Source organism: Bos indicus, chromosome 22 (genome assembly GCF_029378745.1).
Source record: "Bos indicus isolate NIAB-ARS_2022 breed Sahiwal x Tharparkar chromosome 22, NIAB-ARS_B.indTharparkar_mat_pri_1.0, whole genome shotgun sequence".
NCBI classification, from domain to species: domain Eukaryota; kingdom Metazoa; phylum Chordata; class Mammalia; order Artiodactyla; family Bovidae; genus Bos; species Bos indicus.
In genome coordinates this window covers 58,253,005-58,368,454 of record NC_091781.1, presented here as the reverse complement: position 1 = coordinate 58,368,454, position 115,450 = coordinate 58,253,005, and the positions used below count along the sequence as shown (strand labels likewise).

The following is a 115,450-nucleotide window of genomic DNA, read 5'->3' as shown; positions in this document are numbered from 1 at the left end:
TATCACAGAACGTGGGCTTCGGTGGGCTTCTTTGTCCTTTGCTCTGGGTCCTGGTTACTAGTTTTTGCAAAAGCAAAAGCCGCCGTCAAGATGCTGAGCGGCTCAGATAAGTCGGTGACTCAGCGCCGGGCACCCGCAGTCTCCTGATTAGATCTGAGGCGGCCGCCTGCCTCCAGATTCCCAGATAGGGGTAATCCCTCCGGCTGCCCTTTTGTTCCACATCTAAGGACACAAAAGGTGACTTGGAGCAAGGATTCAGGCACAAGGGGTAACCCAGAAAGCTCAGTGAGGGAGGGAGGGAGGCGAGGGGGAAAGTCACCAGCAGGGGTTGCGTCAGCCCTGGGGTAACTGGGGCGCAGCCAGCCAGGGTCCCCTCAGGGACTGCGCAGGGCGCGCTTGAGAACTGCTCCCATGGGGGCCGAGGAAGCTGGGTGTTTGCCCAGCAACCCTGCCCCTTGCTGGCTGAGGTTAACTCCACAGCACTGGGGTGGCTCTGCACACACACACGGGCCAGCTGTGCCCCTGAAGCCAGAAGCCACACGTGTGTGCAAGGCTGACCACGGGGGCTGCAGTGACCTCCTGCATGGGCTGAGGGCAGCAGGCAGGGTGTTGCCTGCCTTTGGGCCACTCTGCTACCCTCCTGAGACCTCATCAAAACTCACATAAACAGAGCTGGGGGGATATCCCAGTTCCCACGTGATCCTGTCTTGGGGTAACTTCTCACGCCCCCAGCATCAGGTGTGCATACTGGATCTTCATGAATCACACAGACTCATGAAACTGGCCCCCAGGTTAAGATTCAGAACCCAGGGACTTCACTGGCGGTCCAGGGGCTGTGACTCTGCACCTCCAACAGGGACACGGGTTCGATTCCTGGTCGGGGAACTAAGATCCCACATGCCATGCACGTGACCAAAAAAAAAATAACCGCAACCCAAGAACCCTTCAAAAGTCCCCTCCGTGCCACCTCCCAGTTCTAACTACCCTGAGGGTCCCTGCTCCCAACTTCTGGCCGCACAGATCAGTTTTGTGTGTTCCCGAACTTCCTCTGCTTGCTGTTTGCGCCTGACTTCTTGGGCTGCGCTGCTGAGCGATGTGCAGGTTGTCCCATGTGGCTGGGAACCGTTTGTTTTCACCGTGATGCCAGCTGCAGCTGTGTGGACGCACCCTGACCCCCGTATCCATCCCTCTGCGTTGGGCATGCGAGTGACTTCCAGTTTGGGGGACTAAGGGCAGAGCTGGTGAGGACCGACTTGCCCGGCCGCTGGCGGACACACGCTCGCCTCCTCTGCAGGGGAGTTTCGGGTCATCCAAGTTCAAGTGCTCAGCTGTAGCCAATTCTACCAAATGGTTTCTGAGATGAGCGTAAGGCGTGAAGCTCCCACCCGCGGCGGACAGGGATTCCAGCTGCGGCTCCTCCCGCCCACACTGCAGACTTGCGTCCTCTTCCTTCTACAAACCTAGCGGCCATGGGGCTTGTCCACAGGCACCACGCCCTTCTGACCCCTGCCGGCCTCCTCCACGCTTCAGAGACGAGACAGAACAGAGGCCCAGAGAGGGAGTCCCTGGCCCCACGTCACACAGCGTGCGGGCGGCTGGCCGGGGCTTGAGCCAGGCTCTCTGTGGGAGGCCTTCTGCCAGCTGGCAGGAGGCAAGTGGAGGGGACGTGGGTGGAGGGGACGTGGGTGGATACTCGGCAGATTTCCGGATGCGAGGTGGTGATCGGGACTGAGGCCCGCTCCTCCCCTGGAAGCCATGCAGCTGGCCGGGTGATGACAGCTGCCCCTGCCCGTCCTCTGATCAGCCAACAGGAGGGTACCATGCCCCATCTTCCCAGGGCAGGACCAGGGGAGGTTGAGTGGACAACTCGCCCGCCCTGGCTGCTGAGACCCCAGCAAGGAGCCTCCGGGCAGTGCAGCGGAGTGCAGTCCAGTCTCTGCCCCTCCTAGCAGCGTCCCAGGACCTCTGACCACGACCTCCAAGCCTCTCTAGTTCCCCATCTGCTCAACAGGCCATGGGCATGAGCCCTGCAAGAGCCAGGGTGGCGAGCACGCTTCCTCCAGCGCCCTTGGGTCCACGGGAGACTCAGCAGCGGGGCCTGGAGGCCGAGACGGGGCTGGGGTGCTGCCCGCCCCCAGCCCCTCCCGCCACGTGTTGGCACGTGGCTTTGTTCAGCTGCAGCCAAGCTGCTGAAAGAGCCCAGAACACGGCCTCTTTGTTTGATCCCAGGTCTGTCTGCTCCCCGAGACTGAAGTTGTGGGCCCGACCTCGGGCTGGCCACCCACAGCATGACCTGTGATGAGAGGAGAGCCAGGATACCCCTCTGCGAGACGGGGAGACTCAGAAGACACGAGAGGTGCCTGAGAACTCAGTCTGGCAGGACTGGAACCCGCCTCCAGGGCTCCCAGTCCAGTGCCTGCCCCTCCTCCACCCTGTGGCCCCTGGGGCTCTCCCAGGGTCTCCATCAGTGCAGCCGCTTTTCTCAAACATCCCCTAGCTGCCTCTGTCCATCTGTGTCTTCCACGGAGTTTTGCTGATCTGCTTCTGTGCAGCTATGTTCCCACTTACGAGGCATATACTTGGGAGCAAAACAGTCATGCTCTTGACCCTCAGGGAGTCTGCTGTTTAGTGGCAAAGGCTCATGAGCCGGTTGACAGTTATGGCACACAGAACAGAGCCTGGAGACAGGCCCTGTGGCCCCACAGTCTGGATAGGGGTGGACAGAAGCCAGGAGGGCTCCCTGGAGGAAGTGATGTTTCAGCTGAGACGCAAAGGCTGAGAACGGAGCGAGCAGGCAAGGACGTGGGGCTGGTGGGGAGAGGGAGGCTGTTTCTGGCAGGTGTCACAGCACAAGCAGGAGCTGGGAGGTTGCAGCGAGCAGGGTGTGGACAAGTAAGTGGATACAGCCCCACAGGCGCAGAGAGGAGGGGAGACTGTGAGAGGAGAGAGAGAAACGCTCGGCTCCTACTGAGGGTAGATGCCGATCAGAGCCCAACCACTCGAGGGCCTTGCCGGCCTGGCCTCAGGCGTGGGCTTTGCTCCAGGGCCCCCAGGGAGCCATGGAAGGGCTTAAAGGCAGGGAGTCACATGGGCAGACTGTGCTTTACAAATCAGTGATTGCCGAGAAGAAAACAATATTTTCAGGCGCGAAAGGCCTGAGCGGAAACTTCACTGAAGAGCAGCTGCAGACCCCTGGCAAACATGTCAGAATCCTCATCCCCATTAGTGACCAGGGACATGTAAATTAGAACCACGCCGAGACACCATTTCACACCTACTGCACAGGCCAACGTTAACAAGGGTTGGCGAGGAGGCGCGGCCCCCCGCCGCCAGCAGCAGTTGGCGGGAGCCCGTGTGGGTGCAAACACTTGGAAAGAGCAGTTTGGCTTGAGCCGGTGGACTTGAAAACGTGCACAGCCGTGACCCGGCCGGACGCTGGCCCTGGAGGACTAGAACCCATGTCACTGGAGCAGCCAGAGCGGTGTCACGCGTAACAGGGGAACCAGACCACAGCCTGGAACATCCAGACAGCAGATTCACCCGCTGTGCTCACCACGGTGGAATATTACGCAGCACTGAAAGGAAACCCAGACCGACGTGCGCGTGCTCACTGATGCAAAGAGGAACGTTTACAGGGGGTCTGCTAAGGTCCACTTCAAAACCAACCCAAACAACATAACGATTTACGGATGTACCCAGAGCTGGCCACTGCTTTTAAGGGGAGATGCTGCAACCGGGGAGGGGCCTAGGAGAGGCTTTCTGGATCTGGTAGACCCCGTCGTCCACAATCCCCCGCTTCTGATATTTTCACAAAGTGGGAATCAGCCACTGGGCTCGTGTCACATTCCCTCCTGCTGGCTTCACATTTTTGCAATGGGTGTAGCCTGCTTGTTTTGTTATTAGTCACCAGCCGCAGGCGACGGCATTCCTATCAGGCCCACGTTGCTTCCCCGGTGCTGCCGGGGTTCCTGGTACCCAGTCCAGCCGCAGTCAGCGACCATGTGAGATGCAGGAATCTCTGGGCTCTCATTGGCTGGTGGCTCAGGGCTTCGTTGGCTGACAGCCAATCACTGATGAGCTCGATGAAGTCCCCAAAGTGTCTGTTGGGGATTTTACAGAGAACACACTTCAGAAATGTGTGTTTTGGGGGATTTTACAGAGAACATGCTTCAGAAATGTTTGCTATTATCTGACAGCATCTGAATCGAATGCAGAAGAAATCAAGTTCAAACCGAAGAACGCAAATGCAGTCACCCTGTGAGGGTCATTCACGGATTCCTCTCCAGGATCTGGCAACGGCCCCCAGTTTCCATTGAGAGGCTCACTCCCACACCCAGGCTTTTGGGAGAGCGTACGATCGGGGCTAAGCCAATCAGCACAGCCTGTTCCTCTGGCTGCAGTGATTGGTCCAGGGCTGAGCATCTGACTTAAGCCCCTCCATCAGGAGAGAACCTTAAGGCCAGTGGAGTATTGCTTCATTTCGTCTAGACATGAAGGGTTGTGGGCTGGAACTTCTGGGAATTTTGGTCACCAGGAGAGATGCTATGGGTGGAAAGTGGAGAGAGGAGAGAAGAGCTGAAAGCCGAGGGGGAGAAACTTGTTCCTGGAGACATTTGGGCACCTGGATCCAGCTATGCCTGAAGTCCTCCTCTCTATATTGTTCCATTATGGAATTAACTACCTCCCCCACCCCTCTTTTTTTTTGGCTCTAGGCCTCTGTGAGTCAAGTGTTCTGTGACTTGCAGCAGAAAGTGCACTCCAGCACCCCTCCCAGCTCATCAGTGACACCTCTGGAGCCAGAAGCCTGGGAGTCGCCCCACCCCTCCCTCTCCCCAGCTCCCAGTGTCACACTAGCCCGGGTGGTCTTGCTCCTCAGTGTCTCTCCAGTCCTGCCACATCCTCACGCCACGACCCTCATCTGAACTGTGTCATCTCTCACCTGAACTCTAGCACCCAGCTTCTCAGTGTGTGCGTGCCGCTCAGTCGCTCAGTCATGTCTGACTCTGCGGACCCCATGGACTGCAGCCTCCCAGACTCCTCTGTCCATGGGATTCTCCAGGCAAGAATACTGGAGTGGGCTGCCATGCCCTCCTCCAGGGGATCTTCCCGACCCAGGGATCAAGCCCACGCCTCCTGCATCCCCTGAATTGCAAGAGGATTCTTGTAACTGCTGAGCCACCAGGGAAGCCCCAGCCTTCTCAGTCTCTCTCTTTAAAATCCTCTAGCAGTTCCTCATAGCTCTCCGAATAAACACCAAACTCTTCTGACAGCCCACCGGGCCTGGCCAAGTCCTCTCCTCACCACCGTCCCTTCGAAGGACTCCTCAGCTTCGTGTGGGCAGCCGGGCAGCTAAGGGCACTGCGGTCAGTGTGCAGGTGCTTCAATATGGCCACCCTAAATAACCACCTCCAGCATGGGTCACATCACATGAGGTCTAAAGGTTGGAATGTGGAAGGTGAAAATTCTCTTTGGACGGTGTAGACAGCCTCGGGCCCAGCCCTGGGAGAGGGATGGGCTTAGTTCATCATAGGGTACTGGAGGAGTTGGGGGTCTGTCAGCTTGGAAAACCGGCACCCTGGAGCTCTGACTGAGGAGTAGCAGAGAGGTCTGCAGGTACCAGAGGGCAGGGCCAGAGCCCAAAAAGGAGTCGCCTTCCTGTGTGAGGAAGACTTTTCTCTTCACACCTAACAGCCCAGTTTCTGGCTCCTTCTTTCGGATTCAGCTGGGACAGGAGGATCTGGGCTCCTCTACTCAGGGAAGGGCATTCTGGGCCCTTTCCCCCGGCATCACTATAACCAGCTGGGGTCCAGGGGTCTCAGAGCTGGAAGAGGAAACCTGGAGCCTGGTGGGTGTGTCTCTGGACTGGGACACCTGGACGTAAGGACGTGGGACTCCGGGGTGTGGGTAGGGTGGGCACAGGGCTCACGTGAGCTTCCTGGTGGGAAGGAGACAGGCTGGGTTTGCATCCAAGCTCAGGTCTGAGTCTCAGCTGTGTGGTGGAGAAGGACACGAGAGAGGTGGTTGTATCAGAGGTTCATAAGCTAAATGAAGCTGTGGATTATGTGTTTTGTTGTTTACTCACTAAACAAAGAGTCAAACAACATGTTTGACTCTTTGCAACCCTGTAGACTGTAGCCCACCAGGCTCCTCTGTCTGTGAAATTTCCCAGGCAGGAATACTGGCGTGGGTTGCCATTTCCTTCTCCAGGGAATCGTCCTGACCCAGGGATCGAATCCACGTCTCCTGCTTTGTAGGTGGATTCTTTATTGCTGAGCCACCAGGGAAGCCCGTGACTATCTTAATTACTATCTTTACCATTATTCCCGAAAGCTTCAGCCAGGACGAGGGAGCCCTCAGCCACTTTCTTCTGGGGGAACCCTGGGTCCTGCTGGAGTGATCCTGCATCAGCAGCCACTGCACTCAGTTGCTGGCTGGGGGGCAGCTCACACGGTGGGAGTGGGGGTCGACCAGGCTCCTTGGAGCGGGAGGTCTGAGTGAGGCATTCCCAGGGCCACTGAGAGCATCAGCACCCGAAACTCCTCGGTACCCGCGGACTGGTTGGGTGGAGCCCTGTCGGGTACCTGGAGGTTATTTGGAGCCTCAGAGGCCAAACTTCATGATTTAAATAGAGATGTGTTTTCCGTCCCACGTTCCCAGAAGGGGAAGCTTCAAGGAATTACTGGAAATTCCTGTCCCTCAACAAGTCATGGTGCTGAGGGCCCAGCCACCGGGGTGTGGGCTAGGGTGGCCAGAGACCTAGGGCTTAAATATGAGAGTAACAGTGGATGAAGGCTGGATGAATGAAAAAGAGCTGGAAGAAAACACAGGTCGCTTACTAGTCCGTCTTAGAATGGAGAAATCCTACGCACAGAGGAAACTGCTAGACAGTTTTTCTACATCAAACTTTACAAGTTAAAAAAAAAAAAACTTTACAAGCTCTACATGTTAAAAAAAAAAAAAGAAACAAACAAATAATCTTAAAACAAAGGTGTCTGCAGCAGGTACTTGGCAGACAAAGAAAGGGTCGGCGCTCCCACTATACAAAGAACTCTCAAAAATTTTTCAGATGAACTCCTCAATGGTGACAGCAAATGAAGAACAGGTGCATGGAGTTCTCAGAAGACACATAATCATTTACAAAGGCAATCAACTTCAGGCGGTGGGAGAACGCCTTCGCCTGGCAGATGGACTAAGACCTCAGAAGACGGGTAGTCCCCAGACATGGTGACTGGGTGAGGAGCAAGCGCCCTCACACGGCTGTGGGGAGGAAATCTGTGTGACTTTCCGGGGTCCTTTGGCAGGATATGTCGCAAGCATTTACACACCTGCACACCCTTGCAACTTCTGGATGGTGGACAAGTGCCCAAAAATATAGGTTGGAGGTTAGTCTTCAAATTATTTTTCATGATAAAAACATTGGAAATGATGAAAGGAGGATCAGATCAAGCGCGGTTACAGCAGACAGTGGAACACGGGACAGCTCTCGACTGTAGTTATGTAGACACGCGTGTTGATGTAGGAAATGGCCACAGTGTATCACATAAAAATGGAGCAGAAAGTGTGTTAGAATTTGATTGTGAGCATGCACACGGACGGGCTTCCCAGGGCGCTAGTGGTAAAGAACCTGCCTGCCAATGCAGGAGACACAGGAAACTTGAGTTCGATCCCTGGGTAGGGAAGATCCCCTGGAGGAGGAAATGGCACCCCACTCCGGTATTCTTGCCTGGAGAATCCCCGGGACAGAGGAGCCTGGGGGGCTACAGTCCACAGGGTCACAGAGTCAGACACGACTGAAGCGACTTAGCAGGCACGTATGTGTACGCACATACATTCATTCATGCAACTACTCGTTTTTATAAAACAAAAGGGGCTGGGAGAGTTTCTCTTGTGAAGGTAGATTTGCTAGTGTTGAGTGTTTTATTATGCATTTCCTAACTTATTTAGTAAAATCAGAACCAGCCTCTCCCGTTTCACAGATGGGAAAACTGAGGCTCAGAGCAGACAAGAGACTTGCTGGGATCAGGCCTCCTGTCTCTGGGCTGCCCCAGTAGGGAAGGGGCGCTGAGACCTAGTTTTCCAGCCCTCCAGGGAGGTCCTGGCCCCCTGAGCAGAGTGCCCCTAGCCCCCTCCCCACCTTTCCCCCTCCCAGGAAAGCTGGCCTGGTGGTGAGACTGGGCCAAGTCTTGTCTAGGGTGACCAGAACTTTTCAGAAGTGCCAGAAATTTCATCACACCAGGCAGAGGGATGGGCGGTGGTGAGTCACGAATGAGCTAGGCCACAGGAGGTAGGGTCTGGCCATTCCCAGCTGGGAGGCGTCAGGCTTTCCTGGAATCAGCAGATGGCTTGGGAAAGTGGAGAGAAATCCTAGAGTGAGAGACTGTGAAGGCTTCCTCCAGCTCCTCCAGCTCCTCTCTCCACACAGCCTGCTCCAACCACTCTGCCAAGGGGTCCCCCGCCCCTGCTCACGCCCCGTGGATGGGGAACCTCCTGCCTGGCTGCAGGGTGCTCCTCTCCTGCCTCTGGGAGGGCAGGGAGAGTGAGCGGACTCTGCGCTCAGACTGCTGTGGGCTGGGGCCTTAGCTTTGCCAACAAGCTGTGGTTTCTTTGTCTGTGAGATGGGGGTGATAATACCTAGTTTCTCAAAGACTACTTTTAAGATCAAATGAATTAATCAGTGTAGGGTTCCCATTAAAGTACTGTCATTGTTGTTCAGTCACTAACTTGCGTCCGGCTCGTTGTGACCCCATGGACTGGAGCACACCAGGCTTCCCTGTCCTTCCCTGTCTCCCAGAGTTTGCTCAGACTCATGTCCATTGAGTCAGTGATGCCATCCAACCATCGCATCCTCTGCCGTCCCCTTCTCCTCCCGCCTTCAGTCTTTTCCAGCATCAGGGTCTTTTCCAATGAGTCAGCTCTTCACATCAGGTGGCCAAAGTATTGGAACTTCAGCATCAGTCCTTCCAGTGAATATTCAGGATTGATTTCCTTTAGGATGGACTGGTTGGATCTCCTTGCAGTCCAAGAGACTCTCAAGAGTCTTCGCCAGCACCACAGTTTGAACTATTAAAGTATATGATTAACAGATATGAGTTTATTTTTCATTCTAATCAGTGTCACCTTTATTTAAGGCAGAGCATCCTTGGAGATCATGAAAAACAGATTCCTGATGGCTAACTAACCTGGTGTCCTAAGTGGGCCTGGGAACTGCCAGGAGGTAACGTCGCCACAGTGAAACTCAGGCTATCAGCTGAAGCTCTTGGGTGCAAGTGATAAAACCCCAGTTCAGATTGGCTGAAGCCCCAAAGGGAATTTAGTACGCCCTGGAACAGGGGGGTGGGCTGGCTTCAGGCCTACAGACCCAGGGCTCAGCACACCTGAGGGCTCATTTCTCTTGCAGGTGAATGGCCAGGCCAGGTTCAGTGACTCCACGAGCCTCAGGGATGGTTCCACCCCAGCCTGACTTCCCCCTGGTAGACAGGGGGCTGCTCCAGCTCCGTGCCCACCCCAGGCCCTCACTTTAGCCAGCAGGAAGGGGAAAGGGTTCTTGACCTCCTGCAGCCAGAGAGTGGGGCCACGCAGAGACTGGGTACAATCAGCTTTCATCAGGTTGACAAGTAGGATGCTGGGGATCAGAAAGGAGTGCAGACGGGCAAAGGGGCTGCAGGGACGGGTGGAGTCCAGAGCAGAGGGGCTTGCGCGGGGCTCCAGGCCTGACTCTGTGCCCGGATCTGAGCTCCCTCCATGCTACCTGCCAGCAGCTGCCCTCGGCCACCCCTTGGGACTGGCGTGTGTCCACTGCGGCCACTCCTAGGGGCAGATCGTGGGACTCGGGGGCCGTTTGAGCAGGGGATTCCAGGGCCTGGCGTGAGGCATGGTGGGCTCCAGGCAGCAGGGACACAGCTCTGCCAGAAGGCTACAGGGAGCCTGAGTTTTCCCCACTTGGCAGCACCTCCAGGCAACTGGGACTTAAAAAAAAAAAAATTCCAACACCTGGCTGCACCCTCCAGAGACTCAGATTTAATCGTTCTGGAGTAGGGTGATTCTAGACAGCAGCTTTGTCCTAGAGCTGAGTTCCCAGGGGCGGGGCAACCCCGGGTCTGTCGGACAGAAGCCTGGCAGGCAGCGCTGCTCTGGGGAGGAGGGCCTGTCTGAAAGTCACTGTCCATCCTCTCTGAATGTCTTTCCCGTATGTGGGAGACATTCTGGCTGGGCCCGGACGCTTCACTTTCTGTGCCCCCCAGTTTCTGTGAATGTGAGGTCAGAGCGATGGGAAAGCTGGCCCAGCGCAGAGCTCAGTCTTGGGAAAAGGAGGGGGTTCCCCGTGACCCCCAGAGGCAGCAGCAGGCGGATCCTGGGGGAGTGAGCAGCCCCCACACTGCCGGCACACAGGGCTGCAGGGAGAAGGCGGCCGGCTCAAGCTGGTGCCGGCTGCGTGGAGCTAGCGACAGCGGACATTTAATTGAAGGCTCATCACGTGCCAGACTCGCCGTAAGCATCTTCAAAACAATCCCACGGGGCAGGAACTATTTTCCAGACAAGTCCACTGAGGGCAGAGGGCTAAAGCCCCCCACGAACGTCACGCAGGCAGATGTGGCTTTAAACCAACCCTTTGGCTGCAGAGCCCGTGCGTCCAAACCTACATGATTGTTGTCTGGGGTTATCACTGTCTGGGGTCACTCTCGTCTCTCACGCACCAGGAGAGGCACGGGACCTCCTCCTGCCTACGCAGCAAGGATATAGTCCCAGCCAGCTCAGTAGGCCTTCTCTGCCCCACCGGTGCTGGCAGAGGGATTCAGGTGAGCCCCCACACCCGCCAGCCCCGGCGCCTCGATGCCTGGGAGATCGTCACCGATGTAACCCCTCTGCCCACTCTGAGCGTTCTGTCTCAGCCTTATCGGCCCGGAACTTCCTCCAATCGTGTCTTGGCTGGGCCCCGGGCCCCAAATTCCTGGTGGGTGATGTGCACGCTGCTTGCGATAACGGCCCTGGCAGGACTCTGAGGGGCCGGCTGCCTTGGCTCATCTCCAGCTCAGATAACAGGGAGGTATCTCCGCTTTATCTTCTGGAAAGCTGGCCAGGCCTTGGGGGCGGGTTGGAAGGTGAGGCCCAACCTCACTGCCGCCCCTCCCGGCCTGGACACCTGGGGCGGAAAGGGAGTGCATCTGAGAGCGGAGGGCTGCCCAGAGCCTTCCACAGCTGCCCACAGCATCACCAGATATTTACTGAGCTCGCTCCCGGGGCCAAGCCCTGTTCAAAGTGCTCTGGGACTTCAACTCATTTAATCCTCCCCACAAATCCCACGGGATTGGCCCTGATGTTATTCGGCTCATTTGACAGTTGAGACAATCAAGGCCCAGGGAGGTCAAGCAACTCGCCCAAGGTCACACAGCTGGTGGGTGGTGGAGTCCTTACCAGGTTAGCTTACTTCAGTTCAGTTCAGTCGCTCAGTCGTGTCCGGCTCTTTGTGACCCCATGAATTGCAGCACGCCAGGCCTCTCTGTCCATCACCAACTCCCGGAGTTCACTCAGACTCACATCCATCGAGTCAGTGATGCCATCCAGCCATCTCACCCTCTGTCGTCCCCTTCTCCTCCTGCCCCCAATCCCTCCCAGCATCAGAGTCTTTTCCAATGAGTCAACTCTTTGCATGAGGTGGCCAAAGTACTGGAGTTTCAGCTTTAGCATCATTCCTTCCAAAGAAATCCCAGGACTGATCTCCTTCAGAATGGACTGGTTGGATCTCCTTGCAGTCCAAGGCACTCTCAAGAGTCTTCTCTAACACCACAGTTCAAAAGCATCAATTCTTCGGCGCTCAGCTTTCTTCACAGTCCAACTCTCACATCCATACATGACCACTGGAAAAACCATAGCCTTGACTAGACGGACCTTTGTTGACAAAGTAATGTCTCTGCTTTTGAATATGCTGTCTAGGTTGGTCATAACTTTCCTTCCAAGGAGTAAGCGTCTTTTAATTTTATGGCTGCAGTCACCATCTGCAGTGATTTTGGAGCTCAAAAAAATAAAGTCTGACACTGTTTCCACTGTTTCCCCATCTATTTCCCATGAAGTGATGGGACCGGATGCCATGATCTTCGTTTTCTGAATGTTGAGCTTTAAGCCAACTTTTTCACTCTCCACTTTCACTTTCATCAAGAGGCTTTTTAGTTCCTCTTCACTTTCTGCCATAAGGGTGGTGTCATCTGCATATCTGATAAACTCTGCATATCTGATAAACATAGCTGTCATCATAGCTTACTTAGAGTTACTTATAAATGGACTTTAAAAAGGCATCTAGGGACAAGAACTCTCAGGAACAAAGCGGGTAGAGAGGGATGGAGGGAGGGGCAGTTGCTATCTCTGCTGGGGTCTCAGGGAGGGCTCCCTGGGGGTGGGGTGGGGAATGACATCCCACTGTATGGGGATCTGGGGGAAGGGCATTCCAGGCGGAGGGAACGGCTAGTGCAGAGGCCCCAGGCAAGAACAAGCTCCAGGGGAAAAGGGCCCGCAGAGAAAGGGCCTGGCGGGGTTATGGGGAAGCCGCTGGCCTGGCCCCAGGCTTTCAGTACAGAGCTGGCCCCTCCATCCGGTTCTGGCTCGTCTGCAGCCAGTCTGAGCCCCTCGGCACTCTCTGGCTTCACCTCCTCCCAGATGGGTGACCCTGGGCAGGCGGCTTCCCTTCTCTCTGCCTTTGCCCTTGGCTGCCTCATCCCAGTCTGGGCTCTGGAGGCCCCTAGGGTGGGGGCAGGGCCCATGGCTGCTGCTCAGATGTGAGGCAGCGACTGCTACCACATGTCTCCTGGCAGGGATGGAAGGTGCTCCCAGAGGTCGCTGGGCTGAGACACACACAGAGACGGAGGACAGAGTCAGAGGGAGATGCGGGGACCGAGAAGAATAGAGGAAGAGAGAGAGACACAGGCGGAGACGCAGAGACGGAGAGACAGGGTCGGTGGGGAGGGGGAGACGCCCCCAGAGAGCCTGGGAGACACGGGCCATCTGAAGGAGACACCCAGAGACACAGGGAGACGTTGACCCGCAGCAGCAGAGAGATGGGGACGGAGACGCTAGCAGAGAAAGCTGACTGTCCGGACGCCACTGAATGGTACTTGCCGTGATGAATTTCACGCTGTGTAAATTTTACAGCAAAAAGAGAGACAGCGATGGAAGGACAGACTTCTGGGATCCTGACTCTCTGGGGCCCTAAGCGGTGGTGGGGAAGGGACCGGGGCTGGGTCCCTGTGCAGAGTCCAGGCCTCCAGGGCCCAGGGGTCTGGGGGCCAGTCCCCCTTTCACCGGGCTGCCCCGGTCTGGCAGTGGCCGGTTTTGCTTATGTGGGCTTTGGGACGGGTTCTGAGCCCTTGGCCAGGAGACAGGGCCTGGGAGGTCTGGGGAAGGCAGCCTGTCCCTGTAGGTCCTGTCGCCAGCTCCAAGGCTGCCAAACCCAGTGAGTGGGGGCCGGACGAGGCCCCCCGCCCCGGCTGTGGGGGTCGGCGTCAGGGCACTCAACCTTCTGAGCTGACAGCTTGGGGTGTTCACTGCCTGTCGCACCTAGCCAGGAGGGCATAATACGGGGTTCTCCATGGCTCCCCACCAACAGCCCAGGATATGGCTGCTCAAGAGATGAGGAGCCTGGGCTCAGAGAGGTCAAGGGCCTTGGCTGAGGTCACACAGTGGCCACAGGCAGCTGTGTGGGCTGGGGAAAAGGACAAGCCGAGGCTGGGGGCTGGGACCTGGTGCCAGCAGGCCGGGGTGGTGTGGGAGACCCCCAGACGGGGAGCGAGCGGGTGAGAGGCGGCCAGGCCCCTCGGGCCCTCTCAACATGCTCGGGGAGGCCCGCCCATCTTCCCGGCGGGGACACTGAGGCCCAGCTGGCCGAGGCGGCCGGGCCAAAGCCCCTGTGGGCGGCAGGGCCAGGGCGAGGACTCTGCGCCAAAACGGGTCGGCGAAGGGGCGCGCCCAGGGCGCTCGGGGCTCGAGGCGCACGCGCGGCGCGGCCACGTCCGGCCCCGGGGGCGCGGCGGGGCGGGGAGCGGCGGCGCGCGCTCGGCCCCCTCCCCGGCCGCGGCCGAGACCCCGCCCCGGAGGCGGAGGGGGCAGGGCGGCCCGGGGGCCCGGCGCCCGCTCGGCCCGCCCCCGGCCCGCCCCCCGGCCCGCCCCGCGCCGCCGCCGGGCTCCCCGAGCTCTCGACGCGCCGACGGCTGGACGGACGGACGGGTGGACGCGCCGGCGGCCGGGCGAACGGAGCGCAGCGCGGTGAGTGCACGCGGACCCCGGCCCGCGCCCCCGGGCCCCCCGGCTCCCCCTCTGCGGCGCTCCCCCGCCTAGTCCGGCCCCCGGCCCCCGGCCCCGGAGGGAACCGGGCCCTGGTCGGTTGGTACCGCTCTCCTCCCCCGCGCGTCCCCCTACCGCGGGCGGCCCAAGTTCTCCTGCTCCCGCGCACGCCCACCCCGGACCCCCTGCGCACGCCCGGCCCCTCACACTCCGCTCTCTCACGTCTCTTGTGCGCGCACAGGTTTCACCCACACGTGCCTTGCACACGGGCGGCCCCAGACACGCACGCCAGCCTCCACCCCGCTGCCTGTGAAGCGCGTGTGCCTCGCCGCCGTGCACGCGGGTGTGCCACACACGTGTCTGTCCCACACGCCTCTCCCGTGTGTCACACGCATACCTGCGGTGGTGAGCAGACCCCCCTCCCACACACACACCATGAATGCCTGCAGAGGCCAATAGCTTCCTCTTTGGGGGACCCCGGCCCCCCCACCCCAGTGGGCACCCCGCTTCATGCCCTCCTGACCCCGGTGGGGGCCCAGGCAAGCCCCCAGAGGCTTTGTCCCTTGTTGGGGAGCCTGGGTGGCTCCTGGGAGCACAGGCCGGGGTGACTGGCCCTGCCAACCCCCCCCCTTCACTCCCACCCCCACACACCCCCTCCCTGTATCCTCTCCTGCCCACTCTCCAGGCAGGGGTGCCCTCTTGCCCTTTGCGGTCACAGGGTCTCATTCCCACCTCAGTGTGTGCCCACCACTTGGGCTGGTCCAAAGCTGGCCTGAGCCAGCAGGTGTCACCGTGACCGGCCAGAAATGGAAAAATGGAAAGAACGTTTGGGTGCTGGCCATCACCCCGAGCCCCTCGGATCACGGTGCGGCTGCAGGGCCCTTCTGGGGTCACCTGGTGCCTGGGCCTGGCCTGAGTCTGTGGCTGAGTGGTTGGGACTCTGAGTGTCCCCATCCCCACGTGCAAACAGGGCTGAAGATCCCCCTCCCCGCCGCCCCCCCCAGGAGGAAGGGAGGACCTGGGAACTACTGCTGGATCGACTGCCCACCGCCCCGACCCCCGACCAGATCCAGAGCCTTGGGAAGGGCAGTGGGCAGGGCGTGGATGGAGTCAGAGGCTCTTACTTGGGAGGCGCGGACTTGCCAGCCCCCACCGAGCCTGGCCCTGCCTGTTTGGTTTGGCTCTCAGCAAGTTAGTATTCTTTTTAAAAATTTAATTAGCTGTCAGCATTTACAGATCGGTGAGCTTCACAGAAAAGTCCGGATTTCTGTCTTGTGAGAAATCGCAGGGTTCTGGCGGCTTGGGACCCATGTCGCCGGGGGTTGGTGCCCTTGAGTAGTTTGGCTTGCCTGCCGCCCCTGGGGTCGGGGCCGGGGCCCACTTGGCTGTAGTCCCCAGCTGGCCGCTTTCACATTTGCGGCTCCCTCCAGACCTGCTGTATAAACTGGGATGTTCTTGCAGCAGCAGCGGCCACCCCAAGTGGGCCTGGGCTGGTGGACACTCTTCCTGCCATGGCCTTGCAGTCACTCTGACTCCAGGACCACCAGGCTGCAGACTCCGAGTTCCCCAAGGCTGCAGGGCCTCCGGAGGACCTTGGTTGTCCTGTTGGGCATCAGAATTCTGTGTCTGCCGTGGGGGGGAGCAGGGAGCACTTCCCTTCCCCACCCCTGGCCGGCCTTGGAGGAGGAGGTGCTCTCTGCAGGGCGGGGCTCAGGCCGGGGGACAGGCTCCCAGCTCCCACTTCTTGGCGGCCTCTCGCTGGGTGGCGTGGGGCGGGGCGGTGGCTGCCTTAAGGCCTGGTTGCTGTGACTCTCTGCTCTCTTTCTGCCGCATGGATGTGGCCGAACTCATGCCAGCTGACTGTGCCTGTGGTGGGTGGCTCCCTGGAAGTTTGCTGACTGACTGACTGAGGACTGGCCCTGTGGGCGGCACGCGGGACTTGGGGGGTGGACTCAGCCCCTGGCCTCGTCCCTGTACCTCCTGAGGCTTTCGTTCCTGCTATGGAAGAGGGTGCCAAGGGCCTGTTCCGCCCTTCCGTGACCCTGTGTCTTCTCTTCTGTAAAGTGGGTTCTGTCTGATGGCTTTCCAGGGCTCACGGTCCTGAAATGGGGTGTTGAGGAGGGGAGCCTGGGGCCCGCTGCCCAGGAAGTGTCTGGCTATCTCTCCCCTCTGGCTTCTTGAACCCTGATGTCCCACCTCTCACCACCTGCCCCCCCTAAACTGAAGGCCTGGTCCTGGGATGTAGTTCCAGCCTGCCAGGTAGGGTGACTGAAGCAACAGAGAATTGAATTAGGTTGACTTCAGGCAGGTGTAGTTGCTGTAAAGGCACTGAAGCCAACAGGGCAGCCCAACCCAGCTGGGAGGACAGGGTCCTCGGAGGAGGGGATCTCTGAGCTGCTATGGGAGCGTGCTGGCTGAGGGCGCAGCTGGTGCAAATGGCTTTTGGTGGGACCCTGGCGTGCTGTGTGTGAGCCTTGGCGTGTTCGAGGGATGAGGGACTGAAAGGGAGGAGGCTGGAGCTGGTAGGGGAGGGGAGGAGGGGCAGGGCAGGGAGTTGGAAAGCTGCGGAGAAGTGTTTATCCAGGGAGCCACGAGCTCTAATTGCCATTTTAAGACAGCCTCCCTGGCGGTGCAACCTGAGGGCTGTGTGCCCCCACCAAGAGGGTGCTGGCAGGAGTAGGGAGGCCCTCTCTGGGCCTGGGCCCGAGGGCAGGTATCCCCCTTGAGAACCTACAGGGGAGGTGAGGAGACAGGGCCATCAACAGACCTTTGAGATCCAGGGTGATGCATGCTAGAGAAATAGGCGTTGGTGCAACCTCCAACGGAGTACTATGCAGCTGTAGAAAGGAGGCGCTGATCCTCGAGGTCCGTCGAGAGAAGAGAAGAAGGTGCTGAACGGTGTGTAAAATACAGTGTGTCTCGTGCCAAGTGAGAGCTGTGAACCCGCATTTGCTTATATGCTCGTAGGCAAGCGCTGGGAGGAAGCCCTGGGGTGAGTTGCAGTGGTTACCTGTGCTTTGCCTGGAGGGTGGGTGCAGGTGGGGGCCAGGGTGTGAGATCAGGTGGCACTGCCACTGCCAGCCTTATATTTTTGGATTTTGAGCCACACCACTGTGTTCGCTGTTTAAGCATTACATTAGAGTCAGACGCAGCTGAGCGGTTGGTGGGTGAGTATTCATTTGTGAGTTTTAAGTGCAGTGTTTAAGGACGGTTTCTAAGTTCCTTGCTCTACCGAACAGACTGACTTCTTCCTGGCACGGTATACAAAGGTTTCCACTGTGATGAAAATTAGATGCGAGCAAAGTCACGTTTTGCAAAGTTTGGCAACTGGACGAAAGAAAAAATGCTGCCCTTTTCTCTGCCCCTTTTCCTGTGGGAGTTTCCTTCTCCAAGTTTGACTGCTGGCTCTTCCTGGGGTGGGCACCATGGCACTGGCGCCCATCCTCAGCCTGCCTCCGCAGTCCGCCTGCCAGTGGGCTAGAGCTTAGCGACAGGTCCAGACCACGGGGGCCTGCTGGGCGCAAGGAAGTCCCCGCCTTGGCGACCCTCAAGGCTCAGATCCCACCTCTGCTGGTCGCAGGCCATGCTTTCTTTGGGACAGGACCCCCTCTGTCAAATGGCGTCACAACCCATCTCTTAGGGTTGTTGGAAGGAGGAAGGGAGTGATGCCCAGTGGGTGCTGGTCGCTGTCCTTGGGGAAAGCAGTGCCAGGACCAGCTCCTCTGCCCCCCAGAGAGCTCGCTGTCTCAGGGAGACAGACGGATGCTCACTGTGAAGTCCCGAGGCGGCCGGGTGCACCTGGGCTGCAGAGCAGGTGAAGCTGGCCGGGAACCGGGGTGGGGGTGGGGCTGCTGTAGGGGGGACGTCAGCGGAGGCCAGTGGAGTTCGGGGAAGGGGGCACAGCAGGGACTATAACCCAGAACAGCTGGAGGAAGGACCCCCGTGAGCAAGGGGGTGGTCAGATCTGGGGATACAGGGGGACTTGCAGTTTTACCCTGGGTGTGATGAGAAATCAGATGAGCGCAGGCCGATCTGATTGGGATTTTCAGGGACCCCTGGCTTCTGGGAGTGGGGTTACAGCCTGCCTCCGGGAAGGTTGGGAATCCAGGGTGGGGATTGTGTGGGAGCAGCCGGGAGAGGCTGGCTGGCCTTGGGGTTCCTTCCGTGTGAGGGACCTTGAGTCCCCCCCTCACACCCAGCACTCAGGACAGCCTCTGGTGTGGGCCAACCCAGGGTCCCTCCAGTAGCCATCCTGAGGGCCCCAGGGACCCATTTAGGCAGTTCTGAAATGCTTCTGTCAGAGTGGTTCTGGGGGAGAGCACGGAGCCTCTGGGAGTTTGGGCGTGGTCAGGGAGGGCTTCCTGGGGGGGGCGATACTTTCTCTGTAATGTGAACGTTGAGGGGTGAGCAGAACACTGGTTCCTCTCGGGTGAGTGGGAGGGGAGGCGGGCTGTGAGGCTGGCCTCACGTCCTGGACCAGACAGGGAGGACCTTAAGTCCTGCTCAGAGGGTAGCGGGTGGGCAGCCTCGGGCGTTTCTGAGCGGAGGGGCGAGGGTCCGCCGGCCAGCGGGAGGCCTGGGCAGGTGACAGGGCAGGGAACCAGGCTCAGCGTAGGTGGGAGGCTGGCTGCAGTCACACAGCATGTGAGGACCAGGGCTGCGCGGGGGCCAGGTCTGTCCACCTCGGGTCCTGCCCTGGGTTCGGGGTACCGTGGCACGCAGGAGCCACTACTCCCTTCCCTTCGGGCTGGTCCCTTCCCGGGGCCCCTGTGGGTCAAGTCGTTCGTCATTTCGCACCATTGTCCTCAGGGTTGTTGGAATCTGGAAGCATTGCAAAAATGCCCGTCTTCTCATATATGGAGATTATAGCAAAGAAAGTGCTGGTTTGGAGAAAGGTCATTTCCTTCCTCCAGGGTGGGGAGCCTGGCTTTTCGGTGGGGGGTACGTGTGCTGTAATATGGGCGGCCAGGGCAGCCCTGCCTGGGTCAGCGGCGGTGAGGAAGTGCTGTGCCTGTCTGCCAGGGGGGCGTAGTTGGCGGGGAGCATCAAGAGCCTCTGTGTGGCCAAGAGGGTGGGGCCACCAGCCCCCGTGTGCCCAGGAGTGGGCGACCTCCTGCGGCCCTGGAGGCTTTTGCCTTCGAGCAGACTCTGCTGGCCTCAGGCCATCTCACCTCCTAGGGCCTCAGTTTCTTCCTCATCTGCAAACTGGGGCCAGCCCTCCTGGCTCTGCTGTCACTTGGAGCCCAGGAATGGCCTGAAGTGTGAGAAGAGGGGTCCAGGGTGCTGGGTGATGGTGGGGTGAGGACCCCGCCAGGCCAGGGCGCCCGTGCACCTGCCTGGGCCTGGAAAATGGGGAGTTGGAGATTCAGAGTGAGGCTGTGGAGTCCTGACCTCCAGCCCGGCCTTCCTTACTCCAAATGGTTGGGACTCCACACACAGGGCACAGGGAGGGCAAAAAAGGCAGCTGTGAACGCCCAGGAAAGATTGACTGGCAGGGGGCATACTGAGCTGGGTCTTTAGGGATGAATAGGAGTTTGCTCAGGCCATGGGTGTGCCTGGCAGAGGGCCCAGGGCACTGGGCAGACCTGAGGGGCCGTGAGATTGAGAGGAGCTGAGGCAGGTCCTTTATTGAATGCCTGGTTTGCCTGGTGCCGTGCTGCGGTCTTTACATCTCCTCTGGAGTCTGCCCGTGTCGCCCGGAGGCTGTTGTGATTGGGCTCACGAGCAGACAGGAGCGGGTCTGCTCTGGGGTCACATCCTCTGAGCCGCCCACAGCCTGGGGGTAGCTGGGCTCACATTTGAACCCTGACCTCCAGGGTCCAGGGCTTGATCCCACTTGTTGCCCATCTCTGCTCCAGCAGAGTTGACTGACGGCCTTGGGGGCCCTTTGGGGACAGCCGTAAGAAGTTTCTAAATTTCAGGGCCATGCAAATAAATGGGGGTGCTGGCCTGGCAGAGGCCCCAGATGGTCACAGAGCCTCCCTGGCTGCACCGCCTTCCGGACGCTGATGCTTCGGAGGGTGGTCCAGGAGCCCTGGTCTGCGGGACCAGCCCCCTGCCCATCCGCTTCATCACACCTCCTGCCCATCCTTATCTGTCTGTCTGTTTGTCTGTCTGCCTGCTGCTGCTTCCCTCTGTGTCTCCATGTCTCTGTCTGTCTCCCTGCCCCCATCCCCGATCCCAGAGTCCCTCCCTGGCCTCCGTGAGGCTCAAAGGAGGACCCAGGAGACGGGGCTTCTGTATGAAGGGTGGACACACGCCAGCGGTGGTTACGGTGGGACCACCACCTCCAGCTTGGCCAGCGACTTGCCGGGTGACGTCACGTGAGTTTTTCCCCATTGCTGAAGGCCCTTCTGGGATGAGCGCAGCCGACAGTCACGTTGAGGACGCATCTTGTATCCTGTGCCGGTCTTGTGCTGGGGCCAGGCGAGTGAATCCAGCCACCCATCCCCACTCTCCCACCCACCAGAAGCATCAGGGCTGAGCAGGAGAGCTGGGTCCTCGCCTCCAGCCCATGTGCGCCAGATGTCAGCTCCCAGCACGGGGAGGCGACCTGCCCGCCTTGGCCCCGTGGGCATCTGGCCTGTCTGGCAGAGGGGAGGTGGTAGCAGAACCAGCCTGCCCAGGGCACCACAGGAGCCCGGAGCGCAGGGATGTGGGCAGAGCTGCCCGCGCTGAGCTCGGACAGGACGCGGGGTGTGATGGGCGCTGACACCTGGTCACATCAGCGCAGCTGGGAACCCAGTGGGGCAGGCGTGCACAGGCTCACACTCACGCACACGTACTCCTACATGCTTAAACGTGCCTCGGGGCACACACCTGCCCACATGCATACTCACTTAGACTTCACGTGCACACAGATGCACTGACCTCACCCCCCTCTGCCCCAGCACTCCTGCTCACACGGACCCGCAGGTAATGGACATGCGTCTCTTGTGGAGGGACCCTTGGTCTTTCAGCTTCCCTTGAAAACGCATGTTGCTTCCGATGGAGAAGGAAAAGAGGAAGCCAGAGGCGGTCTGCGTGGTAGGTAGAGAGGTAGGGAGAGAACCAGGTCCCGGCCCCGCTCGGGGACTGCCCTCTCCTCCTCCAGCAGTTTCTCGGTGTGCATGGACCCCTGGAGTCCAGGGGCTGGAGAAGGGCACGTGCCTGGTTTGGGAGGCTCTGAAGGAACGGTGGACCCCAGAGGTGATGTCCTACCTTTGTGTCCCTTTCAGGGGAGAGACGTTGGGCTTCCCAGGTGGCTCAGTGGCTAAAGAGCCCACCTGCAATGCAGGAGACACAGGAGACGTGGGTTCAGTCCCTGGGTTGGGAAGATCCCCTGGAGGAGGGCATGGTGACCCCCTCCAGTATTCTTGCCTGGAGAATCCCATGGATGGAGGAGCCTGGAGGGCTACAGTCCATGCGGTCACATAGAGTCACATATAACAGCATGCACACACGCAGGAGAGGAATTAAATCCCTGTAAAGGCCAGTTTATTCTGCCTATGTGTGGTGGTGGGGGGGTGGGTGATGGGTGAACCCATTCTCTATGTCTGTCAGGGAGGGAGCCCCTCCAATAAGGACCGAGTGGATGATCCACTGTACCAGGAGCAACTGACTTCTCTCAGGGCTTTTAATCACAAAATGTTGAAGCTTACTGAGTAGCATCTATTGAAAGGCTCACATCGAATTTGTCTTTTAGGGAATTGCCTTGATTTTTCAGTGTTGTACGGCGCTTGCATTCCTGAGGTAAGCCCTGTTTGGACACGATGTATTATTACCCCTGTAATGTGCTGCTCGATTCAACTTTCTGATATTTTACTTAGGGCTTGGCAGCTCGATTCATAAGTGAGGCCGGCTGGTACCTCACTCTTGTCGTGTCCACGTCTGCTTTTGGTATCAGGACTTTCCCTAGTCTCGTAAAACGGGAGGAGGAGGCCCCGTTCTTATTCTAGGCGCTGGAACAATTTTTAATAGAGTGGGAACTATCGTCAGCTCGATTGGACCAGGTCTCGGGCTGGCCGCTGCAGCTACGTTTCGATTTCATCCCACGGCGCCCTGCGAGGGCAGCGTGTTCTCCTCGCTGGATGGAGATGGGGAAAAGGAAGCTCAGAGGTGGAGCCTCTCAGACGGCAGGAGGGGGCTCCGCTGGGCTGTGAACGTGAGCCAGTCTGACACCCGCCCCGCGCTTTGCACGCTGTTCACCGCAATGCAGGACTCCCCTGAGACGCTGGCCTGTGGGGGAGCTGCGGGCCTTGTTCTGGGTTTTCCAGGGAGGCTGGGAGGAGCACTGGTGGAGCGAGAGCTCCCCTCACTTGCTCACGGTCTGCTGGCCCACCCGCCATCCGAGCATCCGCTTGTCTGCTGACCCACTTCCTGCCCAGCCAGCCCGTTGTCCTTCAGCCCTTCAGCCCCGTGCTTCTGCCCCCGCTGCTAACCCACCCTCCCGTCCACGCTGCCTGCATCTCCTCACCCATCTTTCCACCCACCCGCCTGCCCATCCACCAGACATTTATCCACGGGCTGGTTACTCCTCCATTCACCAATCCATCTTCACATCCATCTGTCTTCCATCTGCCATTCATTCACCCATCATCCCTGATCGGACCGCCATCCGTCAGACACCCATCCATCTCTTCATCATTGTCCATCCACGTGCCAATTCATGTACCCATCTGCTAGTCCACCTTCTCATCCACCTTCCCTCTGGTGCCCACCCACTCATCCGTCCACTGATTCATGCTTTCATCTGTGCCTTGATCCACCCATCCATTCATCCGTCCACCGGCCCTTGGGTCTTGGCCTTAGATTTGGGTGTGCAGAGAATCAGGAGGGAGGGCACTCTTGTTTGGGATAACGATATTAGCCAAAATGAGCGGCTGTAAACCAGAGCCTTAGAATTTAGCAGGAATTACGTATGTGGAGGGCAACTCAGAGAAATGGAGTAGGAAAGATAGGTGGGAGTTGGATGGTGAAGGACTTTGAAAGCTAACCCTAGGAGTTTTCACTTTATCCTTGGGCCAGGGGTATTCAACCCTGGTTCCATGAATCCCAGAGAGTCTCTGAGACCCCTAAAATGATAGGCATCAGTTTTTTTTTATATAAGCCCATATATCTGTTAAGACTTTGGGTTGCAAGTGATGGAAAGCATAAGCAAGATGGGTTCATGACTGGCAGAGCTTAGCTTATCTGTTAGCTTCAGGTCTGGCTGGATCCAGGTACTCGACAGCTGTCGCTGTGACTCCATTGCACTTTTCCTATATCTTGGCTTTGCCTTTGTTTTTTTGTTTGTTTTTGAGTTGACTCCAGCCTCAGACAGTCTCCACCTGACAACACGATGGCTTCAGGGACCCTCATTGTTAAATCAGCTCACATCTAATACAGTGGGAAGAAGAGAGGCTGTTTGCCCAGGGCAAACAGGGCAACAGGCCCTGAATTGGGCCTCACGGGCTCAGGTCGGCCTGGTGTCCATCGCTGGGCTAGGCACTGTTGCGAGAGGAATGAGAAGCACGGATGGCATGGCGATTGAGTGGTGTGGACCCCAGAATGAAATGCAGGGGCCCTTCTTGGAAGGAGGGTGAGTGTGCGATGGGCGAATGAGAAGCCGTGCCATGTCCAGGGAACGCTCACATTTTCCTTCTGTGGTGGAGATGGGTGCATTAACCGAGAGATTGCGGGTGGTAGAGAACCATCAGAATTTCTAGCAACTGGGAGGCAGTCGGGCGAGAGGTCCTCGGCGGGTAGGACCGCGGGCAAGCTGGATGCCTGTCTGTCTGCCTGGGACCGGGTGGAGGGTGTGGGGACGCAGGTGGGGAGGGTGATGAGCTCAGCCTTGGCCCGGGTAGGGCCATTGCTCACCGCTCCGCCCAGTGTGTTTCCTCTCTCCAGAGTCTTGACTCCTGGGGAAGGAAAATATCAGCTCCGTCCTGTGCCAGAAGCAGCATTTTCTTTTCTCGAGGGTTGACTGTGAGTCTTGGGTGTTCATCTTTGTAATTTTTCACCTGCTTATGTTGGTAATGAGATTAGTGATTATATATGAAGGCTCAACTCTCACTCTGGATTTAAGGAGATTTTAATCATTTTACTTACTTTTTTTTGTTTGTTTGTTTCTCTTTATGAGCAAAGAGAGGGAAGGGAGGGGAAGAAGTCTGGCTGTTAAACTGGAAGGATGGTCTTCCCGGTTTTCACAAGCTCGCCCGTGGAGGGTCTCCAGGGCCATGAGTGTGAGCACATGGGCCCCAACACCCTCTGTGCCTTCCACCTGGGCCCCACTGCGGTCAGTACTTTGCACCTCAGGTTGGCCCGAGACCCGGGGTCCCCTGCACTCTCCCTCCAGTCCCCGTCTGCCTTGGGGGTCCCAGGCTAGTCCCCTGTGCCCTCAGCCGTGCCCACTGTCCCCTGGCCAGCCCTGTCTTTTTGCAGATGACGGCATCGATTACTGAGATGTCTTTCCATGAGAAAGGGAAGGAATATCGGCCTTTGAAGGTGGAAGCCAGGCCTAATCACTTTTCTTTGGGTGGTCTGTGACGATTTTTCATATCTGTCCACTCCTGTCCATTTTTTCTGCCAACAGCTCTCTTGTTTCCTTTTTCTGGACTATTATAATAGGCTCTTTTCTTTTAAAACTCTCTTCCCTTGTGAAAAAACACACATACCAAAACATACCCGAAAGTCCATGAAAGTCAGCATACCAATGAAGAGACGCCCCTGTGACCACCACGGCCTCTGACCCCGGAGGACGCCCCTTCCTTCCATGGTCCTTCGCCCATCCCCGCCCCCACCGCACCCAGGTACCCACCAGCTCAGTGGCGTGGCTGTCCAGCCCTGCCCCCTGTGCCTGCTCTCCCTCTTTGACGATGACAGAGTTTGAGCCGGCTCCCTGCTTCCCGTGGCTGGAATCTTCCTCCGGCTTCCTGACGACTTCCTAACGTGCTGGGACCCGGTGATGCCTCCCGCCACCCTGTTGGAATAGTGTCCACCAAGACACTTTGCCACGTTCCCTGGGGCCCTGGGCATGGGTGACTGACTGGTCTCCTTCTGACCTTCTCTTCTTCCTTAATTTTCACACCCCCGCCTCTTTTCCATCTTGCTGTCCCCGTCAGCTCTTCTCCCTTTGTTCTTTGTCTCCCTGCGTGCCGGCCACAGGGAGTGTAGCCGGTTCATGCCACAGGGCCTTTGCACGTGCTGTTACCGCCTCCTGGCTGGCTTCTCCCACATCTTAGCGCGGCCACTGCACTTGTGCCAGGAGACTCTCAGCCCAAGTGTCGCCTTCTTGGGGAGGCCTGTGCGGCCCCATCTTGCCAGGGTAATCCCTCAGAAGCTCCTTGTTCCCTTCTTATGTGGTATTTGTCTCTTCCATCCACCAGGATGTTGGCCACACGAGGTCTTGGCCACCAGGGGTCTTGTTCGTGGCCGCATCCCAATACCTGTCGTGGAGACTGGCAAGTAGCACGTGGGCAATGAATGTCTGCAACGTGGAGGACCCAGGCTGTGCTCCCTGGCCTGGCGGATCTGCCTTCCGATATCTGAACCACCTTTTACCGTTGGTGTCACTGTGGGCCTGTGTGGGCCTGCGTTTCCTTATCTGTCGAGCGTGGTTAAATAAAATCAACACGCTGGAAGTTCTCAGGCCGGTGCTGGGCGTTCTGTCGGTGCTGAGGAAGCAAAGGTTAATACGAACCTGATCAACAGCTAAAATCCCTCCTGACTCTTTGTGCCAAGAGCACGTTTATTTTTCCCAGAGAATTAGATGACTTCCTCTGATCAGACAAGGAGCACTGGGTCATCCTCCAATTTCCCTTTTAGCCTTGGCTGCCAGGAAGCTTCCTACAACGGGGAGGTCTCGGGGGCGGCCCTGGCTTCCTGTTAGGTCTTCAGCACAGCACTTCTGCCCTCTGCTCCTTGACTGTTGACTTTAGGCTCATAGCACACATTTTATTACTTTTGGCTGTAGAAGATACATATAAAACTGACCCGCTGAGCCATTTTTGAATGGACACCTCAGTACCGCTAAGTCCATTCCCACTGTTGTGTAAAGGTCCCCACCATCCTCTCCAAAACCTTCCTCTTCCCAAGCCGACCCTCTTCCCCATTAGACCCGCGCCCCTCCCACCCACCGCACGCACCATCTTGCTCTCCGTTAGACCCGCGCCCCTCCCACCCACCGCACGCACCATCGTGCTCTCCGTCTCCGTGGAGCTGACTTCTCCAAGGACCGCGCGTAAGTGGGTCGTTCAGTCCTCGCTCGTGTATCTGACCTCTTTCACCGGGCTGTGTTCTCCAGGTTCATCCATGTGGTCACGAGTGTCAGCACTTCCCTTTTACGGCTGGATAATATTCCGTTGTGTGTAGGGAACCGTATAATGTTGATCCATCTGTCTGTTGATGGACGCCTGGGTTACTTTTCCCTTTTGGCTGGCGTGAATGATGCTGTTGTGAACATCTGTGTGCAAAGACTATTTTCAGGACACGTGTTGTGGTGGTTCAGTCGCTCAGTCGTGCCCGACTCTTTCTGACGCCATGGACTGCAGCACACCAGGCTTCTCTGTCCTTCACCATCTTTCGGGGTTTGTTCAAACTCATGTCCGTTGAGTCGACATTTTAGGACATTACTTCTTACCTTTCTGAGCCTGGGGTGATCCCAGCCCAAATTATATAGAAAGTAAAGCTGGGTTTGGGGGAGTTTCTTGGATTAGGCTCCCTGACCTGCTCCTGTGCACACGCACACGTGTGTGCGTCTGTGTGTGGCAGAGCCTGTGGTCCCCGCTGGCGCCCAGGCTGCTGCTCCTCCTGGCTCACGCCGGCACCCTCTCCAGACACTCACCCTTGGCCAACCGGTGTTGCTCCCCACCCCGCCCCGCCCCCGCCTCAGGCCCAGGAGGTGATCTCCCGCTGGCGTCCCTCCGCCATCGTCAGCAGGTGGCCCTCAGACGTGCCTGATGGGGGTGAGCCCTGGGCGCTCCCCGTGGGGTCAGGCAGGTGTCAGACTTCGGCCGAGACGGCACCGTTGCCGTCGTGTCCCCTTTTCTCTTCTCCCAAGGGTTCTTCCAGGGAGAACCACCCTTCTTCCCGTGCTCAGAACCCATCTCAGGCTCTGCTTCTGGGAGGCACCAGCGTGCTCAGAACCCATCTCAGGCTCTGCTTCTGGGAGGCACCAGCGTGCCACTCCCGCTTTCCCTCCCTTGCTTGTGTGTCTCGTGTGGCTGCGCGGATGATGTCGGATTCTCAAACCGTTGACCTTCCAGGCCGCCCGGGTAGGAGCGGGCTCCTTGGTTGTTGTTCAGTCTCTCAGTGGTGTCTGACTCTTTGCAACCGCATGGACTGCAGCACGCCAGGCTTCCCTGTCCTTCACTGTCTCCTGGAGCTTGCTCAAACTCATGTCCCTCGAGTCGGTGATGCCATCCAGCCATCTCATCCTCTGTTGCCCCTTCTCCTCATGCCCTCAATCTTTCCCAGCATCAGGGTCTCTTTCAGTGAGTCGCTCTTTGCATCAGGTGGCCAAAGTATTAGAGCTTCAGCTTCAGCATCAGTCCTGGAATTCCAATGTATATTCATGGTTAATTTCCTTTGGGAATGACTGGTTGGATCTCCTTGCAGTCCAAGGGACTCTCAAGAGTCTCCTCCAACACCACAGTTTGAAAGCATCATTTCTTCAGCACTCAGCCTTCTTTGTGGTCCACCTCTCACGTCTGTACCTGACTGCTGGAAAAACCACAACTTTGACTATACAGACCTTTGTTGGCAAAGTGACATCTCTGGTTTTTAATATGTTCTCTAGGTTTCGAGGCTCCTTGGAGTGGACTTCTTGGAGTGGGCACGATTCCCCAGCTTCCACTTAGAGAAGAGACAGTTCCTAGCCCAGAACACTAGGTGGTTCAGAACTCTAGGCGGGAAGAAGCAGGGACCGCCCCCCCCCCCCGCCCCCCGCCCGCCCCCCGGGACTCTCTCGCCTGTGTTTAGACAGGAGAGGCCTGGGAGGGTTCCAGGAGACAGAAACGGGGTGCCGGGGGGAGCCCCGTGATGCCGATGGACAGCGAGCGTGGCCCCGCCGTGGACCACTGAGGCCCTGCCGTCAGGCCCAGCTTCAGATTTTCCTAGAGAAATTGGAAATCCAGGTTGACTGTAAAATGTTCTGATTTTCTGTGTCATAACATTAAATCGATTCTATAAATTAGTAACAGTGCAACGTTAATAACAGCAACTAATTTCAGAAGCACCGTGTGGGTTCTAAACACACCCCTTGGACAGACGGTGGGGTGGCTGGTCGGCACTCACCCTCTGCTTGGACTTGGGGGCAGCGGGCAGCGGTCTGGACAGGCTTCTGGGAGATGCTGGGGCCAGCGCTGCTCTGTGAGGTGGCGGCCAGCAGGCCAGGTGGTCCCGATTGCTCGCGTGCTTGTAACTGGTGTGTCTACAAGGGTCCTGAGTGTTTATTTCCCTTCTGTCATCCCCAGCTGCTTGAGAGCCTCAGCGTTTGGCTGTGTCTGCCTTGGGTTTAAAAGAAAGATGCCTCACAGATATTTTTAAAGTTTTGAAGCCACACCAGCGTCAACCTGAGACTTTGTTCTCGTCTGGGGTTGCCCAGTAAAGATGTAGGATGCCCAGTTACGTTGGAATTTCAGAGAAAGGATGGAATAAGTATCTCCCAAATATCGCACAGGACTGACTTAGTACCAAACAATCATGCCTTGTTTATCTGAAATTCCTCTGTAACTGCCTGTCTTGTATTTTTATTGGCCAGCTCTGGCAAGCCTGTTCTTGTCAGAATCAGAAGGCTCAGCGAGCTGGAGAAAGGAAGAATTCCCTTATCTTGTGAGTTTCTGTCTGTCACATGAGGCCAGACCCCACGCTCAGGAGTGGAGGCTTGGTAGTGGCGATGAGTCGGTGCCCCATGTGGGGGGCACCAGGGTGGCTTTGCCAGCTCAGAGAGTATGAACCCGGGGCTTCTGTGGACGGGTGTGCTGTAGTCCGTTTATGGGGGTGGGGGTCATCTGAATGGAGGAACATGTGTCTGTGTTTGGGGGGGAGCTCGCAGCCGGGCAGGGAGGGCAGTGGAGGTGTGGTCAGCGTCATCAGCCCCCCGTTCCCTGGGTGCCCTGTGGATGTGGGGCTGTGGGACAGTAGGCATGTCTCCCTGGGCACCCTCGGAAGACAGCCTTGCTGAGCGAGCCCCGGCCCTGCCCTGCCCACACCCCACTTGTGAGACCCTGGCCCCGGGGCTGCATCAGAACCCCTCCCTGGCAGAGCTGTGGTCAGCCCAGGCCAACCCACCTCTCCACTGCTGCCCCGAGCCTGCCCTGGGTCCACAGGGCGGGACGCCCCCAGCCGAAGGCATCTCCCATCTTCCTTCCTGTCTAAAGGCCTCTTGTTTTTGCCTCTTGGTGATGGAGCATGAGGCCCCGAGAGGATGCCCATCACTGGCCATCGCCGCGGGCTGCAGATCCCTTGGGAGGACCCCGTGGATCAGGAGAGCCTGGCGCCCGCCCTGCACGCACGAATGCCCCTTTCTCGGTGTCCGCTCCAGGGCTCACGTAGGCTGCTGGCACTGTGACAGTCGTAGTCTTATTATCATCAGCGTGCATGCCTTCCTTACCCAGCTTGGCTCATCTGTGGGTGTCGGGAGAGCCTGGGGGAGCCTCTGCATCTCCGTGGTCCCCAATGAGCCCCTACCTCGGGCCCGGCACCCCCCAACCTCGGCCCAGCCACAGGCCCTGGGCAGTCCGCCACAGGGTCTCCGTGTGTCCCCCAACTCTCTGGCTGCAGGAGGTCAAGAACCCTTTCTCAGCCCCTCCCCTCGTGATTCCTCTTTTTAGATCGGAAGGGGGGGCCCTCTGTAGAAGCCTATAGAAGAAACATTTGGGGGGCTCTGTCCGGCAGGGGCCCTGGGAGAACAGCAGTGGGCACCCCCTGGAACAGGGTGTTTGGATCCGAGAACCAGCCGTGTAGAGATCGTGCCCTCCCAGTCCTGTCTCGAGTGCAGGTTCCCAGTCGGCTTGCTTGTCTCCGGGGGCGGGGAGCTCCCTCTGCTCCCTGCAGCCTGGTCTGTCTCTGACCCAGAGGGGCTGCCTTTGTTCCCCCATCTCTGTGGTTTGTCATGTGGATCTTGGGCCTCCTTGCTGGGGGGTCTTCTACCCGCCTGAGGTGGGCCGTGGGGGTCAGCCCTCGCCCAGGGACGCCCTGGCTTCTGGCCCCACTGCGCACTTGCTCCTGTCCTCACCTGCATCCTTACCGTCCTCACCTGGACCGTCCCCGGGCTTCTCAAACTCAGCCTGGCCCAGTCTCCCCAGCACGTCGTGACCCTCCTCCATGGAAGCCCCAGCTCCATCCATCCTTCGACTTTCGGGCCCAGACCTCCGCTTCTCCTGGACTCCTTACCCCCCATCCTCTCCCACCACCCATCATTTGCCCAGCTTCCTGCTCTCAACACGGCAGCAGAGAAGCCCTTTAAGTCGAGGATCCTGTCGGATCGTTCCAGGCTCTGGGGCTCATTGGCCATTAGCACCCTGGCCCTTGCTCGCTGGGCTCCACCATGGTGGGTAGACCCTGCGGGTGGTGGGGAGCCCCTCTCCCCTTCCCCGGTCCTGCCTCCGGCCCCTTGCACTCGCCGTCTCTGCGTCTGCTGTGCTTTGCCTCCCGAGAGGGCCGGGGCTCAGGCCTCCGCTCACATGTCGCTTCCTCAGAGAAGCCTTGCCCGACTCCCCTGGCTGACACAGCCTCTCCCCTGCCCCGGCCTCTTCCTGTCCCATTTCCTGGCTTTCATTCATTTACGTCTCCATTGTCCTCACGGCCGCCTGGCGTTCAGTAATCTCCGGAGTCCCTGTGGGCTGGCACCCGCCTCCCCACACTGGGGCCACAGCGTTGGCGGAACAAGCCGCGTTCTGCAGGGCGCCGGCTTGGGGGGCTGTGCCCTCAGCCCCTGGCTGATGGGCTGCGGGTGCTGGCTGCTCCTGCTGCTCTGTGGCCGCCGCGCCATCACCGCCCTGCCGGCCAGGCCCTTGTGCCACCGTCGTGTCCTCCCGCATTGTCCCACGCTTCTCCCGTGTTCTCTCATCGTGTTCTCTCATCGTGTTCTCTCGTGTTCTCTCATCGTGTTCTCCCGTGTTCTCTCATCGTGTTCTCTCACGTTTCTCCCGTGTTCTCTCCTGGTGTTCTCCTGTGTTATCTCGTGTTCTATCTTGGTGTCCTCCCGTGTTCTCTCATCATTTTTCCCGTGTTCACTCATCGTTTCTCCCGTGTTCTCTCATGGTGTTCTCCTGTGTTCTCCCGTGTTCTCTCATGGTGTTCTCCTGTGTTATCTCGTGTTCTCTCATGGCGTCCTGTGTTTTTTCGTGTTCTCTCACGGTGTTCTCCCATGTTCTCTCATCATTTCTCCCATGTTCGTTCATTGTTTCTCCCCTGTTCGCTCATCGTGTTCTCTCATGGCGTTCTCCCGTGTTCTATCTTGGTGTCCTCCTGTGTTCTCCCATGTTCTCTCATCATTTCTCCTGTGTTCACTCATCGTTTCTCCCGTGTCCTCTCATGATGTTCTCTCATGTTCTCTCACAGTGTTCTCCCATGTTCTCTCATCATGTCTCCCATGTTCGCTCATCGTGTCTCCCGTGTTCGCTCACGGTGTTCTCTTGTGTTCTCCCGTGTTCTCTCATGGTGGTGTGTGTTTTTTCGTGTTCTCTCAGGGTGTTCTCCCATGTTCTCTCATCATTTCTCCCATGTTCGTTCATTGTTTCTCCCGTGTTCACTCATCATGTTCTCTCATGGTGTTCTCCTGTGTTATCTCGTGTTCTCTCATGGTGTCCTCCCGTGTTCTCTCATCATTTTTCCCGTGTTCACTCATCGTTTCTCCCGTGTTCTCTCGTGATGTTCTCTCATGTTCTCTCACGGTGTTCTCCCATGTTCTCTCATCGTGTCTCCCGTGTTCTCTCATGGTGTTCTCTTGTGTTCTCTCATGGTGTTTTCCTGTGTTTTTTCGTGTTCTCTCACGGTGTTCTCCCGTGTTCTCTCATTGTTTCTCCCGTGTTCGCTCATTGTTTCTCCCGTGTTCACTCATCGTGTTCTCTCATGTTGTTCTCTTGTGTTCTCTCATGGTGTTCTCCCATGTTCTCTCATCATGTCTCCCGTGTTCTCACATCGTTTCTCCCATGTTCTCTCGTGCTCTCTTATGGTGTTCTCCTGTGTTCTCTTATGTTCTCATGATGTTCTCCTGTGTTCTCTCACGGTGTTCTCCCGTGTTCTCTCATCGTTTCTCCAGTGTTTGCTCATCGTGTCTCACGTGTTCTCTCATGGTGTTCTCCTGTGTTCTCTCGTGTTCTCTCATGGTGTTCTCCTGTGTCCTTTCGTGTTCTCTCACGGTGTTCTTCATAGTGTTCTCTCGTGTTCTCTCATCGTTTCTCTCATAGTGTTCTCTCATCGTGTCTCCCGTGTTCTCTCATGATGTTCTCCTGTGTTCTCTCGTGTTCTCTCATGGTGTTCTCCTGTGTTCTCTTATGTTCTCATGATGTTCTCTCCTGTTCTCTCATGGTGTTCTCCTGTGTTCTCTCGTGTTCTCTCATGGTGTTCTCCTGTGTTCTTCCGTGTTCTCTCATGGTGTTCTCCTGTGTTCTCTTATGTTCTCATGATGTTCTCTCGTGTTCTCTCACGGTGTTCTCCCGTGTTCTCTCATCGTTTCTCCAGTGTTCGCTCATCGTGTCTCCCGTGTTCTCTCATGGTGTTCTCCTGTGTTCTCTCGTGTTCTCTCATGGTGTTCTCCTGTGTCCTTTCGTGTTCTCTCACAGTGTTCTTCATCGTGTTCTCTCGTGTTCTCTCATCGTTTCTCTCATAGTGTTCTCTCATCGTGTCTCCCGTGTTCTCTCATGGCGTTCTTCTGTGTCCTTTCATGTTCTCTCATGGTGTTCTCCCATCGTTTCTCCCTTCTTCTCCCATCGTTTCTCCCATGTTCGCTCATCGTGTTCTCTCATGTTGTTCTCCCGTGTTCTCCTGTGTCCTTTTGTGTTCTCTCATGGTGTTCTCCCGTGTTCTCTCATCGTTTCTCCTGTGTTCTTTCATGGTGTTCTCCCATGTTCTCTCGTTTCTTCCGTGTTCTCTCATCGTTTCTCCCGTGTTCTCATCGTGTTCTCCTGTGTTCTTTCATGTTCTCCCACATTCTTTCATTGTGTTCTCCCCAGCTCAGCCAGGAGGTGGGCAGCTTAAAGGCTGTTACCTCTTTATCTCTGTTATAAACGTAGTAAAGTGAAGTCCCTATCCTTATATTTCTTGGGTGTGAAATTTACAAACTTAAAGTACTAGCGATGTGGCTTCAATGTGTTCGTTTCTAGGTCAGAGAACTTTAGCAGTGACTGACAGCACAGCTCTGGGGCGGGGAGCGGGTGGAGGGGGACCCCTTGTCTCTGACCAGGAGCATGCGGCCCCGGGCAGGGCAGGCCTGTCCCCGAGTCACGGCAGGTCCCAGGGCCGTGGGACCAGTGACCTTTGTGAGGATGGAGGTGAGGGGACGAGTGAGGCCCTGTGAGAAGGTGACATTCGAGGAGCATGTAGAGGAGGCTGAGGAGGGGCTGCGGGGGTCACGTGAGGGCCCTGGAGGGCAGGTCGGGGCAGCTCCCACAGGGAATCCAGGCTGCTCCTTGCTGGCCGGGAAGCTGTGGGGTCAGCTGCTCTCAGAGCACACTGGCTTTGCAGAGAAAGGGATCGGGGGAGGGAGGCGGCAGGCGGCTTCCAGGCTACTGGTAGGGGGAGGGGAGTGTGCGGCTAGATGGAGGGGTTGGGCAGGGGTGGGTGGAGGGGGGCGGGCAGGGTGGATGGAGGGGGGCGGGCAGAGGCGAGTGGATGGAGGGGGGCGGGCAGGGTGGATGCAGGGGGTGGGCAGAGGTGGGTGGAGGGGGCGGGCAGAGGCGGGGAGCTCTTCACAGGGCCCCATGAATGCATGGCGTTGGCGTGTGTACATGTGTGCGCACGTGTGTGTGCGTGTGTGCAGGACAGTGAACGTGCAAGGCTGATTCTGCAAACGACAGTAACGTTTGCTGAGGAGGTTGGCAGAAGGCTGCCCTGCAGCTAAGCTTGCAGTCGTGGGGGGTCTGTTGGGGGTTGTTCCTGAGCCCTGGGACCTGAGGGCCGCAGTGGTGGGGGGCTTGTTTGCTGCGTGAGACCTGGGAGGGCCTGGTTCCTGCCCCGCGTCCACCTACCTGGCCGTGTCCTTCGGCTGGCCGCCCCGGGCCTGTGGGCGCGTGACTGGGGCTCAACCTGGATTTCGAGGGGGGAGATAAACTGGGTGCTGCCGTGTGCACGTGCCTGGGACCCTGTGTGCAAGACCACCCGTCGTGTCCCGGCACACGGGTGAGGCTTGGTGACACGGTGCTTATAACTGCCTGGAGGACTGTGGTGGGGCCTCTGCCTGGCCGTCACCCGCGTGCCTGTGGCCGTGTGCCCAGTGAACGCGTGTGACGTGTGTGTGTGTGTGTGTGTGTGCCTGCGGGACTAGGGGCAGAGGGTCCCACTCGGGGACGTGTCAGGAGGCGGGTGAGGGCGGGGGCCGTGGCCCTGAGCTGGGTGCTGGCGACCCTGTACATCACCCAGGTGAGAGTCGAGGTGACCTGTCTGTGCAGCGTCCGAGCAGGTGGGAGTGTGTGTGCGGGGATGTGGGGCGAGTTCCGTGTGTGAACGGAGACGGTGAGGCTGTCCAGACGTGCCCCCATGTGCTGGCATGTGTGCCGGGCGTGCACGCGAGTCCCCCCACCCCCACCATGCAGTGCTGACCCCTGTCCTTTCCGATTCCCCCAGGGCTTTGCGGGCGAGGACGGTCCGTCTGGAGGCTGCACGTGACCGGCTGCGGGGCATGGCACGGCTCGGGGAGCCCATGGGAGCCTGGCTGGCCCTGGCCCTGGCCCTGGCCCTGAGTCCCGGCGGTGCGGCAGCCCCGGGGCAGGACTGCACGGGCGTTGAGTGCCCGCCGCTGGAGAACTGCATCGAGGACGCGCTGGAGCCGGGGGCCTGCTGCGCCACGTGCGTGCAGCGGGGCTGTGCCTGCGAGGGCTACCAGTACTACGACTGCCTGCAGGGCGGCTTCGTGCGCGGCCGCGTGCCCGCCGGCCAGTCCTACTTCGTGGACTTCGGCAGCACCGAGTGCTCCTGCCCGCCGGGCGGCGGCAAGATCAGCTGCCAGTTCATGCCCTGCCCAGAGCTGCCACCCAACTGCATCGAGGCCGTGGTGGCGGCCGACAGCTGCCCACAGTGCGGCCAGGTGGGCTGCGTCCACTCCGGCCGCAAGTATGCCGCCGGCCACACCGTCCGCCTGGCGCCCTGCCGGGCCTGCCATTGCCCGGACGCAGGCGGTGAGCTCATCTGCTACCCGCTGCCCGACTGCCACGGAGACGCCGCCCCCGGGAACACCTCGGATGCCGAGGATGGGGACCCCGAGCGGCACTATGAGGACCCCTACAGCTACGACCAGGAGGTGGCCGAAGCGGAGGCCCTGGCGGGCGAGCTCCAGGCGGGCGCTGGGGGCCCAGCCGCTCTGGGAGGCGGGGGTCAGCCACCTTCGGCCCTCCAGGCCACTCTCTGGCCGGCAGCCCTCCCCAGGCCCACGGCAGCCGCCGCCCTGGGTCCCCCGGCCCCTGTGCAGGCCAAAGCCAGGAGAGTGACGGACGATGGTCAGGAAGACAGGGAGGTGCCAGCCGTCCAGGAGCAGCTGGCCGCAGGCGGCCCCCAGGGGCTGGACGGACGGCCCACGGCAGGCCCGATGCCGGCCCACCCTGTCCGGGAGGAGGGGGCCGAGGCCAGGGCTGGGGTGGAAGAGAACCTCATCCCTGACGTGCAGGCCACGCACCGCAGCGCTGGGCCCCCTCCCACGTTCAGCATGCCCAACATCCTCCTGACTGAGACCACGCAGGGCCCCCCCGAGGCCCCCACCGAGCCCAGTGCCCATGCCGCCCTGACCACACTTCAGCAGGAGACGGCCCGTGCTCCGCCTACCCAGGAGGTGCCCCAGCAGCCGGCTGGGCCCCGGTCCCGGCTGGAGGAGGAGGAGGACCCCAACTCCGTGCACTCTGTCCCGAGAGCTGGCCTCGAAGGTAAGACTCTTCCCTGGTTCCTCCCGGGATGCTCGACCAGTGGAGGGCGTCCTTGGGTCTTGGTGCTGGCCCAGGTCTGTGCTCAGCTGGAGGGGGGTTGGGGGGTCTGTGGCCGAGCCCCACCCCTCTGAGGGAGCCCTGGGAACCTGTTGTCTGGAGACCTCTCTCCACGGCAGGGAGTCCACGTCCTGTCCAGTCCTGGGTCGTTCGCTCTGAAAACCTTCAATGGGCATCAGCTGTGGGCAGGCCCTGCAGGACCCTAGGGAGGCAGCGTGGGCCCGGCTGGCCCTGGTCCATGGGCTATGAGCGGGCCACCCCTGGGCGGGGTCCAGGAGGGTTTCCTGGGGACGGGGGGCCCGTCTGTCCAGAGCTGTGGCCCTTGGCGGGTGTCCACAGTGTGCTGAGACTGAGACTGCAGGCCCCTGGCCCGGCGGCTCCTTCCCTGCATCCTGCTCCCAGTGGGCGGCACAGAACTCGCCCTCACCGAGTGCCTGCCCCACCTGTGGCTCGACCCCCACAAGCTGGGCTCCTGATTTTCAGCTCACCAGGTCGAGAGTGGAAAGGCGTGGTTCGTGGAAGCGGGTCGCATGGCGGGAGGTGGCGGGCTGCCACCAGGGCAGCGGGCTTCCGGGGGCTCCTCCTCACCCAGGCCCCTGGGCCTGCAGGAGGCGGGGAGCGTAATGAAGGCCACGTGTGCCCGAGCGGGCGGGCTCGCAGGCCTGCCTCCCGAGTCTGTGCCTGCAGCCTCCGGGGTTTCCAAAACAGACACGGCCCCCCGCCCCCCCTCTGCTTGCTGCCAGAGGCCTCTGTGGCTGTGGGCCTTGGAATCCTGGAGGCTTGCTTTGTTCTCGGGCGCCCCAGGTTTTTTCCTCTGCCTGGGCTTTCTCAGATGGTCTTTGGGGTGTGGCTGCCGCTGCAGTTGGCCGGGGAGTAGGGGCCCCTGACTCAGTGCCCCTCATCCCATCCGAGGGTTGTCCTGGCAGGGGCCCAGCGGAGGGCGCAGACAGGACGGGCTGGGTTTCTCGGTGCTCCTCTGGGGAGGGAGGTGTGGATGGTGGGGGGCGGGTGGGGTGAGGGTCAGTGGGACCCAGGAGTTTGGCCCTGGCCGCCTGAACAAGGACTGATGGCCGCCCATCACCCCATCATCTCGCCGCCGCCTCCTCCTCACCCTGACCCCTCTCCCTGACCCCTGACCCCTACCAGCTCTCCACCTGTAACTCAGGCGGGCACCACTTTGTGCCTCACTCTCTCCATCTATAAGCGCAGGGAAGGCCCTGCGTCGGGGGCGGGGAGGGTTCTGAGCATTAAATGAACTAACTCATTCAAGCTCGGGGAGGGGCTCAGCACTGCTGAGTAACTAAAAACGCTCGCTTTGATTATTCACCCTCTGTTACTTGGTCTGCCCACTCAGTTTCTACAACAGACAAGTACAGAACAGCCTCTCTGCACCGGGGGTCGTGCTGGTGAAACTGAGTGGGCACAGCCTCTGCCCTTCGTGGTCTGGTGGGGGCAGAGGGCATGCGTGGATGGGCACACGGAATTATTTGTGGTCGCCACCATGCACACAGCGTGGGGGGCGGTGGGGGAGGCCTGGTGGGTGGGGGTCAGGGGTCTGATGGCGCGTCGCTGGGGCAGCCAGGGCCTCGGTGCCCTCTGGCGTGGGGGGCGGTGGGGGAGGCCTGGTGGGTGGGGGTCAGGGGTCTGATGGCGCGTCGCTGGGGCAGCCAGGGCCTCGGTGCCCTCTGGCTGCTTTTGCAGGGGGTGGCTGGGGGATCCCGAGGGAAGGAGGGCCCTTGGGTGAAACTGGGGAGCTGGTAGCTTGGTCCTGCTTGCCCATGGGACCTGCTGAGAGGTGGGTCACAGGGCGGAAATGCCCCTTGGCCACGCTGCCGTGGCAGCCCGGGCCTGGAGAAGGTGGTTGCCAGCCATCGCCCCAGGCCCCACTCGGGCAGGGTTCCGAGTCTTGCCAGGGTTCCCGGCTGCCTCTGGGCGTGTCCAGATGGAACCTGACGGAAGTCACATGCCTGACTCCCCCGCGGGGAGAGGGGCTCTGACGTCTCCTGTCACTCGGGGGCTTCTACCGCTGGGCTGGCAGGATGGAGGGACCCGGGGACCACCCCACCCCGCCCCCCTGAGCACAAGGGCGGGAACCTGGGGTCAGGGTGGCCCAGCTAGAGGCAGCCCCCTCCCCAGAAAAGGACCCCAGTGAAACCTGCAGGCCCCGGGACCCTGTGGGAGGAGGAGCACCCCCGCCCCCGTCGGGACTTTACATCCCTGGATTCTGCTGGGCAGGGGTGTTTGAGTGGCTCGACGTCCAGTTAATAGAGAAGCTTTGACGTTGAGATAGCTGGATGCAAACTGCAGACCCCGTATCACGCTCGAGGCCTATTTTTGCACCGTCGTAAGCTCTCTGAGATCAGAGGCCCTTTCAATCGTCACAGCCGCCCCCTCGGTACACGGTGGAGGAATTGGGGCTGCTTCCCCACAGACACACGTGCAGGAAGTGGTGAGCCCACCTCACCCCCCATTTCTCCACGTCTTCACCCCAACAATCACTTCCGGTGCCCAGCCTGCCTGAGGGCTGTGATGCATGCCAGATGTCCCCCACACCCAGTGTGGCCTTGTCGCCGGGACCGTATAGTTCAGCAGAAGAGAAAACCCCTGCGTCGTGGGAGTGCAGCGGATGTGCTCTGCGGGCCTGTCCAGGGGAGCTGACATCCCTGGAGATCAGGGAGGGCTCCCTGGAGGGAGGGCTCCCTGGAGGAAGGGCTGTTTGAGCAGGAGGAGCTTTTGACCGGGTGGCAGTGGGGATCAGAGAGTGCGTCTGGCAGAGGCCACAGCAGGTACAGAGGCCCTGCAGGTGGAGAGGAGGTTGGGTTGGAATGAGGCTGTGTGGCTGGGGTGAGAAGAGGCCTGGGAGGGGCAGGAACTGGGCCCAGGGCAGCAGCGTTACCCTCAGCACGAAGACTGGGGCCTTTCCCCAGGGGCAGGGGGCGCCCCTGCTGGTGTGAGGCAGGAGCTGGTACAGTCTTACTTGGGTCATGGAATGCTTCCTCCGGGTGCAGGGGGCAGAACGTGGGGCCTTCAGCGTCTGGGGTTCTCCAGGGTCCCCCAGAGTCCCCGGGTTGTGGGTCCAGGCAGCAGAGAGACCCGCCCAACCTCTGCCTGGTCCCTGGACGATTGCCGCAGACCGTCCTCTCTGCTGTCCTCTCCAGTCCAGGCATGTGGGAGATTTAAACTCGCGCCGGGTCTGAGAGGTCCCCGAGCACGGCCAGGGGACCCGAGGGAGCCGGGCTGGAAACCCGGACAGCTGAGCCCACGTCCTGTGCGAGAGCGCCTGGCTCCTGGAGTGGCCTGGAGAGGGGGTGTCCCCCCGCCCCCCACGCCGAGCTCACAGGCAGGCCAGGTAGCCCTGCCCCAGCCCACGGCTGCTGGGAGCAGACCAGGGACCCAGGCCTCCCCCGGCCCCTGCCCGTCCACGCTGAGTCCTCGGGCAAAGCTCGGCCTCGCTCCTCGTGTGACCTGAGGCCTGGGATGCCACCTTTCTGAGCCCCAGGCTCCTCACTGACCCCGCACAGCTGGGCCGGCCCTGCTCTGTCTTGTTTTGTTCAGTCACTCGGTCGTGTCCGACCCTTTGTGATCCCTTGGACTGCAGCACGCCAGGCTTCCCTGTCCTTCACCACCTCCCGGAGTTTGCTCAAACTCCTGTCTGTCGAGTCGACGACACCGCCAGCTGTCTCACGCTCTGTCTGCTGTTGGGCTGAGGGTGCACGCCCGTGTCACGGGTTAGTGTCTTTTTGGAAAGCACCTTCGTAAGCCCTCGAGTTTTGCTGCAACGTTTAGAAGACGTAACGTGAACACGAGCTTCCTGGCTTTTGTGAAATCGGCAGCTGTGGGCCTGCCAGGCGCATGAGTCCTGGGGCAGCTGCCGGGGGACCTGAGGAGGGGCTGCCTGCCCGTCGGGGTGCAGGGGGGCAGCTGGACTGTCCTGGGCTGGTTCCCCTTGCTTTCGTCACTGGCTCGGCCCCAGTTGGCAGCTGGGTGGTGGATGGGTCCTCTGCAGGGGGTGCCTGTCAGGGCACTGAGATGTCCTGTGTGGTGACCTTGGGAGGGTCTGTGTGGTCCTTCTATTCCATGGAAGAGGAACTGGGATTCTGAGAGTGGAGGGGATGGCAGTGCTTTTCTAGAGGTCGTAGTAGAGCTGAGCAGGGGGCCCTCGTCTTCCAGGCGCGGGGTGGGCTCACAGCTCCCATGGGGCACCAGGGCAGGAAGGGGTCCCCGGCTTTGGCTGCCCGCAGAGCCTATGGCACTTGGAGGAAAAGGGCGCATTTCACAGCCGCTCCCCATAGTGAAGGTCTGGCCTGAGGGGGGTTTCTTGGCTTTAGAAAAACAGTTTCCTTCCTTCCTGCCTCCCTCCCTCCCTTCCTTCCTAGACAGCTTTATGAGACATTGTTCGTGCACCAGTAAATCCTCCCATTTAAAGCGTACAATTCAGTAGGTTTTGTCAGGGTCATGAAAACATCATCAGAATCGAATTCTAGAACACTCTGATCACCCCAGAAAGAAGCCCCATGCCCGTAGCAGCCACCTCCGGCTTCCTCTTCCCAGCCCCCAGCAGGCTCGGGTTTAGTCGCCATCCGCATGGATTGCATGTGCTGGACGTTCCTGGACGTGCAATCACAGAGTACGTGGCCTTTGGGGACTATCCCCGGTTAGTTACTCAGCGTGACTCTATGGAGTTTCCTTGTGTTGCAGCATGAATCAGGGCTGCATTCCTTCTCGTGGCGGGCATTCCAGCGCGTGGATGGGCCACGTCCCCGGTTAGTTACTCAGAGTGACTGTGGAGTTTCCTTGTGTTGCAGCATGAATCGGGGCTGCATTCCTTCTCGTGGCGGGCATTCCCGCGTGTGGATGGGCCACGTCTTTGTTTGTTCATGTGCCAGGTGATGAAGTTGGCACCTTTCAGCTACTGTGAGTGCCACTGCTCTTGCGTTCACTACCTATCTTTGAGTGGACGTGTATTCCTATCTTTGGGGAACGTACCCAGGAACGTAGTATTGCTGGGTCGTCTGGTAACTCTGTGTAACTGTCAGATGAAACACCGAACTGTTAACCCACAGCGGCTGCCCCACTATCTTCACCAGCACTTGTTATTGTTTGTATTTTTTTAAAAATGTGTATTTAGTTTTTCAGTTTTTGGCTCTGCTGGGTTTTAGTTGTAGCCTATGGGACCTGGTTCCCCAACCGGGAATTGAACCCCAGCCCCCTGCGTTGGGAGCCCAGAATCTTAACCACTGGACCACCAGGCAGGCAGTCCCTGTCTGCCTTTTTGAATGTGATGTGTTGAAGTGTTAGGTGATACCTCACTGCGGGTTTCACTGGCGGTTCCCTCAAGGCTAGTGACGCTGAGCTCCTTTTCTCAAGTTTAGACAGCCCTGAATACGCACGTCCGCGTTCCGTTAGCCATCAGAGCGGTGCCATCATCACCGACACGTGGTTTCTAGAAGGTTCCACCGCCTACTTGTAGGAGAAGGGGCAGGCAGGAAGGGGGCCGCCAGTGTTGTTTGGAAAGTACCTTGACCCCGTGGGTCCCTGGCTCAGTCTCAGGGACCGCAGGACGTGGGAGCACGCCCGGGAACCACAGGTTCCCACGTGTGTTGGGGGTGTGCACTCGCTTTCACAGATCCAGCGTCGTGCGTGCACCTTTCTGTCCTCTGCGTTCCTCTGTACACAGCCCACCCTGGGGCTCTCCCTGTCGGCACGTGGGGAGGAGCTCTGCTCCCTGCACGCCCCCGCAGTCGCTCACTGTCCCTGCTGGCGGACGCTCGGTTGTCTCCATTGCCTCAGTGAGTGTCTTCCCGTCATGGCAGGAAGTTGTCGGGTCCGTGTCCACCTGGGTTTCTCTCTTTTCTCTTGGTGAGACGTTTAGCCGATATGATCAGGAGGCCCTCTCAGAAGCGTGCGCGTGTGCGCGCTCCCAGTCACCAGCTGTGCCCCACTCTGCCACCGCTGCTCCAGGGCATCCTCCTGACCCAGGGATTGAAACTCTGTCCCCTGTGTCCCTGTGTCCCCTGCCTTGGCAGGCATGTTCTTCCCACCGCGCCCCCTGGGCAGCCTCAGAAGCTTGCAGCTCAGTGAGACATCTCAGAGGTGAACGCCCGTGTGCCCAGCACCCAGATCATGAGGCAGCATCCCGAGATGAGCAGGCTCCCCTCGTCTGTGCCCATCCCCAGATGCTGCCCTGACCGCAAACAGCTCTGGGAGTTTTGTGAACGGGGCCGTGTAGTCCTTGCAGCAGCAGCAGCAGCCTGCTCTCTGGGGTGGCGACTTGCGCTCAGCATAGCACTTCATGTCCACATGTTGTGGGTGCCGTGGTGGGTCCTTTTTGTGGTTGAGAGCTGCTCCGTGGTGAGGACAGACCCTGGTTGGTGGTTCCTTCTCCTGAAGGGCTGTGGGCTTTTTTCCAGTCTGGACCCTTTGGAGGAGGGCTGCTGTGCTCACGCCACTCCATGTTTTGATGACTGCCTACACGCTTTTCTCCAGGGAGGCGCCAGCCGGCTGCCATGGGCTCTGCTGGCGACCACGGGGTGTGTCCTTCTAACCGGTGCCTGCCAGCTCCCCTCCACTGATGGTACCAGACAGTACTCACACCTGCCGTGTACAGGAATGCCTGTTTCCCTAGGTTACTGAGTCAGCAAATATTTATGAGAGCCTCCTGCACGATTCTAGGTGCCAGAGAGACAGCTGAGATCAAAACTGAATGAAGTTGGCACCCCTCACGGGCCTTCCACCCTGTGGGAGGGGGTGCCCACAGCCAGCCGTGAGAACACGTCAGATCTGTGTCAGATGCTGAAGAGACCAAGGAGAGCGCTGAGCATGGCTGCGAGATGCTCGCACCTCGGCCGGAGGGACGTGTCCCCCAGGACTGTTGGTGTTGGCATGCACTCCTCTCTCCCCTGCTTTGGCCGAGGGCCCCCCGGGAGGTCTGCCAGCCCTGTGTGGGGTGCGGGGTGATCTCTCTGCCGTCTCGCCAAACCGGTGACAGTCCTTCCTGCGGGGCACACGCCTCAGTCACGGCATGAATGAACGCGAGGTCTGCTGCGGCCGCGGAACCTCTGTGGTGCACTGTATGCATTTCTTCCCGATTCCAAGACCACGGGGCGGCCAGGCTCACTGCCCCAGGCTGGGAGTGGCCACTGGGAGGGGCTGCTTTGGGAGTGGTTGTTTCAGGATGGCCCCCACCAGGGCAGCTGCCTCCGCCCCACACGCTCGTTTCCATCATGGAAACAGGGCTCCCAGGGAAAGGTGAGATGCACATGGGGACTCTCGGACCGGGCTCGGAACCGCCTCAGCCACTGCTTTCTCCACGTCTGCTGCCCGCCGGGCAGGACGCCGGCCTGGGGTCGAGGGTCCCTCTTGATGGACGCTACAGAGGGTTTGGGAAAGAAAGGAAGCACACTGGGTGGTCATTGCAGTGAATCTACCCCAGGCCGGTGCTCTGGGAACCTCATCTCAGCCCCCAAACAGCCTTCCAGCGAGTCCCCTCCCACCACGGGACACAGCCCGTGGCCCAGCAGCGAGCAGTGGTAGGCCAGCTGCGGATCCAGGTCCTTCTGACCCTTGGGGGTCCCTGGCCTGGTCCCCAAGGCTGAAGCTGCCCTTCCCCACGCTGGCTGTGTGACCTCAGGCACATCGCTTCACTGCCCCGGGCCTCGGTTTTCTCGTCTGTACAGTGGGCTTCCTGAGGGCTCCCTGCTAGGGTGCGTTCTCAGCTGGCAGGAAGCTGGCGCCACGTGCTGGGGTCTGCCGCGTAGCAAGGTTGCCCTCACGCTGGTGTCCCGGGCGCTCCACTGGAGGGCAGCCCCTCTGAGCTCCAGGCTGCTTCCCATTCATCCCCCAACTGGCTCTCCTGAGGCCCAGCCAAGCCCCCTGGACCTCCTGCGCTGTGAACCTTCCAGAGCCTGGGTGCCTCGTGACCTGCAGCTCAGAGGTGGGGGCAGTGGGCTCCCCCGGGGGAGTGTCAGCCCCATCGTCCTCCAGCGCCTCCTGCAGGCGGGGCCGGGGTTGTACAGCCTCGGGCCCTTGGTCGTCCAGCGTCTGGGGCCTCCAGGAGGAGCTTCTGTCCGGCCGAGGTCAGCTGTGCATGGACCGGGTGTCTACCGGGCCCTCCCTGCCTGCTCCGGGATCTCCATGCAGGGAAGTTGGGCGTGGGACTGAGTTGTACTGGTCATGAGCCAGCTTGGTCCTCCGAGGGTGAGTCCCTGGGCGAGAGCCCTGCCTCTGAGTCTCTGGCTGTGTGACGTCAGGCGATGAACGCACCCTCTCTGAGCCTCAGTGTCAGCATTGGTGAGATGGAAGGGTAAGCTCTCCCCGCCAAGGATTACTGACCAGCGGAGAGGGGACGACCGCCTGCTCAGAGCAGCTGCTGTGGCCTGAGCTCCATTCTATCCCTGCCCCGGGGCCCAGGACTCTGGGTGGTGGGCTGCGGGTTTGTTTCTGCTTAAGTAAACAGATGTGGCCTTTTCTGGGGCCAAGAGTTGTCCCTCTGGTGAAGAGGCAAAGGGGCCGGGCCTCGTAGGGTTGGCTGGGGGCGTTCAGCGGCTTACTGCCTGCCCCCACCCCTGCCTGCTCCTCCAGCACCCCCAGATGTGTAGAGATTTCCCCCCACTCCCCGCCAGGCTGGCCCCTGCCCTGCACCTTCATTCTGGCACCTGCCCACGGACTCAGCCCCCATCCTGGGGGGTCCCGCCTTGGGCGGCACAGCCTGGCCATGGGCTGACATCCCAGAAATGGGGAGTGTCTCCTCCTTCAGCCTCGGTCGGGCTGCGTACGCATCCCGTGGCAGGCGCTGTGGTCCTCCCTGGACACGTATCGGTTGGGGTGTTACCGCCCGGGACACCCATAGCGTGGGGGTCCGTCATCCCCACCTCACGGCCGAGGTGCCTGAGGGACAGAGAGGTGATGTCCACGTGCAGGGTCACTGAGGGCGGTGAAGCAGATGTTTGCCGACCGACTGCCAGTGGCACCTCCTGGGGTTCGTCCAGCTGCCTGGCCCGGGGAGGGGCTGGTTTTCCCTGTGGTCAGAAAATCGAGGCTCCAGGTGCCCAGCTCCAGCATCACTGCAGAATGAGAGGGGACGAGGCGGCATGACCTGTCACTTTAGATTTTCCAAAAGATGCCTCGGATCTGGAATTTTGAATCAAGTCTGCAGATCTGTAAATGTATATCAAGGCCCCAGCAAAGTGTGCAGTGGGCACCAGCTTGCTGCCATGGTTTAGACTCACAGAGCGCCAACTGCCCCTAATTATACGTCTGGGACACAGAGGCCGACGGGGGGGCTGGCAGACTTCACAGCGAGCTCAGAGGGTGGGGTCTCCAAAGCTCCAACTCCTGGCCCAGCGGAATCCAAGTCCAGAAAATAGACTCTAGGCTCCTGGAGAGGGTGACCGAGGGGGCTGCAGAATGAGCGCACTGCAATGGGGGCGGTCACCCCCGGCCTGGAGGGGGGCTGTGACCTTAGGCCTAGGCAGCTGTGCCCAAGCGGGGACCCAGCTCCGTCCACGGTGAGCAGGCCAGGCGGTGGATCAGGGTCAGCTGGACGCCACCTTGCAGCCGGGGAGCGGCTTGTGCTTCCTGAGACAGGCGGCCCCAGCTCAGTGCGCCAGGGTGGCTCGCGGGCCCATGCTGGAGGGAGGCATGAGGGGCAGACGCCGACTGCCGGGTGGAGGAGCTGTGGGAGTCAGAGTGGAGGCTGGGCCATGGAGACCTGCTCAGAGAGGGGAGAGGCCAGCCTGTTTCTTTCCCGCCAAGTTGGCCCCACCTGGTCAGGTGGGTGGCCTCGGGGGTGGGGGCTGGTCGCTCAGGGAAGGTCTCGTGATTCCTCGCCCATCACCACCTGGCCCCCAAATCCTGGATCCCGGAACAGAGAGGCTGAGGGTATTGTCTGTGGTGGCCCAGCCCGGGGGAGGCAGAACAGGGCTCTGCTCCCAGTGACATCCAGTTTAGGGTCCTCAGTGGGGCTGGGCGTGTTACCCATCTCTTCACGGTCCCTTCACTTTGAATATTCTCCAGACACTGCAGACTGCGGGGGATGGGGACAAAGGATGGAGATATTTGCGGGTGGGGTGGGGAAGAGATCTGGCCAAGATCTAGGTTGGGTAGGCCACGTGTGTGGGTTATGAGAAACGGAAAGTCGCTGGGCGGGGTCGCTGGGAATTTGGTTCCAGAAGGACCCCAGCCTGGCCCAGTGGCCTCCCACTTGGGAACACTGGAAACCTTGCAACCCCTGACCCTTGCCCAGTATGCACCCCCCCACCACCCCACCCCACTGCCTCATCTGATGACGGACTCCAGGGTGCCCGCTGCCCCTTCCCCAGCCAGGATTCTTCATGTCCCCTCTGCTGATGCTCTGCTTCCTGTTTGCGTCTCATCTCAGAACAGAAAAAAAACTTGTCCAGTTTTTTTATGTGATTTTTTTTTCTTTTTTTTTTTTCTAATTTTATTTTATTTTTAAACTTTACATAATTGTATTAGTTTTGCCAAATATCAAAATGAATCCGCCACAGGTATACATGTGTTCCCCATCCCGAACCCTCCTCCCTCCTCCCTCCCCATACCATCCCTCTGGGCCGTCCCAGTGCACCAGCCCCAAGCATCCAGCATCGTGCATCGAACAATGTTTTTGATGAGTCAGTTTTATTAAGATGGAAATTGAAGTTATATTTACATTTCTCTTAGAGTAAATACTGGCTCTGGAAAACCCAAATTGCCTTACAGATAAACATCTTCTCTTATTAAACTGTGTGCATGTACAATGAACTGGTAATTAAACTATCTGGAAAGAACAGGAAAATAGAATGATGTCGTTTACAAGATTCGTCTATAAAACGAAAAGCTATCCCAAGAACTGGAATGCCATCAGACTCTAGTTTGAGCCAAAGCATCGTCTGGGGTAGCAGCCGTTTCTGAAGCTCATAATGAACAAGAGCGAGTTCATAGTTCTTTCTAAGGAGAACAGAATCCATGTCAGATGTCTTGGTTTTTCTGCAGTGTGAGTTACACTGCAAGCCTGTGCTGGGGTACGGGGGTCTGCAGAAGCCTCTAGAAGCACAGCAAGGGAGTGCCCCCACATCTGGGGCCACCAGGAGCTTCGGCAGGGGCTGGGCTGGCCGGTGGCCGAGGTGAGCCTGGGTGGAGGGAGGGACAGGTCTCCTTCCAGACGAAGGCCACTCTCATGGGCGTCCAGCCTCGGTCACGTGCCCTGCGTCAGGAAGATGCTTGCAGTGGTCTGCTTCTAGACTCCTCTCCCAGTGACTCGTTCATTCTTAGGGCGTGAGCTGTCCACTGCAACATCCAAGTGCTTGGGTCTCGTTGTTCCTTCCTTGTTTCTGGGAAAGTTATCTTCTCAGAGAACAAGGCTGGTCCCGTTCAGTTTGTCAGCGTTTGCCTGCAGGTTCCATGTGCCCAGTGGCTCTTTCTGGGGTGGCATCCGCTAACCACGGTGCCCGGGCCCCACACACCTCTTGAACAGAGCAGAGCCTGTCAGGAGTCTCTGCATGGCCCTGATCAGGGCAGCCTGCTTTCCTACAAGCGGCTTTTCTCTTTTCCTGTGGTGTTGGCTTCTCATTGATAGGGTACCAACAGCCCTAGCTCTTTCAAATGCCCACGACAGACCCACACCCCTACTCCCTGGGAGGCCGGGAGGGTAGGACTTGTGCTGGTCATGCGACCACCCCCTACCGCCTTCCAGAGCTTCCCAGGACTGGCTGGAAGCCTGGCACAGCCCGTCCACATCAACAAAGCCCACCGTAGAGCCTGCAAGTAACTGCGGCTCTGCCAGCCACAGCAACCAGCATCTCAAGTACCACCTGCTATGCCAGCCCCCACCAGGTTGGGACAGACCCTCTAAGCGGCTTGGGCTCGGGAAAGAAATCTCAGACCCGTAACCGTCCATGGCTTGTTCTTTCTCTCTGGTTTCAGTTACCGCGTGCACATGCGTGTGTGATGGACCCGGTTGAGTCTGGCACAGTATGTTGCAACAGAAATAAAGACATCTCTGGGTACATTGCTACATGCTGTGGTCCTCCACCTAACAGTCGCAGCGCCCTCCTGCTGCGTGCATACTTCTCCGCCAGTCCCCAGAGAGCTGCCTCCAGTCGCTTTTGTAAAGGAGTATCTAATCAGGGACGATGAGCTCTTTTCTGGTTCGTGTTGTTTTATTTCTTGAATTTCCTTCTTTCTGAAAGCTTTTATTAAAGAATACCATGGAGGCTCTGGAGCATCTTTTCATCTAGATTAATTTAATAGTACTCCCTTAAAACTTTCTTATGTCTTACTATATAGTTCTATAAAGTATCATGTCTGTAAAGCACAGGGATCTTCATAAAAAAAGCTTAGTAGGTTCCAGGCATCTCCACCCGGATCAAGACACAGAACATCTCGAGTGGGCCAGACTCTTCCTGGTGTCCCTTTCTCGGCCGGTTCTGCTCTCCCTCCCCCCGCCCCACCCCCACCATGGAGCCACAAGGCTGACTTATCGCTATCAATGACTCCTGCCTATTCTTGAATTTATTCTGTGTAATGGGAACCATATGATACGGTTTCGCTTGCGTTTAACTTCTTGAGTTCAGGACCATGTGTTTGAGAGTCATCCAGACTGCTGCGTGTAGCAGTAATTCATTTTAAAATGCTGCTCTTTATTGCTCTGTCGTAGGGATAAATCATAGTTCATTGATCTGTCGTGGTGTGGATGGAGGTTCAGGCTGTTTCTGGTGAGTGAATGCCATGGCTGTGGACATTCTGTGTGTTTCCGAAGGGCGTCCACCCAGCAGAGGAATTGCTGCATCGGAGCTGTGGCCAGCCCTGCCAGTCTTCCAGAGTGTCACCGATTTCTGTCCCCACCAGCCGTGAGCAAGACTCCAGCTGTCCCCGTCTCTGCCGACACTGGATGTGGTCTGTCTGTTTCATCATCGCCAACCTGGTGGCCGTGTAGCCGGATCTCACGGTGGCTTTAATTTGCATTCCCTCGCATCTGATGACGTTGAGCACATTTTCATATTACTGTTGAACAGTTTGTTGTTCTTTGCCCGTTTCTAAATTAGGTTTCTTTGTCTTGCCAGGGCCTAGGAATTCTTGAGATGTTCTGGGGATACATCTTCAGCTGGGTCACAAATGCCTCATCTCATTCTCTGACTTTTCTTTCCACTCTCATGATGACTTTTTCTGATCGGCACATTGCAGACGCTGTCTTCTGAGGAATGAAGACTTCTCAGTTTCGTGAAATGCACTTTATTGACCTTTATTTTTATGGTAATGTATTTTTTGCCCTTTTCAAGAAATCTTTGTCTACCCTGGAGTCATGAAAATATTTTCCTTTGTGACATTCTAGGTCTTTTAACTTATTTCACCTTCCACATCAGATCTCGTTTGTTTCTCTGGGTGAAGTGAGTAGGAGTCAAAATTCCTTCCTTTTTCTGTACAAAAGCTTTTAGGTTTAATCAGGTCCCACTTGTTTATTTTTGTTTTTATTTCCATTACTCTAGGAGGTGGGTCACACAGGATCCTGCTGTGATTTACGTCAGAGTGTTCTGCCTATGTTTTCTGCTAAGAGTTTTATAGTTTCTGGTCTTACATTTAGGTCTTTAATCCATTTTGAGTTTATCTTTGTGTGTGGTGTTGGAGCGTTCTCATTTCATTCTCTTACACGTAGCTGCCCAGTTTCCCGGCACCAACTGACTGAAGAGGCTATTCCCTCATTGTCTCTTCTTGGTTCCTTTGTCAAAGATAAGGTGCCCGCAGGTGTGTGGGCTTATCTCTGGGCTTTCTATCTTGTGTGTATCTCTGGTTTTGTGCCAGTACCATACTGTCTTGATTCAAATGGATATTCAGTTGCCCCCAGTCTAGGTGTTGAGAAGCCCGTCTCCCCGCCAGCCCCCAACCCTACCCACTGCAGTCTCCTTAGTCAGGATCTGGTGCGTGTGAGTAGGTTTTTTCTGATCTCTCTTTTCTGTTCCATGGTCAGGCTGTCTTTGCACACTGCCCTGAGTTACTGGAGTACCTTGGGAACTTTTGCCGTCTGGCTGCCTGACTACCCCTGGCTGGGCGTGTGGTTGGGGCTGCTGTCTGCTCACCTCTAAAACGGGGCTGGGGATGGGACCTTGTCCTGTACCTGGAGGGACGGTGCTGTGGCTGCAAGCTGGCGCCCACCAGGCCAGAGATCTACCAGTGAGCCAGGGTGGCCGGGCACCTCCCAGGTCAGGCTGGGGTAGGCGGCGATCTAGCCAGTGAGCCAGGGTGGCCAGGCACCTCCCAGGTCATGCTGGGGTAGTTGGCAGGTGGGCGGGGTGCTGACTCAGGTCGGGGGAGGGAGTCAGTGGGCACCCCCCACAGGGAAGCTAGGCGGTGAGAGGGGCTGTGAGGGGCGGCGGTGCTGGGGGCCTCCTGCCCTGGGGGAGGGATGGAGGCCTCTCTGAGGGGCTGGATGGCCTGGGCCTGGCAGCTGGGCTCAGCCATCGTGTCCGGGATCCTGGGGCGGGAAGACAGCGCTCAGAGTCTCGCTTGTCTGCCCATCTTCCAGTCACTGTGAAAGGCGTCCAGGCACAGCCAGGGCCTGCAGGTGACCCCTCCCCCCAAGAGCATGGAGCACTGGCGCCTCAGCGTTCCCCGGGCTGTTTGCTCAGGCCCCGCAAACATCCTGTCCAAACAGGGCGCTGGTGGCGGTGGCCGCCCATCACCCTGCAGGTGGACATTTTTCTGCAGCATTTCCAAAGCCGCCATTCTCTAGGGCTCTGATGTCTGGGAGAGGGCACCCTCTGGAGGGGTCACGGCCTCCGGGCTGGATTGTTCTGGGCCCCCCCGTTTCCTGTGATCAAAGGAGGTTAGAGTCCCCAGAAGCTCAGGGTCTTTTTTATAACAGTACTTTTCTTCAATAGGCGATACCTGCCTGCGATAAAGAAAAGACATAAAAAGTACAAAGGAGGCCAACAGTGAATGACGGGGTGCTGCCTCCCCGCCAGGGCCGGGCCCTCGCTGGGCACGCACTGCTACCCCCTCCTGAAACCCTCCGTGTATGTGCCTGTGTCCCTTTGGAAAGGTCCTGCTGAGTCGTGCCTGACTCTCGGCGACCCCACGGACTGTAGCCCACCAGGCTCCTCTGTCCATGGGATTTTGACAGGCAGGAATGTTGGAGTAGGGTGCTATTTCCTCCTCCAGGTTTGAAGAGGTCGGCAGTGGCTTACTAGACGCTGCTCAGCGTGAAGCCTGTCTTCTTTGCTCTTTGTCGTCTGTTGGGAAATTGTTGCACGGAGTTGCATGAAGATCTCACACCGAGCGCGTCCTTTTTGACACTCGTGTGCGATGCGGCGGTCATGACACCAGCTGTTTCATCGCTGCCCTGTCGGCGGGGCTGGCTGGGCCTGCATCTTCGCTGTCTCACGTTCCGGGGCAGCTGGTATCCAGGACTTGCATGTGAGTGCCCGCTGTGACCTGTGAGCTGTTAGATTTCTCAGAGGGGAGGCGCTACATCACCCCTCTGTTTCTGCGCTGTGTGCGTTATTTTCTCCCTGTTGTGGTTAACAGCACGTAGCGTAGCACTCGGAGTTGTAACTGGTTTTAAACGTACACATCCGTGGCGCTAGGTACGCCCACCCTGTTATGTAACCATCACCGCCCTCCCCACCGTCCAGCTCCCGAGCGTATTCTCTTCTTCCCAAACGGAACCTCTGTCCCCGTGAAACACTAACCCCCCCGTCCCTGCCCGCTGCCCTCAGTAACCTCTCCTCTGCTTTCTCTCTCTGTCACTAGAATCCTATGTAAGTAGAATCCTCTGTGTAAGTAGAATCCTCTGTAAGTAGAATCCTATGTAAGTAGAATCCTCTGTGTAAGTAGAATCCTCTGTAAGTAGAATCCTCTGTAAGTAGAATCCTATGTAAGTAGAATCCTCTGTGTAAGTAGAATCCTCTGTAAGTAGAATCCTATCACACTTGGCCTTTGGTGTCTTGCTTGTGGCACTTTTAGGGACAAAGTTGTTCAGGACTCTTTGCATCTTCAGTCTGAGAATTTTCTAGCCAGATGATCTTTTCCAGTAATGCCTTTGTTATGGGGTATTTGTGAGTAGAGGAGCATGGGGCACTTGCTGGACGGTGGCGGAAGGGCTCGAGGTGGGTACCACCTACCACAGCACCAGCCGTGGGGGCAGAGGCTGCGGCCGCCTGCCCGGTCACCACCGTCCTCACTTCTGCAGGCATGAGCGCCTCGTGTTCGTGACAGCATCATCGCCTCAGAAGGCGCTCTGCCCTTCTGTGGGTTGGAGCTTCCCCTGAGAGGAAGCTCAGTGTCTGGCCATGACGGCTGCTCCCTCGAGGCTGTGTCTCTGCGGTTTGCCGTGTCTTCGTGGGGCATGGTGTGCCGTGTGCCCCTTTGCACCACATGGACCTGCCCGCGTGTCCACCTTCTCTTGGCCACAAATTCAGAGACAGGAAGCAGAACAGAGGTCACTGAGGGTAGGGGGCAGGGGCTGGGGAGTCCAGGAGGGTCCTGAGGTTAGCGCAGGGACGACCCGGGGAGACGTGGTCTGGGGAAAGTCAGTTACTGGACAGACCTTGGCCGTGGGAGCGCCAGAGGGTGCCCCGGGCTGGTCACTCAAACACATGTGCAGGAGCAAGCCCAGACAAGCTCTGCCAACCAGGGTGTGGACGCACGGAAGAGCCCTGGGGCCAGAACTCTGTGGGCTTGGTGCCCAGGAGCTTAAAAAGAGCCCGAGAGGCGAAGCTTGCGACCACAGAGGGGGTGATGGGTGGGGCGGGGGTCCTGGGGGTGCTGGGTCTGGACGAGGAGCCGGGGTCCACACCTGCTGGTCTTTGCTGGCCCTGCCTCCCGCTCCCGCGCTGCGGACGGTACCGGGCAGTGCTAGGCTTGGTCCTGAGCTGATTCCCCACCCGCTCCAAGTGGGTGGCCCTCCCAGGCTCAGGGGTCATGCCCCTGAGTTCCTTTGTCTGAGAAAGGGGGGAAGCCAGCGTGGGGAAGACTAGGACAGAATGGTGGGAAGGCTGCCAAGTGCAGGCTGGGACCTGGCGTCTGCTGGGGGGGCGGGGGCAGGAAGGGAGCCTGCTCCGTCCACAGGGCAGAGAGCCTCCTCCCGGGCTGGCGCTGAGATTCTCAGACAGGGCCTCCAGGATCGGCTGCATCAAGCCGCCCCGGCGCCCAAGTGGAGAAGCTGAGGCTGGAGATGGGAAGTTGAGGTGTGGGACGTCCAGCTCCCCGCCTGATCTCGAGTGGGCCTGACAGCGGTTCCCACCCCTCATAAATGCCTGTGGAGATCAAAGCGCCTGGCTCCCACCTGGCTCCTGGCCGGCACTCAGCGCATTCCAGCCGATGGTGTTACCCTGATACGGCACCCATCTCCTGCCATCTGGCTGAGCCCCAGGGGTCTGCTGCAATCTGCTAATCTTTAAGGCCGTCTTGGAGAAGGCTTAGGAAGAAAGAATTCAGTCCAGTGAAAGAAAGGACGTTGTGTGCTGAGCTGAGCGGAAAGGGACAAGCTGCCTGGATAGAGTGAGCTCCCCACCACCAGAGGTGTTCAAGCAAGGCGAGACTCCCACGTGCCTGGAGTGGGATGGGAGAGGATTAAGTGTGGGTGGTGGCGTCACTCTCAGGGGCCACAGAGACTCAGGCCCCTACCCTGAGGGGACGAAACAGACAAGTGAAAAAGTAAGCTCATAAATAACAGGAGGGTCTCACATAGTGATACGCGCTGTGCGGAGACTGGAAAGTGAGTGACGTGATAAGATTGGGGCCGTGTTTTACCATCGGGTGTTTTCAGCTTTTATCCAGTTGCTTGGATTAAGGTTTTCCTTTTTGCTTGTGAATTGTATTTTCTTTTTTCCCCTAGCTCTATTGAGATGTTTAACTGTTGTTCAGTCTGTGAGTCGTGTCCAACTCTTTGTGACCACACGAACCGCAGCATGCCAGGCTTCCCTGTCCTTCACTATCTCCCTGAGTTCACCCAAACCCATGTCCATTGAGTCGGTGATGCCATCCAGCCATCTCATCCTCTGTCATCCCCTTCTCCCCCTGCCTCCAATCTTTCCCAGCATCAGGGTCTTTTCAAGTGAGTCGGCCCTTTGCATCAGGTGGCCAAAGTATTGGAGCTTCAGCGTTAGTCCTTCCAGTGAATATTCAGGATTGACTTCCTTTAGGATTGACTGGTTTGATTATTGAGATATAACTGCTGTATAATATTGTGTAGATTTAAGGTGTACGATATGATGTTTTGATATACACATAAACAGTGAAGTGATGATTACAGCCAGGTTGGTTAACACATCCGTCGGCTCGTATAGGTCTCATTTTTGTTCTTGTTTGTGCTGAGAACGTTTCAGATCTCTCATGGGGTGTTCAAGTGCGTAGCACAGCGCAGGTAACTGTAGGCACCGTGCTCCGCATTAGGTCCTGGGACCTACTCGTCGTGTAACCGGAAGCTTGCGTCCTTTGACCAACACCTCTCCGTTCCTCTAACTGCTCACCTCGCCTCGCCACCCACCCCAGTTCTCGGCGACCATTCTACTCTTTCTGTGAGCTTGGCTCTTTTAGATTCCATATGTAAGTAATATTACAGTATTTCTCTTTCTCCATCGGACGTATTTCACTTAGCGTAATGCTCTCAAGGTGCACCCCGTTGTTGCAGATGGTAGGATTCCCTTCTTGTTTATGGCTGAGTAATACTCGTGTGTGTGTGTGTGTGTGTGGCGTGTGTGTGGTGCTTTATTCACTGTCGATGGACACTCAGGTTGCTGCTGCGTCTTGGCTTCTATAAACAGTGCTGCTGTGCACATAGGGACGCACGCATGTTTTTGAGTTTGTGCTCGTTTCCTTCAGATAAATGCCCAGAAGTGGGGTAGATGCGAGTTCTGCCCTTAATGTTCTGAGGAGCCCCCACACTGCCCACAGTGGCTGCCCCAGCTTGCATCCGCACCAGCAGCGTAGGAGGGTTCTCCCTTTTCTCCGCAGCTTCAGCAACACCTGCTGTCTCTTGTCGTCTGGGTGACGTGACAGCCGTCCTGCCCGGCGTGAGGTGGTAGCGCGTCGTGGTTTGACTCCGTTTCTCTGATGACGAGTGATGTTAGCGCCTTGTCACACCTCTGGCCACTCACATATCTCTAGGAAAACGTCTCTTTTAGTCCTTTGCCTACCGTGAAAATAATTTTCGGTTTGCTGTTGACTTGTATGGGTTCCTTATATATTCTTGTTAACCCTCTTATCACATACCTGGTTTTCAGCTGTGTTCTCCCACTTCATAGATTGTCTTCATTTTCTTGACTGCTTCTTTGGCTGCAAAAAGTCTTTTCAGTTTGACGTAGTACCGTCTGTTGACGTTTGCTGCTGTTGCCTGCACTTCAGGCATCATTACCAAAAATTTGTTGCGAAGACCACTGTTAAGGATCTTTTCCCTCTGTGGTTTCTTCTAGGAGTTGTATGGTTTGAGTAAATCGTTTTGAGTTGATTTTGGTATATGGTGTGAGGTGAGAGTCCAGTTTAATTCAGTGGATTTTATTTCTGAAGAAGCCTCTCTTTATCCTAAAGTTATTTCCTTAGGTTTTCTTCTAATACTGCCCTTATAGATGTGGAATTTATTTTTGTGTGTGATGTGGGGTAGATACCAACACCAGATATTCAGTCCTTTCCCCACTGGGTATGAATGCCACCTTTATCGTATACTAAATACCCACGTACACGTAGTTCTGTTTCTGAATTTTATTTTGTTGCATTCATCTCTTTGTCTTTTTAATTATTAAAACTTTAAGGTGTGCTCCTCTTTATTTCTTTTCATGGATTTTCTTGGGTATTCTTAAGACATATCCTCTTTGCGGTGAATTTTAGAATCAACTTGATAAATTTCATGATGAGCTGTTTTGGACCTCGGGGATTCCACTGAAGCTGTAGATTAAGTAAAGGAAAATGGACATCTTTAAGGTATTTAACCTTCTCATCTAAATACATACTGTACATTTCTAACAAAGTATATGGTTATATCTATGGTGGTTGTTCAGTCACTAAGTCGTGTCCGACTCTTTGCGACCCCCTGGACTATAGCACGCCAGGCTCCTCTGTCCCCCACTGTCTCCTGGAATTTTCTGAAATTCACGTCCGTTGAGTTGGTGATGCTATCCAGCCGTCTCATCCTCTGCTGCCCCCCTTCTCCTTTGGCCTTCAATCAAGGTCTTTTCCAATGAGCTGGCTCTTACCTATTAGCCGATTTTTTTCTTCACATAGATTTAGTGTATTTACCATAGATTTATTTCCAGGTTTCTTTTTAGTATGGAACTTCTTTTCTTTTACCTTTTCTATTTAATTGTTGCTGGTGTATGGTAAAGCCACTACTTTGTATGTGTTGATTTTTTCTACCAAATAATAATAATTAGTATTCATTTTAGTACTGTGTCAACATTGATTCCTTTGGACTTTGTAGAGAAATGAAACCATAACATCTGCAGGGAACGACAGTCATGTCTTCTTTTCTAATGTTTCTGCCGCCTCTTTTCTTTTTCTTGCTTTATTGTGTCTGCTGGCATCTCTCAGACAGCGTTAAACAGGAGGATTAGTGGATACTTTTCTGCCTGCAGTGGGGCACTGTCTGCTGTTTCACCACTGGGCGTGATGTTTGTTACTCGTTTTGGTAGACACTGATTTTCAGGAATGTTTTGCACGCCTCCTGGTGCCTCAGACAGCCTTCAGGTTGATGTCAAAGCCTACTGCCCCTGCTTTCAGAAGGGAAATTGAAACTCAGGAAAGCTCGGTGACTTGAAATGCACACTACGCCAATGACGCAGATGGTTCTTAGTGAGCTCTCCGTTGCCAGAACCTTGCAGGCTGCTGATGTGTCCTGATGCCTTTCTTCCTCAGCGCTGCTGGGTTCTGTGAACTGCTCAAGGACATTTAGAGGTCCTCATAGGCTTTGGCAGCTGTGCAGCTGTGGGTCTGCATAACAGAGCAGGGCTCTGAGTCTTCAGGGAAGAGAGATGACTGTGCACGGCAGCCCCGAGTTGTGGACCCAGGTACGACGTTATTCTGTGAAGCTTTGCTGCCCCTCAGCACGTACATAGGCGTCCAAGTTAGGCTTCGTCTTTGAATGTCATTTGTTTTCAGACTGCGGAGGCAAATGGTTGCATCAATTACCTCCCTCATTTCCTGGTTCCTTATCATCTTAGCAGGACTCTCTCGTTTTATTTATTTATTCCTGTTTATTACCGACTCGATGAAGATGAGTTTGAGCAAGCTCTGGGAGTTGGGGATGGACAGGGAGGCCTGGCGTGCTGCAGTCCACGGGGTCGCAAAGCGTTGGACACGACTGAGCGCCTGAACTGAACTGATCCTCTTTCCCCAGGGCCACCTCTCCCTCCATCTCAGCCTAGGCAGCGGTTCTCCTCAGTCTGTCTGGGTTGCTTTTTTGCTTTTCTGGGTTCCTGCACAGCGTACACTTGTGATTTGCACGCAGTCTTCTCAGTGCCGTTCCCGCCCAGTGCTCTGATCCCTGCTGCTGCTGGTTGCCGTGCGTGTTTGTGTCCAGGTTCAGTGTTGTGCAGACATCTCGCCTGCTGCTTCTGACGGCCGTGGGGCCCTCTGTGGAGGACGTCCCCACGTTCCATCCACGACTCCTGCAGTGATGAGCACTCCGGCTGCCTCCTCACCACTGGCATAAGCCTCACTGAAGTGAGCGTCCTCGAGCTGCTGGAATGTGGGTCCGTGCGATGATGACTGTCCTGCCGTAGACACCGGGAGCAGGACCGCTGGGCCTGGGACGCCGATGCGCCTAACTGTGTCCGAGGGGCCAGGTCTCCACCCGGACTGGCTGCTGTGGTCACCTCTCCTGCGCCCAGGGCACCAGGGCTCCCGCCTGTGTCTGGCATTCATCACTGTTTCCCATTTTTCTGGTTTCACAGATACTCTATTTTGGGGGTTGATTTTTTTCATGTTTATTTCTAGGAGGTTACTGTATTTCTCAGTAACAACTCTTTGTCAGTATAGACGCTCCAAAAACACCTCCTAACCTGTCAACAGTCTGCTGTATTTATCCACGGAGTTCTTGGTTATTCAGAGAATGTTAATTCTGAGGTAGGAAAAGGCATCCATGTTTTAACCTGTGGTCCGTGCCTTTAAGACCTTCTCCCAAGCCCCAGCTCCTCCCGCCCTCCACAGTCATCACACCCGTCCTCCCCAAGAACTTTCCCCGATGATGATGCCACTGCTCATGTGTTGGTGTCTTATCTGGTCCCTCAGAGGCAGAGTCTGGGTCGGAGGTCCTTGGGCACTTTGTGGTTCGTTCGGTGAAACTGCCCAGGGAGGGGACCGGGGAAGGAGCTGATGATACTCCGGTCCCACTGGGCTGTCCCCTTGGAGATGGAGTGGGTCTGTGAACCCCGCCTGGCCGGCTCCCCCCGGCTGGACTTGCCCGCCCAGGCAGCTCTGCAGAGACGGTCGTGCCTGCGAGCTGCGGGCTAGCAGCCCGCGTGGTTGGCAGCAGGTGGGCGAGGCCGCTGCCCAGCGATGGACGGGGATCTGGCCAGGCGCCGGCAGCCTCCGTACCTGCCGGGCCTGCACGCCTGGGCACCACAGGCCCCCTCCAGGCACTGACTCTGCCCGCGTTGCTGCCCACAGTGTCCACGAAGGACCTGATCGAGACGTGCTGTGCGGCCGGGCAGCAGTGGGCCATCGACAGCGACGAGTGTCTGGACATCCCCGAGAGCGGCGCCGAGGGCGACGCATGCAGGTAGGCGGAGCCGGCTCCGCGTCCCGTGTCCCCAGCCCTGGACCCCACGCTGCCCCGGGAGCCCGCTGCACACGTCAGGTGCCCGCCCCGTGTCCCCAGCCCCGGACCCTGCGCTGCCCCGGGAGCCCTCTGCACACGTCAGGTGCCCGCGGGCGCTCTCCAGGTGTGGGAGCTCCCGACTGGCCCTGACAGCCAGCCCACCGTGCAGACTAAGCGGCTGACCGGTCAGAAGTGGGCAGCTGGGAGCGGGTGACGGACGCGCCGGCAGCCGGGAACAGCCGGCTGCTTCTCTGACCAGGTGCTGCTCTGGGCCCTGCTCGGCTCTGAGCCTTGATCGCTCCTTCTGACGCTGTTCTCAGGAAAGGAAGCTTTTTACCCACGCCCTCCCTGTGCCAGGCCCAGGGGACGTCCTCTCAGACACACACCCCCTCTATTCCTGGGACGCACCATTTCATCCAGCCTGCTCCTCTTTCTACATAAGGTTCAGAGAGGGCGTATGGTTCACCCCAAGCCACACAGCTCGTTGGACATTGGGCTGTGTTAGATCCCGTGCTTCCTACTGTCCCAGTGGCTCAGACGGTAAAGAATCTGCCTGCTCTTCTGACTAACACACGCACTTCCCTGCTGTCCACCCACCATGCCTCTGCTGCGTGCTGAGCCGCTCAGTCGTGTCCCACTGTGTGTGACCCCACGGACTGTAGTAGCCCATCTCGCTTCTCTGTCCATGGGATTCTCCAGGCAAGAATACTGGAGTGGGTTGCCATGCCCTCCTCCAGGGGATCTCCCCAACCCAGGGGTCGAACCCAGGTCTCTTACCTCTCTTGCATTGGCAGGCGGGTACTTTAACCACTGAGCCACCTGGAAAGCCCTCTGTTAGAAATATGCAAATTCTAGCCTCATCCCTTGGCTTTCGGGCTGCCTAGGAGTTAGGGCGTGCAGTATTCATGAGTCGTGAACCTAGCAGTCTAGTGCTTGCTTGTATCCCTCCTGTGATGGGAACCTCACTACTTCATAGGTAGCCATTTCTGTCACCGGGTGGCCCTTGCTGGGACACGGCCTTCCTCTAGTGAGGCTGAAGCCTGACTTTTCACCCCCCCGTCTTGGGTTCTGGTCTGTCGGCTCTCTCACGCCTATGGTTACTGGAGGCAGGACCAGGGACCCTGACCCCCACTGGTCAGGGACGCCGAGCCCGGAGCCCTGTGGGGCCCAGGCCTGAGTCATCCTGGTTAGGCTGAGAACAGAGCTCATCTCGCTCGGTGGGGACGTGCCGTCTGGCTGCTGCCCCGGTGCCAGCAGGGACCCCGCCCGCGGTGGAGCTCGGCGGGGCTTTCCTTCCCTGAGCCGAGCGTCCTCCGCTGGGAAAGCGGGGTCCCTGGAGGACGGGGTGCTCGGTGGGGCTGAGGCGCGGCTCTGTTGCAGGACGGCCCAGAAGCAGTGCTGTGTGTCCTACTTGAAGGAGAAGAGCTGCATGGCCGGCGTGTTGGGCGCCAAGGAGGGCGAGGCCTGCGGGGACGAGGACAGCGACACCTGCGGCGTCTCCCTGTACAAGGCAAGCTGCCCGGGGGCGCGCGGCCCGAGCCTGCAAGTCCTTGAGGGCAGAGGGAGCGGGCAGGCTGTGGGGCTCACTCCTGGGGGCGGCCCTGCACCTACATAGGAGACACGCCAGTTACACTTGGACCCATTCATTCGGGAATATGGACGGAACACCAGTGTGTGTCGGGCCCTGTGTCGTGTGTTAACAACACGGAAATGGCTCACACGAGACCCCCTGCCCTCACAGGGCTTTCTTTTTCTTTTCTGGTCCGTGTGTGGCTGCTCTAAGCCAGTGGCTTTGCTGGCTAGATCTAGGATGGCCGTCACTTGGGACAATGTTTCTCTGCTCCGTGTGGTCCCACTGTCCAGCGGGCTAGCTTGGGCTTGTTCAGGTAGTGGCTGGGCAGGTCTCCAACACAGGAAGCAGAGGTGTGCGAGGCCTTTTGTGGCCAGAAGACCACCCCGTCAATTCTGTCTCCTCCTGTTGGCTGAAGCGAGTCATGAGGCACAATCAAGAGACTGGGAAACGAACCCTCTCTTTCAGTGGAGAATCAGCACTATCACACTGTGAAGACAGGAGACAGTGAAGAGTGAACAACCGGGGCTTTTATTGCAATCCGTCTGCCACAGTAGTTTAAACAAATTAAAGGCTTTGATTTTGGAGGCAGGCAGGCTGGCACAGTGAATCTAAAAATATCTTTGAGCACCTAAGCTTCTGTATTTCTGCTTGATCTTTTTTAGCTTGTTGTTTCCAACTTTAAGGTCACCTCATGACACAGGATAGCTGCTAGAGCTCCAGCCATCACATCTGTTCCAGAAAGGAGGAAGTAGGAATGTAAAGAGATGTGTTTTCAAGTTGAGTTAACCCCAGTTAGGAGCTCTCCTGAAAGCTTTACCCAGCGACTCCTATCTCTAACTTCAAGGGGCCATGGGAAGTGCTATCTTTTAGGCAGCCAGAATAGAATTGGAGTCTGCTGGCAAATATGGGGGCAGTTAATGGGCGTGGACAGGGGTTAACTTGTAGTTCTTTTCATAAGAAGTCATTTATGAATTATTCAAAAACACTTGCACTAGCTGAGCCAGACACAGGACGTGGGGACAGGTGGCACGTCTGTCTCTGGATAGCACGTCCTGGGCAGAAGAAACAAGAGGAGGGTGAAATCAGCCCCTCCTGTGAGCCTGGGGGCCTGGAGTGAGCCCCGTGGGCCCTCAGGCCATGTGGAAGGCAGGTGGGGAAGGCCTGTGGGCTGGGCAGCGACCATCCGTTTCTCTCCAGCAATGTTGTGACTGCTGCGGCCTGGGGCTCCGCGTGCGGGCTGAGGGCCAGTCGTGCGAGTCCAACCCCAACCTTGGCTACCCCTGCAACCACGTCATGCTCTCCTGCTGTGAGGGCGAAGACCCCCTCATTGTGCCTGAGGTCCGCCGGCCTCCAGAGCCTGAGGCCGTACCACGGAGAGGTGGGTGCTGCTCCCCAAGCCAGGCGTGGGGGCTAGTGGGTGACAGGGGACAGCTGCTGGGGCTTCTAGACAGGGCTGGTGCCCTCTGGCCTTCTGTGGGGACCTTGGTCACCTTCCCAAGGTCCGGTCTGGACAGAGTTCTGCGGCTTCCGATGATAGACTCCTATTATTTTCAAGATGGTGGTCTCATTTGCTTTTCTATGTAACCATCCATTCTGCACAACTGCGAACCACTCATCTCCCTCTGCTCTCTGCCCACCCACCCTCCAATTTGCTTTTTCACCTATACATCCATACTTCTTCCTCCCCATCCACTCATCCATTTCAACCAGCCCCCGCCAATCCTGGTCCATCTTTCTACCACTCATTCCCTCATCCTCTCATCCACCCACCCTTCCATCCATCCACTGAGCCAAACACTGACCTCTCCATCAGCCTGTTCATCTCCCTGCTCATCCACCTACCCATCCATCTGCCCACCCACCCACCCCTCCATCCATCACATCCACCCACCCACTCCTCCATCCATTCATCCATCCATCCATCCATCCGTCCACCCACCCCTCCATCCATCCACCCCTCCGTCCACCCGCCCCTCCATCCTACATCATGCTGTCTCAGCTGAGCACATGGAATGTTCTGGGGAGGACCTGATCAGATTTCCTGAGGGCCTGTGGTGTGGTCTCAGCCACTCGTTGGGGCCAGCCTGGCTCTCATCACGAGCATGGACCCCCGCCCCAGTTTCAGAGGCAGAGTTAGCGAGCCGGGAGGCCCTGTCGCTGGGCACGGAGACCGAGCTGCCCAACAGCCTGCCGGGCGACGACCAGGACGAGTGCCTGCTCCTGCCGGGGGAGCTGTGCCAGCACCTGTGCATCAACACCGTGGGCTCCTACCGCTGCGCCTGCTTCCCCGGCTTCTCGCTGCAGGATGACGGCCGCACCTGCCGCCCAGGTGAGGCCGGTGGTGGGGGCGGGGCTGGCCCTGCCAGCAGGGCCTGGTGGTCCTGGGATGGGGGTTAGTCCTGCCCCTTCCGCCATGCACAGGTAGGAACCCACAGTTGCCAGGGGTCCCAAGCGATCGGTTTGTGAGCCCAGGCAGATGGCTCCCTCCTGGAGCTCCATCTACAGGGGAGCCCCAGCACCCCGAGCTGGGTTCAAGCTCAGGGCCAGGACCTGGTCCATAGAGGAGGCCCCCATGTCCCCACACTGTGTCCCCAGCACTGGGCCCGTGGAGGTCAGGCCCCAGCACCCTGTCCAGGAGGACTTTCTCCCTGCCAGCTTCCAGGGTAGAGTCATCTGAGTCTAGAAACCCTTTCCCCTCCCTGCCCCCAACTCTGATCAGCTGCGAGATGGATCTTGCCTGAAATGTGTTCCTCCCTGAGCCTCCGTTTCCTCTGCCTTGGGGTTGGGGGTGCGGGGTGTGTGTGTGAAATGACCCTTCCCCACTTGAGTGCCCCGAGTGACACCTGTAAGGGCCTGAGGTTGACTGCAGACTGAGACCCCCTCGCTTGTCTGCCCTGTCTGTGACAGAAGGCGCCCCCCCCAAGCCAGAGGCCGCCGAAGAGTCTGCACAGAGGCCCGAGTCTGCCCAGGTGGCCCCCAACACCATCGCGCTGCCCGTGCCGCAGCCCAACACCTGCCAAGGTAAACCCGGGCGCGGGCAGGCGGGGAGCCCTCCGGGGCTGGGCATGAGCAAGGTGGCCCTGCCAAGGGGTGCTTCTGCTCGGGGAGGTTGGCTGAACTCTCTGTCTGCGCTGTGAGAGGTGAGCTGGGGGACACGGCCTGGGACGAGCGTGTGTGGCCCCTGGACGGCCCGTCAGCTGCCTTTAGGCTCAGTTTCTGTAAAACCGAGGGCGTAGAATCCCCACCTGCCCAGGCACCGTACAGCCTGGATTCAGCGACACAGGGGAAGTTCTCTGCATCCTCCCCTCCTCCCTCCCCATCTCCTTCTCCCCGGCATCCCTGGTACTTGAGGGAGGGGTGGGTGATGGTGGCAGAGCCCAGACCCCAGCAGGGATTGAGCAGGGAGGGAGACCTTGTGGAAAGGGTCGGGACTGGGGTTCCCCGGCTCCCGGCCCCTCCGCATGTAGGCTGGAGCCGGGGGTGCTGGGCCGGCTGGTCTCCTGGCAGACAGTAAGGAGTCTCTGCAGCACAGGAGACCCGGGCTCAATCCCTGGGTCGGGAAGATCCCCTGGAGGAGGGCACGGCAACGCACTCCGGTAGCCTTGCCTGGAGAATCCCAGGGACAGAGGAGCCTGGTGGGGCCGCAGTCCGTGGGGTCGCGAAGAGTCAGACCCGACTGAGCGGCTAACGCGCCCACTCTCCTGGCAGACAACGGGCCCTGCAAGCAAGTCTGTAGGGTCGTCGGGGACACGGCCATGTGCTCCTGCTTCCCCGGCTACGCCATCATGGCAGACGGCGTCTCATGTGAAGGTGAGTCCCCGCCGCCTACCTGAGCGGGCCGGCACGGGGGAGGCGGTCCAGGGCTGGGCCCCGCTGTGCAGAGAGCGGGGAGCAGGTGCGGCTGCCGCGACCGCTGGTGGCACGGGGAGCGGCTGAGACCGCTGCCTCACCACATGCCAGGGGTGCGTGCAGCCCCGGCACCCCCTGGAGCGGGCCTTCCCAAACCTGAGTGTGCAGCCGGTGCCCTGGGGGCCTGGGAACACGCCGATCCTATGATTGCCACCTGGCCCCAGAGGTCCGACCCAGTAGGTGTGGGGAGGGGCCCGAGGCCCCCCTGGGCCCCGCTCTGACCGGCTCTGTCCCTGAGGGTCACCCCGCGTGAGTGGCCTGTCTTGGCTTGTGACCGCCTTGCCCTGTAATGGTGAGCACTCCAGACTCTGAATCCAGCAATCCGAGTTCGTATCTCGGTGGGACCTTTCTGTTAGCCCTGCTGGTGGCTCAGACGGTAAAGAAACTGCCTGCAACGCAAGAGACTTGGGTTTGATCGCTGGGTCGGAAAGATCCCCTGTAGGAAAGCATGGCAACCCACTCCAGTATTCTTGCCTGGAGAATCCCCGTGGGCAGAGGCGCCTGGCCGGCTACAGTCCCTGGGGTCGCAAAGAGTTGGACACGACTGAGCGCCTAACACGCCTCCTCTCGCTCACAGCCCCTGTTCCAGCCATGGGTGAAGCCAGGACAGCAGGCAGTGCCCTCCGCTGGCTGCCGTGGGGAGCCAGGCCGGGGCGGGGGTGGCCCAGGTTGGGGGCCTGCTCTCAGAAACCACGGAGGGGTGTGGGTGTCGGTGACGCTGCCTTCACAAAGGGGCTGGAAAGGGTCTGGAAGCGCGTCCCTTTCTCACCTGTGAGCCCGCTCAGTCTGGGTCTCGTCCCAGGGGAGGGGTCTGCCCTGCGGGCCGGGCCCGCCCTCTGTGAGGCGGGGTCATCAGGGCATGGTGCCCACAGCGAGCATCACCTGGAGCCCCTCCGTGTCTGGAGGTGGTGTGGGCGCAGAGCGAGCCAATGGTGTCGGAGATGCTTTAGTTCACGTTCAGGAGCCATGACGCTGGTGGGGGTCCTGGGGGGTTACGTCTGTCTGGGAAAGACCCCCATCCCTGTCAGCAGCCAAAACCTGCCTCCGGCCGCTTGCCCGAGACTGTTCTGGTGTAGGCGGAAACCATCCTTATGCTCAGCAAGGGCAGGAGACTTGCCCAGGGTGCACAGCACGGCGGTGCCTGGAAAGCCTTTCTCTCAGATGGTGGGGACCAAGCTGGCTCTGCTCCCCGTCTTCCGGGACCTGTGTCTTTCCTGGGCCCATGTCCCTGCTCCTCCAGGCCCCCGCTTCTCTCTGCAGGGCCCCCAGCGGTGAAGGCTGTGGTGTCCAGGTCAGGGGGTGCACGCGAGGGTGTTCCGTGGGTGCAGTCTGCCCTGCAGGGGAGTCCTGCTGGGCTCCATCCTGTTTAAAATCATCCACCAGGTGACCAACAGTGACGGCTCAAGAATCATTTTCAAGTGTCCAGATTTCAGGTTTTTCTCGGATCGTTATAATATCCGAGCCTGCAGCCCCGCTTCCCCTTTGGACAGAGCACAGGCTCAGCAGTGCCCACGGAGCCCCCTTGGCCCCTGCTCCTGTGGGTGTCCCCAGCCTGGCCCCCTACGCGCTCAGATTTACAGCCCCCAGCATCTGTGCCTCCCCTGGCCGCCCGTGGAGCTGGAGTGTCTCCGGAGCATGGGTGGGGGACAGCCTCTCGTCCCGCCCGCTGTGTTACCCCAGGCAGGCTGTCTGCCCTCTCTGAGCTTCACCTGGCCACCTGTCCTTACCAGAGCTTCTGCTCCCTCATCTTTTGACCGCACAAACTCAGACTTGGGCCCAAAGCCCAGAGGGACCGCTGATGGATGGGCCGAGAGGCCCCGGGCAGCCCCCTGCCCCTCTGGGCCTCGGTTTCCCCATCTGTCACTGGAGGCCACGCCTCTCTAACGGCCCTTCTGTTTCTCCTCCTGCGACTTATCACTAGACCAAGACGAGTGCCTGCTTGGCACTCACGATTGTAGCCGGCGACAGTTCTGTGTGAACACCTTGGGATCCTTCTACTGTGTCAACCACACAGTGCTCTGTGCTGAGGGCTTTATCCTCAACATGCACAGGAAATGCGTGGGTAAGCCTGAGCCCCGCCCACCGCCACGCCCCCCGCTCTGCTCCACGCTGCCGCAGCCACGTGCCAAAGGGCCCGACCTTTGCATGTGAGCCCTCAGCACGGCCACCACGCTCCATGTCCTGCCCTGCTTCTCCACTGACCCCCGGGGAAGCCGCTCTCCCCAGGGATGGGCCTGAGTCAGAGCTGGAACCGAGGCGTGACCTGGCTGCTCACTGAAGAGGGGGCATTGAGACGCGTGGGCAGCAGGACAGGATGTGTGGGGCTTGGGGGCAGGGAGGCCGGGCTTCAGAGCAGGACCGCCAGGTCTTGAGCTTCCTCTTGGGCCTCTGTTTCATCTGTGAGAAGGGGGTGCTCAGAGCACTGCTCCCCCTTTGGTGATTATGTGACATGTGCGTGGCATACCCAGAACGCCAGGCACAGTGAGCATGTGACCTCAGCTGCTGAGGTTGTACTTCAGTGGGGCCAAAGTCCCTTCCAAGGCAAATGGATGGAGCTGGGGTCCGGATGGTCCAGGGTTGTATACCCCAGCTGGGTGTTCATTTGCTGTGTGACCCTGAGCCATGGCTGCCTGGGCAGCTGGTCTTCCATGGCTGGAGGGGGGCATCTGAGGTTTTCTCGGAGGAAACATCATGGACCTGACCAGAGAGGGACCCAGGGTAGCGGGGCATGGGGCAGACTGGGAAATGCTATGGCAGGGGCACAGGCCGAGGGGGAGGCCGTTCCAGCCGGCGGCGTCTGGACACCCTCCCTGGAGAAGGCGGCATTGGCACGGGTCTCCAGGGACGGCAGGGACGCCGGAGATGAGGAGGGCACGCGGGGAGGAAGAGCCGCGGCAGGAAGCACATGGAGGTGGGAACGGCTTGCGCCCAGACGCCCCCGCCTGTTGTCTCTGTGCTTGAGGACCATGCCCACCTTGGGCATGTCCTTTGCCTCACCCACCACCGCTGGGCAGCTGTGTGGCCACTGCAGACATGTTTGCCCCCCGGTCCCCGGCCGTGGGCACAACATGAGCCCTGCGGAGCCTGCTTGTCGGCAGCTCCTCCCGTCTGGGTCGTGTCTGTGTGTGTGTCTGGGAGGATGGTCCGCGGGGCCTGCCAGCGCCCTCCCAGGATGTGGTATGCACGTTTTCCTGGTGGTCTGGACAGATGACTTTGTTCTCAAAGGGGTTGCCGGGGGGCTGGAAAACGGGTTTTGGGATTAAAGAACAGAGGTGCCTCCATTCAGCAAGGTTTATGGTCGTTCGTTCAGTCTTTCCCTCCATGTCATCCTGCCTGGACCCCGGTCTCCTCTTCATCCTTGTTCCACGCACGTGTTCATCTCGTCCGTGAGCACTCACTCATTCTTTGCATCACTTGTCTGTCCACAAACGTGTCTTCTGTGGTGCGTTTGTAAGCTCCAGGCGTGTTCTGTTAACCTCGGCTGGTGAGACGGGAGATGGGTGCCCGGGTGAAGAGTGTGGTCTCTGCGGCCAGACGGCCAGGGTTCAAGCCCTGGCTCTGCCACTTTCTACTTGTAGGATCCAGGACCAGTCGTTTAATCTCTCTAAGACTCAAGTTTCTTCACCTGTGAAAAGAGAAACAGCATCCACCTCCAAGGGTCACTGTGCTGCTTAGATGAGTCTGTGTAAACAACTTGCTAGAGTTTGATGTCATACTAATGATTCAACAAATGTGTTATACTGAGGCAGCCTGTATAGGTAGTGAGCTCCACATCACTGGAGGTATGTAAGCCAGAGTGGGACAGGACTGAGTGGGGCAGAGTCCAGAGGACTTTTGACAGGCTGGTGACCTCTGTGGGGGCACCCCTGTGCTTTTCTGTTGGCCTGTTGTGCCCTGTCCTTTGAGGACTGGCGTGGGCCCTGGGGAAGAGTGTTCCAGGTGGGCCGGGCTTTGGGAAGATGGGAGTCTTGGCTCTGCGGCCCACTCTGCGGGGGTGAGGAGAGGGCTGGGCACTCCAGGCTCTGTTCTTGTTGCCACGTGCAGGCCGTGGGACTTTGGTCCGGTCACATCCCCTCAGTGAGACCTACTTCCTTAGCTGGGAAGGAGTGTTCAGGGTCATGGAAGGGCATTTCCTCTAAGCCAGCGGTCTGCACCCTTTTCGGCACCAGGGACTGGCTTTGTGGAGACAGGGTTTCCACGGGGAGGAGGGGGACGGCTCGGGCGGTAACGCGAGTGATGGGGAACGGCAGCGGAGTGGTGCCCGCTTGCCTATGGCGCACCTTCTGCTGCGTGGCCTGGCTTCTAACAGCCCGCAGACCAGTGTGGTTGGGGGCCCCTTCTCTAAATCACCGGATCCTTAGTGAGCCGTGCAGTCAGTGGCGTCTGCTGTCGTCCCTCAGCATGCTTCCTCCCAGGCTCCGGAGCAGGGTGGGGACTGGGGGCGGGGGAGCTCCTGACCCACGACATTTCTGGGGTCCTGAGAAAGTGTCAGTCCAGCCTGTAAATCAGAAGTCTCTATCTCGCAGAGCCAAGCCTTTCTTGGAAACTGTGGGTCCAGAATCCCCTCTTCTTCTCCCTCATCCCCACCAACCAGGCTTGGCTCGGCTTATACACCAGTCGGCTCACCTGGGACTTTGGGAGCATTTTTTTTCTGGTGGCTCAGAAAATAAAGAATCCACCGGCGATGCAGGAGACATGGGTTCGATCCCTGAGTCAGGAAGATCCCCTGGAGACGGGAAAGGCTACCCACTGCAGTATTCTGGCCTGGACAATCCCATGGACCGAGGAGCCTGGTGGGCTACAGTCCATGGGGTCGCAGAGTCAGACACGGCCGAGTGACTAACACACACATGCCCCACAGCCCGGTACCCCTCCTCTCCACCTTGTCCCCGTCCTGCTTGTAGGATCAGCTCTGATCTCAGTGTCCCCCAGAGCAACCCTGACATTGCAGCCCCCGAGCAGGTGGTGCTTCTGAGACCGTGCCGCCTTCCTCCCCAGTGTCTCCACCCGCCTGTCCCCTCTCCCCTGCCAGCTCGGGGTGGCCCCCACGCGGCTAGGCCACCTGGGCTCAGCACAGAATAGGTGCTGGTTGAGGTGTGTCCAGGGAATGAAGGAATCAGCAAGGACTGCTGCGTCTCCGCGGCCGGGTGGGGTCGGCAGGCGCTGTCCTCCGTGCGTGCTTAGCTCCCGCCTGTGGGACGTCTGCGTTGATCACCGCTCTGAGTCCCCTCGGCCCCCCCCACCCCGGGGCTGCTTCTCCCTCCTTTGCGGGCGTCTCCCCACCGCCTGCTCCCACCAGGCGTCCGTCCTAGGCCTCTTCTGTGCCTGTCCTGTCCCCGAGCTGACCTTAGCATCCACCACTCCCAGCTTCACTAAGACCCGTTCTGTGAACTCCAAGGCAGGACCCCGGCTGGCCCTTGACCCTCAAACTCAGTGTCACCTCCAGGGCTCCCAGCCTTCCTCTGTGAGCCTGCTCCCCTCAGCTGGCCCCATCCTCAGCTGCCCAGCTGCTTGGCCAAGAAGCTTTGGCAAGACCCCTTGGCTTCTTTTTTCTTCTCTCCTTCATCTCATTCATCATAGATCTGTTGCTTTGACTTTCACATTGTTTTCAGAACGTGACTGCGTCTCCTCACCTCCGTGGATGGCAGCCTCAGCCCCTTCATCTCCTATTCTATGAACCCCTCATCCCTGGAGTGTTCACTCTCCACCAGGGGCCCCTGTTACAAACAAGTCAGTCCACTCTCCTCCTCTGCTGGAACCCTAGATGGCTCCCGCCTCCCCCCGTGTCTCCTGATCACCTCTTCCCACACCGCACCATCTGGACCCTACCCTGAACCTGCCCCCTCTGCCTGGGATGTGTGTTTGGCTCGTCCTGGGTCTCTTCAGATGATTGCTCAAGTGCCCTCTGCCCTGATGACCCTTCGTGCCCCATTCTCCTGGTCTCCTCCACCCCACTGTTTCTTCCATAAGACTCCAGACCACCCTCCCTCTTAGGTCTGTCTGCGGGGCATCCTCTTCTGAGTGTGCCCCATGGCAGGGCTCCTGTCTGTCTAGTTCACCGGTGCCCTGGGGCCAAGCACAGTGCTGCTGGCACCAGGCACGTGCTCCATAAATCTTTGTTGAATGGGTGGTGGCACAGAGCCTGCTGCTGTCTGGCAGGCGAGCACCTTGAGGGCGGGACTGGTTGGCTGCTGCCATCCCCAGGACCACCCCGCAGCCCCTGACGGCCTGGCCCTCCCCTCAGACATCAACGAGTGCGTGACAGACCTGCACACGTGCAGCCGCCGCGAGCACTGCGTGAACACGGTGGGCTCCTTCCACTGCTACAAGGCTCTGACCTGCGAGCCGGGCTACAGGCTCGAGGATGGCGAGTGTACAGGTGAGGAGGGCTGGCTGCAGGCCCTGCCCCGCCCCTCACCCTGCCCCGCCGCCCCGCCCCCTTACCCTGCCCCGCCCCTCCCCTCACCCCGCCCCTCCCCTCACCCCGCCCCTCACACGTCCAGCCCCGCCCACTTACCCTGCCCCGCCCCAACCCCTTAGCTTGCTCTGCCCCGCCCCTTACCCTGCTCTGCCCCGCCCCTCACCATGCTCCGCCCCACCCTTCACCCTGTCCCGCCCCTTCGCCTCGCGCCCCGCCCCCTCACCCTGCCCTCACCCCTTACCCTGCTCTGCCCCACCCCTCACCCTGCCCCCGCCCCCTCACCCTGCTCCGCCCAGCCCCTCGCCAAGCTCCGCTCCACCCCCTCACCCTTCTCGCCGCCTCCCCCACGGGCCGCTCAGAGCTTGCTCCCTCAAGAAAGTTCCAAGCTCCAGGGTTTCTGGCCCGTTAAGAGACCCCACAGACGATGGTGTTTGGGGGCAGAGGTGGCCTCCAAACTGGTGGCGGGGGGGGAGGGGCGAGGTAAACGTGTCTGGGTCATGTTAGTCTCTTCATGCCTCCGTTCCCACAGAAGGGTCGTTTCTGTCCTTTTTAACCAGAAGATTCTAACCTCAGAAGAGAGAAGTTCTGCTGAGCCATTTCAACAGCTGCTTCCCCGGCTTCGTTTATGGGCCCGGCAGGGTTCTGGGTGGTGGGGGTGCTGCGGGGGCGTGTTTCTCTGTCTGGTCTGTTGACCAGGGAGGCAGGGGCTCACAGGCACACCAGGATGGCAGGGCTAAGGCTGGGTTTTGCTTTAGTTGGGGGTTCAAAGAGGCCAGCCCCCTGTGGGGGTGATGTCGAGGCAGGGACCTACAGAATGTAGAGCCCCTGGGAAGGGTGCCAGCCCTTAGGGGAGAGGGGAGGAGGGGGCCTTGGTGCAAGGAGCAGAGGGCAGTCTTGGCTGGCGGCACACTGCCAGTGCAAGGAGGCTGCTGGGTTGGCAGGCCCAGGCAGGCAAGGGCTTGGGAGTCTGTTTCACACATGATCGGTGACAGTTTATTTAAATGTCCAGAAGAATGTCACCCAGGAGGTGAGACCCAGAGCAGTGCTCCATTGTTGCAAGCTCAGAAAATTTTGATGGGAACCAACTCTGAGGTTGGGCATCAGCTCAGGGAAGTGGCTGAACACACTCTGTGCCAGGCCCTGAGCTGGGCTCAGAGCAGGGGTGAAATGAGCTGAGAGGAGAGGAGCCCAGACCCCTTATTGCACACCTGTGTACACCCACGCACGCCCAGGGCACACGCACACCAATGGCGAGCCCCCTTTAGAGAACCCTGACCCCTGGGGAGCGGTCCTGGCTCCCTGGACACCCAGCACCCCTGGCTGTCTGCTCCCAGGGCATCCTCCTTAGACCAGAGTGGCCAGGCAGAGGCTGTGTCCTCAGGCTTCTGGGGGTCGTTGGAGGGGGTCCTCGAACCCAGCATGGGCCCCCTAGAGACAGGACTGCTGTGGAAACCAGAGGGGGTGGACGGATGGACAACAGACAGACACACGAGGTGGGCCTGGCTGTCAGGAGGCTGATGAAGTCTCGGCCGTCCCACGAGCCCCGCGTGTCGCCTTTTGACTCCGTCCTTGGCTTCCTCATCTGGGGAAAGAGCCCGACGTGCCTGTTGCGGGGTGGGGGGGACACAGGCCGGCACTTTGTAAACTGTGGGTCTGGCAGCGGGGGCGGGGCGGGGCGGGGCGGGGGTGGGGTGGGCCGTGACCCGCTGGGGCCGCATGGCAGGTGGGGACAGTGGAGACACGCAGGTCTGGCGGCTCCATCCTTGGAAGCTCCAAGCCCGGCGGCCCAGGAGCAGCGCTGAACTGTGCCTGTGCCTCAGCTTCCCCCATGCGGGAGGGGGCTCGTCTTGGCCCCGGCCCTGGGTTCCCACGCGCACTGAGTAAAGACGTACATCTCAGAGTGCGCGGCAGTGAGAGGGGTGACATCACCATCACTGCTGCACGGGCCACGGCGGTGCCCCACAATGCAGGAGACCTTTGTAACATCAAGGTTGTGGCAGGGGTGTGCGGGTGCGTGCCCGCCAGCCGCTGACCCCCGGCCCTGTCTGTGTGGCAGATGTGGACGAGTGTGAGCTGGGCACGCACAACTGCCAGGCGGGCGCCGTGTGCCACAACACCAAGGGCTCCTTTTACTGCCAGGCTCGGCAGCGCTGCCTGGAAGGCTTCCTGCAGGACCCCGAGGGCAACTGCGTGGGTGAGCGGGGTCTGCCCGGCTGTGTCTGCCGGCCCGGGGTGGGGGGGGGTGTGGTCTTCAGGGAGGGTGCTTGGGGGAATGGGCTCTGAGGGCTTTAGAGATCGGGGCGGCCTGGGTGGCTGCCCTTCCCTCCCCCAGCCTCCGTGTTCCCTGTCAATGTCAGTGCCTGGGCCCCGGAGGCCTTTGCAGACAGAAGCTCCCATTACCCTGAGCTGTCTGATCATGGCTGAGTTGCTTCTTCTCTAGTCTGTTTCCCCCATCTGTGGGACTGGGCTGGATGAAGGTGCATCACATCTGTTTTGACCTGGTCAACAGTGCCCAGCTTCTGGGAGGGAACACCCTTGGGTCCTGGGACACAGGCACTGGGGGGGTCTGACCTTCCGGCCCTGACCTGGGCTGGCCTGGGGCCCCAGGAGGGGCTGCACCCGGCTCCCTGTCACCTGCACCCCCTCCACAGACATCAATGAGTGCACATCTCTCTCCGAGCCGTGTCGGCCCGGCTTCAGCTGCATCAACACGGTGGGCTCCTACACGTGCCAGCGGAATCCGGTGATCTGTGGGCGCGGCTACCACGCCAGCCAGGACGGGACCAAGTGTGTGGGTGAGGCCTGCCGCTCCCCCCACAGCCTCCGCCCTCCTGGGGGCCCTGGGCGTGGCGGCTCCTGCAGGGGGTAGAGCTCGGGCCTCAGCGTGCCCTGCTGGCCTCCCCCTGCAGACGTGAACGAGTGTGAGACGGGTGTGCACCGCTGCGGCGAGGGCCAGGTGTGCCACAACCTCCCCGGCTCCTACCGCTGCGACTGCAAGCCTGGCTTCCAGCGGGACGCCTTCGGCCGCACCTGCATTGGTAGGTGGGGCTGGTGGCTGGGACGTGCCCCCAGCAGTGCCCGCCTGCCCCAGGCCCCAGCCAGCCTTGCTCTGACCACCTGCCTGGCCCTCTCTGGGCGTGTCTGCCCAGCTGAGGCTCCCCTCACGGTTCCTGTTGCCCTCGTTTCTTGCTTTTCGGCTGTGTCTGTCCGTGCGTCCCTCCGTCTCCCTACAGTGCCCCGGCTGCTTCCTGCTCTGATCCTTCCTCCCCCTCGCTCCTTTGGGTCCCTGGGTCCCTCCTCTGCCCGGGGTTGGGGTGGGGGCTGGCATCCAGGCCCCTCTGCCCTCCTGAGCCCCCGCACCTGCCGCCTGCAGATGTGAACGAGTGCTGGACGTCACCCACACGTCTCTGCCAGCACACGTGCGAGAACACGCTGGGCTCCTACCGCTGTTCCTGCGCCTCCGGCTTCCTGCTGGCGGCCGACGGCAAGCACTGTGAAGGTATGGCGGCCCCCCACCCACCCTCGGCTGCCCGCCGCTTCCTGCAGGAACCCCCGTCTCAGAGCGGGGGCCGGCTGTGCTGTCTGCACGCCCAGAGGTGGGAGTTTCCCCGTGTGCAGGGCTGGCAGCCCAGCTTCTGCCCCTTGGTAGGCTCTGGTCCCGGTCACCACTGCGGTGCCCTGGGGTCTGGGGAGGGAGCCAAGTGAGCGAGACAGGAGACAGGCCCGCGGCCCCGCAGCACCCCACTGATGCCACCCGGCCATGTGCTGTGCAAGCGGACCAGTCACGGTTTTCCAGATCCCAGCATCCCAGATATTTATCACGCATAAATCCTGCTGGGTTTTACATGTTCCTGGTAGGTTTAAACTTAAAAGAACACGCTACGGGGTGCCCCGGGGCTGACAGAGAGGACCTGTGAGGGGCTGTCCCAGGTCTGCTGGGACTGGGGTAGGGGAGGCGGAGGTCCCAGGCTGCTCAGTGCAGGGGGAGGGGTCGAGGGGGTGAAGGGGTTGTGGGGTCTCCAGCCTCCCCTAGCTGGCGCCGTCTCTCCCGGCACCTTCCCCAGAGGTGTCCTCCTTCCTTCCCTACTGGGGAGGTGAGTTTGCTGAGACCCGCAGGCAGGCCAGGCCCCTCCGTCTGATTGCCTGGCCTGGCTAAAGAGCCGGCCTCCCTGGGACAAGTCCAGCCCAGGGGCAGCGGAGCGTCGCCAGGCTTGGCTCCGTCGCACGGCACTCGGATGGGCTCCCCAGACAGACCCTGTGGCTGCCGTTCAGTCACTGGTGCTCCCGTCACCATTGAGCCCCTCCGCCGGGCCAGGTGGGCACAGAGCTCTGGGGCCGGGCCATTCTGCCTTCACCCACCCCTCGTCCCTACCTCGCCCACTTCTCGGGCTGCACGGTAGACGCGAGGAAGGAACCAGCGTGGCCTCGGAGCCTGGTAGAGGAGACCAGGCACTTATGCATTCGTTAGTGCCTTCAGTCATTCCATGTGAAAGCGGTGTGTGCGGAGAGGCCGTGAGCGTCACGGGTCAGGCGGCGGCCCCAAGGGCGTGTGCGATGTCAGCCCCACCCCACCGCGGCTCACCCTGCTCATACCCCAGCACCCCATGCTCATGCACAGGGCCACCCTCAGCTGCTCTGTACCTCATCAGCTCCAGAGGGTGGGGGTGTTTGTCTGTCTTGTTTGGGGCCGTGTCTACAAGCTGGGCACAGACCCGGCGCTTGTCAGAGCTCAGCAGGTCTCGGCTGGATGAACGAGAGACAAGTCCCTTCCTGCACAGAGCTCGGGGTCCAGCCAGTGCTCCCCTCACTGTCCTCCACTCGCTCCCTCCCCGTCCGCCGCAGACCGGCTCTTGCTTCTCCCCCAGCCCCGTGAAGGGGGTTGAGGGCAGGTCCCTGTCAGCACCTCAGGTGACATTCTCAGAGCCACCTGCCCAAGCTGCCATGGACCTGCATTGGACCAGCATCTAGTTCCCCATGGGGGATCTACGCACCACTGTGGTGCCTCCTCCAGGCAGCAGGCCAGCATTCCACCACTCCCGCCTCTGCCTCGCCACATGTCCCCGGCTGACCCCTTGCCTTTTTCTGGACCTCGGGTTCCCCATCAGCCCCAGGCGGAGGCTGGACCCGATGGTCTCTCGAGAGAAGGCTCCACATGAGCGAGACCTCGGTCCCGGCTCTGGTCTGGGCGGGCTCCTCCGTGACCTTCGGCCGGTCTGTGCGCAGATGTGAACGAGTGTGAGGCCCAGCGCTGCAGCCAGGAGTGCGCCAACATCTACGGCTCCTACCAGTGCTACTGCCGGCAGGGCTACCAGCTGGCCGAGGACGGGCACACCTGCACAGGTACCACCTCCCCTGGCCCGCCCGGGGCCCCCGCCCGGAGGCACTGCCCCGTGTGCCAGGCTCGAGAGCCCCCGCCGCGGTGAGGGGATGCTCCGGACACACAGAGGCCTCAGCGTCGGAGCGGCGGTCCCATCCCTGACGCGCGGCTTCCTGGCACCTGGACAGGGGCTCCCCAAGTCTGACTTCAGGCGCCTTCCCTGCAAAGCAGAGATGATGGTCGTGACCTCAGCGGGGTGAAGGTTTAAGTTACATAGTTGACCTTGAACCCTGCAGGGCTCAGGGCCTCCCCGCCCCTGGAGTCACGTGTAACTTTACAGCTCGCCCTCTGTATCCGTGGTTCCACATGTGTTACTGGCCCGAGGGTGGATCCCACAGTAATTTTTGAAAAAGGTCCCTATGCATGTGGATGCACGCAGCCCAAACCCGTGTCGTCAGGGGTCAGCTGTGCCTCGTCCAGGCCACATCTGGTACCTGATGGGCCCTCAGCCGGCCGCAGCAAGCCCGGAGCGGCCCGGGCATGTGGGCCCGGTGTGGCCACGGGCGGCTCTGTCCTCTCTCAGCCCCGTTGTCCTCATCTGTGAGAAGGGCCCCCAGGCTCCCTGGCCAGGGCAGGGACGGGGTGACCGGGGGTTCCTGAGGGCTGACCCTCTCTCTGGCAGACATTGACGAGTGCGCCCAGGGTGCTAGCATCCTCTGTACCTTCCGCTGCATCAATGTGCCGGGGAGCTACCAGTGCACGTGCCCGGAGCGCGGCTACACCATGACGGCCAACGGCAGGTCCTGCAAGGGTGAGTGCGGAGTCCGCGCCGGCGGGGCCTTGGGCAGCCCCCGAGCAGGCGCAGGAAGCCTTTCACAGCCTGCCGTGTGCCCGGAGCCATGACACCGAGCACGTGAGCCCAGAACGGCCAATGCCGCTGGTGGCCAGGTTCACCGGGGACCCACGCCTGGGATGAGGAACGTGGCGGTTTTTCTGCTGCTTGACCCAGCTTAGAGTCTTGGAGGCTTGGACTCCACTCTGGGCCCTGTCCTGTGAGTGGGACAGGGATCCTGGGGAGCGGTCCCGAAGGTGGGAGACCTCCCCAGAGAGGATCCCACAGAAGAGGAACCCCAGGGCTGGCCAGGGCTTCCTGGCTGCAGAGTTCTTACTGTTACTACTGTTTTAATATTCAGTTCAGTTCAGTCGCTCAGTCGTGTCTGACTCTTTGTGACCCCATGAACCGCAACATGCCAGGCCTCCCTGACCATCACCAACTCCTAAAGTCCACCCAAACCCATTTCCATCGAGTTGGTGATGCCATCCAACCATCTCGTCCTCTGTCATCCCCTTCTCTTCCTGCCCGCAATCTTCCCCAGCATCAGGGTCTTTTCCAATGAGTCAGCTCTTCGCATCAGGTGGCCAAAGTACTGGAGTTTCAGTTTCAACATCAGTCCTTCCAATGAACCCCTAGGACTGATCTCCTTTAGGATGGACTGGTTGGATCTCCTTGCAGTCCAAGGGACTCTCAAGAGTCTTTTCCAACACCACAGTTCAAAACCATCAATGCTTTAGCGCTCAGCTTTCTTTAGAGTCCAAATCTCACATTCATATGTGACCACTGGAAAAACCATAGCCTTGACTAGACGGACCTTTGCTGACAAAGTAATGTCTCTTTTCAATATGCTGTCTAGGTTGGTCATAACTTTCCTTCCAAAGAGTAAGTGTCTTTTAATTTCATGGCTGCAATCACCATCTGCAGTGATTTTTGGAGGCCCCCCCCCCCCCCCGCAAAAAAAGTCAGCCACTGTTTCCACTGTTTTCCCATCTATTTGCCATGAAGTGATGGGACCAGATGCCATGATGTTAGTTTTCTGCATGTTGATCTTTAAGCCAGCTTTTTCACTCTCCTTTTTCACTTTCATCAAGAGTCTCTTTAGTTCTTCTTCACTTTCTGCCATAAGGGTGGGGTCATCTCTGTATCTGAGGTTATTGATATTTCTCCCAGCAACCTTGATTCCAGCTTGTGCCTCTTCCAGCCCAGCGTTTCTCATGATGTACTCTGCATAGAAGTTAAATAAGCAGGGTGACAATATACAGCCTTGACATACTCCTTTTCCTATTTGGAACCAGTCTGTTGTTCCATGTCCAGTTCTAACTGTTGCTTCCTGACCTGCATACAGGTTTCTCAAGAGGCAGGTCAGGTGGTCTGGTATTCCCATCTCTTTCAGAATTTTCCACAGTTTATTACTAATTTTAATTAAAAAAAAATAACCAGTCTAGATTCTGTAAAAGGCGAGGATCCCACCCGCTCTAAACAGCCAGGTGGGAATGATGACTTCATGTGCCTAGAGCGTGGTTTCACTCTGGAGGCTGAGGCCGTGTCTGCCTGATGGCGGAACCCAGAGGGGCGTCTCAAAGCTCAGACGCTGCAGTGACTTTGGCTCTTGAAGGTGCTTTAGGCTGGACACCTGTGTCCGTTCAGATTGTCTCCCGCTGAGCCTTCCTCCCCGGTGCCAGCCCCACAGCAGAGGCTCCGGGCCCTGACTGCTGTCCAGAGTGGATGAGGTGGGGACGTGTGAGCTGTGCACCCACAGGACCAGCTGCTCCGAGACCCAGGCCCCCAGGGCGGGCTGGGGGTGCTGGGACGAGGGTCTCCAGACCGGGGCCCCCGTAAACCCGCCCATCACCCTCTGTTCCCCACAGACCTGGACGAGTGCGCGCTGGGCACCCACAACTGCTCCGAGGCTGAGACCTGCCATAACATCCAGGGTGGCTTCCGCTGCCTGCGCTTCGACTGCCCTCCGAACTACGTCCGAGTCTCTGAAACGTGAGTCGTCCCCCTGCCCCAGCCTTGGGCCCGGGCACCCTGCACCAGTCCCGCGCTGCCCAGGGCAGAGGCCAGGTGGCCAGTGCGCCTGCCTTCGCCACCTCCTGGTCTTCCCGGGCCCCCTGTCCGGGGTGTGGTCTGACTGACCATAAATGGTGCAAAAAAAAGCACCTTGCAGGAAGTTTGGAGCAGAGAGAATGAAAGAAAGAAGACTCTCACACACACATAAAAAAAAACCTCCATCTCTCTCTCAAACATGCACACGCTCATTTTCTGTTGTGTAACGAGTTTTTCCCAACACGTAGCATCTTAACAAATATGACAAGTAGTTACCGTCCTCCCCGGTGTTTGGAGGGTCATGACCAAGGAGCAGCTGAGCTGGGTGGTTCTGCTCCGGGCCCCGTGGGGCCACGTCCACTGAAGGCTTGCCTGGGCTTCAGGATCCCGCTGCCCACTCATGGCTCTGGGAGGGAGGCCCCAGCGCCTCACCACCTCGGCCTCTCGGTGGGGCCGGAGCTCCCCAGCCCGGGTCACTGAGAAGGCAGTGACCTCAGTGATGGGTCACAGTGATGGAGACCCTCGTCCGAGCCCCCCCAGCCCGCCCTGGGGGCCTGGGTCTCGGAGCAGACGGTCCTTTGTGACCCAGGCTACTCTTAAAACCGCCGTATCGTCACTTCTACCACTGGCCGCACAGTCCAGCGCTGTGGGTGAGGGTGGGCAGGGGTCCCCTGGGAGGTGACCCACACGCTGTGACCGCGGGAAGGGGCGTGGGGGCTGTCTCACAGGCTGGTGACCACATTCTCTCGTGATGCTTCTTGGCATTTTGCCGTTTTTCCTGTCTTCTTACTAAAGAAGACAGGGCTTCCTTGGTGGCTCAGATGGTAAAGCGTCTGCCTGCAATGCAGGAGACCCAGGTTCGATCCCTGGGTCAGGAAGATCCCCTGGAGAAGGAAATGGCCACCCACTCCAGCATTCTTGCCTGGAGAATCCCATGGTCAGAGGAGCCTGATAGGTTACAACCCATGGGGTCACAAAGAGTTGGACATGACTAAGCGACTTCACTTTCACTTTTTTTACTAAACACACGTTTCCATAAGTGCTTGCCAGAGTGTCCGGCATCCGTCCTCTGCACGGTGCTGCCACGCGGACGTGCTCGGGTGTTCCGAGCTTGCTTTCTCTGCTTTGCAGCCTCTTTTGCCTCTGCGCGCACGGCCCGCCTCGGGCGGCCCTTCCTGGCACGTACGCGCCCGCAGTGCGCGGTTTACTCCTGGCTGCCCTACTGACCCTGTGCCGTGCTCTCTAATACACAGTGCTGGGCGGCTCAGTGTGCAAGTGTGGTGGGGTGTTTACATGAGTGTGTCGAGTGGCCAGTGGCCTCCCTTCCCTGGGTCTCAGCTGCTCTGCCTGCCACACGGGTGATGGTAGCGCCAACCCCAGGGAGGGTGAGAACACGTGATGAGCGAGAACAGGTCATGAGTTTACACAGGGCGTGACGTGGCCTGGTCCTGCCTGCTGTGATCTCCCCGTTTGGGAACTCTGCTCAGAGCATCCTCTAGAACTGCGGAGCCCTGGTGCCCCTGGTGGAAGCACTGAGCTTCAAGACGGGAGTTTAGTGATGGAGGAGACAGAGTCTCATTGCGCCAAGAACAGACCAGATTATTGCTGAGCTTGGAAATCGAGTCAGGGGTCCCATGGGGTTTGGTGGTCACCCTGTAGAGTGGCTGGGCTCCCCGGCCTCCTCTGGGGCAGGCGTGACTCAGAGCTCTCTGGTACTCGGAGAGGGACAAGGGCAGGCCATCAGTGGGGGAAACGGCTCAGAAGGAGAGTCAATTACGGGAGAAAAGGGAATCTGAGAAACGATTAGAGTAATAGAAACACCATGGCCAGGGAATCCATGCAAATAGTGTGGGAAGGAAAAAAACTAGGGGTAGGGAGGTAAGAATGAAGGCAGACAGGAAGGAGCGCGGGGACCAGACGCTGTGGGCACTGTGCCGCGCGCTGCCTGGGTTATAACTTCACCAATGACACCGCGTGGCTGTTAACCCATCCTGCAGACGGGAAAGCTGAGGTCCGACGGGGGTCAGGTGACCCAGCTCCGGCTGCTGGGGGCTGCCGAGGGCGGAGCTGCGGGTGGAGGCCGGGTGGGAGCTGCGAGCAGGAGCCTCCCTCGGTTGACGCCCCCGCGTGCGCCCCGCAGGAAATGCGAGCGCGCCCTGTGCCACGACTTCCTGGAGTGCCAGAACGCGCCCGCGCGCATCACGCACTACCGGCTCAACTTCCAGACCGGGCTGCTGGTGCCCGCGCACATCTTCCGCATCAGCCCGGTGCCCGCCTTCGCCGGCGACACCATCGCGCTGACCATCACCAGGGGCAACGAGGAGGGCTACTTCGGCACGCGCCGCCTGAACGCCTACACGGGCGTGGTCTTCCTGCAGCGCACCGTGCGCGAGCCGCGCGACTTCGCGCTGGACGTGGAGATGAAGCTCTGGCGGCAGGGCTCCGTCACCACCTTCCTGGCCAAGATGCACATTTTCTTCACCGCCTTTGCCCTGTGAGGCGGCGCCCACCGTGGACAGCGCGTGGAGCCCGGGTTCCCCCGCTGGTCCGGCGCCCTGGCCGCGCACCCGCCTCCACGCTCCCGCCGGCCGCGTGGGGGACTGGCGCTGTGGCCGGTTTCCTCCGACCCTGTAAATTAACTTAATTTTGCTGACTTCCTTCCTCGCGTTCTGGCCTCTCCTGGGCCCAGGATGGAGCTGTGAGGGCAGTTCCAGGCCATCGCTGGTGCCCCGTGGAAGGGGTCGGAGGATCGGAGGCTGGACATGGCAACCAAGACCGGAAAGAGCGACCAGTCGGAGCTTTGGACTCAACTGCGTGACCCGTCCCCAACGATGATATTCTGTTTCATGTTACACTGTGATTAGCTCTTTACTTTTTTTTTAAGATCATTTTTGTGTTTTTGTTTAATTATAAAAGTAGCACATGTATATTGCAAATATATATATATTCAAATAGTTCCAAAAGGTTATAAAGTAAAAAATGAAAAAAGAAAACCTGCTTCCTTTTGTGAAGTGCTTGGGATGGTGTTCCCCAGTGTCTGCGGTCCCCAGCCTTCCCTCGCCTCTCCTTGGAAGGATGGCAGCGGGAACACGCCCACTTCTGCCTCTGCTTCTCTTCCTGCCCCGTTGCCTGGTCCCCCCTTTCCTTCGCCCAGTGTGGCCCTCACCTGGCTTGTCACCTTGGACATCACCCAGGAACCGGACATCTGTGTATAGTATTGGGACTTCCCCGGTGGTGATGGTGGTAAAGAGCCTGCCTGCCTGTGCAGGAGATGTAAGAGATGTGGGTTTGACCCCTGGTTCAGGAAGATCCCCTGGAGGAGGGCATGGCAGCCCACTCCAGTATTTTTGCCTGGAGAATGCCATGGACAGAGGAGCCTGGCGGGCTGCAGTCCATGGGGTCGCCCAGAGTTGGGCATGACTTCGCGTCCACGCACGCATGGACGTGTTACCTGTTTGACCTCTCAACCTGCCACTGTTCGCACCTTACAATGAATGTGTGTGGGACTGTTGAGCAGAGAAATTAGCTAACGATTAGGCAAGTCCAGTTTCTCTCTCGGGCCAGCCACTTTCCATTGGTGTCTTCCATCCTTCAGAAGCTGTAGCTCAGTGTCCACACGTATCTGGCTGTTATCACTGGCTTTATAGCCTCACCGGCGGTGCCAGGGCTACGTGGACACATGGCAGGAGTCGCCTGCAGAATGAGACTGAGGCTGGGGTCCCAGCTGTCATTAGCGATTCGTCCACTGCATCGTCTCTCGTGTGACCACGTGTCCGCCGGGGTCCCCAGCCTCCATTCCACCTTGTCAGACTCCAGAGGCAGGCGTGAGCTCTCAGACGTCTGGCGTGATGGAGCTGAGAGATGACGTCGTCTCTTTCTCCAAGTCCCGAGATGGTCATGTGGTGCTGGGCAAACGTAATACCGCCTTTCCCTCTCGTATAACGATTCTTCCTTTCCCCTTGGCTGCGACTCCCTTTCTGTTTGTACCCTGATTCTTCAGCTCTACAGTGGACATTGCATTTGGCCGTGGTGCTGGTCTAGACCAAAGGCAGCAGTGCCCGTCCAGCAAGCGCTTCCCCCAGTCCACTCTGCCCCCCGGGTAGGGTTGCAGACACAGAGCCAGGGGTCATCCCTACCAGCGGGCGACACGGCTGCAGCCACCGTCCGCCTTGGTCTTGCCAGAGGGGTTGAAGGCAAGGCCCTTTGGAATTCTGCCACTGGGGTTTTAAGGTCTTAGTTTCTTGTTTAGGAATCAGGCCACTGTTGCAGCCTTGTTCCTGGCGTTAGATACAGAAAAAGAAGGTTGAGATAACAGCATGGCAGTGTCCTCCCGCCGTGGGAAGAATTGCGTATTCGTAATAGCATTCCCTGCCTCTCCCTCTGTCACTGCAGACCACCTAGAAACACCGAGGAATCCGTCTAGCAGGGACCTCCCTCGTCCCCCTGGTGTTGAACGAATACCCAGGAAACCTTGAAAGCCGGCACGTCATGGCTTTATCTCCCCACGCCATGTTAGACAGCCAGCATTTCGGATGCCAGTCTAACTCTGTCTAAGCAGCATTCCAAGGAGAAGGTCTCTGCCTGTCATTGGCACTATGGCTGTGATGTGTGATCCTTGGTCTGAAGAAACGTGATTGGCTGGTTCAAGTTGGCACACTGTCTCCTGTGCCCAGGCTCTTACAGGTTCTTGAACATTTGTGTCCACCACTGGGCTGAATCGACTCAATGGCCACGAGTTTGAGCAAACTGGCAAATGGTGAAGGCCAGGGAAGCATGGCGTGCTGTAGCCCATGGGGTCACAGAGAGTCGGACAGGACTTAGTGACTGAACAGCAACAAGTGTTAGGCACCCCTCGTTGGGCTTCCCAGGTCCAGTGGTAAAGAAGCTGCCTGCGGTGCAGGACACACGGGTTTGATCCCTGGGTCGGGAAGATCCCCTGGAGAAGGAAATGGCAACCCACTCCAGTACTCTCGTCTGGGAAATCCCGGGGACAGGGGAGCCTGGCAGGCTGCAGTCCAGGGGGTCACAAAGAGTCACGACAGAGCGACTGAGCACGCAGTCTCCAGTCCTCATAGTGACTTTCATAGGTGCCCGTATGGCCGTCTCGAGAGTAGGAGGCGTTACTTTGCCGGCAAAGGGCCGCTTAGTCAAAGCTCTGGTTTTTCCAGGGGTCATGTATGGATGTGAGAGTTGGACCATAAAGAAAGCTGAGCACCAAAGAATTGATGCTTTTGAACTGTGGTGCTGGAGAAGACTCTTGAGAGTCCCTTTGACTGCAAGGAGATCAATCCAGTCAGTCCTAAAGGAAATCAATCCTGAATATTCATCAGAAGGACTGATGCTGAAGCTGAAATTCCAATACTCTGGCCACCTGATGCGAAGAGCTGACTCATTTGAAAAGACCCTGATGCTGGGAAAGATTGAAGGCAGGAGGAGAAGGGGACGGCAGAGGATGAGACGGTTGGATGGCATCACCGACTCAATGGACATGAGTGTGAGTAAACTTCGAGAGATGGTGATGGACAGGGATCCTGGCGTGCTGCAGTCCATGGGGTCACAGAGTTGGACAGGGCTGAGCGACTGGACAGCATTGTAGACCGGGTGTCCATTGCCCTCTGCCTGACTTACGGCAGGCCACTGGCCACCACCCGTGAGTCAGCGTTTGGCCCAACATGGGGCCAACTGAGTGTCTCAAAGTATCCAGCCGGTAATCGTCTCTCAAGTGGAGAGCCTCTGGTCCCAAATCCACGTCTGGCACATGGCACAGTGAGGAAGTAATCCCCTCACAACTGCCCTTGTGTGCCGGTCAGAGTTGTCTAGAGAAATAGAACTTATGTATATGTGTGTGTGTGTGCACATGTGTGTGTATAGATAAAATAAGGAATTGCTTGCACAGTTAGGGAAGCCAACAAGTCCTATGACCTGCCGCCTGCACGCTAGCGGCCCAGGAAAGCTGGTGGGTGGTGCGGTGTGAGTGGAAGGCCTGAGGGCCCAGCACGTGAGGGGCAGAAGGTCGGCGTCTCAGCTCAGACAGTCCGGCAGGGGGCGCGGGCTTCTCCCTTCCTCTGCCATATTGTTCTGCTCAAACCCTCAACGGACTGCACGAAGCCCATCCACAGTGAGGAGGGCAGGCGACTTTCCTGCACCTTCCTGTTCAAATGCTCATTTCCTCCAGAAACTCCCTCCCATTTACACTTGGGAAAAAAAATGTTTAGCCAAATATCCAGTCAGGTTGCTACATAAAGTAGCCATCACATCCTCAGACGCCAGCTACGATATCCAAGGACCACACTCACTTCAGAGCAGCTGCCAGCTCAATCTGTGTTCCCTTCCGGCTCCGTAATTCGCTGTAATGACCCACGGAACTCAGAAACGCGCTGGGCTTTACAGCTTTGTTCACAGCAAAGGGATGTGTCCGATGGCTCAGTGGTAAAGCATCCGCCTGCAGTGCAGGAGACGCATAGGTGTGAGTTCGATCCCTGAGTCCGGAAGATCCCCTGGAGAAGGCAGTGGCACCCCACTCCAGTACTCTTGCCTGGAAAATCCCATGGACTGAGGAGCCCGGTGGGCTGCAGTCCATGGGGTCGCTAGGAGTTGGACACGACTGAGCGACTTCACTTTCACTTTTCACTTTCATGCATTGGAGAAGGCAACGGCACCCCACTCCAGTGTTCTTACCTGGGAAATCCCATGGACAGAGGAGCCTGGTGGGCTACAGTCCAGGGGGTCGCAAAGAGCTGCACACAACTGGCCAAGCGCACGCACATGCGTGCTGGCAGAATCCACGGAACAGATGATAGCGAGAGGACACAAGCGAAAGTCAGCCGAGGAAGGAGACACGCAGGGCAGGGCGCGGGGGCGTCTGCACACAGGTTCTGGTCACGCCTTCCCCGTGGAGTCCCAGGTGTGTGATAACCTCCTCCCAGCCTCGATGCGGGAGTGTCGCCCAGCGGGGAAGCTCGAGTGTCCAGGGTCCAGGGCCGTTGGGCTGTGCAGGCGGTGTGTCGGAGCGCCCCGCGTGGGTGGCCCAGGCTTGCTTCCTCACTCAGCTCCCCCCACACTGGGGCCCCTCCCGGCGAGCCAAGGGCCCACGTGCTCCGTGGCATGACTGACACCATCTTTAGAAAAGCTTTGCAGCAACATGTAAATGTTGAGAGTTTTTACCCGAACTTGTAGGTTTTCAGCTTTTTTGGAAACCCCAGGCTTCCTCCTCCTCGTAATTTCCCAAGGTAAAGCTGTTCTAAAATGCTGATTTGGTAACCCCTGTGGCAAGGCAATGGCACCCCACTCCAGTACTCTTGCCTGGAAAATCCTGTGGACGGAGGAACCTGGTAGGCTGCAGTCCATGGGGTCGCTAAGAGTCGGACACGACTGAGCGACTTCACTTTCACTTTTCACTTTCATGCATTGGAGAAGGAAGTGGCAACCCACTCCAGTGTTCTTGCCTGGAGAATCCCAGGGACGGGGGAGCCTGGTGGGCTGCCATCTCTGGGGTCGCACAGAGTCGGACACGACTGAAGCGACTTAGCAGTGGCCCCTTATGACCTCATTCAATTCATTTCAGTCTCTAAGCCCTGTCCGACTCTGTGACCCATGGACTGCAGCACGCCAGGCCTCCCTGTCCATCACCAACTCCTGGAGCTTACTCAAACTCATGTCCATTGAGTCGGTGATGCCATCCAGCCATCTCATCCTCTGTCATCCCCTTCTCCTCCTGCCTTCAATCTTTGCCAGCATTAGGCTCTTTTCCAGTGAGTCACTTCTTTGCATCCGGTGGCCAAAGTATTGGAGTTTCAGCTTCAGCATCAGTCCTTCCAATGAACATTCAGGACCGATCTCCTTTAGGATGGACTGGTTGGATTTCCTTGCAGTCCAAGGGACTCTCAAGAACCTTCTCCAACACAGCAGTTCAAAAGCATCAACTCGTCGGCGCTCAGCTTTCTTTATGGTCCAACTCACATCCATACATGACCACTGGAAAACCATAGCTTTGACTAGATGGACCTTTGTCGGCAAAGTAATGTCTCCGCTTTTTAATATGCTGTCTAGGCTGGTCATAGCTTTTCCTCCAAGGAGCAAGCGTCTGTTAATTTCATGGCTGCAGTGACCACTGGCAGTGCTTTGGAGCCCAAGAGAACAAAGTCTCTCACTGTTTGCATTGGTTCCCCATCTACTTGCCATGAAGTGATGGCTCCTCATCTAACCTCATATAACCTCATAGCTCCTGCAGAGCAGGCCACAGCAAGGCCGTGACAGCCTGGCTGGAGGTGGTAAGCTCCCCGTCACAGGAGATGTGCAGGTTGGGCCCAGAAGGTCCGCTGGGCATGGGATGGGGCCCTGGACGTTCCAGGATTTTGTGAGGCAAGTGTTCTCCGTCCTGTTGCTCTGCAAGCCAGTGGGATGGAGGCGGCTCCTTCCAGCAGGCCCGACATCCCAGGCACGTGAGCTGGGCAATGGTGCCCCCTCGTGGTTGCAGCCCAGCCCGGCAGCTCTGCCCACACCTGTGGAGAGAGATGGATTTGGACAGGTGGGGTGGGGGAAGGTGTTTCTGGTGGCAGGGGGGTCCATGCTGGCTCATGGGGACACACGAGAGACCCTGACCACGAGCCCGTGTGGCTGGAGGGGAGTGTGTAGTGGCATTGGAGGATGGAGGTCTGGGGGAGGTCAGGTGGGGGGGCACCGGATGCAGAGTGAGGGGTGGTCCTCGAGGGACGTGGGCCTGGGTGATGCCCAGCAGAGTGATGACCCGTTGCTTCAACAGCAGTATGTCCCTGGGCCCAACGCTGAGATCTCCTGGGGTCTGCTCCTCTACTGTATCTGTGGGACCGAGAATTCCCCCCCACAGGAATCTTCCTGGCAGACGGATTTGCTGCCCTGCCCTGCCCTGGCACGGATGGGACCACTGTTGACAGCCGGGTGCGTTCATGGTGGAACTGGGGGCAAAGGGCGCCCCCCCCCCGCCCCGAGAACTGACATGCCTGGGCTCCACTAGCATCTGCCTGGAGGCACCGCAGGGGTTCAGCTCTGTGCTTGGGGCTCTGCGTTGCTAAGATTGCTTTTCATCCCGCTGTGACCTGTGAGTGAGGGCTGCTGTTCCCATTCCACAGAAGCGAAGACTGAGGCTCAGAGAGAGCGTGGGACTGGCTGAAGGTCATAGATTCCGGCCCAGGTGTGCCTGACTGCAAAAGCTCATGGCTCAATAGAACTAGAAGACAAGGGACCAAACACTGGCAAAAGACATACGCAAAAGAAGGACAGTTCTCTAAAAATACAGAGAACTCAGAAATCAACAGTAAGAAAATGAATAACCTAACTTAAAAATGGGCGAAAGGTTTGAACACACACTTCACCAGAGAAGACCTGCAGATGGCAAGGAAGCAGGTGCAAAAATTCCCCGCATTGTATGTTGTCAGGGAATTACAGATTAAAACGAGGAAGTATCATCACACACCTGTTAGAATGGCTAAGATATTGAATGCGGGTGACGCCCCATTCTGGTGAGCTTGTGGATGAGCAGGCTTTCTCATTCACTGCTTGTGAGAACACAAAATTGTACAGCTACTCCTCAAGATACCAGGCAGTTTCTTATAAAATTAAAAATACTCTTTAGTCAGCTGTCACCATCCTTGACTTACCCTGCTGAGCTGAAAGCTTGTGTGCACATAAAAAATGCAAAGATGGATATTTATAGCAGCTTTATTCATACTGCAAAACTAGGAAGCAACCAAGATGTCCTCCCGCAGGTGAGTGCATAAATAAGCTGGTGCCCCCAGGCAATGGGAGATTGTTCAGCAGTGTAAAGAAATGAGCTATCAAGTCATGAAAAGACAGGCAGGGAGGCACCTTCAGTGCTTATGACTCAGTGAAAAAGCCAATCTGAAAAGGCTGCAGAGTGTGATTCCCACTCTGTGACATTCTGGAAAAAGCAGAACTGTGAAGACGGTGAAAAGACGAGGAGTTGCTAAGAGTTAGCAGGGAGGGAGGGGCGAACCGGTGCATTCTGGAGGATGTTTAAGGGAGTGAAGCTATTCTTTATGGTATTATAACGGTGGACACGTGTAATTGTACATTTTTCTAATCCCAGAGGACGTGCACCACTAAGAGTATAAACTGGACTGTAGTTACTAACGGTGCAGTGAAATGGGCTCATCGACGGTTACAACACACCACAGTGGTGGGGCATGCTGATGGCTGGGGAGACTGCACCTGTGTGGAGGGAGGGCGGATGTGGGCACGCTGCATTTCCCAGACAATATGGCCGTGAACCTAAAACTTATGAAAAAGTAGTCTATTAAAAAAAAAAAAGTCACCGCATTACCCTAACCAGCTCCTGGAAGCTCCCAGTCTGGTGGGAATTGGACACAGAAATAGGTACGACCATTCCTACAGTCACTGCAGTGATGAGGAAGCCGCAGGGGGCGAGGGGGCTGTGAATACTCAGGAGCTGTTACACCAGCATCATGGAAGGCTTCCTGGAGGAAGTGGCCAGTGAGCTTCGACAGCCCAGCTGGAATGGCAGGCAGCATCATGGAAGGCTTCCTGGAGGAAGTGGCCAGTGAGCTTCGACAGCCCAGCTGGAATGGCAGGGCCGGCCTTAGGGACGGAGGAAGCAGCACGCAGGAAGGCACGAGGGTGCGAGGTGTTGTGGGCGCAGCGGAAGTGTGGGGGTGCATAGCGTGTGCGGAGTTGAGTCTCAGGAGGCGCCCCCAGCCTGGAGGTGAGGTCTCTGGGTTCGCTCGGGCTTCTCTGAGCCAAGACGTGTGCGCGGCGACACCTGGCGGCGGCTCAGGAAATTGCGGGAGGCCGCGCAGGCGCAGACCGCGGACAGCCTGTGCCTACCTGGGCGGGCAGGCCTGGGCAGAGCACCCGGCGCGGTCGTGGAGCAGGAATCAGGGGCATCTGCGAATACAGACGTGCAAAGATGACATGGTTTGTTTGTCACTAACCTCGAGTGGAAGTGGAGCGTTTGCTGTCGGTACGAGCGCAGGCAGGAACGCTCAGTTGCGTTAGCTGTGTTCCCCTCTTTCTCAGGTGTCTCAGAAGAGCACCGGGGCTCATCAGTGCTTTGCAAATCACCACCTGCCGCCGATCGTGTTATTCACGGCGCTAGGAAGCAGGCCCACGTTGTGCCGTATTACAGACTTCTTTTTAGTGTTTTGAGAACTATAATTTCAATCTAAATTAGCGTTTTAAAAACCGACAGGCTCCTCCAGGCTGCCAGAGGTGTCTCTGGGACACACGTGCACACACAAATATGCACACGCAGACACGCACACACAGCGTTTGAGACCCGCTTCCCAGGAGGAAGAACGACCCCAGCAAGGACTCCGTGCGAGGCCTGGCTGTGTAGTGATCGTCTGGATCTGCGCTCTCCAGGGAAGACGGAGCAGGGGGTGGGTGCACGGCCTCCCCCTCGCATGGAGGCCTTAAGGGGCGTCAGTGGTTGCGTCTCTAGGTGAGTGAGCCTGAGGGTGGAAGCAGCAGCGAGCATCTGAGGGTGGGTGCAGTGTGTGTGTGTGTGTGTGTGTATGTGTGTGTGTCTCTGTGTGTCTTTGTGTGTGTCTGTGTGTGTATCTGTGTCTGTGTATGTCTGTGTGCTTGTGTGTGTGTATGTGTCTGTGTCTCTGTGTGTGTGTGTGCATGTGCTTTATCTGTGTGTGTGTGTGTCTGTGTGTCTGTGTGTGTGTGTGTACATGTGTGTCTATGCGTGTCTCTGTGTGTGTCTGTGCGTGTCTCTGTGTGTCTCTGTGTGTGTGTCTGTGTGTACATGTGTGTCTGTGTGTCTGTCTGTGTGTGTACATATGTGTGTGTGTGTCGGTGTCTCTGTATATGTGGGTGTCTGTGTGTGTGTGTCTCTGTGTGTGTCTGTGTGTGTTTGTGTGTGTGTCTGTGTCTCTGTGTGTATGTGGGTGTCTGTGTGTGTGTGTGTTTCTGTGTCTGTCTGTGTGTGTGTGTGTGTCTGTGTGTGTTGTGTGTGTCTGTGCATATGTGTGTCTGTGTGTGTCTGTGTGTGTGTGTGTAGGGGGTCTGTTCTGATGCCTGGGCTCCGGCAGCCGCCTCACCTGCAGCCGTTCTCATTGCCCTGCCCGGCCGTCTCCATGTGGAATTGGGAGGGGCTCTGCCCCGCCTCCTCTGAGAGACACCGATGGACTGGGTGTGTCAGCTTCTTGCATCACCAAGCTCATCCTTCCTCCCGTGACAATGAAAGTCGCTCAGTTGTGTCCAACTCTTGCGACCCCATGGACTGTAGCCCGCCAGGCTCCTCTGTCCATGGGATTTTCCAGGCAAGAGTACTACAGTGGGTAGCCTATCCCTTCTCCAGCGGATCTTCACAACCCAGGAATCGAACCCAGGTCTCCTGCATTGCAGGCAGATTCTTTACCAACTGAGCTATGAGGGAAGCCCCTCCATGATCATCCCCATTTTACAGATGCGGAAACTGAGGTCCAGGGAGGTTGACTATTTTTGCACAGGCCACACAGAAAGTGCAGCCACGGACGAGGGGCGGGTCTTTCTGAGCCTCCGAATCCCTGCCTGTCACTTCAGGAGAGGGGGGGTGTGAGGCTGGGCTGGAAGGGGGCGCTCTGCACCGACCCCTGTCCCGTGCGCACCCCCACCCAACTCCTCGTCCTTGCCTCCCTGGCTTCACGTCCAAGCTCCACGCCTGCCATCGCTCTCAGCCCACCCTGGTGCTCCCGCCACCCCAGCCCCAGCCCTCCCTGGCTCCCTCAAGCACCCCCACACCTCCAGGCGTGTGCCCCTCTGTCCCCTGTGCCGGGAGTGCCCGGTGGACCCGCTCCACGGCACACAGAGGGGTGCGTCCTGCTCTGCACCCCATGGCCTCCGCACAGCCCCTCTCAGGAGAAACCCACACAGACACCATCTCCGTTTCCCTAGCTCTCAGCAGCAGGCAGGCACAAAGCAGGCTCTAAAAAATGTTTGCTGAGTGAAGAAACAAACATCTTTGCGCGCCCCCACCCACCCACCCAGGAGAGAAAGGCGGGGTCCTTTCCGTCTGTTCGGGTGGTGATCAGAGTTTGCCCAACTGTCCAGGCTGAGTCAGAGCTGCAGGAGGAGCAGGGACCGTTGGGGCGGGGTCCCAGGCTGGGGTCCATCTGCGAGCTTCACGGCCCCCCCTAGAACCTGAAACATCAGCTCCAGGTTCCCATCAGCCTGATCTTGAGAGGGGGTTCCCCCTGAGGGTCCCCCAAGGGCTTGGACCTCAGCGGTTTTCTCCGTGTCAGCCCTAAAAGGTCAGCGCCATGCCCCACCTCATCCGCTCCTCGGTCCATTTATCAGATCGGAAGCTCAAGGCTGGTCCGGTCCAGCTGCGCCCAAGGTTATGTGCTTGTCCTCCGCACCCAGCCGCCCTGACCCTGGGGAACTTGGCAGGAAGGGCGGGGGCAGGAAGGGGACAGCGGGTCTCTGCACCGGCCCCAGGACACTGTCAGCCGCATGAGGATTTATGCCTGAGAGCTGGGCAGCGGGTTGACTCCACTGGGCCAACCCTGGGCCATCCCTGCAGAGAGCCTGGTCAGGCCTGGGCGCCGGGACTTGGCCCGGAGGACGCAGCAGCAGCAGAGGGGTTCTGAGACCCCAGGCGCCCGGCATGCTGGGCCCAGAGTAGATGCAGTGTCCCCGTCCCGGCAGTGGCCGGCCCAGCCTGGGCCAGCTGAGACCTTGGCCGGGGCATCCTGCCTCCCTGGGCCTGTTTCCTCAACCGTGACTGGGCGTGAGTCTCCGTAGGCACTCCTCAGCCCCCTCGGACAGTACGTGTCCACTGGCCATTGCGGGGGCGCCAGCTGTCTGTGTCTGCCTGGGGAGCCCCTTCCCCCCCACCCCGTATTCCTCCAGGGGTCTTCACTGACCACCTTCGTGTCCATCCCTCCAGACGAGGGGAGCTGATGCGGAAACTTTGTCAGCAGGGGTCCTCAGACACTGACGGTGGATCAGGTGTTCAAGAAGGGGAGGGGGCTTGGTGGGGGGCTGCTGGCTGCAGAAGTCACAGCGGACGGAGGGAAGGGCCCAGTGAGCCGGAGGTGGATCATGGGGTACACGGGCAGTGGTGTCCCCAGTCCCCCGGGTGTCGAGTTAGCAATCTGGAGTAGCCAGACTTCTCTGTGAGCCCCGGCATCCGCGCTGTCAGAGTCCTGCCTGCGAACCCTCGGAACATTCCAGAACCCCACCTCCTCCTCTTCTGCGGCCCCTCTCGCCTGCCTCCTCCTCCTGAGCCCTGCCCCGCCCGTCTGCCCAGCACCTTCTCCTCACTCTAAATAACATGCCTGTTCTGTGTTCCTTCCGTCCCTACCTCCCCCCGTGGGTTTGCCATCACTCCCAGGACAAACGGCAGTTCCTTAACTGTGGCCTCTAAGACCCTCGGAGTCCTGGCCCCGGCCCCCGACCCCCCAGCTGGCATTACTCCTCCTCCCAGCCTTTTATATTTTCATCAAACCACTTCCACTCATGCTATCCTACAGATTTAGTTGTGTGGTCACCGTCCGAGGTCCACGCCTGCAGACCCTATGGAGTGATGAGTGCTGCGTGGGGGGCCACGCGTGGGTGAGTCGGGGGGACACGGAGCAGGGTGCGGGCCCTCTCCAGGCCTCAGTTTCCCCTCTGCGCCCGATGGCCTGGGCCCTCCCTCTGGTGGCGCCGGCTGCCAGGGGGTGGCTGTGGGTAATTCTGAGTCTCCGCTTTGTCCTGGAAGAAGGGTTGCCATGGAAACAGAGGCTGAGGCTCCAGCGGGAGGGAGCCTCCACCGCCCTTTGTTAGACGCGGAGCGGGCTGACTTCTGGGGGCGGCCCACTGCCTGGTTTCGGGGAAGAATGCCGCCTGAGGTCTGTGCTTGTTGAGGGCCAGGCCGGCCACCCTCCTGACCGACCCTCCTGCCAGTCGCTCGCTCCACCAGGTGGTGACACCTGATGAAAAGGCAGCCGTCCCCGGGTGGGTGGAGGGTGGGGGGCGCGGGGGCCCAAGGCATTTGGACCCACCCGTGTGTTTAGGCAAGTCCCCTGCCTTTCTCTGCACCCCCAGCTCGGGCATTTCCATCAGCTGGCTGCACTTAGGTGACGATGCACCCTGAGCCCTCAGGAAACCCGGTCCTGCCTCCTGGCCGAGCACGCATGGCCAGAAGGTCCCTGACCCTCCGGGGCTAGTGTGGGGTGTGATTGAAGGTCTTCCGGTCCTGCCGCTGCCCGGTCTGGGGGGACGGGAAGCCTGGGCCCCCCGGAAGGGGTCCCCCTGCAGCTGGCGGAGCCGGCACTCGGAGTCATCCCCTCCCACTGTTGCCTGGAGCCCCATCCCTGCTCTGCCCTCGGGGCTCCCTGCTGCCTGGCACCCCGGTTCCCCCTGGCCTCTCCCCTCCCCCCGACCCTGTACTGAAGGAAGGTCGGAGCCGATAGGCCAGACGCCGCCAGGGGGCGCTCTCACCCCAGGGTCTGGCCGCTCGTCGCTGCCCGCGGGGAGGGACCGGCCGGCGGCTCAGAAGCCAGCACGACCTCGGCTCCCGCCCTAGTGAAGGGGCGCCTTCAGAGGAAGTAGCCCCGGGGCTGGGAGGGACCTCACGGCGTCGTGGGCTTCTCTGAAGGGCACGTGTGCCCTTAACTGAGGTCTCTGGGCGCCGACGTTGTCCCAGAGAGCTGAAGGCTGAGGTGTGAAGAACACCCCACAAAGGAAATCTCTTAAGGGCTTCCCTGCTGGCTAAGCTGGTAAAGAACCTGCCTGCAATGCAGGCGACCCTGGCTCGATTCCTGGGTCGGGAAAATCCCCTGGAGGAGGGTAAAGAGAACCCGCTTGCCAATGCAGGAGACGTAAGGGACACAGGTACGATCCCTGAGTTGGGAAGAGCCCCTGGAGAATGGAAAGGCTACTCACTCCAGGATTCTGGCCTGGAGAATTCCATGGACAGAGGAGTCCATGGGGTCGCCTTAAAGAGCCGGACGAGACTGAGTGACTAACAGATACCCAGTGATGATGGGCAAGCCCTTAACTTCTTGGTGCCTCAGTTTCCCCACCTCTGTCGAGCAGGGTTACTGTCACTCATCACAGCGTGCTTGACTCATGGGCTCAGAAACCCAGAGACACAACTGGAGGTGCAGAGACTCGGGGAGTTGAGACAGAGATGTGTGAACGCTGACAGCGGGGGCTGCCCACGTGACGTTTGGCCCAGACTTTTCCCTTTCTGGGAAGAAAAGGGCAGTGAGAGGCCCCAGCAGGTGGAGACAGAGAGGGTGAAGTCTGTGTGGGACCCAGACCATGGCATGCAAGACGCCGGCCAGCTGGGTGCTGTGGGCACCTTTGAGGAACCCCGAGCCCATCTCCGTGCCGGTAAATGGGGTGCAGACAGCTCTTGTGTGGGGCGGAGGAGGTGCGTCCGGGGTGCGGTGTGGCCCGCAGGAGGGCATCAGTAAATGTGGGTGGCTGCCTGCCCTAACTTTGCCACACCCTTGGGCTGGGGCCCTTGGGAAGATAGGGCCCAAAGCGGTGAGGGAGTGCCCCGATGTTAGTCACCGCTGCCCCGTAATCGGGGTGAGCATGTTGGTTCAAAAGCCATTATTGAGCACCTACTCTGTGCCAGGCTCTGGCGCTGACGTGAATTTGCTGGAGGAACGCACAGTCGGCAGATAACCAGGATGTGATGTGGGTGGTGACAAGGATGAAGGTGAGCCGCAGAGTGGAGTTGGGGCAGAGAGAACGCGGGGCCTGGGTTACCCGGCGCAGGATTCACAGGGCCAGACGCCTAGAGGGTGAGAAGGTGCTGCCCTGTGAAAGGCCAGAAGGGTCTCAGGCAGAGGCCCCCACGAGGGCGAAAGCCGGGGAGTACGAACGTGCTGGTGTGGCTGGGCTGGGGTGGGTGAGGCTCCAGAGAAGGGCTGTGCCCGACACCCCTGGGTCCGCTTGTCGTCTGCCCAGCCCCACCCCTTCCACGCCCCGGCGGGCTCTGGGACCCCGAAACTGCCTCCAGGAGGCTGCGTTGACTCCTTCGGCCACACGAGGGCAGCAGAGAACACCACTGGGAAAGACCCGGGCGGCTGGGCTGCCGCTGAGCGCCCTGCGGGCTCTCGGAACCCGCTTTGGGAACCAGGGCCGGATCCTGGACAGCCCCCCACCCCAACCCACTTCTGTACTCCCATCCTGCTAATCTCTTCCCACGCTCCCCACTTCTGACCTGCAGGACACGTGCTACAGCCGGGCTTCAGCACTTCCGGTGCGGGGCAGGGGGTCCCCCTGGAGCCTGGAACCCGCATCTCTGAGACGGGAACAGAGTCCCACCTACAGCGGCGCGGTGGTCGCAGTGACGATGTGTTTGGCGTCACATGTGCCGCGGGCGATGAGCTGGGTGGCCTTGGGCAACCCGCTTACCCTCTTTGAGCCTGTTTCCCCTTCTGTGAAATGGGGATGATGGCCTCTGGTGTAGGAATCTTGTGCAGGGAAACTGACAAAATGCGTCACGCACGCCGGGGACTCTACTCAGCCCGGCTCTCAGTAAATATGCTCCATGGTGATAGTCCGTCATGACCAGGGCATTCATGACTGGGGGCGGGGTGGGGGTGGGGTGGGGAAGACCCCAGAGACCGTCTGTTTAGATCAGAAGCTGGAGCTTGTCAAGAAGGGTTTACCCGACTTAACGCACCAGGAGCGAGGCCGAGAACCCCTAGGACTGCCCATCAGCCTGTCCAGACCATCCTGGGCCGACCCAGGACTGGAACCCGGGCCGCCTGCTTTGTGGCCTCAGTTTGTCCCGCTCTGTCCGGGAGCCTCCGCCCACAAGGTCCCTGTCCCCAGCCTCTGGCTCAGCCCTGGACACTGCTTCCCACGGTGCCCGTCCGACCCTGCTTGCGCACCCGGGGAGCTCACCGCCCGCCCTGGCAGCCGGTGCGGGGGCCACTGTAGAACTCCAGGGAGGAGCTGGTGGGGGAGGGGGCACCTTTCAGGCTGTGACCCCTGGATTCCTGGTCTCCCCAGCTTCCCCTGTGCCAGACTGTGGGGGCCTAGAGACCGGGAAATCTTGGAATGCCACATTCTTGGAAACCCGGGCCCTTCCAGCCTGGGAATTCTTCGAGCTTCCTCTTAGGGGTGGGGCCCTTCATTTCCCATGGAGCTTGTGGGGGGCCGCTCCTTGATTTTGATGTCATTTGGGGTGAACGAGGTGTTTCCGGAGGCTGGGCCATCAGAGAGGGGGCAGCTGGAGGTAGGGGTGGGAGTTGGGCAAGCACAGGAGGGGATGTGGGAGCACCGTGTGGACCCCCGTGGGGTAAACCCTCCTCCCGGGGGGCACACCTTTCCCCGTGGTGCAGAGGTGGGGAGAGGTCTTCCGAGCCCCCTTCTCTCCACCTCCTCGTGAACCACCGCAGCCCTCGCAGAGTAATTCCTCTGAAACCTCGAATACCTGCAGCGTCTCCCAGGGTATTTTTCTTGTGGTTAAGGTGGTATTTACAGTGAAAACAGCTATTGAAGCGAATCGGGAAAATAATGTCAGTGTTTCCACTTTTGACAAAAATGGGAAGGCGGGTGGTTTCTTGTCTGTGATAAGCGCATCTGCTCCTGCAGTAATTACTGTTTGAGATAATTATGAAAAAGAATTTAAACACTTAAGGCATGCACAGGGCCAGGACAACTTTCTTCCCCTTATTCATAATTTCTCCTGCAAGTCAGAGTCTTGTCCCGACGCGGGCTGAGGGAGGGGCCCTGGGAGGCTGTGGGCCAGCGCTCAGGCCCTCTCCCCCTGCCCCCCACTGGGGCCTGCTCCAGCGCAAGGGGCAGGACCCCCGGGTTGCAGCTGGATTTGTCGGGGGAGTGACTGTGGACAGGTTCCTCCGAGCCTCAGCTTCCCTATCTGCGTTAAGTCGCTTCCGTCATGTCCAACTCTTTGTGACCCCATGGACTATAGCCTGCCAGGCTCCTCTGTCCATGGGATTCTCCAGGCAAGAACACTGGAGTGGGTTTCCATGCCCTCCTCCAGGGGATCTTCCTGACCCAGGGATCAAGCCCTCATCTCTTACGTCTCCTGCACTGGCAGGCGGGTTCTTTACCTCTAGTGCCACCTGGGAAGCCCTTCCTTACCTGTGAAACGGGGTTAGTACTCGGGTGCCTTCGAGGACAGTGACGAAGCAGCCCTCTCACGTGGGCCGGGTCCCTCCTTGTGTTGCGGGAGGCCTGGGGCCGCTCCTGCAGCTCCCTTGCCCACGGAGGTAGCACCCTGTCCTTGAGAAGCACCGTTGAGCTGGCTTTGCCTTCCTCCACTGTCCTTCGGGAAGCAGACGCTCAGGAGCTCGGAAAGGAGCAGCCTCAGAGAGTCCTGGTCCCTGTGCCCAGGTGAGCCCAGAAGGTCACCCGCGTGGCCCAGTTGGAGCTCAGCAGGGCTGGCCTGAGCTGGGCTATCGGGGAGGAATGTTCTCTCTATCACCTGGGGTGTCCCAGCAGGACCCGAGTGACCATCTGCCGGGGCGGCCAGGGAGCAACAGGGCTTGGGCTGGAGGTCCCCTGATCTTCAGCAGATCCTCTGGTCTTCAGATTTCAAGGCAAACCAGAGCCCAGGAACCCTGGGTCCTCGGGGAGACTAAAGAAAGGAGGCGTGGAGGGTAGCGGCCAGGACTGACCAAGCACACGGGCGGCCTTGCCCAGGTTCACATAGGTGCCCTGGCAGAGCCCCGGGTGCCCTGTGCCTCCACCCAGGGCTGCCTCTAGGGACCTTGGGCTCACCGTGGGTGAGAGTGAGGCGGGAGGCTGGCCTGGGCAACCTTGAGGGAAAAGCTCTTGGGACCCATTAGAGCAGAAACCAGAAGAGCTGGCTTGGGGCTCATAGGAAGACAAGGCCAGGGCTTCAGTTCAGGCCCTGCCCTGACTCATCACCTGGCCTTGCACAGGTCCATGCCTGACTCTAGTCCACTCGCCCCATCTAGGCAATGAGAGGGTTGGACTGTAAATGAAAATCCCAAAGAGCAATGGCTTAAATAAGAGAAGTTTCTCTCTTTCATATTTAAGCCTCGGAGTATGTGATACAGGAGCCAGCCTACTTCTAGCTCCGGGATGCACCAAACCAAGGCAGAAATCTGGTTCTTAGGGCCCAAGAGGGCTGCCAGAATTCCAGCCATCACACCTGACTTCTAAGTAGGAAGAAGGAGGAAAGAGGAAAAGGAGGCCCAGTGTGGGTGTCAGTTATCTTTTAAGAAAGGCTCCTGGGAGTTGATGCTAGACACTCTTATATTCCACAGGTCGGAGCCTAGATGTGCAGAGGCTGGGAATGGAATCTTTGTTTTGGGAACCCCGCTGAAAATCAGAGAGAGCAGGGGAGGCTGGTGCTGGGGGCCACCAGCTGATTCTGCCATAAGGTGATGTGGTGTAGCCTTCCTGCTTTGACTCTGGAGGGGTCTGTGGGTCTGGAAATGTGCAATCTGCCATGTCTCGGACTTCCAAGAAAAGGACATGGACTTATAATAAGTTTTTAGAATTTTGAGACTCTGGCATTTCCAAATGGAGCGCCTGTGTGTGTGTATGTGTGTGTGTGTCCGGGCGTGCCGCCCAGGTGCCCAGGAGCAGGGCTCAGGTAACAGATTTGGACGCTTGGGGCCGGGGCTGGAGGTGCCCCACGGTGGGCAGCCTCTCTGCGCCCAGCAGGCTGCTCGCTCGGCTCCTGGAATCCACTCGTGCCGGCCTGTCTGCACACGCGCCTCGTGCGCGCCGGAGGCCCGGGGCAGGGGCGGCGGGAGGGGGGCGCCCAGGAATGCTTGCTCTTTTGAAGGCCGAGCTGTCCGGGCAGACTTCGTCGATCTGGCGCCGTGGCGGGCTCCGGCGCTGGGGGGCGCCCGAGAGCAAGCTCCAGGCGCCGGTGGAGCGGGGGTGGGGTCAGAGCGGGGCTGACTCGGGTGTGCTTTGCAGCTGCTCCAAGTAAGGTTCTGTCTTAAGCACCGGCTCTCGGCAGAGAAGCTGCCTGCCCCAGGGAGGAGCTGCAGTCACTTGACAAAACATACAATGAATAAATGGGAGCCAAACCAACCGAGGAACAGGGAGGGGGAGGGTTGGTGACCGTAGGGACTGCAGGTTTGGGTCTAGGCGGTCAGGGAAGGTGGGAGGGCGGCACTTTTGCAAAGACCTGAAATGGAGGAGGGAGTGAGCCCAGCAAGCACCCAGAAGCTTGCGGGTCAGAAGGCACAGCCTGACCAAAGGCCCTGAGGCAGGAGCCAGGTCAGGGGGCCCTGGGAGCCAAGATAAGGACTTTGGCTCTTGCTGGACATGAGGCAGGAGCCATGGGAGGTCTGAGCAGGGGAGGGTCACTATGTGATCTAGGTCTTCATGGGGCGCCCCCTGCTGCCGTGGGGAGCATGTCGCTGAGGTGCTGGCGGCAGGTTTTCTGCAGGCTGTGCCCACTCCCCCCACAGCACTGAGCTCCGTTTTCCCATCCTGTCGTCTCCTGAGTCTTCCTCCTCCTGGGCCCTCTGCCTTCTCCGCAGCCACTGTTCCAGCTCAGGCCTCAGCTTCTCTCACTGTGATTCTCTTGCTCCTGCTGCCTTCGTGTGGCACCCCCCTCACGATGGCAAAGTGGCTGCAGAGGCTCCAGGCCTCACAGGTGGGATCTCTAGCAGAGTCGTCAGAGGTTCTGGCCTCAGCAGGGATTGGGCCACTTCTGTGCTGATTCCCTGGGCAGGAGGATGCCTTGCTCTAGTTGTCCTCTGGGACCTGGGTCAGTTGTTGAGGCAAGTCCCATCCACACTGGTCCTCCTCCTCCTTCTACCTGTTTAAAGGACCCCTGTGATTATGCTGTGCCCACTTGGATAACCTGGATCACCTCCCCCTCTCACCATCCGTAACGTAACCGTGTTTGCAGTCTCTTTTGCTGCATGCGGTAACACGTATGGGGGCTCCAGGGTTGGGATGTGGACATCTCGGGATAGGAAGCATGATTTGCCTGCTGATGACCGTGTCCTCTCAAGGCCAACGTGTGGCCCCTGCCCACCGCCAGCTGTGGTTCTCAGGGGAGTCTGGGCTGGTGTGAGTGAGGTACATGGCAAGGGGTGTACCCCGAACAAAAGGCACAGGACCCAGGATGGGAAGGTTGCCTTAGCTGCTTCCCCCGTTCACAGCAGAGCATCCAGGCTCCAGTCTGACTTGCCGTGTGACCTTCGGCGTTCCCTTGACCTTGCTGGGCCTTTGGGGGGTTTCCCCACCCATGAACAAGAGAGGGCAGGTGACATGTTCGTTCAGAGGGTCTCCAGCCCGGGCCCTGAAATGCAGTCTTGAGCTCTGCATATATCCCTCCCTGAACGTCCATGATCCCGTCTGTAGAGTGAAGTCCTTGGTCCCCACACCACTCCTTCACATTGTTGCTGCTCAGTGATAACGGACAATGTCCTTGAACTTGCTTCATTAAATTCCAGGCTGACTCAATGGACGTGAGTTTGACCAAACTCCAGGAGATAGTGGAGGACAGGGCGACCTGGTGGGCTGTAGTCCACGAAATTGTAGGGAGTCGGACTTAGTGACTGAACGACCACAGGCCGAAGGGAGCGTTTATTGAGCGCTGCTGTTTGCCAGGTGCCGTGTTCGGCGGGGGAACCCCATGGCCACTCTGCAAGCTGGACCCATCACCCGCATTGACATCCAGGGACCCTGAGCCCTAAGGCGGCCGTGTGTGCTGCCCAGTGGGCAGGAGATGGGGGCGGGGCCTGGATTTGCACAGAGACCGCCTCCTCCCACCAGCAGAGAGTGCAGTCCTGGGGGGCGCTGGGCAGGAGAACCAGTCTGAGCCCCTTGAGGGTCTCGGGTCACCTGCAGCCCGGCTCCGACCCTGACTCCCTGCCTGGGAGCGTGAGGCGGGTGGTGGGTCCGTGTGCTCCTGGGGAGGGCCGTCCGGGAGGGGCCGACAGGAAGACACGGGGCCTCGGGCCCTGCCAAGAGGCGTTGATTCCAGGCACCAGCACTGCGCTGGGGCTGAGCCAAGCGATGAGGTCATGCAGGACAGCACGGTGACTCCGGGCCGGCGTCCCCGCCGATGACGTGATCGCCGGACGTGAGGGAGCTCTCTCTGCCTGGAAGACGCAGGCCCGCTCCTTCCTTCTCCTTGACAAGCCCCGGACTCCAGCCTGCGGCGCCGCCGGAGAGGGCCGGCCCGGGGACCCTGCCTTGCTGCCGTGCTGTGTGACTAGTCAGCCGCCCTCTCTGGGCTTCCTGCTGGGACCCAGGGCTCTGCAAGCACCTCCCGTGGACAGTTTGACCAGTTCCCACTCGAGATCCCCAGGCTCTGCAGGGTCAGGCAGGGAGGCCGGGGTGCCCAGAAGCGGGTGATCGGCGGCTCCCAGCACCCACCCACGGCTGCCTCCACTTGTACACAGTCCTCGGGGCACGAGGTGACTGTCATCCTAGCGCCCTCTGGCCTGTTCCTGTGCTGGAAGCTGGAGTGTGCCTGGGGGTTGGAGCCCCCGGCCCTGCCTCCTCCGGGCTGTGTGGTCTCTGAGGAGTTGCTTAACGTCTCTGTGCCTCGAGCCCCATCAGGAGGCCGTGGAAGAGCTGAGGGGCGTTGAATGGACACCTCGCTGTAAACTGACCCTCTCGGCCTGTCACACGTTCTCGCAGCTTGAATTTGCATCCTGGCTTTGGTGCTGCTCAGCTGTGAGACCCAGGCTAGGTTGGTGCCTTTCTCAGAACTCCAGTTTCCTCATCTGTAAGGTCAGGACCACAGTATCCCCCAGATTGGGTTGCTGGGGACACAGGGGAAGGCTGTGTGGGGTGAGCTCTGACCTAGGGCACCGCCCCGTGGGTGCTGACCACTGATGTCCTGGCTGCCCGGCAGGCCCCGCCCTGCCTGCACCCCTCCCCTCCCCTCGGGTCTGCTGGGGGCTCCCCAAGAGGGTCCTGTTTGGGAACTCACCTGGGGGTCACCGGCCAGGGCTGTGGATGGTGGACTCGGCTGTGGAGGTGACCACCATGTCAGTTGCGTCTTCCAGCTCCCACCGGGTGTAGAACCACAAAGCTCTGCTACTCTTTGCAGCTCCCATTCTTACTCAGGGGAATTGAAGGAACCCCCAGGGGGAAAACCCCAGATAAACAAAAGGAAGGCAGGAAAACTTGCCTGCAGTTTCCTCCCCCAGAGATGGCCGATGGCGTTTCCAGTCTCTTCTGCTGTGCCTGTGTGTATCTGTATTTAGAAAAAAGGGACTCCCCACCCTCCGTTTTTCCTTTTAATGAAATAGAGTGCCTGTCTTTCTGTGTTGGGAACCATTTCTCCGAAGCATCATTTCACAAAGCCTTGATCCCGTGTCGTGATCCACACAGCCAACCCATCCACGGACATAGAGTGTTTACCAGACCCCTTCCCCTCTGCCCCGGCTGTAGTTAAATGTGTCTGATCACTCTTGCAGCTAAAATTGCCTGGTCAGAAGATGTGCATTATTAATGTTTGAATCTTGATACCAGTTCATATTCCCAGCAGCTGCGTGTTCTCTCTTACCCCACAATGTCCTGGGATCAAAAGCAACTGCGTTCCTTTCGTCTCCTCCTTCAAACACGATCTCCCCTGCTCTGGGAGGATTGACGCTGCCCGGGAGGCAGACTTCATTCCGGGGATCCTCCGGGCCTCACACTCTCTGCCCCTTCTGGCCCCTTCTAGCTGGACTGGCTGCCTTGATGTTCCTCCAAGCACATGCCCGCCTCAGGGCCTTTGCACCTGCTTTTTTTTTTCTTTCTGGATTCCTTTCCTCAGACAGCCATGATCCATCTCCTCCTCAACAACTCGGATTGTATTTTCTGCGAGGTCTTCCTTGGCTGTCCTAACTAATAAATACGTGCCCGCCCTCACCTCTTTATTATCCTGTTTTTCCTCATCATAGCGTGTTCGCCTCTCGACTTTGTTAGGTAGTCTTTTTCCTTGCACAGGGGGCAGTAAAGGAAGGTAGCAGTGGCTGGAGGTCAGCCCAGGTCTCCCCAAGACAGACAGAGCAGGGCCTCCCTCGTGCCCTTCCCTGGGGTCTCCCAAGAGCCCAGTGCCTGGAAGTGAGAATGAGGATGACCACGAGACGGGAGGCAGGTGGGCAGTGCCCAGAGAGTGGACACTCTGGCCTGTTGTTCAACAGGACACCCCAGGCAGTTTGAGGGACGCGGAGGGCTGCAAGCCTGGCTCTTTTCCCGAGTCTGTTTCCCCCGCTGTAAGATGGGGAGAGTCCTTCTAACTACTGGTTTCATGAGGAAGAGGGGAGGCAACGTATGTCACATGCCTGGTGCCGGGTCTGGCCCTCAGGGGTGGAAACATGCAGGGCTCTTGGCCGTTTCCACGTCTGGGGTGCTGTTCTCTGCACCTGCTATGGGATACCTCATTTCATCCTCAGAACACCTGTGTAGTACGCGGTTAGTCCTGTAACAAATATCCCCATTTTACAGCCAGGTAGACTGAGCCCAGAGAGGTCACTGGCCAAGGTCACAGAGGCTGGAGCTGGTATCCCACTGTGGGAAGCAGCCCCCTTGTCTGCCCACTACACAGCCCTGCCTGTTCTGTTTTTTACTTTCATTTTATTCATTGTTTTACTTTTATTTATATTTTATTTAAAATTTTTGTTGACATATAGTTGATTTGCAATGTGTGAATTTCTGCTGTACGGCAAAGAAATTCAGTTATACATATGTTAATACATTCATTCTTTTTAAATATTCTTTTCCATTGTGGTTTATCAAAAGATACTGAACATGTTCCCGTGCTATACAGTAGGGCCTTGTTGTTTATTCATTCTGTGTGTAAAAGCTTACATCTGCAGACCCCAGCCTCCCGTTCCATCCCCCCAGCCTGTTTCCCCTTGGTGACCACAACTCTGGTCTCTGTGTCCATGGCTCTGTTTCCGTTTCATAGATAGGTTCTTTCGTGTCTTGCTTTAGATTCTATGATAAGTGATGTGGTATTTGTCTTTCTCTTTCTGACCTGCTCCGCTCAGTATGATAATGTCTCGTTGCATCTGCGTTGCTGCCAGTGGCGTCATTCCGTTCTTCTTCACACCTGAGCCGTACTCCGTTGTATTTAAGAGCCGCTCATCTGCTGACAGGCCTTTAGGTTGCTTTCTCGTCTTGGCGATCGTGAACGGTGTCGCTATGCACAGAGGGGTGCGTGGATCTTCTTGAGTTATTGTTTTGTCTGGATATACGCCCAGGAGTGGGATTGCCTTGAATAAACCTTATGGTAATTCTACTTAGTGCTTTGCGGAAACCCCCGTGTGCTGTCCGTGGTGGCTGGACCAGTTTACATCCCCGGCAGCAGCGAAGGAGGCTCCCTTTCCTCCATGCCCTCTCCAGCTTTTGTTATTTACAGACTTTTTAATCATGGCCATTCTGACCGGTGTGAGATGTGCCGGGGACCAGCCCCGGCTGATCCAGGGTATTCGAAGGAGAGACGGCGTAGGCGAAGATCAGGAAACAACTGCTTAATTAAACGTTAATTAAGGATATAAAGAGTAATAGAATGAGGATAGCTCAGTGAGGAAATTCAGTGGAGAAAAGAGGCTGAATAATTCAGCCAGAAGGTAAGAGAAAGAACGACATGGTGAGACCAAGTTTTGGTGAACAAGGCCCGCACTTTATTTTCCAAAGTAGTTTTTATACCTTAAGTTATGCATAGAGGATAATGGGGGAAGGGGTAGAGTCAGGCAGCAAGCCAGGCTTTCTTCCTGCAAACTTATCATATGCAAAAGCTTAGGTGATTTGCATCATCTTCTGGCCCGGAGGCCTGTTAACATTTTAAGACCTTTTCTTCAGAAAACTTATTTTTCTCTAAAGGTGATTGGTCAGGAGCCACCCTCCAAAAGCATTAGATAAAGTTTCATTCCTACAGAGCAAAGGTGTGGTGGGCTATAACAAGAAAAAGAATTAACTCAAGCGTCCAAGGTTACAAACATTGAGGCTACTACTTACATTTCCATACACCCATTATATCAATCAATACACTGCCAAGGACACAGTAGGTAAGGGATATGGAAACTTAGCAGCAAACATTGGCCCAACAAGTGAAAAACCCTTCACCAATACAATATCTAATCAATCTTTTAACTACTCAAAAGAATCTGTGTTTAGACAGTTTAGAACATCTCCTGCCTCTCACAGTTGGGAGGCTCTGAACAATCACATGTGGCCGGAAAAAACCTATTCAGGCAGGCTAGAGGACTTCCAAAGGAGTTTGTAGGTTGAAACACTGTCACACCCAGGAATTATTAACTGGAGCTGTAAGCTAACTCTTTTTTCAGAGAGAGGTAGTGGAGGACAGCCCCCCGTAAAGTCAGAGGTGTAGGTGAGAGCACAAAGCAGAAAGTAGGCAGACTCTGGCTTTGGGGGTAGATGCTCGAGAATTTCCAGGGAGACTCCTGAGGCTGATCCCGCCTTTGCGTATGCCAAGCCTCCTTCCTCATGACCTTTGCTAGGGACGGAGCTCGCTCCCCGCAGAGATGGTACCTTATTGTAATTCTGGTTTGCGTTTCTCTAAAAATTAGCGGTGTTGAGCATCTTTTCACGTGCCTTTTGGCCATTTGGATGTCTTCTTGGGAGACATGCCTGTTTAGATCTTCCGCCCATTTTTTTTTTTTTGGATTGGATTCTTTGTTTTTTTGTTGTTGTATGAGCTGTGTGTATATTTTGGAAATCAGGCCCTTGTCAGTCATATCATTTACAGGTATTTTCTCCCGTTCTGTAGAATTTTTTGCATCTTTTGTGGTTTCCTTTCCCATGCAAAAAGCTTGTACGTCTGGTTAGGTCCCATTTATTTTTGTTTTCACGTCTGCAGCCCTGCATGTCTGGCGGTGGGGCCACCCGCAGAGGTGGCATCTGGTCTGGCCCTTGACGCTCTGCGAGACCTTGGGCGAGGAGCGTGTTCTCCAGAGGCCTCAGTGTCCCCGTCCGCCCACATGTGTCAGTGGTTCTTGGGTGAGGAGTAGGGCTGAGACTTCGGGAAGCTTCTGGGAGATGGGGGCAGGAAGCTGCAGCCCTGAGTGTGAGACAAGGGGAAACAGAGGAGGGAAAAGGAAATGCTTGAGGGGGTGTTGAGGGTGGGGTTCAGCTCAGCCCCTCGCCACAAGGACCCTGCCCTGCCCCCTGCCCCCTGCTCCCCAGCGCCCTGTGGGCTGTGCCGCTTCTCCAAGGAAAATGCCACCATGCCCTGGCTGTAGCTGAGCCACAGATGGCCCAGAGCCATGGACAGACTCAGGGGTCGGAATGGTCTTGTCCTGCTGGGAGGAATGGATGGGGCAGAGTGAATTAAATTAGAAATGAATGTCAGTTCCAGCACTTGCATCCCCAAAGCAAATGGCATGTGGCTAGGATCGGAGGAGCTGGCTTGGCGCTGTCCATGGTGGTCAGGGGCTCAGTCCCTGTGCAGTGCAGACGAGCCCCGGCTCGTAGGACCTAAGGCAGAGAGCCTGGAAGGCGGAAGGTGGTCACTGCCTTCAGCCTGTGCTTCACAGAATTCCTTAAGTGCTGCAGCTGAGATCCTTGAGAAGAGGACAGGTGTAGGCTGGGAGTGTCCGGGGGGGCAGCCATCCATCTGTCCATCCACCACCCATTCTTTCATCCATCTGTCCACCCATCCATCTATCTGTCCATCTGTCTGTCCATCCACCACCCATCCATTCATCCATCTATCCACACATCCATCCATCCTTCTGTCTGTCTGACCATTCATCTGTCCACCTACTCACCAATCCATCCATCCGATATTTATCCACCCTCCTTGCAGTAGGCTGGGGTCACAGCAGTGGAAATAGGCTCCCTTTCTGCCCTTGCAAAGCTCACAGTCTGGAGTAAAAACTGAATAGGTAGCAATATCGAGAGGGGTGAGTGTCGGGAGAGTGGGCGCTCTGACCATGGAGGTGTGAAGGAGGGTGGAGAGACCGTTTGCTGGGGAGTGGGGATTAGCTGTCACACGGGAGGTGGGGCAGGATGACCTCGGGGTCTGTGTGCGGGAAAAGACTTGTTGGTGGAACAGACTGCATGGCTGAGCCCCTGAGGCCATGGAAGCATTGCTTCTAGGAATCTGCATGGGTCCCTGGACATCCCCCCTGTGATGCTCGCAGCGGGGTAAGGTGATGCGTGGATGGGGCTTGGACCTCCCGATTACCTCCACCAAAGTGACCCGCACGTTGAGTGTTGAGCACCTGCCTGAGCTGTAGTTTGAAGTCAGAGTTTTGTGCTTCCCTGAGCTGGACCCCACGTCTCTCTAGGGTCCTCTGTGGGTGTGGTCTTTCCCAGCACCCACATTGCCTTCTGGGGAAGATTTATTGTCTTTGGGGGATAATGCGAATTGATGGGGGAGTGGATTGTCACTCCAGGCTTCAGACTTGAGCCTGAGACTTAGGCCTGGCCAATCAGAGAAGAGCTGGTCTTGACCACACCGACTGGGCCTCAGGGGTGGGCCGTGACGTTAGACGCGTGAGGTCACACGGCAGCTCCATCAGTGCTAGCCCAGAGGTTCTCCTGGGCGAGGCGGTGTCTTCCCGGGACTTGGGGCTGGTGGCCAGCATCTTGCCACCGCAGGGGACACCTGCCTGAGGACAAGCCACACATTAAAATGGTGCTGCTGGGGGCCAAGAGACAGCCCGGAGGACACTTTGGGGAAGTGTCCAGCCCTGCCTGAGTCCGAATCCAGCACTGAGCTTTTCGTTTGCGTGCGGCAGTATTCGCCACGTCTCCGTTTCTCAGTGTTCATTTATTTTCCCAGCTCTACTGAGGCATAATTGACAAATACAACTGATGACTTGCTGAGCGTGTACATGATGACTTGCTGAGCGTGTGCATGATGACTTGCTGAACGTGTATGTGATGACTTGCTGAGCGTGTACATGATTTGCTGAACGTGTACACGATGACTTGCTGAGCGTGTACATGGCTCCTCCCATCTGGTTGATTCACGCACGGCCACCTCACGCGTGCATCTTTTCCTTGTGTGTGCTGAGAACGTTGAAGTTCTTCTGTCTTAGCAGGTTTCACTTAGAAAACACAGTGCTGTCTGTGCAGGCACCGCGTACCTCACGGATAGACCCTTATTCATCTTATGGCTGGAAGTCTGTGCCCTGGGACCACCCTCTCCCTAATTCCCCCATGCCCATCCCAGGCCACTTGTCTGCTTTCTGTTTCTATGAGTTTGGCTTCTTTTTTTTTTTTTTTTTAAGATTCCCCATATAAAAGAGATCGTGCAGTATTCGGCTTTCTCTGTCTGGTTTATTTCACTTAGTATAATACCTTCAAGGTCCGTCCATGTTGTTGCAGAAAGTAGGATTTCCTTCTCTATCGTGGCTAATATTCCACCGTATGTATATATGTGTATGTGTCTATTAGTTCAGCTCAGTCACTCAGTTGTGACCCCATGGGCTGCCGCACACCAGACCTCCCTGTCCATCACCAACTACCGGAGCTTGCTCAGACTCATGTCCATCGAGTTGGTGATGCCATCCAACCATCTTATCTTCTGTCGTCCCCTTCTCCTCCTGCCTTCAACCTTTCCCGGCATCAGGGTCTTTTCCAGTGAGTCGGCTCTTCATTCATACACCACACCTTCTTTATCTGTTTATCCATCGATGGACACTGACATTGTTTGCATCTCTTGGCTGCCCTAAATAATGCTGCAATGAACATGAACTGCTAGTATCTCTTTGAGATCCTGTTTCCATGTCTTTTGGATAAATACCCATGTCCACAGGCATTTTACAGTTGGAAACGCAGGCTCCAGGCAGAGTCAGGACCCTGCCAGGGACCTTTGGGGGCGGGGCAGCCCCAGTGGAAACCTGCCTCCTCCCACAGCCCTGTGATCCAGGCTTGCTGTGTGATGCCTGCCAGGCTCCGCGCCCTCCCTGTGGCTCTGTGGGGTCGTGTGGTCTCTAGGAGCTCTCTAGCCTTGTGCTTTGCTTCCCTGGCTGCCTCCCGGGTTCTCCCATCCTCACGGCCACCTTCTGCGAGGCAGGAAGTGATTTTGTCTTTACCGAAAGGACAGATGAATCAGAGGGTTGATCAGCAAGGAGAGAAAGGCAGCACCCCAGCTGGCTTTGCCACTCCTGTGTGCCTTGAATGAAATTCCTCTTCTGTACGTGCCTTTCAGAAAAAAAAAAGAAAAAGAACATAGGGTAAAGAATTCAGAGAGATGAATTGACCCTGATAATATCAATTTCTGAGTTAATTTCTGAGCTCCTTCCTGTGCTGTCAGGGGTCTGGAAGGCTTTCTGCAAGCCATAAATAACACATTTTAATAACGGGGACTTTGATTCCTCTCTGGGGGCCGAAACCATATTGTGATTCGGGTGGCAGCTTGTCAGGGTGCCCGCGTAGGTTTCTCCAGGGCTTATTAAGAGATTACATATTTTGGGCATGTTCGGGTCTTCATGGTCTACTGGAAACCCATCCTGCTGAAAAGCTTTTAACCCGAGGAAAGGGACTTGTGGTGGAAAACATTTTTTTTTTCTTTTTTTTCCCTCAGCTCTTAAGTTCATTGTTTGCCAGTTGCACCTGATTTTGGTTGAAAGTTATGGTCAATTATTTTCCCCACTCCCCTGACCTTATAGCAGCTGCAGGGCTCAGAGGTGACTCCAGACCACCACCTCACTGGGACCATTGCATAAGGCTTCTGTGGATAATGGAATATCAGTGTCTCAGGGAACGAGAGAACCTGCTTTGGACAAACTTCATGGCTGAGATCTGTCCAGACCAGGTTCACTCTGAAATGTAATCTTGAAAAGATACAGGCTCTAGCTTTTGCCCTGGATTTGCTGTTTGGTCTTGAGCAAGTCACTTAACATCTCTGGGCCATGTCTCTTCCTCCGTGGACTAATGACTTTAAGCCCAATGACTGTGTGGTTTGATTTGATGTTTCTGAGTTCTGGAGAAGAGCTGCTTCCTCTCCTGTAAAGTGAGAATAATGCCACCTGGGTGCAAGAGGCATTGGTTTGTCCTCAGGGGACTGAAGACAGAGCTACAGACACAGAGCTTATCACTACCCTGAAAACTGCAGGTTTTTATGCTCCATTCCAACCTCTGTATGCTTTTTAATCTATAAAGGATAAAAGAGAGAAATATGGATAACCATGACAGATAACTGCTGTGTCCCTAACCAATATCCATATCCCCCTTTTCTCAATAAAAAGACTGTGATTTTGTTCAGAGATGGACTGTGTGTGTGTTCGGTCACTCAGTTGTGTCTGACTCTTTGTGACCCCATGGACTGCAGCCCGACAGGCTCCTCTGTCCATGGGATTCTCCAGGTAAGAATACTGGATTGGGTTGCCATTTCCTCCTCCAGGGGATCTTCCCGACCCGGGGATGGAACTTGCGTCTCTTCATGTCTCCTGCATCGGCAGGCGGGTTCTTTACCACTAGCGCCACCTGATTTTGTTCAGAGCTGCACTAGGCCAATGCAAAGCTCTTCCTTTCTGGGCTTCCCGTGCAGCTAGGAGTGGTCCTAGGAAACAGTCCTAGCCCGTGGGTTCTAAGCAGGCGGTGTTGGGAGGGGCTTCTGGGAAACTCATTTGGCCACTCATCCTCTGGCAACTCTTTTCCTATCTGCTTTGGATTTGGATGTGATGGCTGGAACTCTACAGCTACCTTGTGAGCATGAGGACAAAGGGCATACCTGAAGGAAGGTAGAGGATAGTGTGGGCCTGGTCTGTATACCTCCTGAGTTTTAGTAATAAGAGAGAAAAACAAATCAGCATCATGTTTTAAGCCACAGTTATATTTAGATTTTCTATCAAACACAGCCCCACAAAGTAAAGCAGCAATGACCAAGAACTTTCAGGCAAAATGGAAACCTTAATGAGATCAAGTCTGGGAAGAAAGTAAGAATGCGGCTGCACGGAACACAGAGCTCTATGCAGTTTTAGAGGCTGACCTTAGAATCTGGCTGTGAGCTTCCTAACAGCCAAGTAAAGGAGGGAGCACTGACGCTGATGTGATCCCCATGGTCCCCTGGCAGCATCTGTGAGTCACCCCTCTCTTGTGTCTTGAACCCCTGGTCTCTCCTCACCCACCTCCTTCCCTGGCAGCTTGTCTCTTCTCTCCCTTTCCCAGTACTTCCTGCAGGAGTCCTCTATGCCCCCATCTCCACCCTGACTTTTCTAGGTTACTGGCCAAACTCAGGACCTTAGCAGTCCTCTCACACTTGACCCTCACTTATTCATTCAACAGATTTTCACTGGCCACTCACTGCAGCGCAGGAGCAACTGCAGAGCAGGGAGCAGACTCTACTTCCCACCCTGCACTGAGCCGGTGGGCGCACCAGCCCCTCAAGTCCACGCCTGTGTCTGCTGTCCTGCTCACAGCCCCGCAGAGACGGCTGACAGCCAGGCTGAGCGTGTGCAGTGCTGCGGGAGGGGCCGGATTATATGATACAAGGTAGCCAGGGAAGACCTCACCCAAGAAGGGCAGGGAAATCTCCAGGAAACCTGTTGCCTTAGTGAGCACCACAAGTGCAAAGGCCTGGAGGTAGAAATATATTTGGCTTGTTCGAGAAGCAGCACAGAGTTAGCGTGGCTGAAGCTCAGGAGAGAGTAGTTGAAGACGAAGCTGGAGAGGGAACGGGCTGGGGTCTTTGGAGCCTCAAAGGTGCTGTGAGCCTTGGCGGTGTGGCACAGGGGTGGGTGTGACCTCACTCAGCCTTCGTCAGGTGCCCACCCTCCTCCTGGAACCCTCTTTGCATTTACCTCCTGCGTTTCCTCTGACCTCTTGCTCTTCCCTCTGGGCTGGTTTCCTTCCCGTCTCACATGGTAGAGTCCAGGGGGCTCTGTCCTTCGTTCTGCTCTGCCCCGGCTCCTTCCCCTCATGTCTCCTCAGTCCTTACTGTCTTCTCCTTCCTGCCTCCCTCCTCACCCTCTCACCTCCTGCCACCCTGGCCCTCCCTAGGGCTCACACTCTCAGCTGCCGTCCAGCCTCCTCCCTGGCCTCCCTGCCTCCAGCCTCTCCCCACCAGCCCGTCCCTACCCACAGTTCACCCTGTAACTCAAAACCAACTGTTCCTTAAAAAAATGCTCCCATGTTCTGCCTCCCGCTTCCTCCCTCGACCTTCCCAAAGGTGGGACAAAACTCCAGCACGTGGCCCTGGGTGCCAACCTGAGCCTTGCCAGCTCTAGTATCAGCTCTGGGCACCCCTGCCCCAGGGGACTCTCCCAGTTCCCAGGAGGCAGCTTCCTTTCCCACACCTCCGCGCCCACACACATCCTGTCCTTTCTGCTCGGAATGTACTTGTGCATCCAGGTGACCCAGAAAGCTCTGACTCACTTGTGAATGAGAGTCACTCAGGGTGATTCTGACTGCAGGAAAGCTGCCCTTCGAGGACACTGATTTTTACCTTACGAGAGTCTGGAGGGGAGGGAGGCAGTGTGTGTTCAAGGGCTCGACACAGACATCAGAGTTCTAGTTTTCTCCACCCCCCCACGTGGACGCCTCTGCATGTTCACTTTCCCTGCAGGGTTGTGACTCCCAGCCCCAAAATGGCTGCCACAGCACCAGCCACACAAAATAGATCCAAAGCAGGCAGCGATCAGGGTACCAAGATATTTTCTCTCCATGTGCTAGTCTCTTATCATGAAGGGAATGTTCCCCAGAAGCCCCCAGCAGACCTCTCCTGATGTCTCATGTCCGCTCCTTGAGCAGTCACAGGCAAATAATGATGAGAATGTCATGATTAGCGTGGAGCAATCATCCTTTGTTCTCTGGGTCAATGCATTTTAGCCAAAATGAGAGTCTTGTTAGTAAACAGAGAGAAGGAATGACGGCAGGGTGGGACAGCCAACCAAATCTGCCACGTGAAGTCGAGTGTAGATGCCCCCTCCCTGTCACCTGTCTTCCCCCCATCCCCACCCCACACACTGGGAGTTGGTGAGAGCCTGAACTCCAGATCATGTTCCAGTGACTCCTGCCCCTGGAGTCGGTATTTCCTGGGCTCTATCTCGTGTATCTATCTCTCTAAGCCCTATTACCCCCAGTTTACAGAAGAGGAAGTTGGGAAGGACAGGTAGGCGTTGAGGGTCAGAGGGGAGGAGGGGCTGGCCTGAGGTCTCGCATCGAGTTCCCGCTGGAAATTGGCTGGCTGAGGGGCTGTCTGCAGGAATGGAGCCGTTACACGTCTGTATGGGCCATTGTGGTAGCCACAAGCCACGCGGCTCCCGAGAGCTTGAATGGCCACGTGGTGCTGCAGCCAGGCCTGGACCTTCAGCACTGCTTCAGACGGCCGCAGACAGACAGATGGCCTCACCACGTGTGAGCTGGAGTTAGCCACATCCTGGCCCCCACTAGGGGCTAGGTGCTGTCCCTAGAGATGCAATTAATTTTGAAAAGGGGTGGCAGGGTGAGGAAATCATTCACCCGCCCTAATGAGCTCTGGAAATCATTTACAAGGAGAAGCAAGGCCTAAATTTGTTCTGCTCAGAGCATTTGCCTCTGGAGTCTGGTCCATCCCACAAGTGGCAGGCGATGGGCTCCAGGCTCCCACCTAAGACACTGCATGGTTCATCAGGACCTGAGCTCTGAGCACTGGGTGGGGGTCTAGAGATGCCATCCAGGCAGCCCCTCATATTCTTGCAAGGGAAACCGAGGCCCAGAGACAGGTATATCAGTGATAGAGGAGGTGGTCACTTACCCAAGGTCTGCCATGGGGCTGGGCACTTGCCAGGCCCCTCACTGCAGCCTCCTCAGCACCCATCCCTTCTTTTTCCCACGAAACTGTGGTCATGAGGAGTGAGGAGTCACTGTCTCCACCTTAGCTCTGCCATGGACACTCCAAGCCAGTAGGCACAATCCCACTGCTTTTCTCATAGTGATGAACCAATAATGAGTGCCTAGACCAACCAGTGCCTGGGGACAAGTCACCTTGAGGACAAAGTCAACATCCGGAGGACTGTCCAGAAGAAAGAGTCACAGAGAAACAAAGGCGGAGCCTTGATCAGACCATGCCTGAATCCATCGCTTTTCGGAATTTCCATTATGTGACCTAGTAAATCCCCTTGCAGGTCGTCACTGTCCAGTCACTAAGCTACGTCTGACTCTTTGCAGCCCCGTGCACTGCAGCACACCAGGCTTCCTTGTCCTTCACTATCTCCCAGAGTTTGCTCACACTCATGTCCACTGAGTCAATGGTACCATCCAACCATCTCATCCTCTGTTGCCTCCTTCTCCTCCTGCCCTCAATCTTTCCCAGCATCAGGGTCTTTTTCAGTCAATTGGCTCATCGCATCAGGTGGCCTAAGTATTGAAGCTTCAGCATCAGTCCTTCCAAAGACTATTCAGGGCTGATCTCCTTTAGGA

The 115,450-nt window shown here is 58.0% G+C and overlaps 1 protein-coding gene and 1 non-coding gene across 3 annotated transcripts; both read left to right on the top strand.

Moving 5' to 3' along the window:
• Positions 1-14,132: 14,132 nt before the first annotated feature.
• On the top strand, positions 14,133-82,206 carry FBLN2 (fibulin 2). Of its 2 annotated transcripts, XM_070776984.1 has the most exons (18): positions 14,133-14,250; positions 35,017-36,305; positions 58,956-59,067; positions 60,487-60,616; positions 61,877-62,057; positions 62,799-63,008; positions 63,587-63,700; positions 64,388-64,489; positions 66,510-66,650; positions 70,833-70,967; positions 73,066-73,203; positions 73,661-73,804; positions 73,919-74,047; positions 74,383-74,508; positions 76,233-76,349; positions 77,009-77,137; positions 79,030-79,153; positions 81,351-82,206. In XM_070776984.1, the coding sequence occupies exons 2-18, from the start codon at positions 35,072-35,074 to the stop codon at positions 81,706-81,708; spliced, it is 3,624 nt and encodes a 1,207-aa protein (XP_070633085.1). In that variant the 5' UTR covers positions 14,133-14,250; positions 35,017-35,071; the 3' UTR covers positions 81,709-82,206. The 2 variants fall into 2 exon arrangements, with proteins under 2 accessions (XP_070633085.1, XP_070633086.1); XM_070776985.1 differs by lacking the exon at positions 66,510-66,650.
• Positions 80,017-80,089, top strand: TRNAC-GCA (transfer RNA cysteine (anticodon GCA)). Its single transcript has one exon. It is a non-coding gene; the product is annotated as a tRNA-Cys (tRNA).
• Positions 82,207-115,450: the final 33,244 nt, after the last annotated feature.

Bases quoted from the DNA above. Each gene is read 5' to 3' on its own strand.
- FBLN2 (XM_070776984.1), top strand. From the start codon at position 35,072: ATGGCACGGCTCGGGGAGCCCATGGGAGCCTGGCTGGCCCTGGCCCTG. The intron at 73,204-73,660 runs GTGAGCGGGGTC...CCCCCTCCACAG, and splicing joins CCCCGAGGGCAACTGCGTGG to ACATCAATGAGTGCACATCT. The intron at 74,048-74,382 runs GTAGGTGGGGCT...TGCCGCCTGCAG, and splicing joins CTTCGGCCGCACCTGCATTG to ATGTGAACGAGTGCTGGACG.